This window comes from Crocodylus siamensis, chromosome 4 (genome assembly GCF_052110815.1).
Source record: "Crocodylus siamensis isolate JL-2025a chromosome 4, ASM5211081v1, whole genome shotgun sequence".
NCBI classification, from domain to species: domain Eukaryota; kingdom Metazoa; phylum Chordata; order Crocodylia; family Crocodylidae; genus Crocodylus; species Crocodylus siamensis.
Window position 1 is genome coordinate 59,126,077 of NC_143398.1, and position 144,179 is coordinate 59,270,255.

The following is a 144,179-nucleotide window of genomic DNA, read 5'->3' on the forward strand; positions in this document are numbered from 1 at the left end:
AAGTGTTGGTGGGCTCCACTCAGGGGCATGTGAGTCATGGAGGAATAGTGAGTCTGGGTGGATTAACACCAGGGCTGCTGTTTGCAGCTTGCTAGGGAGGGGATTATCCAAATGAGGATGGCAACTACTTGTCATGATTTTGGGTGCCACAGTTCTACCAAAATAGAGAGCCTTTGCCTAAGCATTAGAATGCTCAAAAGAAGAAAGAAAGAGCCATCGAGCTTTGCCAGGTAACAGACAACAGCATGCTAGGAAATATATTCTGCTTGTCAGCTATTGCAGGGCCTTTCCTTTAGGTAGACTGAGTTTTCTGAGGCAAAGCAAGGACATATCTTATTTTGTGTGGGCAGATGTAGTTCAGCTTCATGTGGATTTTGTAAAGTGGATATTTGATATTGAATTGGAAATTGGAATTGTATTTCCTGAAAACTTAAGCAAAGTCCAGACTCCTGGTCATCAGAACCACCCTAGAAGCTATTTTGTGGGTGCATCTACATAAGATGCTAAATCTGCATTAGTGCATCACAGCAAAAGCCATGGTATTGCGCTAATTATAGTTTCATAGTTAGTAGGGTCGGAAGGGACCTGAGCAGATTATCAAGTCCAACCCCCGCCATGGCAGGAAAGAGTACTGGGGTCAAACGACCCCAGCAAGGTGTTCATCCAGCCCCCTCTTAAAGACCCCCAGGGTAGGAGCCAGCATCACTTCTCTTGGAAGTTGGTTCCAGATCCTAGCTGCCCTGACCATGAAGTAGCGCCTCCTGAAGTCTAGTCTGAATCTACCCTCTGCCAGCTTGTGACCATTATTCCTAGTCACTCCTGGTAGTGCTTGGGGGAACAGGGACTTCCCCAGTGCCTGCTGGTCCCCTCTGACTAGTTTGTAAACAGCCACTAGATCCCCCCTCAGCCTTCTCTTGTGGAGGCTGAACAGGTTCAGGTCCTGTAGCCGCTCTTCATAGGGCCTGCCCTGCTGCCCCCTGATCATATGAGTGGCCCTCCTCTGGACCCTCTCCATGCTGTCCACATCCCTCTTGAAGTGTGGCGCCCAGAACTGGACGCAGTACTCCAGCTGCAGCCTGACCAGTGCTGCGTAGAGGGGGAGGATCACCTCTTTGGATCTGCTTGAGATGCATCTGTGGATTCATGACAAGGTGCGGTTGGTCTTCCTGACTGCATCCCCACACTGCCGGCTCATGTTCATCTTGGCATCAATGATGACTCCAAGATCCTTTTCTGCCTCTGTACTGATGAGGAGGGAGTTCCCCAGCCTGTAGGTATGGTGCTGGTTCTTCCTCCCCAGGTGCATCACCTTGCACTTGTCAGTGTTGAATCCCATCCTATTCTCATCTGCCCACCCCTGTAACCTGTCTAGGTCTGATTGCAGCCTATTCCTCCCTTCTAGTGTGCCCACATCCCCCCACACCTTAGTGTCATCAGCAAATTTGAACAGGGTGCTTTCTACCCCCTCGTCCAAGTCACTGATGAAGATGTTGAACAGTGCGGGCCGGAGGACTGAGGCCTGGGGGACCCCACTGCCCACCTCCCTCCAGGTTGAGAAGGACCCACCCACTACCACTCTCTAGGTGCAGCCCTCCAGCCAGTTGGCGACCCATTTGACTGTGTAGGTGTCGACACCACAGTCCCCCAGTTTCTTAATGAGAATGGGGTGAGAGACAGTGCCGAATGCCTTCCGGAAGTCCAGGAAGACTATATCCACTGCTACCCCTGTATCTAAGGATTTAGTGATCTGGTCATAGAAGACCACCAGGTTGGTCTGACAGGACCTGCCTCTAATGAACCCGTGTTGTTTGCCCCTAAGCATAATCTCCGCTGCTGGCCCCTTGTGGACATGTACCAGAATAATTCTCCCAAAAAACTTGCCCAGGATTGAGGTAAGACTAACTGGCCTATAGTTTCCCGGGTCCTCCTTCCTCCCCTTTTTGAAGATGGGAACCACATTGGCCCTCTTCCAGTCCTCTGGCACCACTCCTGAGCACCACGAGTGCTCGTACAGCCATGCCAGGGGTCCTGCAATGAGCTCAGTTAATTTCCTCAGTACTGTAGGGTGGAGATTGTCTGGACCAGCTGATTTGAATACATCCAGTCCCTCCAGAAGTTCCCTGACTAGATCCTCCCTGACCCATGGCCTAGGTGCGCCTCCCCTGGGACCTGAGGGGGGCCCAGAGGGAGGGTGGTTGTTCCGGTCCCTGCTTAGGAAAATGGAGGCAAAGAAATCGTTAAATATGTTAGCTTTGTCGTCTGGTGTGATGACCAAATTTCCTAGCGTGTCCTGCAGGGGCCCTACGTTACCCAGAACCTTCTTTTGGCCCCTATGTATTTAAAAAAGGACTTCTTGTTGTCCTTGATCCGGATAGCTAGTCCCAGTTGCATCTCTGCCTTGGCCTTCCTGACTGCCCCCCTGCAGCCCCAAGCAACCGTAGTATAGTCCTCCCTGGTGATGGTCCCTCCCTTCCATTGGGTGTGTGCCTCCCTTTTAGCTAGGAGACATTTCCGAATGCTTTCGGTGAGCCATGGGGGCTTTTGCGCCCTCCTGCCCCCTTTTATTTGTGTTGGGATTACCTCCCTTTGAGCTTGGAGGATTGTCTCCTTAAGGAGTGACCAGTCTTCTGGGACACCTGCCTCCCCTCTGGGACCTCAGTGCTTCCCTGACTATTCTCCTTAGCTCGTTGAAGTTTGCCGTCCTGAAATCTAGGGCTGCTGCCTTGCTGTAGGCCTTTGCCACCTTGTGCTGGATGGTTAATTCCAGCAGGAGATGATCACTGTTGCCCAGGTGGTTGAGCACCTGCAGCTCCCTCACCAGGTTGTTGCTGGTGGCCAGCACCAGGCCCAACAAGGGATTTCCCCTGTGCACCTCCTGGGTTAGATGGAGGGCCTACATTTGGGCTAGGAACCTATGTGAGCAGTCAGACCTGACTGACTGCTCTTCCCAGTATATGTCTGGAAAGTACAGATCACCTATGATGACCACGTCCTTTGACCTAACTACCTCCATGAGCTGACTTAAGAATTCCTGGTCTAGCTCTTCCCCTTGGTTGGGTGGTCTGTAGTAGATCCCCACCGTTAAATCTCTTTCCCTTCGACTGCCTTGTATTCTAACCCAGAGCACTTCAGAGTGCCCCTCCTCTGATTCTTTGCTAATTGACAAGGATGTGTATTCCTCCTTAATGGAGAGCACTATGCCCCCACCTTTCCTCCCTATCCTAAACCTCCTGTACAGCCTATAGCTCTTGATATTCACCACCCAGTCATGCACTGGGTTCCACCACATTTCAGTGACTATGTCTGGGTTGGTGTCAGCTAGCAGGAGGGTAAGTTCCTCTTGCTTGTTTCCCATACTACGAGCATTTGTGTAGAGGAATTTGAGGCTTCCTGTGGATGTGTGCACTGGCCCTCTACTTTCAGCATTACCCTGGCCCCTGTTGCTTACCTGCGTATATGTTCTGCTTGTTGGTCTAGGCTGGGCTGTACTTGTGGGTGTTGCTTGGTTTGGCAGTCCAAGGCTTCCTCCGCCCTCGTCTTCCCCTTCCCCCAACGACCCTAGTTTAAAGCCCATTGGAGGAGATCCGCCAACCTAGAAGAAAACACATGCTTACCTTTGGGGGAAAGGTGAAACCCATCCCATCTGAGCATGTCTCTTGTCGTGATGTGCGGGTCGTTGTCGAGGAAGCCAAAGCCCGCCTCGAGACCACATTCCTGAAGATGCCAGTTGGTCTCTGCGATGCATGTCGCATGCTGTCTTCCACGTCCTCTCACTGGTAAGACACAAGAGAAAACCACCTGTGCACCTATCTCCTTCAGCACACCCCCCAGAGCGTGGTAGTTCACCATCAGGTGATCAGGGCTTTTCCTGGCTGCATCATTAGTACCCACATGGACTAGGACCATGGGGTGGTAATCGGTGGGCTGGATCACAGCCTGGATCATCCCCTTCATGTCCTGAATCTTTGCTCTGGGTAGGCAGTAGACCTCGCGTGTTGAGGGGTCCTGTTGACAGATGGGGCCCTCTGTACCTCTCAGGATGGAGTCACCTATGACGATCACTTGACGCTTTTTCCTCTGGGATTGCTTGGCTCCTTCGGCTTGCTTGGATCATGGAGAGTGTGGAGTTGCCTCCTCTCTGGTTGCCTCCTCTCCTTCCTTCTCCTCCAGAGTTGCCAGGGCCTTGTACCTGTTCTCCAGCTGGATTGGAGGAACTGGTACTGCTATGTTATGAGCAGCCCTGGTTCTGGAGGTGACCGTCTGCCACTCTGCAGTGGAGGGCACATCCCGAGGTGCTTCTTCTTTGGGTGTGTGGCCCTGTAGGGAAAGGAAATAGCTGTCAATTTCATCCTCCGCCTCCACTCCTCCTGGAGCTCCCTCACCTGCACCTCCAGGGCCCTAAGGCAGGCGCCTGCTGGACAGGTGTGGGGGTCCCCAATCCCTGCCCTCCCTGGGCCTTGCTGGGCAACTCCTGCAGGCCAGGGGGTGGGGGAACGCCAGCCCCCCCATGGGCTCTGTCTGGGTGGAGGCCTCAGACAAGGCCCGGGTAGGCTGCGCCCCCCAGGCAGGGACCCTGGCAGCACTCCGAGTCAACACCATTGTAGGAGTTGCTGCTTGTTTATGGCTTAGTGCAGTGCCGTCGCCCTGCGCTAGCAGGAGTCTCCCACCTGGCCCTTCCTGCTCGCCCGCTAGCAGGAATGCCAACACAAATGCCACGCTCTGTTCGTGCGGCGTGGCTCGGGAGTGTGGCTCCCTACCAGCTCATCTAAGAGGGATCCATGGGTCTTCCCCTCCGGATCTTGCTCAGCTGCGTACTGTCCCTCTGCCCACTTATCTTAGGGGGATCAGCTGCTGCTGCCTCCGCTGCTGGCTCTGCTGTTCCTGCGTCCGCCTCCGCTTCGGGTCAGGTAAGGGGGCACACGTGCATGTGGGACATGTGTGCCTGGATCCCTCCTCTCCTCCCTGCTCCTGGCTCCTGCATCTACTAATGCACAGTAGAATTAGTCTACTGCACGTTAGTGTCATTAAAAAAGCATGCACGGGTGCTATTGTGCAGTAGGACCAGTTACTAGACTTTCAGTTAGCACCTCTTGTTACAGGTACTAAACTTAATGTGCAGTACCTATGCTGTATTCATGCACATGTAGACGTGTCCATTGTGGCCTACCACATTCAGCAGCAAGCTCCTAATTAACTCAGCCTGAGAATCAAGACAGCCAGATCCTCAGACAGATCAAGCTTAAAACAGAGCAAGAAAAGAATGTAAAGAAAGAGAAATCACAACTACCACTCTTGGGTGGTTGTCACAATAATAGGAAACTGAGAGTAAAAGCCAGAAGATTCTATTTCCAAAGCAAAAGCTTCGAAAGGTTGTGAATAAAGAGCCAATGTCTGGAAGCTAACCCATCAGAGGAGAGTTTCTTAATATGGCACGTGATGAGATTTCTGAAATATTTTCTCTCTTTTAGGATAATTAGGTCTGCATTAATACTGCTGTTAAAGATTGTAAAAATTGGAAGAGAGAGGTAATAGCTGACATTAACCATTTATGTACAGCCACTCTTGAGAAGGCTGCAAATGGTAAGTCTGCTCTATACGTGCCAAACCTGAAACTGAGGTGGAAAGACTGGGGATGGCCTCTGCTTCCAAGTGTACCAGAGATCTCAAGGGCAGTGGCAGCTGGCATCACCAGGGCAACCTCATCACTTTGGTTCTTATTGTGGAGTGTGCAGAGCAGGAAGGGTGGATGGCAGCAGTGTTGAAAGTAGTGCAGGGTCAGGGTAGATCATAGAATCATAGAAAGTTAGGGTTGGAAGAGACCTCAGGAGATCATCTAGTCCAACCCCCTGTCCAAAGCAGGACCATCCCCAACTAGATCATACCAGCCAAAGCTTTGTCTAGCCAGGTCTTAAAAACTTCCAGAGATGAAGAGTTCACAACCTGTCTGGGTAAGCTGTTTCAGTGTTATACTGCCCTCCTTGTGAGAAAATTCTTCTTAATATATAACCTCAGCTTCCCTTGCTGCAACTAGAAAACATTGCTCCTTGTTCTGTCGTGTGCCACCACTGAGAACAGTCTAGTTCCATCCTCTTTGGAACTACCCTTCAGTTGGTTGAAGGCTGCTGTCAAATCCTCCCTCAGTCTTCTCTTCCACAGACTAAATAAGCCCAGTTCACTCAGCCTCTCCTCATAGGTTATGTGCCCCAGCCCCTGAACCATTTTTGTTGCCCTTGCTGGACTGTCTCCAATTTGTCCACATCCTTTCTGTAGTTTGGGGGGGGTGGGGGCGGGCAAAACTGAACACAGTACTCCAGATGTGGCCTCACTAGCACTGAATAGAAGGGAATAATCACTTCCCTTGACTTGCTGGCAACACACCTACAAATGCAGCCCAGTATGCTGTTAGCCTTCTTTGCAACAAGGGCACAGTCTTGGCTCATATTCAGCTTCTTGTCCACTACAACCCCCAGGTCCTTTTGTGCAGAGCTGCTGCCCAGCCAGACAGCCCCCAGCCTGTACTCGTGCATGGGATTGTTGTATCCTAAGTGCAGGACTTTGCACTTGTCTTTGTTGAACCTATGTAGTGCCAGGTATTTCAGTGGGTTTTTTTGCGCTGTGCCTAAGTATGGGTACAACCATGTTTGCTTGTTTGTTGTCAACTCTGAGCACAGTCTGCATAGAAGTGTTCAGTAACAGCTGGAAATTTGCCAAGAGTATTCTGCAGGTTCAGAGTAATCACTGAGACATGAAAGCTTGGCGTCCCAAGATAGAGTGATTGCCAGCCTAAACTACAGCATTGTATAACAGAGGATGATTCTATATATAGTCACAAGAATAATGGACAGCTCAGATCCATAATGATGTAGACAACAGTAGCATAAGAAGGCATGGATCATCAGGACACATGTCCCAGGTGCTGCCAAACTGGGTGGGAGGAGGGGCAGGGAAGGGTGCCAAAATGGAGCAGGGGAGTTGCCTCACATCTCTATCTCCTATCACCCATTCCCCCCTGTACCGTGCACTTCCCTGTAGCTGGCTTTGGCAGTGGGGAAGGCAGAGCAGACCAGCAGTGGGAGCACACAATGCAGTAGCAGAGGCTGAAGGTTCACTGCTGGGGGAGGGTGGAAAGTCACCTCCTTTTTGCCATTGAAAATTGATCAAGAAATGGTGCTCAAGATATGTGTTGGCAGCAAAAAAGGAGGAGACATTCCTCTTCCACTCAGCAGTGGAACTCAGTCTGCTGCTCCTGCTCTATGCACAGCCACCTCCCAGGACTGGCAAGTTACCCATCTGGTAGACAAATGGTCTTAAGTGGGTCATTTTAGATCTCCAGATCATTGGAGATAATTTTTTTTTTCTTATTGAACGGATGCAGGAGACTGGTGTGTACATACCTAACTGCCTCTTTGCACTGGAAATTGAGGGATGAAGGACATGTTTCAGAATTTGGTCTTGGGGGAATGCCTTCTCACCCACAGTGCCTAAAGCTATGACACTTATTTTATGAGTGCAAAATTGATGATAGAAAATCTGGTTGCAGAATTGATAGCTAAGGGACATAAAAGTAAAATCCTACTATACACTTTTTAACTCCCTAACCCCATAGCTCAGTTACATGCTGCCAGTCATTAATTTTGAAAAAGTCAAAAGCTATTGTCTACACTTTTTAAAATAGGTTAAAAAACCCCTCAAAACTGCATCGGGCCTATGATTGGAAAAGAACACTACAGGGCTGACTGTGTGATGTCTGCAGAGACAGCAGAGTTTCTGTTATGGTATTAGGCAATGGCAAGAACATGTTTGACTTACAAAATGATCTGGTATAGTACTGCAAGCAGAATGCAAACATTTTGAGATAAGTCTAAATCCTCTAATAAAAAGAAATCAAGGAGCCGATTGAGAGAGATGTAGAGAGCAGGAGAATGGTTCTGTTTGCACAAACGAGTGTATAGATCCTTTCTAATAAATCACACTAGTCATAGACTACAAGAATTTGTACAGATTTAATTTGTAATATTTTCAAACATAGGTCCTGTCAGACAGCTACCAGAAGTGAAAAATGAGATTTCCTACCTTTGCTGCATGGTAGCTGAAGTATATAGACCGCAAAGAAAAAAAAAATCTTCAGCATGTTTTAGTTGCAAGCAGTTTCAAGTGGGACCCTGCTTTTTTGGACAGTAGTGCAATCATTAAAAGTAAACTTGAAGCTGTCTGCATATAAATCTAAATTTATATAAATCTAAATCTTTCTATACATCTAAAATAAGTGAGCAAAATTTGCTATTATGATTTTATTGGTCTATATTGCGTGTAAACAAGACAACAGAATGGCCCATTGGACAACATCACTTAGGACAAATTTGAATGGCTCCTAAAGTGCTGAGGAGTTGCTGAGGTTAAATGCATTTCTCTTTGGGCTGTACATCAGGGCAGATACTCAGTGCCTGGGATGCGCTGAGCAAAAAGAGCAGTTGCCTTGCACACGTGATGACATAGATAGCACCATCATAACCATCTGGTGTCTGGTGGAATCAAACATGCCTATAAAGAAAGGTTACAAAAAAAAAGAGATGGGCCCAAATTACCAGCTTATTGAATTAGTGTAGTTAAGGCCCACGGTTCCTACAGACAGGGGCACACCAGGGAATGATACAGCTAGCATCATTTACTGTCAGTCACAAAGACTGTCCAAAATCTGTAATCTCTCCTACTCCTCTTCCTGTGGCACATTGTAATGTTTAAAGTCTTTGCGTTGTTTGATCTACAGATCCTGATTTGTTGTAGGGCATGAGGAGGTGCTTTGTGGCTTGTTATGGGAGGTATAGGGCTGGAATGGATACACATGTGAAACTTCCAGGACTAACCATCTTTTGTAGGGCTGCCTACAACTGTGAGAATCTGAATATTGTTGACCCCATGGTGCCTTCCCTTCCTACAGTCTCAGATTTTGAACAGTTGAGATGCTTCCACTTACCTGCTGCATTTGATCAGACCATCCCACTCATTTCTCCTGGAGGCACTTCTGTCCTGTCCTGTCCTGCCCATCAGTACTTTTTCAGTCCAGTAAACCTACGAGGCACGTGGGGTTTACTCTTCATGATAAGAATCAGTGATTGTCTCATTCCTGTAATCTTTGAACCCATGTACAGCTTTCTTCCCCTTGGTTAAGGTTTTGTCTTCAAGATTTATGATGTTCTAACAAGTTGCTTAAAGGCTTGTTTAAAACTCTTTTTCCCAGTCCATCAGTAATTTTGAAGCATGTATCCTTTATCTAAAATAGTTCCAAAGCTGTTGGTTACTGCATCTGCCTGTCTTGTCTTTCATGCCTAGAGTCTAGGCATATATTTAGATAGAATGCTTGCCGTGTTTAAAGTGAATTTAAACCTAGTGGTATGATTGGAAACATGCTTGATATCCATGAAATCTGTCTGCCATTGCTTATCTGAAACACTGTTTTTTTTTCCTGTTTAAACTTATTTTGTCTAGCTTGTATAGCTGTAAGCACCCTCACTGAAAGTTAAGTTGGTACTTGCCTTCTATTCAAATGTTTACCATTCCTGTGAGCTGCTTGAAAAAGAGCGTTCACTTCTCTGAAGCTCCTAGAGATTAAATTATTTATCTTTAATGCATCCTTCTGAATAGACATACAATGTATTGTTGCAGTGTGATAGCTAGAAATGAAATCAGCCAGGTGATGAAAGTCAACATCACTTTCATCACCTGGGGGTTGGACTTGATGATCTAATAGGTCTCTTCTGACCCTAAAATGTATGAAAACTTATGAAAATCTATGAAATATTATACAGCAGTTTGAGGTAAAAAGTAAGCATTTGGGTAACCTGTGCTGTTACTGGGTTCGAGAGAGAAATGCTTGAAGAATGCATTTACTGAAGTAGCTTCTTGAATGCCCTGACTTGAGCATGAGCAAAAAAACACTGATGAAAGATAAATTCACTCCTGCAGCACCGCTGATGTATAGATTCCAGAAGGCTTCTAGAAAGGTGACATCCGATGCGGAGAGATTAAAAAAAAAAAAGCAATATGGGCAAGTCAGAGTTTAGACTTTTATGTAGCTATGGGTGATACTTATATCTGTAACACTGCCTTCTGGTTCTTCCATGCCCTTTTTGACATGTTTAATGTGTACCTCAATGCCATACATACAACAACACATTACTTCAAACTGGTTCAGACAAAGGACAGTCATCTCCCCTGGCTACCTTGGGGCTTGTCCCAGGAGTTCCTGTGACAAATGCATTGCACTTAGGACTCTGACTCCTCGCAGTGACAGGACTTGGAATATGGCCTATCATTGGTCAGGGCAGAATTAAGGAAGTATGGCCTACAATATTGTATATGCCATACCTATTTTTCCATCCATGTCAAGGGCCTGATCTTGCCCCACTGTAGTCATTTGGGGCCAGAACAGCAGTCAGTATATAGCAGTATCACCTCACTGACAACAATGGGACTAGTGTCAGTTTAGCCCAAGGGATAATATGACCCTGTGGCTAAGTATACACAGCCAAAACAAAAAGCCCAAGGCTGAATCGATTCAATCTTTGCAGGTTAGTCTAAACTGTGTAGATTAAACTGATGATCGAGTGAACAAACATTCACTTTTGATTCCAGAAATGCAGTCACAGCCTGGGAAGTGGCCCAGGCTGGCTGCAGGGGGCACTAGAGCACATCTCCCTGCTCAACTGGAGCAAACAGCTTGGGTCAAGGCTAACTCTCCCTTGTAAGGGGGGATTTGCAGAGGAGGTGCAATGTATCCTGGGATTCTGGGGTACTGTGAGTTAACTTGACTCTGGAAGGGATCTGGGACAGAAATTCGGTAGATCAATTTAACTTAAATCAGTTAAGTCTGTTACTACATCCATCCAGATTTATCTTAAATTGGTTTTGGCCATTTTAAAAGGAGTTTATGTGCACTGAACTTCTCTTGTGTTACAGATTTGGACCAGTTTCTGATAATTTATACTGGTTTATGTGTAATTTCTGTCCCTAGCCTTAGAGTGTTGTCACTGATACTATTAGGAGTGGGATTAAGCCCAAAAGCAGCCCCCCCCACAGAATAACATTGGAGATACCTGGAGATAACATTGGAGATAGAGGCTGTTGGGAAACAATTTGCAAAATGATCTATTTTGGGTAAGAGGGGGGAAATTTAAGGACAATTAAAGAGCTTTCATTTATGTGGGTGAATGTGCACATGTGTGAGTATATGTATGTGCCTTACTGGGAATAATTTAAAAAGACTTTCAGTGGTAATTTGTACATAAGAATAACGTGTCTTTTCCTGTGGAATGCTGCAAGTCATAGGATCTGTTTGTAACACAACTGTGGAATTTACAGTCATGAGGCTTAGTTAAGAAGGAACTAATTACCTAAAAGTACTGGGATGATCCTCAGCTACTGTAAATTGGCATAGCTCCTTTGATCTCCATGCCAGTTTGCACCAGCTAAGAATCTGGTCCATTATAATCCATACCTCTTTAATTTATCTCTCCAGTGCAAGCTGGAATACCTTTCCATGTCATCTGAAGGACAGGACCTGAAGATTAGTGTTAATTGGCTCCTTAGAGAACAAAACAATAAAAAACTGAATTTGCTGAACCTAGAAGGATTTGTTGATGCATCCATAACCATTCTTTCAAATCAAAAGCTACTTTTGCATGAAGTCTTTTAATAATTGACCAATAGTTTTTATATCAACTCAGATGATTACCTGAGCATATCTGTGTCTGAGCAGTCCTGTCTGAAAATTGAGATGTATGTTCATTAGGGCAGGGACAGGGAGACTTGAAAATTATCACCCTTTCTGTAAGCAGGCAATGATTAATAACCACGATGATCTACCCAGCTTGCAGGTTGGTAATTTAGGCCCCTGAATTGAAACCAGTACCCTGGTTCTCTCTCTCTCAAGGTCTACTATTGCTTCTAAAGATGAGATCATAATTTAATTTCTAAAAAGATCTAAATTTATTCAATTGGGAGCTTTTCGAGACTTTGTGTAAATTGACTTAAAAAAAAAAAAGTGAAACCAGAAAGCTGCATACAAGTATTTTTCTGACTAATATACTTTAAACAAGAGAGTTTTATAACCACATCAATTCCTGAAGCTTTCTGAAACTAGCCACTTTTGTTCTGCCATTTTCTGTTTAGAAAATCTGAAGTTTGGCTGAGGGCTAATATCAGGAGATGGTGGTGTGTTTGGTTAAGTTTTTAGAAGTCAGTTTTGATCAGAAAGAAATCACAAATGTGGCACACACTTGCTCCCAGAAAATGTTTGGATATTTTTGAGAGAATTGTTACCCCTTGGGCTATAAAACTTATTTTTCTAGCAAAAACCTTCATTTTGTTTTTTATGGACAGCTGCTTAAAAACAGAGGCAAAAGCATTATAGGCTAAAATGGTCTTTGTAATATAATAGAACTCCAGAATATTTGTAGTTTAACTGTAATGCTTACTGGGCAATTGCAGTGACTGTAATGGCCTAGCATAACAAGAACTTAATAGTTAGCTTTGCTCAAGTGAGACTTGCAGGAGCCAGTAACTTCCTTTGAGAACATGTCAAAGGGGCAAGTTTTTAGATTTTGTTCCTAAATATAGATCTTGAAGGCAATCTCCGAGGCTAAACAAGCAAGGAATGTTATCATTAGGGATGTTGGTATGAGCCTTAGAGGTATGTAAGTTACTCCACCTTGGACTCTCTTAGACCAGTGGGCCAAAGAGCAGAGGTGACGGGGAAGGGTAAGTTATGGTATACCCAGCCAGGAGTCAATAACTCAGAATTCAGCTAGTGGGAGTCTAATTTGATGTGATGTTCATGCTGAGGGAGGATGGCTGGAAAGGGGGAAATGGGTGTAAGTTACACAGACTTTTAATCTGGACTTGCCTCTACATTTGGCCTCTGGTTGCTTGACTGGCTACATGTAGAAAAGGCATGTGCCCCCACCTTATTCCCTACTGTTTCAGAATTGCACCCTGGTCTCTTTGTGATTGAATCTGCAGGAAACTCACTCAATAAAATCTTCCTGATGCTTACATTTTGGAAATAGAATCCATTGTGATTGTTTGAGAAATCAGTGGGGTGTTTGGTAGGGCTGGGTGATTTCTTTTTTGTCAAATGATTTTTATGTCAGAAATGCAGTTTGGAGGCAGGACAGTACTACTCACGATTTCAGGCCAGATTTGGCAAATAATTCTGGATAAATGATAAATGAAGACAGTTTGGGAGTGTCAAAATAGGTCATTTTTGACATTTCAGAAACAAAACATTTCAGGTTTTTTCTGGCAAGTTTCACTAAAGGTGTCAGAGGCTGAGAAGAAGGTAATATTGCCATTTTATCATAGAGCCTAGTGCTTGGGGAACTCACCTGAAATGTGGATGTCCTGGGTGCATATTTGCTCCTGTGGGACTCAGCTCTCTTCACCTTCCTATGACATTGCCATAGGACTACTTGTAGGTTATTCTGGAAAAGGTGTTTCTCTGTCTCTCTTCATGAAATTGTTCCACTTTATATTAATTCTCATATATTCATTGGGCTGGGAAGAGTGAGTGAATAGGACTGATGCAGTAGTCACTAGGACATTTACTATTTGAGAAAACTCCTGCTCCAATAGATAGTTAATTCTTCACACAAATTGGGAACACCTTCAATGGGCATGGCATCCACAGTAGAAGTGCATCCTGGGTTTCCTTCTGACCCACATAGCAGTTATGTGGTTAGTTGGCTGGATTTACTTTAGCTCACATCTTCTGGCTTTCCTGCCATGTTGTGGGGGCTGGTGAGCACCATAAATGTGAAAACATTTCAACCAAGTAAGAACAAGTCAATGTTTGACTACAGTGTTTTGAATATTTTAAAAGAGAATTGCAATTAACCTCTTCACTGGTTTTGTCCTCTATGTTTTCAATGTTATCATTGCTGCTGCCTGTTTTGAATAGATTATAACAGAGTGTAACTGGTAGGATTCATACCCTGGGTGCAAACCCCAATAGTCCTAGTTCTTTGTTCAACCTCTGCCCTCAGAGGATTGCACTGCTGCTGAGGGAGTAGTGGCATAGCCAGCAGCCAGGGGTAAATACAGGAACCCGCTTGTGGCCACCTGCAGAAGCTGTCACTTGCCATCACCCAGTGTTGCTGAGTCCCACTATTACCTGGATGTCACAACACTGAGTTCAGTGACATCCTTCAGAAGTGACATCTCTTGTGGGGGCAAGGTAGGCAGGAAGGTGCAAGTGACTCCCTTTGCTGGTGCTGCAGGCTGGGCTAGGTCTGGAGTGAGAATGAGGAGCCCAGCTGGGATAGCAAGATGGAGCCACAGGCAGCTCCTGCAGGGAACAGCGGGGGCCTGGCACCCTGCTGCTGTGCACACTCCTGGGGAGGGAGGCATGTACCCCCCGGATTTGTGCACAGGGCAGGGTTGGATGCAGGCTGCCTGCTGTGGCCTCAGGGCTCCCTGCTCTGCTGCCCTTCTGCCTGCTGGACCACAGAGACCCCCAGGGGGAGGGCAGCAGGGTTGGGACACCTGAACCCACAGCTGGCAGCCCGCATCCTCCCACACCCATGGGCTCCACTCTGGCTGTGCTGCCTATGGGTGGAGGGAGCATTGACTTTGTCTGCATCATTTTGGGGTCTCAAAAATTTTCCAGTGTTTAAATGGGGTCATAGTGAGGAAAAAGTTGGGAAGCACTGTTTTAAAGGAAATCACACCACTGAACTGGTGGAAATCACTAGCAAAGCCCTGGAACCAGAGTTTGTTGAAATGCTAAAGAAGCTTTTACCAGCAGTAGTCTCTTTTGCAGGTACAGAAAGACTATTTTCTTCATTTGGACTGGTTCATGTAAAGCTGAGAGATCAGCTGGGTGCTGAAAAATCAGGAAAGCTTGTTTTTCTCTTCCAGTCTATGAATAAAAAGAGGAGAAGGATTTCTGAGTGCCAAAAGTTTGAAAGAAAGGGGGTAAAATGTTTCAAAACAGCTTTAAGTAAAAAAATTACTGTCTAATTTTAAAGAGAATTAGGTAAGGAGGAACTTACGGTCAAATGACTTTCACCTAGGCACTTTAGAAAATTTTCCCCAGGGTGACCAGTTTATACTTCTAATGCTATAACAGTTAATAATAATGTTTAATAAATTAGTTGTAAATGTGTACCATGTTTTTTCATTAAATTATGTTTCTGTATCTAAAACATTAACTTTTTAAAATTAGTGTCTTTAATTAAATTTAAGTTGCCATCTTCGTGCAGCCTGATACAAATATGAGCAATAAGTTAATCATCTGGTGAATAAGAAATATACACATCACTATTTTATAGCATACTAAAATGTAGGATTTCTAACGATCCAAATACATTAAGTGTGCTGTCTCTTTCTGCACCCACATGGAACTCCCTCCCCTTCCTTTCCCTCCTCCCATTTTGAAGACAGGACTGGAGCTAGGAGATGGTGGGGTGAGGAGGGGAAGAGGGTGCAGTTAGAGGTCAGTGGCTGCAAACATGCAGCCATTCGAAACTGGAGCTTGATCTCAGAACCCTCCTGTACCCAACAGCAAATGTCTGTTGGGGTGGGGGGATGCTGTAACTCATGGCACTTCCTGTAAAGCACCATGAGTTAAGGCAAGGAGCTGCATGTCTGTCAGTGCCTCAGTGCTTGGGGCCTGGATTTGATGACCCACAAGGTTCCTTCAGTTCTGTTTGTATGAGCTGTCTATCCCTCTCTTTACCAGCTGTTGCTCTCGGGTGCACTGTTTGAACATGCGCCTGGGAGCAATTAACTCTGGAGTAATAAACTCCACAATTTATTTAGGCATAGCACACGGAGCTGGGTCACAGCAGCCCTGGCTGGCAGGGGGCCATGGGGATCCACCTGGCAGCCTGGAGCTGCTCCACCTGGGGCCTGTTTGCCAAATAATATATTGTGTCTTGAAAAATGGATTTAAACAATAGAGATCTCTGCACATATTTACTTGCCTGTTATGTATAGTCATGACTTAACCTTGATGCCCCTCATTCTCTTGTGGACCAGGCTACACCCTGTTTGTGGGAGACCCCTGACTCTCCCTCAGTTGGTGTCAGCCTGCATCATCTGTCACCCCTTTCCTTCCATTGGTTTCTGCAGGATGAATCTTTTAACAGATCATTTTCTTTTTAATCTCCTCATTCTTAACCTTGGCAAAACAGCTATGTCACCAGGGCTGGGCCTGAGCAGTCACCTCTTCAGAATGGAAACCAGCTATTGTGTCAGAGTCTTTGGTGAGATGCTTTTTATCTAAGTAATTGTTTCACCTTTCCTGTTTGGTTTCTTTAACGATCCCCTTTGATTTAACTCCATAGCAAATAACCCATCATAATTATACAGACTGAGGCATGCACAATAATCATACAAAATAATACTGAGATTTTCCAGTTCTCCATCCCCACAGTATACTCAGTGCCTCATAATGCACAGGGGAAAAACACAATCCTTGTCCCACGGCTCTGACAGACACATAAAAGTACTGAAAATAAAAGTCCAGGGAAGCAAACCAACTCTTTTAGATGACCATTCTTCAAACCAAAATATTCACATAAAATAACTTTCATTACAAAACTGAGGGGGTTGCTTGTTGTCTTCTATTTTATGAAACTGTATAAACACACACAAGCCAATATGCTAGTGTCTCTATTCCTTTTCCCCCATCAAAGTCTCATGTTGATTCACTGTCCTCTAGTGGTAATTTCTTGTCACAGTCCTTCACTAAACTAATCATAAATGTAAAGGAGTCCTTCAGGTCCCTTCTTTGTCTCTGAGGGAACCAATTTACTACTGCGTTGGAGATGTTAGAATGGTGTTAGCATGTTGAATGTAGGCAGTATTTTTTATATATCTGACTTATGGCCACTATAGCAATTTCTTATGATAATTGGTGCTTGAGAATCTAGGGAAACCTCTGGAAGTTGTTTGCATAAAAATACTTCAAGATACCTAATCAAACTAGCTAATCAAACTATGCTAATCAAACTAGCATAGTTAACCACTATGCATGACCTATGTATCTACTCATTGGCAATGCATAGGGCGTGCACGCAGGTGCACGTGCACCCCCTGTGCATAGAGGTGCACCTCCTGTGAAAAGGCACGGCCAGCGGTGCCTGTGTGTGGTCGCTGCTCACCATCCCCCCTCCTCCACCCGCTGACACTGCCACCTGCATCTGCAGATGGTCTGCATGTTGACCTGTGGGATCAGGCCAATTCTCAGGATCTCAATATTGCGCTGTTAGACAGGAGGATGTAACACAATTGTACATATACAAACACACAAATCAATTAGGTACACACACACACACACACACACACTACCAACTCAGGCACATACACATCCAAACCAGCCTAGGCACATGCATACCTATCACCAATTCAAGCACATACACTATACACCCCAAAAGTTAGACAAAAACCAATTGTCCATACCCACACACTCAGTACACATCCATAGATCACTAATTTGTATATCATGCACACAATGACATATATAATATATACACACACACATTCACCAGTTCACACACAGACACCCCACCTACATATACACACAAGTAAGTTCCTAACTTGGATGGTACGGTATGTATGTGTGTGCTTGGGGTACCTGGGATACTTGGGGGAAAGTTAAGGTGAGAGAGAGAGTTAAAGTGTAGGGAGTGAAAGTTGCCAGAACCAGGATTAGAACCAGTAGACTAGAGAAAAGCTGGCTGAGGAACTGAGGCTTGGATTTACTTAAGATCAAGTGGCCCCAGGGTTACTCAAGGACACTGGTGCAAGCGAAAAAAAAAAAAAAAAGAAGTCTGGTGGCAAGGAGGAGACAGCCAGGAAAGAGAGAGACAGAAACCTGGGAGCTTGGGGCTGGAAACTGAGGCAGACAGCTGAGATATTGCTGGGGGGAGAGGGGCAGATGAGTGGTGGCAAGGAGGAGACAGCCAGGAAAGAAACTGAGGCAGAAACCTGGAAGCTCAGAGGAAAAAGCAGTGGGAAAGAAACAGGGGGGTTGGAGGCAGAGAGGAGCTCAGGACAGGCATTGGAGGTGGCAGTGTGTCAGAAGCAGGAGAGGGAGAAATGAGACAGAAGTTAGAGGGGCGAGGAGCAGAGATTGGAGCAGGGCTGGACAGTAGTAAAGCAAAACCCAACTCAGGAGTCCAAATAAGAGTTTTATTAAACAGACAACACACTACACAGCCCCATAAAGTTATTGGTTCACACATACACATGTGCACACACACACACACACACACACACACACACACACAAAAGAACTCACAATGGTAGCAGGAGGAAGACTCAGTGGAAGGATTGGAGTCCAGGTAGGAAAGAGAAACAGAGTCCAAGTCCTTGGCTGAAGAGAGAGTGGGGGTGATAGCTACCTATCCAGGCTAGAAAGGGATACAGTAGGTGTTGTCCAGAGGGGGTCACCGGCAGAGCTTCTGGCTGGATAGGTGTTGTGGCATGGTGCTGGTCCAGAGGCAGAGGGCATCCCAAGGAGTCAGTCTTCACTACTCCTTTTTATGGGGCAGACTACCTCTGATCTCCTATGGGGAGGGCCTGTCCAGGCAGTGTCAGTCCTGTTCCAGAGGGCTCCAGATGTTCTTACTAAGCATGTGCAGCTTAGCACAATGGTGGGTTGCCTCATCTTTAGTTTCTTGGTTGCTGAGGGTGGTTCCAAGGGTTGGGTCATTGGTCCAGATATTGGTGTTGATAGTTCGGTCATTCAGAGAGAGCTGTTTTTAGACCTACTGCCATTGTCTCTCAAGCACCCTCATTCATCCCTATTCATTCAGGAACCAAGTAACATAGGAGAGGTAGGTGTGAGTCATAGGTTACACAACAGGGCATGGGGATAAGATGGAGGCTTGACATTACAAGATAGAAACTTGACATGACTTATGCTAACTTACATATATATAGGCCTAAAACAGTAATCACACAATATAAAAGCAGTAAAAAATCAATACAAACATAATAATTATCACTTATAAAACAGTGGATTTCTATATCAAAATGGCAGGGCACTTATTTGCAGAGGAGAGAGAAAAATAAAATTTATTACCTAAAATAAAATGTTAAAGCTTATCTTACATCTTAGCTTACTTATACTTATCTATAGGGAATAGAGAGGGAGAGACTAAGTCAGAAATGGTTGGGGAAGGGGAGGGAATGCAATTTAAAAGAAAAAAAAGAAGAAAAACTGGGGGTTTTGCTACACACGATCACTGCTGGCTGCTACTGATGTTGCTGGTGGCATCTGTGGGTAGTCGCCAACCACTGGTTGGTGCTTGCCCTCCCCCGCCCCTGCTGCCAACAGCACCACATCTGCCTGTGGGAGCTCACCATGCCCCCCATCCTCTGGGGACATGCGGGGTTCATGAATCTACTTGATACTGCCTTAAATTTTAAATGTCTGCCTTAAATTTTAAATACACCATATTTCTTTTATGTGCTTATTTCGTAAGTATACAATTCACTTAAATGTGTAACACAGTGTCAGTTCAAATTTGGTGCCTATTGCTTCCATTGTAATAAGGTCCAGTTATCCCCAAGTCTGGTATGCATGTAATATCTTTCTGCCTCACTAATGATTTTGTAACCTTTAAGGGCAAAAGAGATAGCTCTATCAATTTCAAGTCTTCTAAAGCAGCCGTCATCTGATTGGGGCCTGGTAATTTCGGGCACTTGTACACAGGATGAAAACATCATTTGTGTGGCTTATTGGTGTTACACATTACATGTGCACCAGTTCAGGGGTTTTTAGATGAGTTTGCATTGTTGCAAACAAAACTACATCTGGGTGTAGTTTAGTTTGCAGCATTGCAAATTGTAATAATGCAGCTGCCAGCTTGCTCCCTGGCCATGGGAGAGGAGGGCAGGCTCCACAGAAAAAAAGGAATGGGCCCTTGGTCCCTGGCTGCTTTTGCCTTTAGCATGTGCCTGCTGAAGGCAGAAGCCATGAGAGGCCTGATCCTTTTTTTTTCTAGTAAAGCCTTCCTACCTCTTCCATGGCTGGGGGGCAAGCTGCTGGTGAGCTGAGTGGCCCCTGAGCTGCAGAGGGCCCTGGTCCTTCCCTGTCTCACCCCTGTGTTGGTGGTGCCTCTCAGGGCTACCCGGGCAGGCTGTTAGTGGGCTGGGTGCTGCCCCGGGTCAGAGGCAGCACTTGACCTGATCCAACTCTCCTGATCCAACTCTTCCCTGAGCCTGCCCACTGAAAGCCCACTGGATGCTGCTCCCCAGGTGGGCTCAGGGAACAGCTGGATCAGGTCAGGTGTTGCCTTTGAGCTGGGGCAACACCTGGTCCACTAGCAGCAGAGGGAAGGACCAGGGCCTCCTGCAACTCAGGAGCAGATTGGCCTGCCGGCAGCTTGCCCCCTGGCCACAGGTAGGCTCCAACTAGGCCTCTTGCTGTAACATGATGGAAAATTTGAAATGGTCAGTTTCAGTGCCAAACCCACCGTTTAAATTAGGGGGTATAGAATAAAAGCCTGAGGACTAAACCTCTGTCACTTGCACAAACACCCTTGAATGCTGCTATTGGAGGTACAAGACGCTCTGAGAAATAAGGTAACAAACCTTAATGAAGTGCAGCGTTTAGTTGTCTATAGTTACTAAACATTATTTAAACTGAATTTGAGTAAGTGTATCCTCTGAGTAAATGCATAGCTGTTTTTTATTCCTGAAACTATGCCTGTTAATGGACTACACTATAATAAACTGGATTTTTTTTTCTTTCTGTAAAATATCTAGTTTGAAGTCCATTGTTTTTCCGGGAGATATGATCTTGGTCTCTTCTGCAATGAGAATGTTACCCATTGCATTAATTATTTTTCTCCTTTGTACTAGCTGGTTGTGATTTTGAAATCATGTCCCTTCCACCATCAGTAGTAGTGCTGATATTACATTCATGCTTTACATCTCCAGTGTGCTGCTGAAATTATTTTTTCTTGCACAGGGATGTTCCTAGAGTTACTTTTGGAGTGTATCCTGATTTAAGTTGCACTCAAATTTTATCACCTGTTTTACTGCTTCAGCTTCTCTTTTGGTTTCTTGCTTTCCAATCTTTTTTCATTTACTCTTATTCTTCTGAACCATTCCTAACTCTGGTTTTGGATTTTACTTCTTTGGCTCTGATTTAGAGATTTCAAATTCCCTTGGACACTGGGCCTGTTTCTGTCTGGAGGTGAACTCTGGCTAAGCTCATTTCTAGCAGTGATATGGAGATGTGACTGTCTTGGCACGTAACACAAAGTCAGTACCATAGAGGCAAGAGATCAAATGGAACCTATTCTGCATTATGGTGGACTACCTAGAAGATGGTATGTTTTTAATTATAATGACCACAGGCTTAAAATTAAAAAAAAATATTTCATTGCTCTGCCAATAAAGTAAAATAATTTAATTTTTCCAACAAAAGAGAATGTTTTTCCTTGCAGCAATTCTTCATTTTCTGTGGCTGCGAATAAAGACCCGTAATGTCTCCTCATGCTGTAAAATAACATCTGGATCAGACTTCTAGCGTTATGCAGCTCTCATGAATGTGACAGAGGTGGCAGCTGACCATTACTCTGTGGTTTCCTAAAGGTTAAAGTAAAAGCCAAGGGAGAAGTGCTGTGCCCATTAAGTTAAATGCTCCCATTTGCTCCCTCTCTTTGACCCAAAGGCTGTCGAATTATTGCATGCATAGCAGAACCAGTACCATGGGAAGGATTCTGGGTGCTCCTGTGGCTCCAGAATAGTCTGGAATTTAGAGCAGGCTCCTGGGAATTAGGAGACATGGGTTTAAAACTCATCTGACTGAGTAATATTAATAATTAAAGTTTAATATTTAAACTGGGAGGAGCCTCTAGGTTGCTGGTTATATCTTATTCTTGGTTTTTTCGGGCCGAGTCGACAGTTAAATATGGGTCTCTGACATCCTAGGTGAATACTCCATTAGGATTTGTATAAAAAGGGAACTCCTAATTTTAAAACAAAGCTGCATTTTGTGAAGAGGATAGGTCGTTAGATGTGCTTGAAGACTGTCTTCCTGGCTGACTCCCTCAGAGATTTCAGGAAACAGCCAGTCAAGGCGGGTCCCAATCAGGTTTAGCTCTGGCGTAAGGAACTTGCTTCTGGACTTCTGCAGAAGTTGGACATCTCCAAGGTTAGGTGGCAACTGAAAAGAGGTTTGAGATTTACAATTCGAGGAAGGGCAAGATCAAGGTTGCTGGTAGGAAAGAGGCAACCACTCAGGAGAGCATCCGGATATAGTGGGAGGGCATCAATTTTTGAGTATTTGTTCTCTTAACATCTGCACAAATGTCTAGGTAAGATACTTATTTGCTCAAAATATTGTGATGTTATTCCCTAAAATCTAAACTCTTATTTATAGCTTATTTAGGGAAAAAAACATCAAATATGTTTTGAAGTCTGCCAGTAGCAGATGTGAAGCTTACAATCTCTAATATGGAAAAAACCCCCATGAATTAAGTGCACAATAAAAAAAGCTTAAGAAAAGATGCTTCTAGAAACTTTTCTACTTGAAACCTTTTCTTTGTTTGGGTGTAATATCTATGGATCACCTATTTCTCTTATATTAGCCAAAAGGCAGTGAATAGCAGTTCCTATTTCTTGGTAGTTCTACTTCAAAGCCTGATGATAACATCCCTCACAATTTCTGTTAAGGAGACTAAGTAGTTAGAACTTTATCCTGTATCACCGTTATGTAACTTATTAACAAAAAGAAAAGAGGAAGAAAGTTTTCAGCGTGAAAGGAGGTTGATGGGTTAGCACAAGAATCTATGTTAGGACTGTCGTTATTGAATTATTTTATTAATAACCTTCTGGTTGAGAGAGTGAACAATGCAGTACAGCAAAACTGGTGGATGACAGTTATTTTAGGTTAGTCAAAAAAACTAAAGATGAGTATGATGAAGTTCATGCGGTCCTAAGAAAGCTAGCCAGTTGAGTCTTACAGTAACTCATTAAATGCAGAGTAAATGCTTGGAAAGAATAATCTGTGTTAAAAAGATCTGTACCCATTAAGGTGACCATCCAGATGTCACTGTGGTCAATGTATGTAAAAGATTAAAAGCAAACAGTATTTTAGGATAGGATAGAGAGTGCTATTAAAAGCATTATGATGCCATAACATTAAATCAGTGGTGAATACTGAGTTGTGTTTAGAGTACTGTGTTCACTTTGAGTTACTTCATTTCCAAAAGGCTAGAGCAGAAATACCAACATGTTCCAGAAAAGAAAAAAATGGTTTACATTGGAAACCATTTAATCTTTGAGGGCACCGTGGGTGGGCAGAACTAGCTATTGTCTCTGGGAGCTCTGGAGTTCTGTTTGTGACTCTGCCACTGAATGACTGTAACTTCGAGCTAGCCACATCATCTCTCTGTGCCTGTTTCACTTCCTACCATCTTTTTGTCTTTTCTATTCAGTTCAGTGGGGCATAATCTCTTACTAGTTGGAAGTTGAAATTAGACCGGTTTAGACAAGAAATAGGGCATGTATGTGACATTGAATTAAGTAGCTAAGGTCTGTGAAGGATTCTCTACTACAGAATTTATGTATGTTTTTCTAAATGAGAGAAACTAGCTCAAGAAAAGTAATTCAAACAAATCTTATGGCTTGTTACATAGAAGGTCTGACTAGAAGATCACAAATCATCATTTCTGGCCTTAAAATCTATGAAGTAGGAAGGAATTCAAAGGGGGGGAAAGCTCAAGGGTATACATGGTTTCTAAAATAGACAATTATTAAACGTCTACTAGCAAAGTATCTTGATGGAAAAGGAAGTTACGAAGTATAGCAAGAGCCCATTCCACTATGGCTACAGTGACAGCTCCTTGATGACCTGAAAACCAAAAAGAAATTTTACAGGAAGTGGAAAAAAAAGACACGTTGCTTAGGATCAATATAAAAGAATAGTAAAAGCACAGAGGGACACAATCAGAAAAAATGAGGTACTAAATGGGTTAAAACTAGCAAGTAATGCAAATACATATGAGTAAACAAAGGAAAGTATGGGGCTATTCCTTAACAGGGAAGACAAGCAAATAATAGGTGACACAGAAGAGACTTAACTGTTCATATTTCTTTCGCTTCAGTCTTCACAAAAAAGGTTAATTGTAACAAAGTACTTAACATAGTTATTTTAATAAAGGGCATGGGACACAGGTCAGAATACCAAAGGAATAGATTAAAGATCTTGATATTATATGTATTTAAGTCAGTTGAATCTGAGGAAATTTACCCTAAAGTACTAAAGAAATTTGTGAATGGCACCAAGCTGGGAGGAGATTCTATTGTTTTGGAGAAAAAATGATTAGAGTTAAAAATAAAATGAATTGGAGAAATGGTCTGAAATCAATAAAATGAAATTTAAATAAGACAAGTGCAAAGCAGTACACTTACGAAGGAAACATCTATTGCACAGGTAGAAAATAGAGAATAAATAGCTAAGCAGGAGAACTGCAAAAGAAATTTAGAGGGTCTAATGCTGCACAAAATCATATGAGTTAAGAACTAACTGCTGCTGTAGAAAAGACATATGTCATCCTTGGATATATATGTTGACTGTGAGACATAGGGTTTCTGTGCTTTGCTCAGTGCTGTTTAGGTTTCCCCCGGAGACTTCTGTGTCTCGGTTTCAGCACCAGACTTTTAGAAAAATGTGGATAAATTGGAGAAATCCTAGAGGAGAGCAACAAGAATGTTAAAAGGTTTAGAAAACATGGCCTGTGGGGAAAACTTGAAGGAACTTGTTTATTTATGTCTAGAAAAGATATGACTCAATGGAGATATGGCAACAGTGTTCAAATAACGTAGGTCATCATAATGTAAAGGTCATCATAAATAGGACATCGGTCTTGTTCTTCGTGTCTACTATGGGTGGGACAAGAAGTCATTTGTTTCATTTGCAGCAAAGAAGATCCTATTTATAAGAGTAGTGCATGCACTACAATGCGGGCACTAGCTAGGGAGGTCATGGAATGTTCTTTTTCAGGATTTTTAAGGTTAGAAAAACATCTGGTTGGGATGATCTTTAATTCACCCCAAGAACAAGAGCTGGATTAGATGGGCTTCTGAGGCCCCTTCCAGCCCTCTATTCCTGTTTTTATGGATTTCTGTGTGTTTGCACAGTACCTAGCCCAATGTAACCCTGATCTTAGTTGGAATCTGTAGGTACTACTGTAATATTAACCACCTTCCAGAAGCCTTTATTGTACTTTTTTGTATTGGAATAGGAACGAGCAGCCTCTCCAATACAGGTTTGAGGAGATTTTCAAATGAATATTTTTCCAGAGAGACTAAAAATATTTGGACTAATTTTAGTTGGGAGGTGATTAATGAAAGGTGATAGGGTAAAGAAATATGAAACATTGAAAGGCACACAGAACATCAGTCACCTTTATTTACCCTTTCCTACAACGCAAGTTGAAGGGTTTAAGAAACCATACAATTAAGTGATGTTAGGATGAGGTTATTTTTACGCATTACATAATTAGCCAGCAGAGTTCACTGCTGTAAGATACTGAGGCAAAGAATTTAATAGGAAAAGGACTAAAAAACCTTTTCTCAGTATAATACAATTAAACCATTACATTCTATATTGTTTAGAAACTTTGTAATCTAAATACCTGTTGTCTGAGTTCAAGGACAAGTGCTGCATATTATTGCATAGTTCTCCATTGCAGAAGTTTCATCTGAAGCATTTCATGGTAGATATAAACTGTGAAAGCTGGGATAGTGAAATAATGTGATCTGGTATAATTTATACATTTATAGCCAAAATGGATCAGCATGACCATATTATTTGACTTCTAGGATAACACAGACTCAAGAAGTTCATAAAATAATTCCCATATTGTGCTTAATAACTTGTGGTTGCCTAGAGCCTACCTTAGATTCTCTTCCAATGTGTTCCATGCTAATTATATTTTTTCTTTTCAAGCCATGCATCCTTCATTGCAGTTCAAACTGGGATCCAGCATTTAACACTCTCGCTGAATAATAACCCTTTTGTTGTGGAGTAGCTTTTCTGTTTTATACATTGTTTGGATTACGCTCTGTCCTTGGATGCCCACACATAGCTCCTTCTGAAGTCAATGAGGCCCTGTACACATAGCCAGGGGGGCTGTATGTGTCAGTTCCTCAAGGATTATATCCAAAACAAGTTCAGTGACCTTTTGAAAGAGCTCTTTATAAGGTAATGCAGCTTTATTGCCAAAGGCATTTTAATTTTATAGGAAGACAGTTCTCTTGTTTCACGGTAGAGCTTACTAATAGCATGTTCAGTATTGAGGAAAAACTGGAAATCTAAGTTTTACAAAGATGTAGCACACTGGTCATCAGCACATTGAAGGCTGGTCTTTTGATAGAATGGCTGTCTCAGCTTCCTGGCAAACATCAGTTATGGCTAATATGCAACTTATTATTTTCATGCTGAGTTTAGACCCATATGTGTGAAGGGCACTAATGATCAAAATGTAGGATGCACAAAATATAACATGCTGGTTCTGCAGTCACATGCTGTTTGGGCAATGCCCTAATCACCAAAGGAAACCCTGAAGATGAAATTGCTTTCTCACACGTGTGCAATTGTAACCCACTGGGGAGAATGTGTTAGAAATCTCCATCTGTTTTTGTCCATAGAGGTTGTAAACTATTCCTGTCCCTGTTTTCAGAGCTTTGGCTCAAGCTGTTGCAGCTTATGTTTCTTGCTTGGGAGGATCTTGGTTCAGTCCCTGGTGTGTCAGCAAAGAAGGTGAATTCTAACTTGTCATGCCAATGAGACAGCACAGGAATTATCACCTCCTTGCATGGTGGATCTAGGATTTTTGAAAAGGGGGGTTCGGATACTTTGGTGCATCATCACATATTACAGAACGCACATTTTCCTCCAGTTAAAGAGAAACTAGAATATTTAATAATCTGGTAGGGTCTCAGTGCTATCTTTGGCTATGCCTCAATATAAGGATGATGTCTGCCCTGGGCGGGGTGGGGGGAGGATTATTGGTCATTTTTAAGATGGCTGAAGAGTCCAATCTACACTCTGAAAGTTTTTCCACAGATATGACAGGTGGTACTGGGGGGGGGGGGGGGGGGGCACAGCTGTTGGCCAGGATGTTGTGCGCTTTGTTTCCTCCTCTGCCGTTTCTCGGCTTCCTGAGCAATAAGGTTCTATTCAAAATGGACTGTAGTTTGATGTATGGTGCAGCGCCACTGAGACCTGTTACCAGTCAGCACTTCCCAGTTTGTAAGGTTGATAAGACCCTTCTTAAGGTATACTTTCAGGGTATCCTTGTAGCACGTCCTCAATCCTCCAGGGGTCTTCTTACCATGACAGAGTTGAGAGAAGAGGACTTGCTTTGGGAGACAAGTGTCAGCCATCCATACACAGTGGCCTGCCCAGTGCAGTTGATGTTTCATGATCTTGGCCTCAATGCTGGTTACATTAACTGCAGAGAGGATGCTGGCGTTGGTGCAGTGGTTTTCCCATCTAATGCAAAGGATCTTTCTGAGATAATCCTGGTGGAACCATTCCAGCTGCTTAAGATGGCTTTGATATGTCACCCATGTCTCACACCTGTAGAAGAGTGTGTGGATAACCATTGCATTGTAGACCAGGTTCTTAGTTTCCATCTGCAGATCTCAGTTGGCAGAGACATGGCAAAGCAGCTTTCCAAAAGATATGCTGGCACAGTGAGTCCTATGTTTGATTTCTATATTAAGATTAACTGACTGGGAGAAGTGACTGCCAATGTATGGGAAATGCTTGGCATTTTCCAGGGGTTATCCACCAGTGGTAATTTGTGGGAGGAGTGGGGTAGCTTTTGCTGGGGCAGGCTGATGGAACATCTTGGTCTTCCCAAAATGGTAGGCTTGCTGGCAGCAGCCTGGCTGGCCAGCTTGAAAGGGGCTCTGGATGATTGGTGGGGCATTCCCACCAATCAGGTAATAGCTGGGGAGAGGCTTGCCCTGCCCCTACCTGTGGTGCGGTGAAGAGCACGGACCTAGGTGAGGACTACACCCCCCTCTCCATGATTGGTCCACTTGCAATCTGGGGGTGGAGCCTCCAGAGGGGATAAAAGAGAAATGTGCCCAGCACCTGGGCAGCTGCATTGAGGGACAGTGAAGAAGGTGGGTGAAGAAGAGCTGGCAGAGCTGGCCAGCAGGGTGGAGCTGTTGTCCTGAAGAGCCTGAAGAATCCCCTTTGCTAGACGGAAGCAGCAGGTGGCCATGTTCCCCAGCCCTGCTGTGAGGCAGTGTGGTGAATGGTGGACACCCGGTCTGGGAGTGGACCAAGACCCTGGGAGCTGCTCGAGGTGACTCGGTTCTCCAACCTCTGGCATGAGGCAAGGCAGTTGGTGCATGGCTGATACACAGAGGGTCCAGGAATGGACCAAGGCCCTGGGAGCTGCACAAGGCAGCTTGAGTCTCCAACCTCTGGCATGCAGCCAGCACCTGGTGCACGGGGAATCCAGGAGCGGACTGAGACCCTAGTGCTGCACAAGGTGGCTCAGGTCTCCAACCCCTGGCATAAAGTAGAACCACTGGTGCACAGAATGCACAGGGCCCTGAGGGGGCTGGCGGTCAGGAGAGCCCAAGACAGCTGAGGGCCCCCCCTCATCGAGGGAGGAGACACCTCACCTGGAGAGATGAGGACAGCCTCACTGAGCCTTGGAGATGTGAGTTGCCAGGGAAGAGGGCTCTCACAGGAGAAGAGGGATCTCCTAAGGTTAGTTGAGGGTTATCCAGGCTGGGATTGCAGAGGGCCTGAAGGGTGCTAGGGATCTTTTCCCTCTTCTTATCTTTAGGCTCCTGTTGCTCTAAGATAACATGGGTTATGTTTCCGGTGTCAGTTTGTGTACCCAATCCCTGCTGTCATATTTTGTGAGCCCTGCACCTTATAATTTGTTAACTTGTGCCTCATGCTAGTAGATTAGTATTTTATTAGGGCATAAGATTGCATGATCGTTTAAGGAGGCTCCTGTCTTGACCTTCTTGAGCCTATCCCCATGTATATAGTATCTGCAGTAACTTGTATATAAACTGTTTATGACTCTTATGTTTTATTTGTAAATATGTTTATGTGATAACTTTTATATAATATTAAATTTGTACATAGTTAAGTTTTATTGAGTGTCCTGGCCTGGCTCTATAGGGGAAGGAAGGAACAGCATGCAATAGGCAATTCAGCTCACCTTCCCTGCAAACATTCCTTTCAATTGGAGAAGGAAGTACATAATAGGGTACTACCTGGGCTACACCAATATTAAAGGAGAGTCCCAGACTATAGTAGGCACCTGAAAAAAGGTTAAGGGTGGACTGCAGATTGGTTTCAGTGTGCATGAGGATAACATAGTTGTCAGCGTACTGAAAGTTAGTGATGCCAGTCTTGATAACTTTTGTTTTGCTCTGAAGGTGCTGCAGATTGAAAAGCTGATCCATTCAATACTTAATCCCAATTCTGGGAGGAAGCTAGTCATGGATGAGAATCAAAATCACAGCAAGCTACATGGAGAAAAGGGTTGGGGTGATGATGCAGCCCTGTTTGACACCAGTACAAATGGTAAATGGGTCTGTCTCTGATTCACTGCAAAAGACTGTGGCAGTCATTCCTTCATGGAGTAGCTGATGCTGATGAACTTCAATGGACAACCAAACCTAGCCAGCAACTTCCACAAGGTTTGAGTTGAAGGCCTTGGTCAATGAATGCCATAAACAGCTACTGGTTTTGCTCACTACAGTTCTCCTAGATCTGTTGTGTAAAAAAAATCATGTTGGTGGTACCCATGATGATCTAAAGCCACACTGTGATTCTGGAAGGACAGGCAAGAGGGAGGAGGCAATTAAAAAAGATGCAGGTAAGAATCTTACTGGCAATGGAGAGGAGGTCAATGCCTTGGTAGTTACAGCACACTGACTTGTCCCCTTTCTTGAAGATGATCACGATGTTGGCATTCTTTAAGTCAGGTGGAACTTCTTCATTAATCCATATTTTGATGAGAAGTTGGTGAAGTTTTTGTGCTAGCACTGTTCCACTAGCTTTGAAGATCTCTGAGGGAATGCCCTCTGGTCCTGGCCCCTTATTGTACTTGGTCTGAGTGATGGCACACCAGACTTCCTTGAAGGATGGGGGATGAGCAAGAGAGTCTGTTACTGGGTGTTGAGGGATGGACTCCATGATGACAGCTGAGACCTCAGATTCTTGGTTGTTGGGAAGCTGGTGCACAAGTGACAACCACATGAACTTGACAAGATGGAGCCCTGACCCCAGTGGCAAAGACACCCAAGACAACCAGAGTTCTTCATCCTGCTGCAGTCTTCATCTGCCTTCACATCCTCATAGAACCAGAAGATCCTCAAGTATGCCTTCTGCCACTGGGGTCTTCAGGAGTTCGGACCATGCTTAGTTTGGGACCTCACCTCAAACCTGTTTTCCAGGAGAGACCCTACCAGAAGTACAAGACTCCAGATGATGTATCTCTGAGTGTTACTGAAACACATAAGCCTCTCCAAGGTTACGGTCCAAGGAGAGGTAAGGGTATTATATTATTTAGTTTAAGATCAAAGCAAAAACTAATATAACTTTAATGGAATGTGCACTAATATTCTAGCTAATATATAAAGTTTGAAAAACACAGTAAACTAGGCAAAAATCAAAATATATTGTTTTATTAATACTGTCATCATTATCATTAAATGCACATCAAGAGAAACTTTGCGTTAAATGCACATCTTTCATTCAGATTTGTAAAATAAAACCTAGCTTTCTTAAGCATCTTGACAGTGAACCCTGCCAATCATGTCCACACCTGAGTTTGTTTACCTGAGTTTAGTATTACCTTTAGCTAGAACTAAAAATAGTTTGCAGGGCTGTGAAATAAATGAGAGATAACCAGGAATGGCTAATAGACAGCAAAATTGCAGAAGAAAGGATGACTTAATTAATGGAACCTCAAGACCATTCAAGAAGAGAAAGGGTCCTTAACACCTGTGGAGTAAAGAGAGATTAGTAGGAATTGATTACATTATTAAGTGCCATACAGTCAGTTGACCTCCTCAATACTGCCTGAATAGAAATACAACTACCGACCCACATAGTTGGTTTTAAAGTAGCACCCCAAGGCCCCTTTTGGGTGGAGTATTTCCCTGGGCCTTTTGTGCAAGTTGGCTGTCTCCTTTATAATGCTCGAGCAACATATAGGGGATGAAGCATAATCGAAAATGTGGGTTCATGACCCAATCTTTGCTTTTCTGGGGTTGTCTAATCAGAGTCCTGGATTGAAAAGGTGTATGTGTAGAAAAAGCGAGATCAAGACAGGCCAGCAAGCCAGGGAGAGGCGGAAATATCTTGGATTTACAACATCTGGGAGCATGAATGGTGCATGCCCGTGGAGGCTGGGGGGGCATGGCTGCTCCGGCAGTGGCGGAAGCACAGTGGCGGCAGTCCAGCAGCAGGGAATGGGAGCAGTTGCCGAGGGGAGAGTGGTAAGTGCTGACCATGGGTTGGCAACCACCCTCAGGTGCTGATGGCAGCGTCTGGCGTAGGCCAGAAGTGATCAGGGACTGCCTGCAGATGCCTGCACCACCGCTGCTGACTTTTTGCAGGGGGTGCATTCTCATGATCAGGGGGTGCATGTGCACCCACATTCACTCCCTACGTGTCACCCCTGCCTGGAAGGGTAACTAAGTTCATGTCTTCTGAGCCAGACAGAATGCTATGTTAGCAATGTGTCTCCTTCCAAGCATTTGGTGAGAACTATCTGGCAAATATAATACATGTGACAGTGGTTGCAGTAATCACCAGGTTTAGTAAACACAGGCATACATAAGTAAGAACTGAACATTGCAGACCCTTTGTCCCTCTCTAACGTACTACAGTACTCCCTTACTGAGGAACCATCTCCCAATTTCCAAATTTTCTAAATTAGGGAACATCTCTAAACTAAAACATTTATGACTACAGTGGTTACCAGTGAGAACTAACATTCCCTGCACTGCCAACCAGCATTGTCTTCCCAGTGTTAAATTTAATACTGTATGCCTCACAATTAAAGCAGGAATAATTTCAACACATATTACAGATATTACAGGATCATTAGTACTGTTTGCTGTATGAGTGTTGCTAAATCTTGACAGGCTACTTATGTGTGAGGGGTTCAGAGTGTAGAAACAGGGTCTACAGAAATGAGGACTTGGATATAAGAGTATTTAAAGTTGTTTTTTTCCCCCCTCATATGTTTATACAGTACCTAGCATCATGAGACTCAACCTGGTGCCTTTAGATGCCACTGAAATATAAACAGTAATAATGATCAGCTAGTCAACAGCAAGGAGAATGCTTCTCCTTTATTAATGGCTGAAAATGGTAGTTTGAGTAGACACAACTATGACTAATCTGTTCTGCTTCCTTAGGAATAGGGTCTCTTTATGGATGATGGACTGGAGACCTAGAATCTTGCATCCTCACTGTTCTAGCATGCAAAACAACACATCATAAGCCTCAGAAGGTAATGCTGCATTCTCATATCTGATTCTTTCCTTAATGGCCTAATTTTGAACCCTATAGTCAATATTTACTCAAACAAGTATGAGTATAAGACCACTTGTGTGAAATGATGGCATGAAAGGATGTGTCTTTCCAAACTGAAGAGCCAGAGTTTAGGCCTGGATTGTGAGTTTGTTATTAACAATAGGCAGACAAGGTTCTTTGGGTAATTTTGCCTTTCCCTAAATCCCCCCACCCTTCATATCAGTCCAGAGTTATTCTGCAGTTATTTCTGTACCTTTAAAATAAAATCTGAAACTTTTCAATATAGTATTCAGAACAGCTGCTACATTTCACTCCAAGGTAGTTGCATTTCAGTGAGAATGAATGGTGCTACAGGTCATTCCACTCTTAAGCAACCTGGGATATTTTAGAATGAAAGGCCCTTAGATAAATGTATGGTATATTTGCAGATGCTGAGCCAGGCAATCTGGTATGCCTCTGTGGTCCCAAACCATGCAGGGAACTGAGGAGTTATAACTGCTCCATCATATTGCCTACTGCTCTTCTTTTGCTTGATTGTGAAGAGCCTCATCATAGGTCAGAAGAGAGTGGATCAGGGTCAGGAGAGACAAATGGAGGAATAAGCCTCCAACATAGTGTCATGGCCCCCAGGCTGTGGAAATGATTCTGTATAATAAATCCTTGTTATTATCTTCCACTGACAGTCATCTCTTCATACACTGGAAACCCCTCTAACTATAAAGAGGTTGTTTGCCAGCGGGGACCACCTGGAAAAGAGAGCCTGTTTGACCTTTGTACAATTTGCCTTGGATATAACCTAGAAAGATGCCTACAGATCTCAGGTCTTTCATGGGCTTGGGTAGAATCGCTCTTCCCACTACAGGTGCAGAAACTCTCTTCTCAACAGGGTCATTAGGAGGCAGTTGAATTACAGCCCTTGAAAAATTCCATCCTTTCCTCTAGTTTCATCTGTGGAGTGGGTGTTGTATCTCTTTGATGGTAACTTTGGAGAAATTGAGTGGAGTCATTTATTCAGCTGTAATTCCAAAAAATGTGATTTCCTTAAAGTCACATGGACTAAATAATATAAAAATAGCTTGAGAAAATGTACCCCAGACTTTTACTAAATACATTAAAGCCAACAAATATGCAGAAGGATGCATTCTAAATAAGATCTTACATGTCTAGACAAATGGAACAGAGCAAGAATGTATAGGACAGATAAATAATGAGTGTAGTCAATATTGATGCATTAACTGTAAATTGGGAAAAATAAAGCATGAGTTATATAGGAGCTCTCAAATGTTATAACTTAGCTGGTAAAAAACAAAAAACAAAAACCACAACAGCTACCTGTCATCTCTTTATCACAGTAATTCTCACCAGGATGCTGAGGGAAGGGTGAGGAAATAAGTGAGGTATGGGAAGATAAGCAGCAGATAAGCCCAGGCTCAGGCCCCTCTGCAAATAGGTAAGCACTATAATATATGGATTGGTTTTTGAAATTGGGAGCCACTCAATTCACAAAAGTTATGGAGAGGTCTTGTGTCTATTGACGGGTGCCTTGAGTCCAAAGAGGTTGAGAACCGTTGCTCTAGCAAAAACAGTTCAGGTTATCATTTTATGGAGATTTCAAGAATATCAGGGATGTACTTGGTAGCCGTGTTGTTCTAAGACAAAGAAATACAAAAATCTAAATCAGTTTTTTAAATGAAATACAAAAATCTAGAACTCTTGGTTCCTAAATGGTACCTTTTAGTAGACTAACTAATAAATAAATAATTAGTTGGTCTAATAAAAGGTATCATTTCAGAACCAACAGTTCCAGATTTTTGTATTTCATTTAAGAATATTAGAGGATTCCAGTAGAGGGCAATATTGCTTCATTGGATTTGGCTTCAAACAGTTTCATCAGCAGGAGGCAAATATACAAAGCAATGATCAAAGCCTCAAGAAAACAAATAAGGCCCCAACCCTGCCGAACGCTTGTGTTGAAACTTATGCACAGGAATAAGTGCATGCATCAGTGCTCACAGAATCTAGGCCCAAATAACCTAATGCAAAGTAAAGCCCAAACACATTTTCCTGAATAAAAGTACTTCAATGGAACTTAAAAGTTTGAATTAAAATTTTATGTGTGCCCTTTAAGTGCTTTTCTGGATGACAGTCAATTTCCTGGGCTGTCATTTCTTGACTGTTGCTAAATGTATTCTGTTTGTTCAAACTTCCTGTTATTGATGAGAGGCCATTCTAGTTGCTTCACACTGCAGTGTGACCACAAACCAGTAGACATAACCGAGTTAATTTTCAAATGAGCAGTGCACTCTAGGAGTGTGGAGCTAAGTGCAGGCCACAAGGGCTACCTGGGCATCTGGGGAAATGTTTTGATGGCTGGCCTGCTGAGCCTGAGTTAGCTTTGTTATGAGCTGCAGTCACACCCTTCAATGTCATGTAGAAACACCCTTCAGTTCACGTAAGGCCTCACTTGCATTTTCTTCTTAGTGGACAAGGTCATACAGGACTGTTTCATTTTTCAACAATGAATATATGTAGAATGGCTGATACAACTAGTTTTGTGTCCAACTTTGGAGCAGATGACAATTCCTGGTTTCCTTTAGCAATTCAGGGGACTTCAGTTTTCTCAATGAAGGCAACTCAGGATTTTTATTAAACTGGATATGATTATTCCATGCTTTGCTCTCTTGCTTGCAGCAACTGAAAATAAGGAAACACAAGATTTCATTCTTTGGGCCAGTAAAGGCTAGCACAGCTCTGTATCCGTGGTCATCCATCTGTAAAGCCTGGTTTATAAGGCAGATGGTTTTTCCTTGTATATAATCCAACAAATATTGTTTATGACAAAGGAATGCTTCCTCCTCCTCTATGGATATTCAAGTTAGATTCTCAGCTCATCTACTTAGCCACCCATGGCTCATGGTGATCTTAAACTCTTCTGCAAATTGTAAGGAATTAAGAGAGTTTCACTAGTTTAAGGAGAGCAAGCACACGAGAACTCCTTTGAGTCTTAATTAAAACCTGACTTTTTATTTTAGCTTTCACTCAGGGAAAATTATTTTTTTGTTGTCAATGTTGGAGGCTTCTTGTTCCATACTTTGTTCCCATTAAATACTTATACCAGAATATTCCATCACTGCAGGCAGAATCATTGGTCAAAACTGTTGTTGTTATCTTCTATTCTGTTCTAACTTTGCTAGCTGTATATATATATAACCTGGGTGGTATGCAGAAAGGTACCTCCTCTCCAGTCGAAAGGATGTCATCTGGTCGGTACCTGTATGCTGTGGGGAGTGTGGCTGTCTAGCTGCAGGCCAGCTCACCTCCTTCCCCATAGAGCCAAGCAGAGCAGATACTCAAGATACCCAGTGATATTTAATTATGTACAGGTTTAAAGATACAAAATAATATAAAACTTATAACCATAAACTTACATACTTATATCTATAGGCATATATACATACACATGTACATAGGTAATTTACAAATATAGGTTTACACAGGCAATAGCTCTTTTCCACCCTGAACTCAAGCATAGGCCTAATTTCCTGTGGCTTTTGGGTTAGCCTGCAGGCCCTGCCCTTCATCAGGGCCCTCCAGGCTGCAGGGCATGGAGGTTAACCAACAGACCAATGACAAGAAAAACAGGCAGTGATGGGTCAATAATTAAACATGTGTAATAAGGTTACATCAAATAAAACATACATACCTAAAGATAATCAATACAACCCAATGGCAGGAATACCTGACAGTGATATGACAATATATAACATACACAATCAGGTTATATCAAATAGAACACATATGCATAAAATAACTAATACAATAAATACAAATATGGGACAGCTGATTATCCTCTTCTAATGCAACAATAAAGACACAGGGTAATAACAGAGTCCCAGCAGCATGAAAAAAGAAACAGAACCCAACAGTGGCACAGCAGCTGTGCCCAAAGAAGCAACAACCTAAGCAGGGACCCTGTCACCTAATAAAACACCATTACCCTCTCAAGGTTCCTCAGCTAGGCAGGGCCCTAAACCAGGGAACCCCCATAACAAAGGGGAGCCCTGGATTCCTCTTTATGTCCAAGGGTGAACTGTCCTCTCCTGTCAGGGGCTTCCCCTCAGCCACCTGCAGTGGGGAGGTCCCCCTCTTCCCTGTGAGAATCTCTTTCCCTGGTGACTCACGACTCCCACAGCTTTTGAAGGGTTGGACTCGTCTCCAGTGTTGTGTTGGGGGTGAGGCATTCCTTCCCCACCTCTCTGGGGTGGTCAACCCGTGCCCCTCCCAGTGAGAAGGTCTGAGCTGCAGCTCTTCCAGCCTGTCTGCCCGCTTTCCGCCCCATGTACTGCCCCATGCACTGAAGAAGCACCTGCCTTGGGCGGAGCGGGGTGGGGTGGGGAAAGGCCACGCTGCCTCACGCAGCCCTGGCGTTCTGTCAGCTCTAGGGCCCCGTGCACCGCTCCGTACACTGATGGCCCAGCAGGATTGGGGACCTGTGCCTCTCTGTGCAGTCATCACAGCTTTCTCTGAGGTGGGGCTGGGATGCAGCCACTTGCTGCTTCCTAGCCAATGAAGACATTTTCTGGGAGCTTCTGGGGCAACTGCTCTGCCCTGCTGGTCAGCTATACCAGTTCTTTGTCAGCCCTCTTCGTTGTCCCATTGTCGAAGCTGCCCATGTGCTGGGCACATGGATTTCCAGAGGCTTTGACCCCAGGTTCAAAACAGGCCAATGGGAAAGCCTGAGGGGTTAGTTCTCTTTCAGGTCCTCTTCTTTACTTCGCCCCTGGGTCAGGGTGGGGAAGCCTGCCTCCTGCCTTCTCCTGATTGGTGGAAATGCCCCACCAATTGGCCTGAGCCAATTTCAAGCTCAAGGCATCAAGCCGAGCTACTGGTGAGCCCACCGGCCAGCCTGCCACATGTATGTGGTATGTATAAATCAACATCCAGTCCAGTTTGGGAGGATGGGAGGATTCAGGAGTTGATGGATGCTACAGATGTTTCATGAAGAGCTTTGCCAAGAGCTGAACTTAGAAAAACAGTGAGATAGACTAAAATACAGACTGCCAGGAGGTTTTCTGGTTCTTGTGGTAAGGCTTTGGTGAGAAGTTGCCAGATAACACCTCGTGGTTCAAGTTGTAAGGGAATGCTGTCAGCCAGGGCTTGGGTGCCCCTCCCAGGATGAGGATGACTGTGCACACCAGTCAGGGAAGGAAGTGCCAGAATACTACAAATCCTTTAACCTAGAAGACCTTGTCTTGCTCTAGGCCATTACAAAGAAATGTGGGAGCTTCCCTTTTCACTGTGTACCTAGTCAACAAAGTGCTCTGTTACATTAAGCACATTGGAACAATGATGGGCATTGAGGCTAACCAACTGCACTTTCACTATGAAATTCACATCTGGCTGAAGCAACTCTGAATCAGAAGCTGTCTCCAAGCTTCCAACAATGCTTGAAACAGAAATGCTTGATGAGTGTGAAGAAGTACAAACATTATGATTTGCAATGTCTATCAGCTAGTGTTGTAGAAGCAGGTTATCAAGTCCTTAAAGTCTCCTTGAGGCTGGCGAGAAGCCCATTGGAGGCCTGGAAAGACTAAGACTTCTGGATCAAGATTCAGGTGTTGCTCTGTTTATTATATAAATGTTAAATATTATCCTGGCTGTTAAATATTATCCACACTTTGCCACTAACCTGAGAAGTCTGCCTCAGAAGCTGGAGCAAGGGTGCCCGTCTACACATGGATAGAAGATCAGTATGCTAAGTTAAGAGATCATGGAACAAGCGTGGAAGACCCCTGGATCACATTGCCTCAAGAGCAGCTGATATGATTCTGCAAGCCCATCATAAGGCTCAAGTCATCTGTAGTCAAACCTTGGCCTTTGTTGGGGGTAATATTCCTCCTCCCCAGAGAAAATCTGTTGGTCTGCTAGCCAATATCCTGTGGCTGTTGTGGCTCTACAAAAGGGAGATAATCTTTGTTGGCACTCTGGCTGGTGCTTGGGCAGTCAGCTGGCTCTAAGGGGAGGATGGGGGAAAAGAGGGGCTGGGGATGACACCGTCACAGCATAGGGAGTTTGACTTGTGCACCAAGATGGTGAGAAAACAGCTTTTCCAAGCCACAAGTATCAGAATGTGGCTCTCAGTGAGTTTGCAGTACAATCAAACATCAGTGACCGCAGCAAAGGAATAGTTCTTGTTTGCAGTGGTGAGAAGGATCAAGCATGGTACTATTGAAAGTATTAATTAGGTCAGCAACTATAAATTTATTTTTAGAGCTGGGAAGTGGAAACATGGTCTTATCACTGGTGAATATGTGCAATGCCCTTGACAGGAACTTAGGCCTCTGCCTTCTTTGACAATAGCCCTATGTTGTTAAGAACAGTGTCCATTTGGGGGGTAACTTTCTGCCTCTACAAAGTGCGTGAGTGCTCATCTTGTAGTACGTGGGGTGAGACCAGGGATTCCCTCAGTCAATCTGAGGGAACTTCCATTGGACAGACTATTGTGCAGAAAACAACATCAATTTTTTTCTTAGGAACACCTGTGTCAGTGACCTCCCAGCCATTATAGACTCCCTCTGCTGCTGAATTGCTACCTCATTTGAATATTTTTCCTAACATGTATTTCTACTGCTAGCATTTTAGATTAGGCAGAATCTAATTGGTGCAGCTGTAATGTAGCTATTTTAGAATTAGCTGCAACTTCTCCTCTCTCAGTTGGTATGTATGCCTGGTGATTTCCTTCATATTCAAATTTCATTTAGCTGGCAAAGAGAGGCATTTTAAATCATATATGTGGCTAGTGATGTATTTCTGAGCTTAATTTGCAAACTCCATCATATTTTAGGTAATCTAGCAAACCTGTCTAGTATTGATAGTATCATATGTAATTGTAAAGTTGCTGTTGTGAATCGTATCAAATTATTCCTGGCTATATTATACAGCATTTTATGGAACCTCATTCATAACAAGATATAACAAGCCCCTCTCTGAGCACTGAGGGCTAGCTACTTCATCCAGCGGGGTTGCTGGGCTCCCAACTGCCTGGCTCACACCAGGGTGGCCTTCCACATTCTCTTCCCTGCTGGGCACTGGGGGTCTTTCAGCTCACCAGGGCCCTATGCGGGGCTTCGGCCTTCTGGTCTCACACTGGGTGGCTAATCTGAGCAGCTGTCTGCTGCTCACTGCTTATGGATCTTGCCCAGGTCCTGTGCACAGTGGTTGCCAGGCACTTGCTGGGGTCTGCAAGCTTGAGCTGCCTTGCTGTGCTCCTAGGACCTGGACTCCATGCATCAGACTACACACCGTGATGAGCCTGAGGGTCTCATACCCTCCCAGGGCTGCTCTGTGTAGTGGGTTCCGGAACCGTGATGAGCCCGAGGGTCTCACACCCTCCCAGGGATCTTCAGGAGCTCAGGGCTATTTCCCACTGGGGCAGCTCGTCCCCAGCTTTTCTCGCTCCAGTCTTCCTTCTTCAGCTCCCCCGTTGCATCTCTCTGCATGCCAGGCCCGCTGCTCCTTTTATACACTTCAGGGCCTCCACCCCGAAGTTCTCCAGACTTGGCGGGGTGCAGTCTTGAATCAGGTCCAGACTCTTCCAGGAAAGGGTATGGCCTTGCTTACCTTGGCTTGCTTCTGATTGGTGGATGGGCTCCACCAATTGGAATTGCAGAATCTCAAGCCCAGGACTCATCCAGAGCTCAAAAGGTAAGTCTGCTACACTTACCCTGAAAAATATAGTCCTAGGTCCCTGGCATATCAGTAAAGTTTCTAGTTTACTTTTAACTGGACAAAAATATGTGTTGTTTTATATGTGATTCCTCACCTCAACATCTGCACCCCCTTTTCAAAATTCTAGACTGGCCCATGCCAACTGCACGTGATTCCTGGTAAGTGGATGAAATTTCACATTATAGAACAGTATTTCGTTACGCCTGTTTTCTTTGTGGTCGGAATTCCATCTCTCTGAGTGTGGATTATAGCTGAGTGTTTGCTACATCTGAATTGTGTGCTTATATGAGACTCACTAACAGCATTTTATACAAGTAGGTGAGTAAAAGCTGAACCCCAATCTACTATCTGAAATTCACCTCACTTCACTATATTCAGGATAAAATAATTAGTATACAGTGATCATACTTAGGGTGTTTGAAATATTTTCTGTTTTGCTGGCATATCACATCTGAGTATTGTAGTTACTTTGGAGCACTGAAATTTTTTTTGCCCCAGAAAATGTCCAGGGAACCACGTTATACCAAGAATTTTAATACAAGAATGAGAGCCTTGCTCAGGAAGGCCCTGTAGCACATGCTTTGGGTTAAGCAGAATTAGTGTCTAGATGATTTCATTCCTTTAAAGGGAAAAGGTTTTAATATATGGGGTGTCATGAATGTGGAACAAGGGAAAATATTTAATTGAAATGTCCTTTAACATGTTTCTCCTGATAAGACTCCCAGTTGTCATTCCGTGTGTTTGACATTGTGCATTTGCTTTTTTGGGGAATATGTTTGTGTCAGATTTGCACTGGCATTGTGCCACATCAAGTTATCAGTCCTCAGCAGAAATGGGCGAGCTCTTTGGGGCAAGCAATGTATTCCATAAATTTAGCCCTGTTTGTTGTCTATGAATTGTCCATGAACAGATTGATTTTTATTAATGTTTTTGTTTGTTGACTGAAGTTTTGGGCAGATTCATTTCACATGGTAGAGTGCACACAAACTATTTCCTGTGATTTGCTTCAGGTGTTGCCTGTTAGTAATTCACTCAACATACTGTGTAATTGGCCATCTACCTCATGTAGTAGTAATTACTTCTGCCTTGCTTAGGGGAACAAACATTTTATAAAGGGTATTAATATTTTTCTTATGGCTTGATAATAGAATCGTAGAAAAATAGGGCAGGGAGAGATCTAGTTTAATCCCTTGCTCAAAGCAGGCCCCACTCTACCCTTGCCCTGCACTGCCCTGCCCCCTATCTTGCCACACTATCTCCCCATGGGTCCAGAAATTTGGCAGCAAGGGAGTGTAGCCATTACTCCCTTGCCACCAACTTTTCAGAGCTATGGGGAGCACCTGAATTGTGTGCAATTCTGGGCTTCACATTTTAAAAAGAGTTGGAGACAGGGTCAAAAGGCAGGCAACAAAGATGAGCATGGGCTTGGAAGGCGAGTCACATGAGGAAAGGCTGAAGGAGCTAGGCATGTTCAGCTTATGGAAAAGGCACTTAAGATGGGACATGATAGCCGTCTTCAAATACTTGAAGGGTTGTCATTAAGAGAGGAGGACACAGACCAATGGCTTGAAGTTGCAGCAAAATAAATTTAGATTGAATATCCAGAAAAACTTCTTTACTGTGAGAATAGTGAGGCAGTGGAATAGACTGCCTAGGGAAGTTGTGGACTCTCCACATCACTGGAGGTGTTCAAGAAGAGGTTGGACAGCCACGGTTGGAGATGATGTAGACATAGCTATGCCTGTTTTCTACCATGGGTATTTCCCATGCTTCTGGGTTTTGCTAGTTGCTCCTGCCCCCCACTCCCTGCCTTTTTTCTTGCTATGCATCAGCATGTTTTGAAGTATCTGTAGAGGAATTGGGTTCTGGTTACAGCTAAGGCTGGGAACTTCAAGTGGGGTGTGCTAATTCTCCTGCTAGGAGCAAAGCCAGAGTTTCCTGGCTAGAAGGCCTTATCCCTTCACTCAGGATCAGACCAATCACCATATTTGGGGTCAGGAAGGAATTTTACCCCATGGTCAGATTGCTGTGGACTGTGGGGATTTTTGCCTTCCTCTGTTTTAGGAGCATATACTGACAACATTTTATAGAAGCAGGACATCGGCTGCTTTTTGAATGTCTATACCTAGCCTCAATTTTTACATATGATTCATCACATGCACAAGCCAGGTAGTAATTATTAACATCCTTGAGGCTATCTCTTTTCACAAAAATACTTCTGAGTGAAAGCCTACACTTACGAATGTTTACACAATGGGAAGATAAAGGAACAGAAGTACCTCTGCAGCAAGTTCATGGTGTTTATTTGAGCAAATATGTATGAACACTTTAAGGATTTTTTCAGCTCTAGTCTCTGCCCTCTGCCCATTCTGAGCTGTAAAACCTTTAACTTCAAGAGGACTGTTATTTCATTCTCCACTTCAAATTAGAGGAGTAGAATCCTTTCTCATCATGGCGAATATTAAGTTATCCCATTGATTTCATGCAAGTGATTATTTGGCAGCAGGGGTTTCAGGAATGTGACCTTAAGTACTGAGATAGAGCAAATCCAAGAGAATATGTTATGCACTTGGATTTTCATTATTACCATTATTATTAATAGTAATTTAGATTTATATCCTGCCCTATCCAGAAAGGCTCAGGTCATCTTACAATTAAATGACAGTACCAGTGGAGACTGACTAGTCACTAACCCAATCTTCTTCTTAGGATTTCCACTCCACCATCTGCTGATTGTGCCACCCACCATGCTTTGATGTTATTATTTGTTAGTGAGTCCGTGCAGGGTACCACCTAAATCCCTTGGTTCTTTCCTGCCACAACTTTGATCTAATGAAAGAACTAGGGAGGGAAGAGATGTTACCCTAGTTAGTACCGGCAAAAGGACCATGCTTGGTTGAACTATGATTTAGGTGCTTTATTGCTCTGTCTCTTACACGAAAGCCCGGACGGGGCAGCAGTCTGTCAGAGTCATCTCTGGGATCACCCCTGGGCTCCGAAGAGAATCCCCATCAACTAAATTGGGGTGGTAAGTATAGAGGACTGTCTCAGCTTCCCATTGCTAATTAGCTTATTAGTGGTTTGTTACAGGTGATGCCCAAGTTCTCCTGCCGCGCTTGGTGCCGGCGTGCAGATCCAGGCATTTCTCCACCCTCTATCCCAACTCTCCTTTTCTGTAAATTCAGGTGCTGCGTCCCAGCTTCTTCAGGGGCTGGGCAGGTGGCCTCCACCCCGCTTTGACTGTTGCATTGCCTCGCTGTGTCCCAGTGTGAAGCCGTGGCTTTTTCCCCATGCTGCAGCTCCATTCCCTTCTGACTCACTGCTGCTGCTTGGAGCTCCAGGTATGTGGGGAGGATGGGCTACAGGTCCTGGGTTCAGTCATCACCTGGCCACATTGACCCTTGTGCCTAGGATCCTCCCTCCAGTTCCTCCTTAGTGAGGGTCCTCAGTGGTGTCTCTTCCTCCTGTGGTGCCCAAAGGCACGCTTCCTCCGACCTCTTCCTCCTCATATCCCTCGGTGCCGAGTCCCATTGGCTCTCGGCGGGCATGGGGTGCCTCCTCCCCCGCCAGGAAGTAATCACTTTCAGCTGCCAAAATCTCTCAAGTAACAGGGTTTCAGTCATGGCCCTGTTACTTTATTGCGAACAGAAAGAATGTCTGCCCCATTCGTGAATTCCCTCACTGGTAGCTCTTGTGATGGACTCTTTCCAGGGCTCATCCTCCCCTATAGCCTGGTCTGTCACTCACCCAGTTGATGTACTCAGTGATCACTGTTCAACTGTGAAGAATTACCTACATGACTCTCTCCTCACCCAGTCTCTCTGGGTCTTTCACAGAATCTGTTTCTGTTCAGGTCCAAATCAATTACATCATAAGTGCAACTTAACTTAAGTTAACAAATAAGGTAACCAGTTCTCTACTGGATGGGCCTGTCCTCTCAACCCAGTGTCAGTCAGTATTAGGTCCTCCCATATCTCAGACCACTCTTTCATTACTCAACTTCCCAGCTCCTGGCCTGGCCAGCCTCTCAGGTTTCTCCTGATGCAAACTATGCCTCAGCGACCAGTTAATGAGTGGAGCACATGCCACATAGTCCACCCTTGATTTGATCAGTTTTCGGTCAGTCTACTAACTTTGTGTCCCTTGCTCACTGAAGCTCGGATCTCTTCTCAAAACAGTCCTGGCTCTGGTCAGTCAGTTTTCCTCTTTTGATTCTGTGCCACAGTCATCAGGCCCTGGCTTCTCTTAGCTCAGGGCTCTGATCCCACAATAAACAGTCTTTCTGGTCTTAATTAGCCCCGATCTCCAACTTCATTATACTCAGACTAGATACCTGGCTTCTACGAACTCTCTCTCTCTCTCGTTTTCGGCTTTTCCGTTCCAGGACCCGCTGACACTGCCACAGAGAACCAGTACCCCTTGCCCTCTTTAACATTGGGGCATCATCCCTAATGGCCTGACGTGGGCTGAAGTAGCGATGATCATGTGAGGCAACTTGCATCACCTCTATCTGTTGGAATCCACCGTATCCCATATCCCACACCTGCGTGTTGATCCCAGGTAAGGTCCCTGGCTTTCCCCCTTTCCAGGAGAAAGGAAACTTCACTTTGCACCTCCCCTCCAATGTTGACCCAGAAACTTTCTATCAAGTCTGTCTTCTACTTTGAATCTCACTTCAGTACAAGTGTATTACAAGTGTGTGTATGTATATGTGTCTATGTATATGTGTATTCCTACTCCACAGAAGTAAAATATTCAACCATGCTAATCAGTTGGTATAAATGTACATGAGTAGAATGTTTTCCTTTTAAGGAGGACTGGATCTCCCAGGGCCTCCTGGGAGTTTGTCTTCTCTGTGCTGGGGTACAACGTGAGAAGTTTCACTGTTTCATTGCTGGCCCAGTGTTCCTCTGGAGCCAGGTTTTCATGGCAGGCTCGTCCGGAGGAGTGAGCGTAGCAGGGCTAGGAGTAGAACCCCTGCTACAATGATGAACAGCCCACAGATAAGAAATAACGGTAAACTCCCCAAATACCACCACAGAACTTGAAAACTCTACCCCTCTAACTTTTCTTTTGCCTTCCCCACTGCACAGGGAGTGGGTGGTAGTTAGCTATACTCTTCCACATGGTGGAGTTAGTGGATAGTGCTTCTTTAAGTGGCTTCATTTTGGAGATCCTTATTGTATTTGTAACGGCATTTGTACATTAATGATTCGACATTGTGGATCTCCAATTAGAATACTAGATAATGTCAATGGGCTCTGTCAGGACATGGCACCAGAACTGGAGAAAATGACCAAGCAATTTCCATTTCCATTACATATGTGAAAACACAGCATGTAGAACTGAACAGAAAAGTAACCAAATCTCTTGATTCCCGTGTGCTTGTTTCCAAACTTCAGGCACCTGCCTAAACTTAAAACTAGCCTCACAACTGGATTAACAAACTAATATTTTTAAAAACGTCTTCCCTGTTTCACAATTTTACTCTTTCTCATGAAACTGGTTTGTAAGAAAGTAATTCAAAACTTTGGGGGTTAGAAGCTGAATTAAACCCAGCAATTATTGGTCTCAGCTCACAGAAAGAGGAAGGCATTTCTTCCAGATGAAAATAGAAATTAAGTGTTGTGTAACTTACAGTAATACAGAAGGCCTTGTGGTAAAAAAGAGAGGGAAAATATTCAAGAATGTAGGAGCAGGAGTGGGACTGTACAGACATGCTAGAAATGGGTTGTGCTTTCAAGCTCCACTTGTAGGATTGGTGCTGGCATGCTATAATAAAGGAGGGGGCCAGGAAACAGAGTAAGTCATAGAATGACATTCTGCAAGCATTATGATCATTTTGTTGGAGTGATATAGCACCTTTGTAGCATTCTTGTGGGATGAGATATAATTGCCCACCATTTTAGGGATTGACTTGTAGGACAGCGAATGCCGCATTAAAGGAGGTCTTCTTTATGCTTAGCTAATTAACCAGGCTGTAATGAAACCTGGAACCAGGGAAGATGTCATTAGAAATTTGAAACTTGGGTCAGTTCTTCCAAATTGTTCACTGGAAGACAAGCTTTATAATGAACCAAAGCACAGGTTATAGAGAACCTCTGCTTATTTAAAAGAGCCAGTTATTAATAAAATAATTGCATCTCTTACAAACTTGAAGTAAACCAGAAATTACAGTTTGAACATATAGGAAATATTACCCTAAAGATTGCTTATAAAAAAAATGGGGAGATAAATGTGGAACCACCTTACTATCAAGCCTAGCTGGACTGCAGCCCCTGAGCCATACAGCGTGTTACATGCCTCTTGTCCACCATTGTTCCATACACCTTTTTTCATTGTGTTGCACCAAGTAAATTAGATTTACAGAGCTTTTAATGCCATGGACTTGTAACAATGTGAGATCACATTCTAGCATTTCTCAGTACAGAGGGTGCATTCTACAAGCATGTACTTTCTGAGTCTCATCAGTGGTATTTCTCAAGTCAACGTGGTCCTCTTTTGATGACCTGTTGGACCAGTTAACATTACTTTTCTCTTCCTCCTCAGAGATTAGAAATTGTCTCAGATCAACACCTGAACCCCCAAAATTACATCTTACCTTTGTATTTACTGTTAAATATCTTTCTGTGCACGTGCCAGAAGAATAGAACATAGTATGCTGAACTTTGACTTACCTTATACAGTTATTGTAACCCCATGAATATACTCCTTCCATTTCTTTCTGAATTTCCATTTCAAAATATGCCATTGATAATATAAATTCCAAGCTATTCTTTGAGGGTATTGATAAGCATGTGAACAAGGTGGATCAATTGACATAATATATTTGGATCCTCAAAAAGCTTTAGACAAGATACCTCACCAAAGGCTCTTAAAATGAGTTGCCATGAGATTAGAAGAAAGGTTCTTTCATGGACTGACAATTGGATAAGAGATAAGAAACAAAAGATTGGGTTAAATGGTCACTTTCCAGGATGGAGGAAGGTCAATCATGGGGCCCCATAGGGATCTGTGCTGGGCCTGATTTTGCTTTCATCCATGACCTAGAAATGGGATATCTTCAGATTTGCAAATTATACTAAATTATCTGTGTAGTCAAATCCCAAACTGGTGAAGAGCATTAAAAAGATCTCATCAAAATGAGTGAGTGGGCAAAAATGTAGCTGATGAACTTCAATATTGACAGTGCACCTTGGGAAAAATAACCTCAATTACATGTATACAATGCTGGGTTCTCAATAGCTGTTACAACTCAGGAAAAAGACCTTGGAGTCATTGTGATTCTCTAAAAACTTCAGCTCAATGTGCAGTGGCAGACAAAAAACCCAATAACATTTTGGGCATCATTAAGAAGGGAATTGAAAACATAACAGGAAACATCATGCTGCTATACAAATCTATGGTGCACCCACATTTTGAAGAATGTTTGCAGTTCTGGTCTCTACATCTCAGTAAGGATGTAGGTGAATTAGACAAAGTTCAGAGAAGGGCTGCTTAGATGATCAGGGTTATGGAACAGCTGACATACAAAGAGAGACTAAAAGGGCTGGGGCTCTTTAGTTTGGAAAAGAGACGGCCAATGGGGGCTATGGAAGAATGGAGAATGTGAACAAAATGTATAGGGAACTGTTATTCGCCAAGTTGCAGAATACCAGAACTCTTCCATTTGATGATTATCCCCCATTGATGAGTACCTTTAACCTGTCATAGAGCTGGTTTTTACTTTATTTCATGTATGCTTTATTGATACTACATGGTATTAATTCTTTAATTGCAATGTTGTGTGGTACCAACTTAAATGCCATATGAAAGTATATGACATACAAAAAACTAGAACTCTTGGTTCCAAAATGATATCTTTTATTAGACCAACTGAAAAATGGCAAGAAAATTGTCAATTAGTCTAATAAAAGGTATCATTTTGGAACCAAGAGTTCTAGTTGTCTGTATGTCTTTTTGTCTCAGACCAACATGGCTACCAAGTACACCCCTGAAATATGAGAGTATAAATATAATTTATCCACATAGTTTCTTTTATCCACCAAGCTTGTGATTTCTCCAAAGAATGAAATCAATTTTCATAAAACCTTGTTGACTGTTATTCATTACATTATTTCTTTAATTTTTTACTGAGCCCTATGTCAGCTTTTCTATTTTTTGTGGGGATCAATGTCATAACTGTCTTGACATTAACTTATAGTGACACAATGATCCTTTAAGCAAATTAATAATATTCTTTGTGGAAGATAGGTAGGAAGGAAAGGAATGAAGCAAACAACAGTAGAGACCATGGTGTAAAATAAAAATAATATGACTATAGTATGTGGTATTTAAATATCACTTGATATTTTATGATGGAACTTGGGGTTAATAGTTAAAAAATATGAAGTTTTATGTATACTTCAAGTGGTCCACAAGGAGAAACTATGAGGGTAGCAGTAGACAGGTTAGTCAGAAACCTTATTTGGTTAACTAAGTGGAGAAGAGAAATAACTTACTACCCTTGTACATACTTCCCAAAGGCCAGTAATGTTACAAATATTTTATGTATGCTATTAGAAAAAAGTGCTCAAAGATCAGATTAAGTGTTATACCCAAGGTTTTCAAATGCGATTGGTGATTTGGGGTGCCCAACATGAGAAACATGAAAAGACTGAATTTCAGAAAGCACTGAAATTCCAACCTCCCCCCCGCAACCCCTCCCCACCCCCCAACAAAACCAACAACCAACAAACCAAAACCAAACCAAACCCCTGGCAATTCTGGGAGTCTCAATGGGGCTACCCAAAATGGAAGCAGCCAAAATCACTAACCTCCTTTGCAAAATCTTGGCCTAAGAATTCAATGTGTAATAAAGTAACAGTATTGTACACTTATATGATGCCTCTCATCCGCTGATCTCAAGGCACTTACCAAAGATTGTTATTATTATGTATTACATATAGGGAAACCGAGGAATAAAGATCTCATATTCAATGAGCAGTGTAGTGGAAGAATTAGGAATGGAAACCAGTTTCCTGGCTGTTATTGCACTGCTCTAAGTACTCAGTGTCCTGCCTCTATCTGTGCTCCTTGCGACATGTTTATAAAAACCAGAACATATTCCCTAAAAAAGAAGTGAGCAGTCTTTAGAAAAGTTCATTTATTATGCATCAGTATACATTTTGGCAATAAAACATTTTCCAAGGACTAGAACTGTATTACAGAATGAACAAGAAAATTAAACTGCAACTACCTCCAGAGGTGCTAGACAAATTAGTATATAATACTATGCCTATCCCACTGTATGTGTGGCAGCTGACCCTCCATGTAGCTGAGAGAAACATTTCTGTGACTTCAGTGTCTGACAATTTCAGTGTTTCTTATCACAAATATGGCAGGTTCAAGTTAACCTATCATTTATCTATTTTTATGTGAGACCAAACAGTCATGCAGTGAAAAAGCACTACTGTTTGTGTCATGTCGTGAGCACAGTTGTATTTCAGGTGGGGTAGATTGAATTCCATTCAGATATTTCAGTTCCTAGATTAATCTGCCTTCCAAGAACACAGTTGGAATCAAGTCTGCAGTTCTTCCACATTTGAATAGTAACAATGGAAGGAAGGGGCAGGTATATGTGTGTATAAAGATTACAGAATCAGGCCTTTGATTGAGTTGATTGACATGTTCTGTATGAGTGCAGCTCATTTCTTTTTGTTAGGCTCACTGAAGATCCTAAACAAAATACCATTTTTCTTAATACTCAGCACACGTGGAATGTGCCTAGGATACTATATTTACAGTACATACATGGATAGGAAGCGTCACACTGGAAGATGTAGCTCAGTTTGGACCACTTCTTTGTAATAATTTACTCTTAAAAATCATACAGATTCACAATCAATTTTACAGTAAATTTACTAGCTAGTCAAACATACCACAGCTATTATTCATAGCAGCTGAGTTATCACTAGATTTTCAAATTTAATTCCTCAACTAAATTATATCCTGACTTTTCAGTCCCTTTGAAATCAATGAAGAGGATGCAGACATTTTGTTGTAAAATTAGGGTACCCCTCTCTGGTGAGGATGCGGGGTATATGTACAGGATGTAAACTAAAGCAAACTAATTCTGAAGTCCTAGAGACCAATAGTTTCTAGGATAGTGAGGGGTAATTGAGCATTAGTGCATTAGAATGACAAACTTGCTGTTATTTTCTTTTTGTATTGAATTATATAGGTTAATTGTGTGTTGATTCAGTTGGAGTTGTACATGTGCAAGTTAAAATATATTCATATTAGAAACTACTTATATTAGTAATATAAAATGAAAATACAGAAGTAGTCTACATTAACAATTTTGTGGAGAAAAGCATGTAAAGACCTGTTTCCTCGCAGTTTTTTATAACATTACATGGTAGTAAACGTCTGAGTGTCTTGTTACACAGGTAATGGCTTGGGCTTTCAAAGCTTTATTTCAAGCACTGGTACATAAAAAATGAACTTTTTACAAATCCATCTACCCAATATATTTTCTTCAAAATAGTATAAAGCTTATCGCTATGAAAACAGAGATCTACACATATAAAAAAATCAAAAATAATGTGCCATACATTAAAATTCTGGTAACTAGAGAAAAAGATTATATATATATATATATATATATATATATATATATATATATATATATATATATATATATATATAACCTTTACTATATATATATATATATATATAGAGAGAGTAAATCACAGTTTCCTGCACTGAACATTTATCAAATACATATGTATCAAACAATACTGGGTAGTGTGCTCTCATACGCTTTGTGGTCTCCATAAATCCCTATAAGTGATAATGGAAGACAAGTTTACATGGAGGATACTTGTTCAGTGACATCAGCTCTCATACCTGTACAAGAATTAACAAAGCCCCCACACCACAAACCTGCTACTTCCAGCACAGCCATATTTAATAACAAACTGATAATTATGGAGTTCTACTATTTAAATACAGGCCCTCTGTAGTGTAAGTGATCAACAGAGATTGAGCCCTGGCCTGTCAGCACAGGTGTCTTCTCACATGGATCTGACTCCGAGATGTAGGCCAAAGCTGGCCTGTTCTCTTGCTTTATGAATGAGGTTTTAATAGCTGTATGAATGGTGACAATCTGGTAACAATACGTTGAATACTCAGCTTTGTTTAATGGCTGGTCATCTTTTTTTTCAGAGAACATCGTGACCTTGCTCTCAAAGCAGGGTCAAATGTAAGCCATGTCTGTGTACTTCAGTTGTAACAAGGCACTAGCTAATTTATTTTGGCCAGGACTTTGGTTCCCAGTATTCTAGCCACTGTGGTTATTGTATAATAATAATAATACAAAACCCCCCCCCCAACACTATGTCTGACAACTATATACACAGTTACTCTTATTTTGCTTTTGAAAACAAAGTATCCACAACACACGTTACTGTAACCTGGCTAGACATGTTAAGCACAGGTTTTTAATGCATAAATAACTCCCCCTTGTAAAAAGGACGATTTAGTATTCCACTGTGTTCTAGTGACATTCCTAGTAACAGTCTTTGGAATATTACAGTTGTTAGCTAGAAACAGCATTCCTATTAGGTGTCAGAAAGTGACTTTTGGAGCACAATATGAAAATATTTCCAGGCTAAAAAGTACTCTGACGTCTCTACAGGTTAATGATGTTTGGAACTCGGAGAGTTGTAAATCCAGTCCATGATGATTAGAGTCATACTTCCAATCATAAAAATTACTCCAACTATGAGGAAAATCAGGGCCTGAAATTGGAAAGAAATGTCCCACATTAATTTGATGATGAGTGAATGTCTTGTCAATCACAGAATAAACCTAGTCCCTCATTATACAGTGCATGTAATATGGGCCTGAACCTGGGAATCTCTATTTGTATGAGTGATCTTGGGTCCCAGTGACACAGCCTGAATGAGCACAGTGGCAGAATGAGCTCTGTTTACTCCCTAAATGCCTCTGTATAGGAGCATTTTGTCCATGTAAATGTGCCTTTGCCAAACTGGGACCCTAAAAAATCCCTTTCTCATACTGACTGGCCTGACTGGCTTCATAAATATGAATGATAATGTGATGTGATGTGTGTTTTTTAGTTTTATTTTACCTTTAAAAACTGGCCACGTGTGCCTTCGAGGATTAAGTGCTGGAAAGCAGCTAGCATACAGGTCAGCCCATTCCTTTTCAAAGCTGTATTTATGCACATGCTTAAATGTGGTTAGGTGCTTAGGATGAGGTGGTTGACTTCAACAGATTCTAATTACATGCTTTAGTCCTGAAATGACCCCCTAATTAACGCATTTGGACAATTTTAGGACATTCCAGCTCCTTCTGTAAAAAATTATGTTGTTTTCTATCTTCCAGTGCATCTTGATGCAGATTGCTAGGTTCTGAAAGTTACAAACCTAGAGAAATATGCTATGGGATATTCCAAGTTTTGCTTTAATAACAATAATCTGTAAATATGTGATTTTTAGAAGTAATACAGTAATGGCCAATTGATCCATTTTATTCCCTCCATAAATGCAAATGGAACCATTTGCATTTTAGTTAAACACTGTGAACAAAAATATGTATTTAGTTATATATTATCATAATCTCTTTTGATTCATTTCAATTTTCACTTTTCTTAATGGTATTTGTCAAAGGAACTGATAGATATCAGTGCTCATGACAGTAGGACACTGAGATCACTGGCTACAGCCCAGCATAATGTGGAAAAATATGGGGCAGCCCCAGCAGACCAGGGTTGTTTCTAACCCTACAGTGCCGTAGCAACAAGCTATGGAAACGTAGCTTGTTGGTGTGGTGACATAGCAGTGGTGTCGCAGTTAGTGCCCACTGATGCTATGTTGTCATAGCGATGACCTATAATGCTGTAGCTCATCGCTACGGCAACATAGTGTCTCATGTAGGCCCGCCCACTGTGTACCAATGATAGGTCTCCATTTCAGTCTCCTGTAGGTTTGCTAATCTGCCTCATTCAGAAGCTCATTTATCTCAATTAATATGCACTGAACTGTCTTTGTTAACTTATGCCTAAAATCTACACTCTAATTTACAGCCGACTTTCTTTTGTGAAGAGCAAACTCCTTGTTCTGAAGTGTGTGGTTGTGGTGCATTACATCCAGGTGTTAAACAGAGATTATGCCATGGTAAGTAAATGCTTTTCACTTGCATTTTAAAGTATGCTTTGATCTAAGTAAACACTGTCATTTAGCTCATCACCACCTATGCCTGTCTGTTTCTTATGTTATTGTTTCTCAAATCCATGTTTACAAAAATAATGAAATTCTATTATGCCCCAGACAAACTGATACAACTGTAATATAAATAGCACCAGTACAAACTACCCCTTTATGCCTATATTGATCACTTGTAGTATACAGGGGCAGGACAGACCACCCACATACACCCATTACAATCCAGTCATGATTGTCTGTTTAACTACTGGCAGATTTTCTGCAAATGCTGTAATGACACATCTTATATTTTTCTGATTGTATAATGGTCACCTGAACCCAAAATAAGATAATGTTTACATTTATAATTGTCAATTCCACTCAAGTCCAGTGTTCACATAGCCAAATACTGCTAATTCAAGAACTATGTTGAGGGTAATTTCACTGCAAAGTGGCTAAAATCTGTGCGAAAATTATGGTAACTTGCCCCACTTAGAAGCAGTGTATGAGCCATTTGTTTATAACAATTTAAAGGTGAAATTATGGCCCCACTGATATTGGTAGTTTTGCTATTGAGTTTAGTAGGGCTATTATTTCACCCTAAACATCTCTGTAAAGAAATTAATGCTCTGAACATAACTAGTATAAAACTTTTATTGCTTAATTTTCTGACAGATCTTTGACCTCTCTTTTGGTCACCTCTGTCCTTTGATTAAAAGCTAACATTACAATTCATATACATGCATATATGCATACGTACAAAATATGGCAACATCTTACAGCCCTAGTATGTGTAATTATCTTCTAGGAAGGCATTTGTAAAACTCACAAAAGTAATATGCGGTCATAATGAGAGCACCCAAAACAACCATTACCACCAAAAAACATGCCAAATAAAATTCAGTGGCCCTTCTTCTGTTTCCTCCCATATGACTCACCCCAATCTTTTGTGGTGACCTCATAGGTTCTTTTTTGACAAGTCGTAAATAGAAAGCAGCAGGAAGAATGAAAATCAACATTGTGGCAGCAGATGCACCTGAAGGAACCATAATTAATCAGTGAACAGTATGTAAATGAGCACAACATTATACAGAACAGAAATGATAACTGGAGGGTTTAGTTACAGGGTATTACCAAGGCTGGGCAAATATCTTCGTTAGTACATCTTTTTTCCAGCTACTTCTAACTTTCTCATATACGTACCTTCAGATGAAAAAACCCTTCTCTGGCCAAGGGTGAATTTTTATTTTACATTAAAAAGATCTGAACTAGGCCCCATATGTGGGAGAATAAGGAAGAGGGCAGAGCAGAGTATTTATTTCTTTGAGCTTTGTGGGCCGTTTTTACATGGTCAATTGAATGTGTCCAGAAGTGTCCTCATGCCCAGGGTGACCATATCCCCTGAGTCTCAGAATGGGAGCCTTTGTTCCCTTTCAGCTTTCTGACATGCTCAGCTGTCTCCAAGTTCTGGTCTCGGCTGTGTATTCTGAAGAGTTGTAATGGTGGGGTGTGTGGGATGCAAATGTTAATTTGACAAAACCAATGTGTTTAAAATGGGACTGCTAGCTGAATATGGGATGTGTGGTCCCCCAACACCAACCCCACATTTGTGCCTTTACAAATTAGAACAAACTTCCACAAGCCTTTAAAAACATTACAGTAAACTGCAGGCATGGGACAATGATTCCATCTAACAATTGATTCAATTCAGACTTGCTTTCCGTAATTGTTTCTAACCTCAAGATAGGAAAGTTATTCTTTTGATTACTGTCTGACTTTACCCAGTGCTGTGTAAGTGAATATACAGTTATTTATTCTCATAGCATAATATAATTTATTCAAAATAAAAATTTTCCAATACATTACAAAAATTGACTACAGGGTACAGTACTGGCCATATCTGCTGAGTCTCCCAGGTCCTCTGCAGAGCAGGACATATTTTCAGACTATAGCTGCCTTAAAAATCATTAAAAATGTCAAGCAGACCAGGGCAACCTTTGTTAAGGAGTATTTGCCTTCCCTTGACTCCTCAGCCTACACTGAGCACAGAGATGGTCATTGGGTACATCTACACGTGCCCTTTACTGTGGAGGTGATTAATTAGCTCCCAACTAAAGCATCACAGTGTACACGTGTGCTGGTATTAGGGCACAGGAAACTAACTAACTCTGTTGTTGGAGACAGTACAATACTATGGCGGACTAATAAACTGCACCGAAACACATGTGTAGACAGTGACCAGGCAAAGGCCAGACTCCTGGCTTCTGTCTAGCCACATGGCTCTGCATGTTTGGTACCCTTGTGCCCTAGCCATCCCCTCTGCTACTCAATGCCACCACCTGGAGCCCAGGGCTAACCCTCCTGAACCTGCTGCCAGGTCAGGTCAGCTCCACCCTGGTTCAAAATGCTGCTGTGCCAGGGATGCATTTAGATGCTGTGCCCAGGAGCAGCTGACTCCAGCTGAAAGTGCTCCAGAGTTCATTGCACCATATTAGCAGCATGTGTAAATGCATCCAATGGGTACATTTTAGAACTGACTAAAAAAAATGGGAAGGAGAATTGTGAATTTTAAACACGATCCTCCTGCTTCCCTCTCCCCCCGCACCATTTTTTAAATTCAGTCCTGTTAATGTTTACCAGCTCTACAGATGGCTGAAAAATGAGAAGAAAAAAAAAAGAGCAAAAATTCAAGAATAAGATTTTGTCTGTTTTTAAACAGAAAGGGAAATGTTTATGTTTTTTTACTTGTCAAATCTGAAAAAGATTGAAGAGGTCAGTTAGGTACTCAGTGCCCAATTTTGGCTGAAGAACAAAGTTTGGTGTTCTTTAGCTTTGTCTGTAAGCCATTTTCAGCTTTTATTCCCTTTGCTGTTTCTGCTGCAAAATCAGGAATAAAAGCACTGAGGTTTCCCCAGCGTATAGAAAGCCAGAATTCCTCATAGGATATGAGTTTAGACATTTCTGCATTGGCAGAGATTAAAGTAATATGCTGAAAATACTTATGAAACCTACCGATGAATCCAAAGATGTCTTTAATAGTTGGCACAAAAATGACAAGTAGGTTGTTAAAAGCGAGAATTATAGCCGCAATCAGGAAATGCCTTATCCAGCTGAATGGCCTTTTGGGAAATAACAATGTAGAGATTGACGAACGGATCTGTTACAAGAAATTAAGAGGAAAAACAAAAGAAAATGCTTAATTTTGCTTCTGTTTTTTCCTTGAAGATTTGTTCTAGTTCTTCTTGCAATGAAACATTTTAAGTCAAGAAACCTATTTTCATTTATTTCCTTCCCTGAACACAATCCTTCTCCCAACCTGCTGTCATGTTGAGAGCTGGGTTCACAGTTTAGTGTAGAAACTCAAGTATTTATCACGTTGAGGAAAGTAAAGCAAATAGGGTGTAAAAATCAGGGTGCTAAAATCTGTGCAACTAAAATGATGGTATCAGTAACCCCCACCCCCTCTGAAAAGTCTCCACCACAAAAAAATAATTGGCAGAAGAAAAATATATGCATGAAATGCTAGTGATCTGGATTTGACCCCCGTCACTTGCAGACTAATGAGTGTGAATGCTTTGTCACTGGCTTTGACAAGAATAGGCTTAATCTACTTTATTTACATGTTAAGAATATGAGAACAAAAATCTGGCAATCATCCCATTTATAACTGAATTCACAGCTATGCACAACTTCATGACAGATTGGAACACCATTACTTTACTGTTGTAGTAGCAGATATAATCAGTAGGTAAAAGGTCAGTGGCAACCCCATTTGGTAACAGCAGATCATGTTACATGGGCAAAAGGTTGGAAGCAAAACAAGAAATATTCTTACACTTTAAAAATAGATCTGAAAAATCTTTCCTGCTTGGCAATTCACTAAGTGCATGGATTTTTGTCCAACTTGGTGCTTTTACGTTAAGAAAAAATAGTTTTTTTTCAGGTTTACTTGACTTGCTGGTGGGAAAAGAGGTGGATTAAAAATAAAATGGAATCAAACAGCAGACAGACATCTCCACAAGCCTTAAAAGACCTTAAAAGAACAATGCTTATTTACTCCAGCTGAATTGAGAGCACCAGGTAGCTCCTTTCTTGTCCCTCAATAAGTGCATCCAGACAAGCCTGGCTGTGCAAACATGTCTGCAGTGCCACATACTGCACAGGTGTTCTCCGTGTTTTTTCCTTGCAGAACACTGCCCGAGGATGTGCTGCTCCATTTTTTTATTTTCTGTGGGTTTTATTTGACCACTGGATATCCCACAGAAAAAACCCATGGAAAAAGAAACAAGCAGTGCATGCTCGGGGAGCGCGCAGTGCTGAAAAGCGGAGCAAGGCTGCTTAGAGCTGCACTGTGGCTGCTGGCTGGGCTCCACTTGGCAGAACTACTGTGGCTGCAGCCCTGGGAGTTCCCCAGAACCCCAGGTAAAGCTGCTGGGGCCAACATGGTGCTGACCCCAGTTTCCCCTACCCCACCGGGGTAACTTGTTGCGCACCAAAGCACACATGGCATGGCTGTTCCCTGGGGACAAGTAGCTGTGGCACAAGTTGCATGGCTGTTAACTTGTCCCTGGGGAACCAAGTGTCCACGCTTGCCTGGATGCGCCCAACTTGTTCAAGATTCTAGTGGAGCATCCTTGTCATGATGCTTCACTTGAAAATGGGCTCATATGTTTATATTTAAATGACAATTAACACCATGCAGTGCTAGAGTTTTAAATTAAGCTGTCATATGCAATGCATATTTTTTAAAGATTACTTTATAAATAATTCCAGCAATAAGAGTAATGAATGTAATAGTTCTTAAAAAGAAAAGTACAGACAAAAACTTTTTGGCATACATTTCGCACTTAATTCTATGTTGTTTATACAAAAAAATGACTTCCTCAGCAATGTGGAGTTGGTTAGGTTGATGGGTCTTAGAAAGCCATGCTGTACACTGGGGTTAGGCTAACAGACAGTTCCTTTGACATTATCTATATAAAACCATTATTGCTGTGGTGGTTTTTTTTGCTAAAACTTAGACACTTGTATCTTTTTTGCTAAAACACACTGCCCTATTAGATTCATATATTGTAAGGCTGGAAGGGACCTTGGAAGATCATCGGGTTCAGTCCCCTGCACTTTATTTGTTATGTAAGACTAAATACATATAAAATAAAAAATATAAAATGCAAAACCTGACAAGTGTAGGTTTTTATGTAATAATCTTATTAATCCTTTTTTTCATATTTTCAGCTGCAAAGTGATTGGCCAGTTAAGGCTAATTGAACATGGGAACAAAATGATTTTATAAGTGAGCAGTAGGGATTAATTCAAGGTAGCTCAATGAGCTATTTTGTGTGCATTGCATAGGAGTTATACACTAACCTCTCTTAACAACATTTCTCAGGACCTCAGTTTTATATCTTTGCAAGTTACCTTGTGTCACTAGTTTTAATTACTTGTCAGGAAGTCTGTTATATAGTCTGTAGAGCCAGAATATACCTGTTCAGGACTTGTCATTCAAAATATAACCATCACTTAGAGGTATATCCCTTTAAAGCTATTATGCAGCAGTACATCAAGGAGCCCAAGACTGGTGATCACACCAGCCAGAAGCTGCAGCTGTAAGGGGTGGTTTGCTGGAGCTCTCTTAATAATGTGGTATTGAATTTCGTCCTCTGGGCATGCCCACTACTGCCTACATGACAATACAAAAAGTCATGTGAAGTCTCCTGTCAAAGACTGGCCCTTTCCTCCTTTTCATGGGGAGTTCATGCAGGGCAGCAAAAACAGGAGGCACAGCCTTGTATATCAAAGAGTTCAAAGATCCACTTGTGCTGGGCTTTAAGAAGGCTTTTGACACTGTCTATCACCCCATTCTCATTAATACATTGAGTGACTGTGGCATTAATGCCAACACAGTTGGATGGGTCAAAAATTGGCTGATGGGCTGCACCCAGAGAGTGGTGGTGAATAAGTCGTACTCGACCTGGCAGGATGCGAATAGTGGGGTCCTCCAGGGCTCAGTCCTGGGGCCTACACTGTTCAACATCTTCATCAGTGACTTGGACAAGGAGGTGGAAAACATGTTGTCCAAGTTTGCCTATGACACCAAGATATGGGAAGAGGTAGGCATGCTCGAAGGGAGAGAGAGGCTGCAATTAGATTTAGACAGAATACAGAAGTGGGTGGATGGTACTAGGATGGGGTTCAATGTAGATAAATACAGGGTACTGCACCTGGGGAGAAGGAATCCACAGCATACATACAAGCTGGGGAACTCCCCTCTTGTGAGCACAGAGGCAGAACGGTATCTTGGAGTCATTATTGACTCCAAGATGAACATGAACCGCCAATGCCAGACTGCAGCCAGCAAAGCCAACCGCACCTTGTCGTGCATCCAAAGATTCATCTCAAGCCAGTCCAGAGAGGTGATACTCCCCATCTTTGCGACATTGGTCCGGCCTCAGTTGGAGTACTGCATCCAGTTTTAGGCACCACACTTTAAGAAGGATGTGGCCTGCCTTGAGCGGGTTCAGAGGAGGGCCACCCGCATGGTTGGAGGGGAGCAGGGCAGGCCCTGTGAGGAGAGGCTGAGGGACCTGAACCTGTTCAGCCTCAGTAAGCGGAGGCTGAGGGGGGATTTGGTGGCTGCCTACAAACTCGTTAGGAGATATCAGCAGCAAATAGGAAGGGTCCTATTCTCCCCCAGAAGCACCTGGGGTGACAAGGAACAATGGCTAGAAGCTGCTAGAGAACAGGTTCAGGTTAGAGATTAGGAGGCACTATTTCACTGTTAGGGTGGCTAGGATTTGGAACCGACTTCCTACGGAAGTGGTCCTCACTCCTACCTTGGGTAAATTCAAAAAGAGGTTGCATGAACACCTGTCTGGGGTCATGTGATCACAGCGTGTGCTCCGGCCAGTGCGGGGGGGTTAGACTAGACGATCTATTCAGGTCCCTTCTGACCCCTAACTACTATGAAATGATGAAACTATGATCCTAGTTGATCCTGTAGAAGTACAGGCATCCCTGAAGATTGACCCTTCTTCTTTCGAGTAATTCCCTTGGAAACCAAGCTGTTACTCAGTTTATGCTATTGTAATGTCAGCTGTGCACTATCCTACGTGGAGCTCTGCTTAAAGTCTTCTTGGCGAGGGACAGACATTACACATAAACTGGTTAAATAATCAGAAACTGGTTTAAATCAGTAACAGAACATATGCTGTGTACACATAAACCAGTTTGAAAATGGCTGAAACTGGTTTGAAATAAACCTGGTTGAATGTAGTACCAGACTTAACTGATTTGGGTCAAACTGGTTGATGCAATGTTTGTCCCAGACTCCTTGATGGTTTAAGTTAAACCAGACTCCCTCAGCATCCCGGCATGCTCTTTGGGCTGGGTGGGGCTCTCTGCTCCACAGCAGAGTTGTCCCCTCGCGTCTGCCCCCTGGCTGGAGCTTGGCAGAGACTCATAGATTCATAGCAGTAGGGTCAGAAGGGACCTTGTAGATCATCAAATCTGACCCCCTGCCCTGGGCAGGAGAGAAAACCAGCCAGGTAGATGTCAAGCCTCCTTTTAAAGACCCCCAGGGTAGGAGCCATCACCACTTCCCTTGGAAGTTGGTTCCAGATCCTAGGTGCCCTGACTGTGAAGTAGTGCCTTTGGATGTCTAGTGTAAACCTACTCTCTAACAACTTGTGGCCATTATTCCTTGCTAGCCTGGGGGTTGCTAGGGGAGCAAGGTCTCTCCCAAAACTTGCTGGTCCCCCCCTAGTGAGTTTATAGACAGCCACCAGGTCCCCCCCCCAGCCTTCTCTTGTGAAGGCTGAACAGGTTCAGGTCCCATAGCCTCTCTTCATAAGGTCTGCCCTGCTGTCCCTGGATCATGTGGATGGCTTTCCCCTGGACCGTGTCAGTGCTGTCCACATCCCTTCTGAAGTGTGGCACCCAGAACTGAACACAGTACTCCAGCTGCGGCCTGACCAGTGTCGCATAGAGGGGGAGGATCACCTCCTTGGCCCTGCTTGAGATGCATCAGCCTGCCTTTCCCCTGCTCCCCCCTCCCCTTTCCTCCCCACTCCCTGCTAAGCAGGGATTCCACCATCCCCTCTGCCTTACACAGACACCTCTCAGCATTAGCTAGCAGACCACATGCTGGTTATGGTTCATGCTTTGGCAGACAGGACAAAGGCAGAATCAACAGGTATCTGGTAATGTCCCTCTGTTGTTTTCTTAATGGGGTGATAAACACTGAGTTAGGGGTGATAAACACTGTGTTATCAATTCCCTGCTGGGCTGGTCAGAAAGGTGGGGGGGGGGGGGGCTCCCTAATCAGAGCGTCCTGCTGGGGCCTGGCCATGCCCCCCTCAGCGCTTAGCAGTGTGGAAGGGAAGGGAGGGCTGCTTCTAGCCTGAGCCACTACCGGAATGTGCCTGCATTTCTGGGATGTCTGTGTAGTTACAAACTGATTCAGCCTAGCCAGGTTAGACTAACCTGCAAAGATTGAATCAATTCAGGCCCAGGCTTTCTGAATGTCTGTCCCTATCCCTAGTGCCTGAGAAATGCATATCAGGGTTGCTCCTTCACTCCCTCTCCCCTGGGCCTTGCCTCCTCTCCAGTTCTGAGACCCAACTATAATAGCTAAGAGTGATAATGCAAGTACAGATTTCCAAGAAAATAGAGGGGCAGGCCATGGGGCTGTAGATTGCCCCTCATTCTACCATTTCCCACACTCTTTCCTATTCTTTGTTTCTTTGTCATGGCCTCATACCCTTTGGACTGATCCTGAGGACTCAGCCAACATGGACCTCATCTAAAGCTTTGTTGCACAGGCTCCAGGAGGAGTCCTGGGCTCAGAAATAAAGCTCTACCACCTTCTACCAGGGTTTGAAGTTTATTTTACACTCTCTGATTATTTATTGATATTGCTCCTCTTTTATGTGATTCCTAATGTCTCCACACACAATTAGTTCTTCTGGGAAGAGCTTTTCAATCATTGACACAGGGCTTGTCTACACCGCTTCCAGGTCAATCCCAGAAATAAGGCAATGTAGCTGGTACACATGCCTGAGGCAGAGAGCCTAGGAATGGTGCTACGTGAATGCCTGAGGCACTTCAAGGAGGCCTCGTTACCTCACTTGCAGAATTTGGCTTACAAGTAAAGGGGAGGTACATTTACCTCTGATACTTCTGGGAATGGTCTGTTGCAGAGGGGACATAGACAAGAAAGTTTTTCCAGTGTCTCGTGAAACCCATGGGGCAGTAAAACAGCACTAGCCTGAAAGCTAGTATGTGCCAGAACTATGTGAAAAAGTTGTTCAAGATCACTAGCCTTATCAGCCTCACTTTGCTAATCTGTCAAATACAGTATGCAGGGAGTGTGACAATGTCTTAAATAGGAGTTCTTTAGGTGTCATTGCACTACTTTAATGTTATGTTCTCTGAATTACCCAGAAGCAGATGACCTTGCCCCTAGGGTAAAATAAAGGAAAAAACAGAAAAAGTATACAAAAGAAGTCTTAGGATTTAATCAGTGTAAATGTTATTTAGTATACTGTAGTAAATAACATTTGTAACAATGTAAATACTATTTGATAAAAATATTAACTGTTAAATGTTATTTAATAACAATGTAAGTGCTGTTAAATATATTTTGCCTACAAGGGCTGCCCAGATTTCATGTTCAAAAGTTCTGGTTACTTACAGGAAAAAGGACTATGGGCACAGTCAACATTACAGCTACTAGCACTGCTACACGAACCATCAGAAGAAGGGTGTCAAAAGTATACACTCTGGTATAGGTATGAAGTAATTCATCTTCAACTTCTCCTGCCAAAGGAAAATGAAAATACATTAAAATCACCAGTCTCAAAATGAAGATTTTATAATTTAGTGAAACCAATGAAGCCATGACCTTCCCTCTGTAGTCAGTTGTGTGTTATTGATTAAACACAAAGAAACCAATTTCCCTCAGAGTGTGCAAAGGCAACCTTTCCATGGTAGAAATGATGATGGTAGTTATAGCACTTCATTTTTGGATGATACTTTTCATTCAGAGATCCCAATTTATTTTACACACATGGGAAGTGGTGTATTATCCTCAATTTACTGATGGGAAAACTAAGGAACAGAGTCTGAATCTGAGGAGCAGAGGGGTAAAACAGCTTTCCTGAACCAGGACCTGAAGTGCAAAGCTGGGAGAAAAACTGCCAGCTTCCAGACTGGCAACCTATCCATTAAACTGAAGTGGGCACTTGCTCTTGAAAAGGGAGCCCATGGGCAGTACTGATGCTCAGTGGGTGGCATCTACATGTGCAATTAATGTGACTGAATATACTTTGGCTCAATTTGAGCCAGAGTAAACTAATCTCAACATCACTTTCTACATGTGTGTTTAAGTGCAGTAATTTACTGCACTGCCGCATACCACTTGTATCTGATGGGACTATCCAGCAGCACAGTCAGTTGCACATGTGTAGACTGTAACACTTTACTGCTCAGCAATTAGTCTGCTACTCAGTAAAGCATCTCATGTAGATGCACCCAGTACTAACTATTCTGTGCCATCATGCCTCTGTGCTATCATGGGGGAATTAAAAAAGGTGGAAAAAAAGATGCAAAGTGATACTGAGTGTAGCAGCTGTAATATATATAGACCACTGTCTATACACCAGATGGTCTCTGTAGTCCTAGTAATATTCTATACTAGAACACTTCCATTAAGATGTTTTTGCAAAGTTGAAGCTGAACCAGTGGTATCAATGGTGTAATATGTAGAGCAAAAGTGAGCAAAAGTAATACTTGTTGAGCATTAGTGTATTTCTAACACAGTTAGCTTTGTTTAATTTGGCCAAGTCAAAGTGTGAAATCTAAGGTTATTTCTTTACTGACTGCTCAAAATCAAGAGACATACAACTCTTAATGTTAATCTCTGAAAGAAGATGGAAATTTCTACAGAGAACATGCCATTAACTCACCGTAGAAGGTAAGGTAACCAAACAGAGCAGCAAGGAGATACATGATGAGCATTCCAGTGATGGACATGTTTGAAACATTCTGCATCTTCTTTCGTGATCGGCTGGGGTAGAAGAAGAGTAATAGTGCATATTGTTTGTAAAGTTTATTTAAATTTATACATGTAAAGGTTACTTACATCTATACATTGTCTACTAGAAAAAGTCTAAGCTATTAGTGAAGCATTCTGCTAACATTAGTTTGCTAGTTGGTGAATTCAGAGCAACTAAATTTAAATCGATGTTATAAAAAGTCATGTGAGTTTTAAAACTTTTTGTTTCAAACCACTGCATCACACTATATAGAACAGCTCAGGATCACTGGTATATATCAAGATTTTATTTCCATTACTTATTTGACAGTGGTAACATGTACCTAAATATAGTTTATTATATTTACTTCTTATATAACATAAACTTTGAACAGTTTTCTTGATAAAGTGTAGGTATTAAAACTTAAAAAATCATTGTTCATAATTCTAGGTTTTCATCCAGTGGTTTCATCTGCACAAACAAAGCCCTACACTGAGGGAGAACCTTGCTGCAGGGTTTGTGATCTACTAAAGAGCAGGTAAGAATAATTCCTCTTTAAGTGATCAATCAGTTAAAATTGTTACGAGAAAATCTAAACTAGGACTGCAGGGAATTTGAGGCACAAATAGACCTACTTCCTCAGAGATCAACTATACTACGTTAGGGAGCAATATAAAACACAGTTGCATCCTGGAAAATACTCTGCCTGATTGGATTCTTGTGAATCACCAATTTCCCCCAAAGTTATGCTACAGCCAATCGATTTGTATCAGAACACTTTTGCTACTTGATATAAATCTTATTCTTGTTGCCACATCCTTCAGAGCAGCCTCTTATGTCCATTTAGAGCCAATTTCACTCCAAAAAGGTTTAAGAGTGAGCATTAACTGATCTACCTGAAGGATTAGGGCCTGTCTCATTAACATGTTTTTAGGTGTTACAATTCCAGCAGTATTTTAGATGCTATTTTATGTTATTTATATTACCACAACAGAAGTGTTCTCAAAATTTCTGCTGTCAAATGTTTCTGAAAGCCAGAAAACAGATATTGTCTCTTAAGGTACATGTTGACCTACATGAATATTAGAACAATGCTTGTGATTTATGTTTCATCATCAATATGTGCTTATTATTCAATAAGCAGAATCAATATTTGATTACTATGGAATGTGATGAATAGATGAATTGATACGTTGCTGATTAATGAAGGGCATCTATAAAGTGATCATGATGATTTTTCTTGGGTTAATGATTGAAGGGTGAAACAATTAAAAAAACCCCAACTTACTCTTTAAGTTCACTGTATATTGGTAACACTTCAGGGTGGCACACAAATGCAAAAGCCAAGATGGGTATTGCATAGGCAGTCTGAAAAACACAACATCCACTGTGTGTTTAGCAAGAGCATTCCCTATTGTATCTCTTGTGTTCAGGTTGGAGTTAATGGCCATATAATTATTCCATGGAATCTAACCTACCCGTGAGTTAAACACAAAATATTGTGGTTTGCACATGTCATCACTTTCACTGTGGGCTTCATACTCCACTCCACTTTTGGGTAGAAGGTCTCCTGCCTCTTCAAGACCTGTAGTATGTCCATGTGTGTTGTCCATCATGAAATTCACTCCAGAATAAGCAGACTCATTTGGTAACATTACCAAGTGCATTGGAACTGTGTTGTTGGTGTAGGTCCAGTTTCCAACAGCATTTTCCAGGGAAGGGATAGGACAAGGTATTTGGGATTTCTTGTAGATGACCTACGATCAGAATAGAATATATCCTCACAAGGGTCCAACTTTGAAGGGGTGATTATTATTTTTAGTTTTAACTGTTAAATTTGAAGGTGGCCAAGGTGTGATTAACTGATTATTGTCTCCTTTTTGGCTAAAAGCAGTGTACAACCCATTATTTCTATTAATCTGACTTCATCCTCAGCCTTGACCTGGTTTTAGTCTTATTTCCCATTATCTTTTTTTTGGATTGCAAACTATTTGGGTCAAGTAAGTACTATTACATGTACTGCGTAGTATGACAGACCCTCCAGGAAGTTGACTTTTAGGGATTACAGTAATATAAATATTAAATGGTAATTAAAAATACAGGAAAATATATAAAGTCACCCTATTATTTAAAATGCCATTGTTTTCCAGATAGCTAGTGATATATGCCATACAGCTACCTACCACACTTAGGAAGAAAACCATGCAGGACAGTGAAAATCCACTTGTATATCCAAGATAACCTTTGAAACAAGAAAAAAAAATGCAGTTAAACCACATGTAAATTCAGATCAGTTAGTGATGAAAGAAATTATATGACGTTTTTAATAGGTAAATGGTTTTACCTAAGCTTTTTAGAAGAGAAAGTGGAAGAATTACTCCGACTGTCACAAATATAACGAGGTAGTTACCATTTAGGTACCATTCTCTGAAGAGGGAAAGGAAAAAAACACAAGCAGTCATTTTTGCTCAGGTTAAATGGAATATTTCCATTTAAATAATAAAAAAATGTAAAAAGTATACCCAGAATTCTCTTCTAGCCGTAGAAATGTTCTGATTACTTCAGGAAGTTCATATTTAATAATAAAGAGGTAGCTTGACATTGCTGAAATGACAAACACATCAGCTAAGTATAGCAAAGTACCACAGTTCAAATAAAGTATTATTTCTATTCTTGTTTTTAAAGATAAAAATAACATACTGTTTTGAAAACAGATTTCAGTTAAATGCACTACACTGTGTGACCATGCAGATGACAGCAATTGCAATTTAGCTTTTAGAAATGGGTCCTTATGACTATGTACAGGTAAATTAATTACCATGTAAAAGATAGTGGGGATTTAGCAAGTGTCAGCTGCTGTATGTCAGCTGTCTGTGTGCATTCTTTTACCCACAGTAATCCTCTTTCACTAACGAGTAAACTACTTCAGGTTTATCTACCTCAAGTTATGGTCCCGGTTTCATATTTTGGCACTGAAATTACCAGTTGAGTGCCCTAAATGGAAACTGAATGAACAGTTGTAAACTTGATGTCCTCTCTTTATTCCAGATAATTGTTTTTGTTGGGAAAGTGTCTAACTTTCAGCCTTAGAAAATGATTTGTTATTTTTAAATTAATGGCCAGTTTGCATTGTTGCCATGCCGGCTTATGTGTTCTTAACCATTCCCTTTGCTTTGCTGTTGCTCCGATGAACTGCGGAGCATCCTGTACATTCTGCCCATCTAATGGACTCTCCATTCATATCTCATAATAACCATGTCAGCCTTGACCATGTCTTTCCTCAACTGAGCATTCCTGATTTTCATATGTTTACTCTCTGGGTCTGGAGAACTGGTTATTCCTCTCCCATCAACAGAACAACTTCATTTTAAGTTAAGCTCTGTTTGGTACTGGGGCTTCACTAAGGAAGGGCAGACAATGGAGGGAGTTTTCTAAGGGTCAGTGCTAATCAGAAGAGAAGAGCTTATAATATCCTTTCATAGTACAGGGATTTGCAAAGTGTACGTCTGGCTGTTAAGAAACTTGCTGTACAAAGAGTTGCTCAAGCTGGGGTACATGTACCTTTGGGGGTATGCAGTGAAGTGAGTATGTGAGGGAAGGGAAAGGGAAAGCAGAAGGAAAAGGGGAAATATAAATCAGAAAAGAAAGTAAAATGAATAAAATGAAAAATAATTTCACTAAGTCTTTTAAGGTGGTGGTAAGGTGTAACATGGAATCAGAGAGCCACATGTCAGTGTCACAAATTTAAAAGCAGTATGTGACCTAAAAGAGTTTGAGAACCACAGCTATATGGTAAGTGTCAAACTGACTTTCTTCTTCTGGCCTATAGGGATTGTCAGCCAATATCTAGTATCCACATCTGTGGACAACAGCTTCAGGATTGAGCTCTTGGGACCTGATTCTGCAAAGTGCTGAGTACTCTCAGTCAGGCCTGTGGGGGTTACTTTGTGGCCTGTCAGCTCCTGCCTAGCTGCCACTCCCCACATTGCTCCTGCTGCCCCAATGGTGGTCAAGGTTTCTGGGGCAGGGAAACATGGCTGGTGCGGGCCAGATAAACTTGCCATCCATGCAGTGGAGGGGGTTTGTGCAGTCTGCATGCTAGCTTTGGTGAGGCAGGGTAGGGAGAGGGTGTGGGGACATACTCTTCATGTGGTAGGGTGGCCTCACATGGTAGGGTCTCCAGGAGACACCAGCATGTGCAGTCCCTGGAGCATATAGGCCTTGTAGTGTGCAGCCCAGGGCCCATGATCTGTGAGGTGTGCTCTGAAGTTGGGCCGCACTGATCTAGATTGTTTCTTGAATCTGTGGGAGTTGAGTGTGTTCATCATTTCATGGGACTAAGCACAAAATAAAACATGGTTTATATGGAAACAGTTTAGGCGGTAATCAGCTACTGGGGGCATTGTGAAGAGCCTTGTGTGAGATCCAAGTAATGTAACTGCCTCTGCTACAAACATGATCATGGATCATATATTGGACATAATGGCAACTACTTTAGAGACATGAGGGTGTGCTGACCAAGAAAGGTCAGTGTGTATTTTTATTCTGAAGAAAAATATTGAGTCAAACATTTCATTATGTGAACGTTTTATCCTTACCTCCAATATTCTGCATTGTAATAGAAATAAAAGTACAAATTTTCCCAGGCCATCCAAATGCCTTTTCTCCTAGTTTTTCGTATATTATTGAGCCTGGAAAAAACAAAAGGAAACATAATCCATTGCAAAAACATAGTTTATTAATCACTTTTAAGAAAGAAATATGTGCATGCAATGTGAGCTTTCATTTAGTAGACTGCTCCTCATACCTCCTTCTTTTGCTGTCTTCAATAAAAGATGAACTGAGTAGAGTGATAATATTGCTACACTGAGCAGCAGGACTCTGTAAGACAGAACACAAATTAGAATTCTGCAGCTAGCAATAAAAATGCTAAATTGACTTAATATATACTGTATGGCTCTCCATGAGTTTAACACATAAATTGTCCCCAGGTTAATTTGCAAATTTGACTATTGGATTCGTGCAAAATGCAGATGTGAGTCTAGACCAGTGGTTCTTAACCTTCTTAGACTCAAGGCACCCCCCAGAAAGTGCCAATTTTTAGCTTTCACTCATTTTTTGACTATGGAAAAATAACAGAACAATTCTTCTATTGTAGCCAACTCAGAAAGTCCACAATGGGCCAGAATCTTGATGATTCTATGGATTCCTACTTGAAATCCCTGCATTTATCTTGTGAATTGTGTATAGGTGTTTACACAATTAACAGTGCTAATATTGTGCGGTGACCTGCAGCATCCTTAAAAGGACCTCATGGTACCCCTGAGTGCTGCCGCACACTGGTTGAAAATTACTGGTTTAAGCTGTTATTTACACATTCTGTGCTGAGTTAGATGTACATGTTATATAGGACATCATCTAATATTTTGTCTAGAGAGTTAAATGCATTTGAGCTTTGGTTCTATGTCAGTCTTGCAAACGCAGATGGCGGCCCTCAAGCAGAGCCCTGATAAAACCATCTGGGCTACACACAGATAGATAGATTGTGCTGGATTCAGGATGTTACTCTCACGCACTTATTGGCAGATAATTTTAACCCCTCTCCTTATAATGAACCTTTGAGTCAACTGATAAAAAATGTAACAACTTCAAGCCTTTGGGCACCCAGTACTTTTGAAAATCAAGACACTTAGCTGCCTCATTATAGAGCCTAACTTTAAAAGCCTATTTATTTTTTAGGAGATATTTCGTAAAGCTAGTATCTAGCATAACATCATACGACATCAGAAATCGGTATGCTATCATTTAGTGGTGTCCAAACAGATTTAATCCTGATTATCATCTTGCTTCTTTCAGATTCAATTACAATTTTGTATTATTTCAGTGGTCACTATCTTTGTGAACTACTGGCCCAAGAAACTAGTACTTTAAGGCATTTTCCTCTGGGCAGTATACCCTCTTGTCATACCATTCTTCCTTCAGCCTGCCAGAGATTTTTGGAGCTGGATTAGAATGCTGTTCTGAGGCTAGGAAACTACACAGCTGTTAACTAGCAGATTTCTGTTAAAATGAGATTGTTGCCATATGGGTTTAATACAGATAACAAACCACTGATAGAAAGCTCTTAAATTAGCTATACTGCAAGAAGGAAGCAGGATTATAAGGTGCCTGTGTACTGTCAGGTTCCCTTGGGATCTGTATGGGGTTGGGAGCAAAGTTCCCAGTACATTTTCTATTGCTGTTGAATTGCAAGGCCCATGTCTCCTCAATACAGTTATGAATCTATTCCCCACAAGGGAAGAATACGTTTGCTTAGTTACAGGAGCCTTCCTTTCCCTTTCTATGAAAAATCTCTCAAAAAGAGAGAATTAGGGCCATCTGAGAACACAGTAAAATATAATCTGAATTAAGATTAGTTCATTTTTTCTCTTAACAAATGGACTTTTTCAGTTCCATTAAAAGCTGAAGTCATGCTCTATAAAAACAGAAGAATGTATAGCAAACATACGCATGCCATCAAAGTAACCATATCCTCCACATAGTTCTCCACTTTTAAAGGAGACTTTATCCCATGAGGAGAAGAATGTTCTCATCCACAAAGTATGAAACTATGACAGGAAAATAAATGAGCAGCTGGGTGGAGAAAGGGGTTTATGTTTGTCTTTAATATACAGAACACTATTGCTTTGCTTAAATGTTACCTCAGGCAAAGCCTGACATTTTGTTTAATGGCTGCCAATAAATTTTAACATAACTGGGCTTATGTCACTGTGCATATATTAAATTTTATTTTTTTTTGTAGCCACAGCTATGAACATGCTGAACCTGAACAGTATGGATTTACAGTGTAATGGATTTTTTTTTCTAGCTTGGGCTCATATACAGTGGCTTTTTTGCCCAATACTACTGAGATAGTTTTCTGGATTCAAGTTTAGAGTTCATAAAAGCTTTTTGAAGTTTCTCAGTACTAAAGTATTCATTTTAATAAGCAGTTTTTACTTTTGCAGGTTCATTTGCTATCTCTAAGGTATTTAACCCCATATTTGAAGGTGCTGAACTGGTAGCAGTTGCATCCAAAATTAATTTTGAGGAACGATTCAACAGGCAAAAACAGGAAATGCAATTAACAACTTCAGCCTCACCACAACATTTCAAAGCAAGCTTTCTGAGTTTTTGGTATGTAATTTAAAAAAAATAAGGGAACAGGCACAGAAAAAGCTCTGCAAACTGATTTGAAGGTGTACTTGTCTTTAGTGATGTAAAATAATGGCTTATGCAGCATGCTAAACCTTTTTCTAAACAAAGAGGACTGAAGCCAATAACTGGATTATAAAACTAAAGCCACTTATTGAAGTGAAACAGTTCTTCAGAATGTTCCCTCTCAACCTTGATAGGGTTGAACATAGATTAAAAACTGCATGCAGACATTTGCTGCTGTCTATCAAAACATATCCTGTATAGATACTGTATGTCATCTACATGCCATTGCTGTCATCTGTAGTAGCACATGGCTACAAATAGATTTGAAGGAGTGGTTAACACTGAGTCTCAATAAATCTGTAGCTGCTTTTTTATTCAAAACTGGCTGGAGCTGAAAATGTATTCCAGGTCTATATGACCAGTGGGTTTTCTGCCTCCATTTCTATATAGTGATTATATGGTTATAATTCAGTGCATAATGTATTGCTTTTGTGGAACTGCCTGTACTGAAATAGTGAGACTGCTGCTGCTGTTATTTTAGGGGAAGTTAGCTGTCCTTCCAATCTGGCATTTACTGGACAGTATGAATTCACACAAGACAGTCTAGCTGAAAACATAGCTGAAATTAGAGTTTTATCAGCATTAGACAGATTTTTGCAATGCAATTTAAATGTTTCCAATGGTGGAGACTTCACAGATATCTTTAACCACAGAATGTGTTCTCAAACATTTTTATTCAACCACAGAAGCCTTGGCTTTGACGTTCTAATTATCTTCTGCTCTACCTTTGAACCCCCTTTCATTGACTTACACAAACAGTATAATTCCGGTGTTGGCCATGGCATATGACAGCCCTAAGATGCCACTGCCCATGATGGCATTGCTCAAGTTAAACGCGGACATGCCAAAAGATGCAGTTCCTGGATGCTGTTGGAAACAACAAAAGAAAATGGCAATTAATTTGTGCTTTAATGATGGCAATGTAAAACTGCTGTTTTCTTAGTTGCTGTTTTTCACCCTCAAGTGCCATTTTGAGTGATGTAGATAGTCTTCCCACGTGTTTGATCCTGAGAGTGTTTACTGTCAGATGAATTCCCCTTCACTTCAAGTACTAGTCATAAAAGTAAATAGTTGCAGCAGCAGCACCATTGCTCTTTTTATCTCCAAAGCAAGTGGAAAATGATATCCATAATAATGAATGAGATAAAAACTGCAAGTAATGTTTATAATTACTCAACAAAAATGACATTTTCAATTAACTGGCTTTTTTTGGGCTTATAATAGCCTTAAGTATAAACTTTGAATGAAGATAAGTATCAAGACATAACAGCAGAAAAAAACAGTGCTTCATGCTCTTATACTCGTTAAGGAACTCCACTGATTTCAGTAGAGTCCTGGAATTATTTAATATTTATATTACCCTGAGGCCCAGAGCCCTTTATCAAGATAGCAATATGCTGGGGACTGTAAAAAGTCAGATGCAGAAACAGTCTACCTTAAAGATGTTTTAGTCTAAGACCCTGATCCTGCAAATGCTTAGACATATCCTTAACTCTGCGCATGGGAGAATTTCCTAATAGCTCAAGGGATGGCCCATGGTGCATAAAGTTAAATATGTGCATTTGCATGATGGAAGCCTCTGATTTGTGTAAAGCTGATCACATCTGGCTCCACTGTTTTAAGCAGGATGCATTAAAGTTTGGTTGTACACTGAAATGCGACTCTAAGAAAGGAATGGTCCAGGTTTGTTTGCTCAATTTACAAGATTTTTCTCTAACTATTGACAATCAAGCTGGGTTATTTTCTTCTCTGCCATCAGCAGTAACAGAGTTCCTATGGACCAAACACTATCCTCGGTAACACGTGTGCAAACTCGCTGATGACTGACAGTTACAACTTCTGGGACAATGGGATTGCAAAGATGGAGTTGAGGACAAATATGGAGAATATGGACACAGGAATCTTTAAGGCTGAGAGTTCAAAAACATCTGTGTACTTGTAAATAGAGCAGGTTTCATTAAGAAATCATTTGTGTGTGTTAAACATGGAACCTCATATCTTTTTTATAATCAGAGTAGAGACACACATAGTACTTCTAGTGACACATGATGCCATACTATGCATAAAAACATATATAACCTGCTTTTGAAAACAGAAGTAAACTGAATAGACAGAATATGCTTTAGAATAACACTTTTCAAAATAACTTTCAAAATAACTTTTGCAGAGACTCAGCTAGACTATTTTTATTTCCCAATATTCATGTTTTTATTACTTAAAAAATAACAATAAACAATAAACTTACATATTCTTCTTTATAGTCTTCCAATTTCTTTTTTTCCAGATATCCATTTGTAAGGAACTTCTGACTTTCTGCATATTGACTGAATACAAAGAAATTCCAAAATGAGAAAACAGTGACTAACTTTTTAATGCACTAGATACTAATTTCCACTGAAATTAGTGGAAAGTCTTCTGCTGAATTAAGATTTGAATTAAGAAATCCTTACTCAGTTTTTATTTAGCATTTCTTCAAACAAAATGCCCTTGGAATCTTTGGAAATGTTGCTTAAGGAAGCACATGATTTAAACTGAATATGGTGCTTAGAATTTTGCTTAAGAATGAATGTTATGTTTAGCTTTAGGAATATTTAAGCTACAAGTCAGGCTGTGGTCCTGAATGCATCTCTCACCTTCTCTGTTCTTTGCTGCTTTCCCAGAATCTTACACCTTGGCACTTTTATTTACATTCTTGCATGCCTTGTTCCATTAAATCACATATATCTGGATTGCGTTCAGAAACCCCATCCAGCAAGCAATACTCTTTTCATTTCAAATCCATCCTTAAAATGCACTTTTTTCAACTCTCAACCAAACCTTAATTGCTTTTATTTATCCAAAAATGTTTGGATCTAGACCTGAAGTTTGATTTGGGTCACATTCTGGTGTCAATTAGAAACTATGATTTTCTTTTAAGTGTTAAACTGAATTCTGGAGCCAGGCATATCACCTAAAAACAATGGATAACATATTTAACTGTGGTTCCCAAAGTTATACTCCTAACTCTTTATTTAAGCACCTGAAAAATGGGTTGATTTTCACTGCTGTTCAGTACCCACCACTGCCACTAACTTCCATGGGAGTTTTGCTTCAGAAAAACTTTCCAGTATAAAAAACTCGATTCTTAATTGCATGCTTAATGGGGTCATTACTTTGTCTTGAACTTAGTTTTAAACTAGTTGTTTTTAAACTAAAAGACATGTGAACACACAAACCATAAACAAACAATTCCAAGTGAAAAAATTTATATTTAGGTAAAAATATTCCTGCAATTCCCCATTTATAGATGTTCACATTAATAAGGTGAATTGAACTATTATGAAATTGAACAGCATGGGTTCAGAGTCATGAGGTATGGAATCAAAACTGACAAATGTCCCTACAAAACCTGCCAACGCATCTCATCATTGGATTATCCCAGCTATTCTAGCCAGACTGTTCTATTCCAGTCATGCCAAAGAATACAGTGATGGGGCAATATTCACGAAACCATTTTATTGATTTAAATATGTCACCTAATAAGTCTCTGATTACTTCATTTTAGCTTTCCTATAAAAACATTTAAATGCATACCTGCTAATAGTAGCCTTTTCTGAATCTCCTGTTTCAGTGTAGCTGTCTTCAATGCTTTCTCCACTATTGCTTTCATCATCAAGTTCGATGTTGACTTTCTGCAGTTCCATGCGATCCATTTGAGCTGTCAGCACTTTCCAGCACACACTCGAGCTTCTTCAGGGTAAACAGTACTGCACCTTCTGCTTAAAGGTTCCCTCCAGAATGTGTTGACTTTCAGAACACTCTGTTCTGCAAACAAAATACAAAAGAACTCATTAGTGTTTTCCTCAAATTAGACAAATGAGTGTGAATGACTAGTTTGTGTTTGTTCTTTGTAATAACATTAAGAGAGGAAACTGCTGCAGACTGAGAAAATTCTGGATAAATACAAGCACAATGCTCCTTTATATTGCTACTTTCCTCTCTGCTTGTCTCAAAATGGTAGGAAATCAGAAACCAATGATATATAAAAAGCTCCCAGCTTCCTTTAGGTTAATAAAATAGGGATGTGTGTATGTGGAATATGGGCAAATAATTAGCATAGAAGGATATTCTGCATAATTATTAAAAGGCCCCCCTTTATCTGAGATTAAATACAACAGTATTTTCATTTTTCTAAGCATCATAGTGGATGTTGCAATGAAGTGGCTTCTCTGAATAATAATTCTTGAAACATTTATTGCTAGTTAATTATTGCTACACATTGAGAAAGTAACAGAAAATGTATTTTACCCCCGCCCATCTGACTTTAAAATGCATTTATCAAAACTTTTAGAAAGGTATATATTTTTTTACATATCTACACAGTTTAGCATCAAACTATTGATATAGTGGACTCTCATCATAGGGGGTCTTTAACTTTTTAAGCCATCTAAATACTCATCTAAAAATGGACCAACATACAGCATAGAATTAAGAGAGATCTTACTTATTTTTATGAGGATTTGTCCTTACTGATTTATTTGCATCTACATTTTCTTAGATAATCCTAAATTACAAAGTAACTTTTATAGCTGTTCCTTATTCCCATGTTTAATAATAAAACACCAGTACTATGCATTCATAGGGCACTTTTTAATTGCTCAGAGAGATTTCCCAGGGTATTCCCATTTCACAGATAAGGAAACAAAATGAAGAAATTACTGGGCCAGGTATCCAGGTTGACTGGGCCAGAGTCATAAAGCTTGCTACCAACAACTGAGTATAGAGCTGCATACTTTAGACTTCTTACATTTTACCTCCCAGTACAGCACAGTAATTGGGTCTAGTACATAGGTCCTGAGTTGAACTATTTACTAGAAAAGTAAATATTGTATTCTTAAAGCTCCAGTTAAATGCACATAAATGCTGCATAATAAAAAATAGTATTTAAAAACACAGTGCAACAAATATTTTCTATTTTTTCTTCATTCGAGCTCCAACACTGCAATTACTCATTACAAACTTTCCAGGTTTTGCATTCCAGAATCTTTAGCTGATTACTGAAACTTTATTACTCTATGTTGCCATAAACATGCCATGCCCAAACTAATGTAGAGTCTCCAGTTTATTTATAGCAGCACAACATAACAGTTCACGTACAGAACATGCAAATGTAAACTTTAAACACCAGTATGGGAAGCTAGGACTCACCTTCTGTCAAAAACTACAGTAAATTACTCAATTTTTTCCTGGAAATAATAGTCTTGATATAACAACTGAAAGCTAAGGAATATCACACTGTTTTATGCAATTTCCTACCTGAGTTAGCTGCTGTTTATTCCTTTCTGCCACTTCTCCAGCACTGAAACTGAGACTGATTAATGAATCTGGCATTGGGTCAGAGAGAGCCAGGCAGGCTTGAATTCCAAGGGCCAGATTCTGTCCTCTCATTGAAGAAATTAAAGAACTGGGTCCTTTCTGACACAAGGGCATATTCATTCATAGCAGTATCTCTAAAACCAGATATCTTCCCCTATGGGAACCAGATTGACACAGGTTCCAAATGTTTATTTTTAATCTGTAGCTAAAAATTAGACAAATCAGACTAAGTGATCCAAAACTTCCCACCAAAACCTCTATGATAAGGAATCATAGAAAATTAGCGTTGGAAGGGACCTCAGGAGGTCTAGTCCAACCCCCTGCTCAGATCAAGATCATCCCTAAGAAAATCCCCATTGTGCACAATAAAAATGCTTGTTACAAAAATCTTCTTCCAACAAGTATCATTTCAATACATGCATTTTCTTAGTTGAAGGGTGAGGAAACGATGTAGCAAACATGTTGCCATGAATTAATTTACTGATGGATTAACCTGAGAGAAATTCTGTGTGATATTAGACAGCCTGTACTATATATGGAAAAGAAGGAAGAAAGTGACAGAAATATGTCTTAGGACATAAGTACCAACACAAAATTGGAGCCAGCCTGTGTGCATGTAGTCTGAATGGATTATAATTGTGTCCATGCATGTTTGCAGGATCAGGCCTTTGGTGTAAAACAGTGATTCTCAACCGAGGTACCATGGCATGCTGGGCTACCTGAAGATCCTTCCAAGGGTGCTACAGGGTGCCATGCAATGTTAGCACTGTTAAGTGTACAAACATGATTCAGAAGATAAACCCTGAGATTTCAAAATGCAACTAAAATGCACAACTTACTTTCACAAATTTATTTACTTTCTTGAATGTTAGGCAAATAAATCAAGGGTTTTGATAAAAATTCTCAACAGTTAGCCAAAGGCTCCAAAAGAACACAAGCATATCATTCCTAATTATCTGGTCAATTTTAGAAACTTCCTGCTACTTTCCTACTTGCTTAGATTTTGATTTTCTGCCCAGAATGCAGACAGAATTTCTGCCTGATATAAAAACAAACATACCTATGAATGCAAATCCATAGTATTAGAAGCCATTCTGAGCTGTTGTGGTCTTCCTGAGTTCTTTGCAACAGAAGAATTGCTCTATTATTCTTCCATAGTCAAAAAACAAGTGAAAAACTAAGAGCTGGCATTTTCTAAGGAGTCCATTGAGGGGTGCCTAGAGTCTAAATAGGTTGAGAACTACTGGTGTAGAACCACAATTGGTTTTATGTTCAAGTCCTTCAAGCACTTGCTAATGAGTACAGTGTTTGACCAGGCAGCTCCATTAACCTTCATCAGCATCTAGAGCAGAAGCGGGCAATTACTTAGACCTACAGGCCAGAAAGAGAGTTTTGATGAGCTGCTGTGGACTGGGTCAGCAATTCCATTCCCAACAACTCACCAAAACTCCCTCTGGGGCTTGGTGGGTGGGGAACAGTGTTCAGGAGCAGGACAGGTATTATCTGCTCCCTGCATGTCCTGCCCTGTGCAGGGGAAGAAGGGTTGTATGGGGTGTGTGGAAGGGGCATGTGTGTGGGGAGGGGGGGACTGTCTGTAGCCTTCTGGGGGTGAGGAGAGAGGGGGAGTGCTGGGGGTGTGTGGAGGAAGCATGCGCATGTGCGGGAGGGGGCTTCCTGGGAGCCAGCCAGGGGTGAGGGGAGGCAGGGGGTGCATGCAGCAGAGCTCTCCTGGTTGGTGGCTGCCCCCACAGTGCTCTGCATGGCCATATCGTGCTCGCATCCACACCTGCTGGCCCCGGCCCCCACAGCCCCAGCCCTGATTTTGGCCCCAGCCTGGGACTCAGCCAGCATGCAGCTTCTGGTGTGGCTGTTGCCAGCATGGCTGCAGCCAGCTGCCGGGAGGTGCAGGGTGCACAGCAGCACCCGGCCGACTGCAGCCACACCAGGAACAGCTCCACTGGAAGCTGTGCATGCTGGCTGTGGATCAGACAGGTGGGAAGCCTCAGCTGGGTGGTTCCTGCCCAGCTCATGGAGCTCTGGCTTCAGGCCACCTTCCACCCACTCTGCCCACCTGCAGATGGCTGCTAATCACACCAGGTGGGTGGAGCAGGTAGAAGGTGGCTGGGAGCTAGAGCTGAGCTTCATGCACTGAGCAGGAGCTGCCCAGCTAAAGCTTCTACCCCACCTGCCTGCCCGGTGTGGTGTGGCAGGAGCAGGAGCTGCAGCTGGAGGCAAGGGGAGCAGAATAGCTGTTGAGCTGGGCCCCAGCCAATATGCAGGTTCTAGCGGGGCTGTTTGCAGTGTGGCTGCAGCCAGTCTGGTGCAGCTGTGCTCCCCTCATCTTCAGTGGGCACTCCTCTTCCTTCTCTTGCCCCTGTTGCACTGCCCTGGGCAGGCAGGCGGAGAGAAAGCTTCAGCTTGGCAGCTCCCACTGGAGGTGAGGGGAGTAGAGGAACATCTGGCCAGCTCCAGCAGCACTGGGAACAGCTCCGCCAGAAGCTGCATGCTGGCTAGGGCCAGGACCAGCAGGAGCAGCACAGCGTGGGCTGCCCTGCAGGAGCGGGTGGGGCTTGGCTTCATGTGGAGCACCACGGGGGCAGCTGCAGGCCAGATCCAGTCAGTTGGCGGGCACGCTATATTATGCCCACCCCTGATCTAGAGAACAAAGCCCTTAACTTTTTGAAATCCATTTCTCCTTGGCCCATCTTGCAAACTCAAATATGAGACACTCCGGGCTTGTGAGAAGTCTTAGGTTTGGGGAAAACACTTACTAACCCCAAGTTACTGAGGACATAGAATCATACAGAAGTAGGGTTAAAAGGGACCTCCACTGGTCGTCTAGTCCAAACCCCTGCCTGATAATCACTATCCAAACTATCTTATACAAATCCATTGTGTAATGTGCATAAGTACTCACAGGAGCAGGCTTCAGTGAGAAGGACTTCCTGCACAGTTATGTGAGTGCTTAGTTGAAAATTGTAAAGAGGAAAATATTGGAAATGACATTATTCTGAGTTCTCCTTACTCTGGGCTTTTGTCATACTTACTGAAATCTTGCACTTTATTTTACATTATACAATCTATTTTACAGACACCATCCCAGAAGGAGATATTGGAAGTCAGTATTCCCCCATCCCAGGTGAGTGCAAGGCTATAGTCACGCTTCCTTTTGCACTTTCTCTAGCTCAGGGGTTGGCAACTTATAACCACAACACCCTACAGCTTGAGACACAACAGTGCCATGGACCACCATTCTCCTCTGGCCCATCTCTGTACTCTCTCATCCCCATAATACAGCCTCAGCCAAAACGTATGCTGCTGATAGGCATGGTGAGTGAACATTTTGAGCAGCTGATTTAGCAGCAACAGTGACCAGAGGCTGCAGTGTGGAGGAGAGCAGCCTTTCAGCCAGAACAGGAATGCTGGAACAGCTGGAAAGGATCAGTGCAACCACAGTAAAAAGCAGAACAGGGAACATGGGCCAAATCAGGAAGCTGATGGTTGTTGATTGGCCCTGTTCTAGCGTAATACATCTTTAGTTCTTCGCTGCCCAATCACGGTTTCAGCTGTGCAACGGAGTGTTCCCCTCCATCTACCTCTAGACCAGTCTTTTGGAAAATTTAGGTTTGAATCCTCTCTGGTTCATTATGGAATTGATCCTGGGATTTCTACTTCCTGGGTTAACCCTAGATTTTTGTTAATCAAAGAAAAGATCTCAGTTTGCATCTCCCCTTTTAGACCTGCTTTAAAAGAAAACGGTGGCTGCAGCTGCATTTTATGTGAAGCCCAATGCTGTTGGTTGCATATTAGATGCATTTGACAATCCCTGCTAGATTAAGCCCTTCAAGCAATTTAGGGAATACTTAGTTCCTGCATGTGAGGCAGGCTTAGGCATGGGCTAGCTGCTGAGCAGCTCAGTCCTGTCAAGATCGGGGCAGTTCTAGTCAGGTGCAGACGAACAACTCAAGATGCCTGAGAAACTTCACCAAAATGAAGAGTGAAAGCATCTTTGGAGCTTAGGTACTTCTGTTATTAGGTAGCAGGTGAGTGAGGATTTTGGGGATCAGAATTTTGGATTAGGCAGGCTAAGACTTTCAAAGCTTCAAGGCTAATGCATTCAAGACACGCAAATGCTTTCAAGGCTCCGTTTTCAGAACTTCCATCTTTCTTTTTGCCCCTTCAGGATTTTGCTAATCTCTTTTCTTTTACAAAGTCACACTGAAAGTACAGACACAAATAGGGAAGAAGTCTGAATTCTGTATACACCTCCTTTCTCTTAATTATGATTGCTGCCATTTTATTCTTATGCTTACATGTAAGATAAAGCCCATTAGATCATGAGTGACTGGTGCCTCCTGAATCTGGTGGGGCACCTGCAGAAGCTGCTGACAGTCATGGCCCTACCAGGGTGGCACCAGCCCTGCCGACAGCATCAGTGTTGGCTGTCGGGGAGGGGCACCAGCCCCATCAGGGGAACCCCTGTGCATCCCCTACCAGTTGTCTATGCATTAGATTAATTATTTCCTTTAAATTCAGCTATACCATGCCTTCCTTTATGCTTCCTCCAGTTTCATTTAATTGTAAAGAAAGGATTTTTTTTCTTTTTGTATGCCAGCATTAACGTGGAAACACTGGATGTAAAAAAATACTTCTTTCTCCTTCTGGAGAAATTATGCATCCTAGTGAAGTACCATTTTTCTCAAATTGTCTTGTTAATCTACTCTGCCTTAGAGCAGGATATACTTTTCTAAAATGCTTTCAGAAAATGTATTTAGTTAAATTCAGTATGAGTTTTGGTTTATCAGACAAGCAAATAAAACAAGATAAAACTAACGTACATTTTATGCATTTTACAATGTTCAAGGTGACTTGCCCCATCACTATATCTGCTTTAGCAGATTTTCTTATTTCTAAGTCTCCAGGGCAGTCAATTTAAAGAACTAATGTTTCTACAGCAGTTTGAAAGAAAAAGCCCTAATTGTGATATTTAGGGAAATCAACAACTAAAATGCACAACTTGCTTTCACAAATTCATTTACTTTCTTGAATGTTAGCTAAATAAATCAAGAGTTTTGATAAAAATTCTCAACAGTTAGCCAAAAGCTCCAAATGAACACAAGCATATCATTCCTAATTATCTGGTCAATTTTAGAAACTTCCTGCTACTTTTCTACTTGCTTAGATTTTGATTTTCTGCCCAGAACACAGACTGAATTTCTGCCCGATATAAAAACAAACATACCTATAATGCAAATTACAACTATAGCCAATCTTAACTGCCAGTCTTTCACATTTTGTTTACATGTACTAATGAATGAAGAACACCTTTCTAGGGTTATTTTTTCTAATTCTTCAGCTTAAACAGATATAGAAGTAGTATAAGATAAAACTAGTAAGTTTTGCAAAGATACATTTTTAGGTTTACCTCTAGGTGAAACAGGTAATCTTGCTTTCTAAGCAGAAAGTATCTTTTAGGAATTGCACCTGTAACAGAAAATGTGCTCATATGAGACTTTCTGGAGCTGGAGAATGATTTAAAGACAAATGGGAGTGTATCAGATGAACCAATCAACAGCAACTACACCCCAACACCTCCCTTTGACAAACTTGCGTCAGATCTTAAAAAAAAAAAAAGAAAAAAGAAGAAAACAGGTAAATCAGTTTACTGGTGAAAAGTGAGGGCAAACTTCACAGTCACCGGAGCTATTTTTTTCTAAGCTTAGCACTATTACAAGACACACAAGTGCAGACAGTTTTGCCTGGACCTGTGTCATTCATTCAGGATGATTTTTGCTAATTTTGATTTTCAAGAGATAAAAGAATTTGAAAACTCTGTTTATTATCATCCTCAAACTTATGGTAACACAAAAGCACTAATCATGAACTTACAGCCTGAAGGTCTTATTTCTGCCATTGACTTTAGCTCTAGCAATCTCTACCCAGACAGGATGGTGACATTGGCGTGTGCAATTAGACATACTGGATAGCCTGTCTGTGACTTAAATTTCCCTGTCTAAAAAAATATGATGGCAAATACTGTAATTACTTACCGCAAGGGGCTGTTGAAAAGATTTAGTCTACTATTTCTAATGAACTATATACGGCATGTGGTAAATATTACTTAATTGAAATGTATCCTTATGAAGAAGTTTATACTTTTGATACTGCAGTTATGCACCTTGGCTAAGTACAGACAGTCAAAAAGCCCAAGGCTGAATTGATTCAGTGTGTAAATTGAACCAATAAGCAAGTGAACAGAAATTCACTTTTAAAACAGGAAAGGCAGCCAGACCCCTGCAGTGGCCCGTACCAGCAGCTGGGTGGCGAAAGAGCATGTCTCCCAGTCCACCAGCCACTGATAAGAGAAGGGAGGGAAACTGCAAGGGCCCTTGGAGGTTTTTTCTCCCTCCCTGCTTGAGGGGAGAGGGGAGGTGTGGCAAGCACTTGGCCCAGCCCAGCTGGCTGCGTATGTGAAGGGGGTGTTTAAATTTCCACCCTGGCCTGCACAGACCCCAGCTGGGATCTGCCTGGCAGGGGGTGGGAGGTTGGCACAGGCAACTGGTAAGGGGAGTATGGGGGAGGGAGCTGGCACGCTCTCTCTGAGATTGGTCCCTGACTCAGCACCGCTAAGGACAGGGCAGTTTTTTTGCCATGCATGCCAGTGGCATGTTGGGGGGTGGCACTAAGCTGTGGCACAGAAATATAGAAGTGGATATTGGCCTTTTGGCCTGTCCCCGGGACCACCCACAAATTGTGCACTCCATGAGATTCAGGAGGCACCAGCCACACCTGAAGGTTGTGGGGAAGGGGGGATTAAGCCCTCAGAGGCTCGGGCAGGGAGGGGGACAAAAGGCTCTGAGGGCTTCCTTCCTCCCTTTCTCCCCACCAGGCAGACCCCAGCTGGGGTCTGGTGCTAGGGCTCCCCCCTACCCTTCTCTGCCAGCCGGAGCAGTGATAGTGCTCTGGCCAGGGAGCAGAAGGGTGGGGCAGACACTACTCTGCCGGAGCAGATGGCACAGCATAGCCAGGGCTGCAAAGCACCCTGGGATGCTGGGGGGCTGAGTTAACTTGAATTGGGAGGAGATCTAGGACAGAAGTTCCATCAACCAGCTTGATCTAAATCAGTTAAGTTTGATACTACATCCAACAAGGTTTATCTTAAACTAGTTTTGGCCATTTTGAAAGTAATTTATGTGCACTGAACTTCTGTTTTGTTACAGGTTTCAACTGGTTTCTGATCACTTAATCCAGTTTATCTGTAACTTCTGTCCCTAGCCCTTCAGAGTTGAGGCCCTTTTTGTCAATTTAATACTTCTTTAAAAAACTTGGGGATGTAGTGATCAACACTCGGACTGCATGATTGAGATGAGTGCAAGCAAAGTAATTAAAATATTATATTAACATTTTATGTATTATTTCAATATTATTTCACTTTACCATGAATAAAGTTGTCTGGCAATGGATGTAAATCCACTCACTCATATTTAGAGTTGGGTAGGAATTTTTTTCAGCAAAATACTTTTTTTGCCAAAAGGTAATGATTCATCAAAGCTAAACCACAGTTGGAACCATTACTAGTTCCAGTGTAAATTTCATCAGGTGTCTCAGGCACAGGATGGCACTTCCAGTCACAATCTACCCAACCCAGAATAACCTAGTGGTTGAGGCACTGCACCAAAACAGGCAGTGCATGGACTTGAGCTGGGTCTCTAATAGCCTGTGTTGGCTTTGCCACTTAACTACTGTACTCTGAAAGGGTGCGTGTGTGTGGGTTGTGGGCCTTTTTGTGGCACTTTATGAAAAAATTCAAAATACCTGAACCTGAGCCTTGTCATAGTGTTGAATTAAATATTTTACAAAATTCTTATTTTCTTTTTCAGTCCCATTTATGATTGATCACATTTTCAGGGGCAAGATCTGAGTCATACAAATAAAAAACACACTGAACAGCTGTCTGAAACAGGTGGGTGTTTTTAAATTTAAATAGGCCCCAATCACTGATTTGCTGCAAAATATTATACCTACTATTGCTAGAAGTAAGGCCAAAGGTTACAGTAACTGAAAGGAAAAAAAGGAACCCCTATTTTTCAGTTTGCTTGCTTAGTACGCTCGGCAGAACTCCGGGCACAGTCAGTTTCATCATTTGCCCTCGTGTTTGTGTGGCTGTCTCAGTGAGCAACAGGGGAGAGAAAAACATTTTTTAAACAAATGGAAATGTGATTGAAAACCATAAAAAAAATGGCAGGGGGATTAAGGCAGAGATATAGTAACAAATTAGCAGCAGCTGTAAAAATTTTTCATTCATATTTGGAACCTGATTTGAACAACAGAAAAGAACAAAAATATGAAGATTAGCTTTCATTTACCTTTCAAATACCAAGAATGTGAGTTTACCATTTAGCAATGTGCTGCAATCTCCTATTTGTAGCCAAATTAGAAGGACTTAGAAGAATGACTCTTGGCCATAGTAGGGCTGGCCTGCCTGATTAAAAAGCCTATTTCCATTTCATAGAGCTACTGAAACAAACAAAGTAAACACCAAACAGCAAAGCGCCTCAGGGGAAAACCAGGAGCAATGGTCATAAACTTCTAGAAGAAGGTTTCAGACTGGATATAAGGAAAAACTTCTTCATGGTTCACATGTCCAGACTCTGGAATAGACTGCCAGCGGGGGTGGTGTAGGCGCCTACCCTGGAGATCTTCAGAAGTAGACTGGACACACACCTTGCTGCGGTTATTTGACCCGAGCGGTCTTTCCTGCCCAGAGCAGGGGAGCTGGACACAATGATCTCATGAGGTCCCTTCTAGCCCTAAACTTCTGTGAATCTTTAACAGCTTCTTGGTACTTAAGTAACACTCCAAATCCAGGAGCTAACATGCTAATTCAGGAAAAACCAGTCTGCCAGATAGTCCTAATACTTACATTCCAAATGACTTTAACAGGTCTTACCTGTTGGGAGGGACAGGAGTAGATCCACAAACAAGGGAAGGGTGGGACTGGGAATCCCAACGTTTTTGGCAGGCATGTCACAAATTAGCCCCATACCCTCTCCAAGTGTCACTCTGATCCCCTACCCCTGCTTGAAAAGCTGCTTTGGATTTTGTGCCCCTGCCCAGTTTCCTGCTTTTTCTTCTGCCTTCTCTTATCTGCTGCTGTGCTACCCTGATCTGACACACAGAGAGACTGCCTGTGCCAGTTTAGCCACCCCTTGGCTGACAGATGGCTGTGGGAGACCTATTCATGCTTATCCAGAGTAAGCATAAGAACAACAGTCTTCCACAGTTCCAGGTATTTGTTTAAATAAGGTCTGTTTTACCTAAGAATTAGGTTAACATAAATTATATTAACCAGTGTCAGTTGCTAGGTAGAATTTGACACTGCCTCGGAAGCATGTGTAACTTATGAGGAGAGGCTGCGGGACCTGAACCTGTTCAGCCTCCAGAAGAGAAGGCTGAGGGGGGATCTTGTGGCCTGTTACAAACTAGTCAGAGGGGATCAGCAGGCACTGGTGTTTACCACAGCACTACCCAGGAGTGACCAGGAATAACGGTCACAAGCTGGCAGAGGGTAGGTTTAGGTTAGATATCAGGAAGCGCTACTTCACGGTCAGGGCAGCTAGGATCTGGAACCGACTTCCAAGAGAAGTGGTGCTGGCTCCTACCCTGGGGGTCTTTAAGAGGAGGCAGGATGAACACCTTGCTGGGGTCGTTTAACCCCAGCACTCTTTCCTGCCATGGCAGGGGGTCGGACTAGATGACTCAGGTCCCTTCCAGCCCTAGAAACTATGAAACTTTGATAAGGTGAAGATTGTGCATTTTCTCATCAGACTTCAGCAGTGTTTGAAACAGAGAACAGAAGGCAAAATGCCTCCCACCCATTCACAGCTACCCAATATAGAGAATGACACTTAGCTGTCCCTCACACTAAAACACAGCAGCTGGTTTAAGACAGAAAATGGTTGGTCAAAACTTGCTTTGATTATTGAAGTACTGATAATGTTGGTAGACTGCTGTAGTTTGAACTACAGTGATCCTAAAGAGGCTGGAGATGCTTTTATTTAAGTGGCAAGCCACATTTTTACTCTGTTTTCCTGAATATTTTAGTTCCTTATTGTTTCTTTTAACATTTTCATTTTTACTGTTTTTCACAAGATAGGCCACTTTCCTGTAAGCTTTTTATTTTTCCCTTTTTAAATTTGATTGCAGTGAGCCCATTTGGGTCCAACTGTTGCCCTTTATGCTCACAGGAGACCTCCTTGCTACAAAAGCATTACTCGTGTAAGACAGTGGAATTTGACTCAGACTGATGATGACACATCAATTACTCTAAGAAAAGTACCATTTTGATAAACGCTCAGCTCCAAATTCTATGGCTCTTACTCTGTCACTGAAGCCAGAGGAGCTTGTTTTTGGAGTAACGACTACAGAACTGGCTGTCCATTTCTATCTAGTGTCCAAGCTAGAAAGAAAAGTGAAGCATGCTCTAACTATTATAACTGTTCACTGGTGCTAAAGAAGGCGATCAGATCACTATCAATGACATGGGTATCACTGAACATCCTGGATTCAAAGCACTCGAGCCATACTCACACATTGGACTCAAACCAAACTTGAAAAAGGATTAGAATACATTCCCCCTACAGATTGTTTCAATTCTAGACAAATCTCATTCCACATTTAAAGGGGCCAAATCTTTTATTCCTTATTTCAAGTGAGCAGGGAGGGGGTTTATGTTCCCGATGTGAGGACTGCAGCCAGGGTCTGCCTGGCCAGAGTGTAGCAGCCCTTGTCAGGCTTCCCCCCACTCCCTTGCTGCTTAAACTGCGGAGGGGTGGGGCGCAGCTAGTCCCCCCCCACCCTGAAGCAAAGAGGGATTTAATCTCTCCCTCCGTCCCCTGTCCCACTGGCAGCTGGGGTGTTCCTGGCCAGGGCAGAGCAGCCCCTGTCAGGCATTCCCCCGCTCCCCACTCCAGCAGCAGGGGCACGAATGTGGCCAGAGCCAGCTGACTTGGCCCTGCCATCTGCTTGCCTCACCCATGGCTGGGGCTGTGGGGCTGAGCCAGGCTGGCCTGTGGATGCTGCTGAGGGTGGACACAGAGGGGCCAGCCCCCTCCCAGTGGGCTGCAGAATGGCCTGGGGCAGTGTGGGCTGCATGGCCAGATTGCTCCCAGGTCCCCATGTCCAGACCAGACGGGGCTGTCGTGGAGTTGCAGCCAACTGGGAGGGGCCCAGCAGCCGTGTGCTGCATCTGCCACCACACACCCTGTTCTGTGCAGCACTCAGTGGTTGCAGCCATACTACAAGCTGCACACTGGCCAGGGCTGACAGGGTTCTCTCTCCTTTCCCTCCCGCTGGGCTCAAGTTTCCCGCCTGCGTACCCACAGCAGTGCAGCAGGGGCAGGGGTTGCAGCAGCAGCTGAAGGTGATGGAGGCAGACAGCCTCGCCAGCCACAGCTTTTGGTGCAGCTGCAGCTGCTGGGTGCTGCAAGGACAGCGCGTGCAGTGACAGCTGCCAGGCTCCAGGCCTGCTGGCACTTCTAAGCAGCCAGCCTGGGCAGCCCACTGCCCTGCCGGCTGCCACCCATGCCACCGAACTCAGCTGTTATACAGCCGCAGCCAGCTGGGAAAGGCCTTGCCCCTGAGGCCCGGACCAGGCTGGCTGCAGCTCCATGACAGCTCCACCCAGCCTGTGTCCAGGGAGCCAGGTGCAATCTGTTTGTGCAGCTCCCATGGCCCAAGTCTGAGCTGTAGCCCAATGGGAAGTGTCCAACCCCTGTGGCCCAGCCTGGGTTGGCACCCTTGTGTCTGCTCTCAACAGCATCCACAGGCCAGCCCAGCTCAGCCGCACAGCCCCAGTCATAACTGCAGCCCCGGGTTGATGGCATGGTCATGCTGGCCGGCTCTGGTGAGGCCTGCCACATGAGTAGGGGGGAAAGCTGGGCAGACCCCACCTGGGGTCCTCATGTCCATGCACGAGAGGGGAGACAGGAGTTTAATCCCCCCCTTCTCCCCTTTGCCTGAGGCACGGCCTTAGGGACAAGCCTGGTAAGGGCTGCTTTCCTCCTCCAGACTGGTTGGGATCCTTACAGCTCAGCTTCCCTCCAGCCTTGTGGCCACTGAGGAAAGAAAGGGAGGGCTGTTTTAGAGCCCCCTGGCTTCTAGCCTGAGCTACTGCAGGCATGTGATTTCATTTCTGGAATCAAAAGTGAATGTCTAGTCATTTGCAAATCAGTTCAATCTATGCACGTTAGACTAACCTGCAAAAATTGAATCAATTCAGGCTTGGGCTTTTTGAATGTCTGTCTCTACCCTGGATGATTTATCCTTACTTAAGAAATCTGCTTTTCATATATAAGAACAATTTCAGAACTATGCCTGTGTGGTTACAATTCTCATATACATGTATCTCACATATATACATATGAGAATTATAACCATACAGGCAATTCTAAAATTGTTCCTATATATGAAAAGCAGATTTCTGAATTCTTAAATTTTTTTGTTTGCCAACAGAGCTTTGACAGTTTGCTTGCCATTTTAAGTGAGGCTACAGATGACAAAATACTTTGCTCATGAAGCTACAATCTCCCTCCATTATAATGAATGATGGTGCCCCAAGTTCTAAAGATTTATTATTGCCAGATTCTCCAGGCAGAACTTAAAAGGATTTAGAATATATTTTCATAAACACAAAATATACAAGTGAAAAATAAAGTACAACTGGATACAAAACATGTTTTTACTTATTGTTTGAATGCTGTCAGAAATGGACACAAACATGTTCTCTAGATTTTTACCCCAGGCCTTTTTGTTGTTCCACACCCTGAAATAATAAAGGCTAGGTCAGAGAAGCCAATTTTTGATATCAACTATTAAAAAGATTTTTTTTGACAATACTCTCAAGAACTTCCTGTGCCATTAGGATTATTATTGGCTACAACCCTGGGTCTGAGAAACATGCAGATCCACCTGTGGATTCTCACTGCAAGCTTGTGGCTATTATTTGTATTCTAAAAGTGTCCACATGTGTTTGATGCTTAACAAATAAGAAAGAATGTGCTGTCCCCGCTCTCTACTAAAAAGGAGAAAACAAACATAGCCACAGGGTAGGGGAACAGTGATCCAGTTGAGTAGCCAACTGGTGACTGACTGTATCCAAATAATGCAATGAATTAGTGGCTTAATGTATATAAATAAAACAGGATTATTGGGATATGATATATAGGTGACTAGACCTGTGTCATACTTGTACATATAACAGGTCCTTTGCCTCTCTAACTACTTTGAGTTTCTGATCACTATCTTATTCATTTCATCACATAACAAGAGAACACACCTTGAAGAGGCTTAATTTCATGTTAGTATAATATGTATGGCCCCAAAGCTAACATGAAGTAGTGATTTCTATGTTGAAAGACTATTCCATAAACACCTTTCTGTGTAGGTTTTCTTGATGGTAAGTAGTACAGAAACCCAGAGACCCTACAGTGCCTTCGATAGGTGTTGTTTCTTAACACCAAGGCACCACTTTGCAGGAAAGGATGGTGTCTTCTTTTCATGTAACATGCACCCTTGTCCATGTGGAGCCTGCTCTGCTGGCTGCTAGAGAGGGGACGAAACCACCCTTCTGTATTTTCTTGCCTGCCCTCATTTACTATGATTTTTCAAAGGCCATTATTTGGAGCAATGCTTATGCCTGCTGAATGCCAAGATTGCAATACTGCCTGTCCCATGTTTTCTATCCCATATCATTTTTTAGGCTGGCTACAATTTAGTCCTGCTCATCCATTCTTTTAGAAGACAAAGAGTCTACATTGGCATGTTCAAATAAACCAGATGAGATCCAAGTGAATCTGTGAAAACTGTCAGAATTTGTTGTCATTAGCAAACTCTACTACAGAGTGATTCTTCTGTTTATACTGATTTAGCAATCTGAAAATGTATCTCAACACACACATTATTGAGTAACATTAGCATTGTCATTATTTAAGCTATGATAACAAATTTGGTTCTTTAAAAACCCACCTTCAAATGCCTAGCAATGGTGACAATTTACTGTGTTTCCATGTTTACTAATATTAACAAGCAGAATGAAATAGAAATGAAGCTTGATTCTCATCAACATAATGACCCATTTCTAATATTCTGGCACTAGAAAGGGACCTTACTGTGCATGAAAATCAAGCCCATAATCCTTACAATCTAGAAGGATGGTTTAGAAGTCTAGAACTCAGGTTCAATTTCTTGTTCTGCCATCCCTACTACTCAGTTAGGTCCAGATCAACAAGATAATTTATGTGACTAAAGTAGTACTTAGTAGTATTTAGGCACTTAAGTCCAAGACCACAGCTCTCAAAAACTCTGTCTGAGCCCTTAGATGTCTCATATTTCACCAGGAAAATTTCCAAAAGGTGCCTAATGTTCAGCTCCCACTCTACTGGGGAAGGGCTATGCAACTCAGTGCCTTTCTCCTGCCCAATGCGCTGAGGATCCTCAAATTTAAGCTTGTCCTTACCACGGTCATCTCAGATTCCCAACCTATGGACAATGCTAAAACACACCAAAGGAACTGGGCAGCATGTAAAAAACATTTTCATTCAATACCATGACTGGAAAAGAAGGGAGTTGTACGTCTGTGTTATACAACAGTATGAAGTGGTCAGTACACTTGTCCTGAAAGTGGAATTCTTGGGCTCAACATCTTCCTCAGCCTTGTGGGATTCAAATATACATCTTTTGCTTCTTTGGAGTGCAGTAACTGCTAAGTGAGATTCCAGTCATTACTCACCATCCTCTTGCTCTAGAGATGGGGAGCAAGGCTATTTAGTCAAGTGATGGGGTCATGAGAGGACCTAAGATAGATCGGTTGTTAATTAATTTACAAGTTAATTAACAACTTGTAAAAAAACAAGTAATACAGAAAATGTAGCTTAAAGTACCGGTGCTTAACTTATAACCTGCAGGCCGGATGTCATCTGGCCTATGGAACTCCTCATGGGTCTGGACGATTGGCAGTGGAAGAGTAGTGGCAGGATCAACTGCTGTGGCCACAAGAGCCAAGTCAGTTGACACTGTCACTACATGCTTGCTGCTGAAGTTCCAGACCTTTGGGAAGTCCCATGGGCCAGACGACATAGCTGTATGCAGCAGCACAATCTAGTGTGCAAGGCTGGTTTGCTGCTGGATTTGGTGTGCAGAATCAGGCTGTCTGCAGCTGGATCCAGTGTGCAACACTGGATGGGGCCAGGCCCATGTGCTGGATCATACCCAGGGACCAGCCCTATGCCATTTGTCTGGCCCATAGGACTGGGTAAGTTGAGTAGCATTGGTTTAAAGTAAAACATTCTGTTTTGTTTCTTATTTAAGGTTTTAAAATTTCAGCTTGGGAAATGTTATTCTTCCCCCCATCAATTTCATGTATTTATATGTTATGGTGTTCCCTATCCCCCATGGTGGCTTTATATAATGCTTTATCAGCTTTCAGAGAAATAACAGACAACCAGATGACTTATAACAATGATTCATATTATTGTTATTCCTCATTATTATTGTTGCCATGTGAGATGATGGTGGATGTGCATTTTTTCCCCTTTAAAAGGAAAAATCTGGCTTACGTTGTAAGTCTTTAAATTGTGTTTATTATACTAATGAAATCATGTTTATTACACTCATGTTTTTATAGCCCTTTGGTTAACTTGTAAAAAACATGTTTTTAGTCTCATCTAATTATGAACATGCAGGTTTGCCAGACTTGATCAGACTATTGATTCTCCAACTTCAATAACTTATCTTGACAGTGGCCAATATTTGATGTTTCACCATGTATCTACATTGCTCCTAACCTCAAATACCTCAGCTAATTCTAGGAGGTCCTACATGAGGAGAATGTTCCTTTCTGATTCATAAATCTGAAATATGAGCTTTTATTTTGCTACATTCCTTTTATTTTACTGTGTTCTTTCTGCAGTGGAGTCCAATCTTTGGAGTGGGAATTGTCACTTATTATGCTTTTATAGTAATTAGGGCAATGATATCTCAGCCGTATTTCCCTATGGGCTATACTGCAATAAAAATGTAATAGTAACATGTAACTAATATTTTATATTGTTACAAAAACACTGAATTTATATAGAATGGCTGATGTGTACTGGATTTCTGATTCCTATTGAAACTACAACTTGAGTGCATGTATTTTCCCCAGGTTTTTTTCAATTAATACAAAACACATTCACAGAAATACCATATTTACTTGTATCCAAAATGAGATTTCCTTCCCCATTTAACACCGGGGGGGCGGGAGGAATGGGGGGAGGCCTCATCTTGTATCTGAGTCCCAGGGCCGGGATCAAGGTGGCTGGAGGCAGTTCCTGAGGTGGAGAAGCAGAGGAGACCGTGTGCTGCAAGGGGGAAGGAGAGCAGGGGAGACTGTGCAACACAGGATAGGAAGCATGGTGCGGGTGGGAGAACAGGGGACACCATGTGGTGCAGTGCAGTGAGTAGGAAGAAGACTGAGGGCAGCAGGAGATGTGCAGTCAGAGGAGCTGCTATTGCTCCAGTTGTGGCTCTGTCTCTGACCTGACCAGGGGCTACAGCTGGAGCTGGAGCTGGAGTTGTCACAGGGTAAGTGGTGTAAGGGGGGCAAGTGGCCAAGGGCACAGGCACGTTTGGGGTGGGGAGGTGACAGGAAGGACAGGCACAGAAGAAGACAGACATTGGGAGGAGGCAAATAGCAGGGAGAGAGCATAGGGGCAGGGGCAAAGGGTGGGAGTCAGGCTATTTGCTCCTGCTGTTGCTTGCACCTGCTGCTTGCACCCCTGCCGCTGCTTTCTTTGCTGCACTGGTGGCGGGGGTGGGATACACATTTAAGAAAACACTTCCATAATTAGATTCTATACATGGAAAAGTGTAACAAACTTAGAATTTTCCATGTATAGAATCTAAGTATTCAGGAGACATCTTAAATTCAAAGTCATCTTGGATTTGGGTAAATACGATAATTGGACTGAAAATCCAGTCTCTGTTCTTCATACTGCTGCTTCCTATATTATCTCAAAACCAGCAGTCAAGGATGATAGAATTGTAAAGTATTTGGAACACGATGGGATTTTGCCTTAGACATCCCAACAGCAGACTCTAGTCTAAAAAAGACTACAGTTTACGGTCTTGTTATGTGATTAACTTACTGCTGGCACTGTTATAGATGCAAATAGATTATACAGAAGATCCTGCACTTGTAATTAATTAATTATGGTTACTATATTAGGTTAAATGAAATACTGGATTTAAATGTTCTTAAATAGGATTAAATCTGTTGGGTTGGCTTCTTCAATCTGTCTGCTTGGTTAGATCTCTTGATCCCATGCCACCAAACCCTGTATACTTTTTAACTGCTGAGGATCAACTTTAAATTATGGGATCTTATGAGGGCCCCTAAATAACCTGACACCTGTATTAAACAGGACACAGGATGGTGACGGTTTCTTGCTTTGGTTTCTCTGCCTTTGCACCACTGGAGGAGTCACGTGTGCAAGGGGAATTTTTTTTGCCATTTGTTCCTAGCCAGTTTGCACCCACCCTGTACAACTGGGCAATGCAAGGAGGGTTTAGTTGATGAGAAGATTCACCTGACTATATCTGGATTAAATAGACAGGATCAAAGACATTTTTCAATGCATTCACACCTGATATAGAGGGAAAAACCCTTCCACAAATGTTTAAACTGGTTTATGCCTAGCTTAAGTGCACTTAGTATGTAAACTGTTTTATCTCATACACAATAATATAAAAATGATGTACTAATCATTCTGAATGAAATATGATCTAGTCAAGATGTTAGTTTAAATAGAAACAGTTGTCTTTTGTGAATATGAAAATCTCTCTCATACAGGTTTTAAAGTTTTAGAAAATTATATTAAGAATGTTTCTTAATGACTATTATAAAAGCATTACTTAAAACAATTACATGAATTAGTTCAACACAATTTTTCAACTGAACAACACTATTTTGGCACAATGACAGATTAAGTTGACCGCTTTTCTAATTAATGGAAGATTGGTTCCTTCCAGCAATTACACTCTGATTAGTCCACAGCAAGCAAATTTGCCATTACTGAGCCCCCACTGCTATCAAAAGTTTTTTATTGTTTGCTTTTTATTCCCTCCTTAATCCTAAAAACAAACCAAAACAATGTCCCCTAGTCCCCAGAACTCCTGAGAGAAAGCTGATTTTGGAATTTCAGTAATGCTCTTACTTCCTGGACACATGCAAATCTATTCTGATCCAAGAAGCAATATTTTAGCCAGCAGGGAATCTTCTCAATCAGACATATATATTTTGAAATTTCCAGTTGTATTATTTTGTTCTCCAATGCTTCCTCTAATCTTCTGTAATTATAATATCAAAGAATCAGAGGTCCTGTCCACACATGATATGGACATTGGTTCCCTGGGGACAACTAGCTGTGGTGCATCTTGTGCTGCTGCTAGTTGTCCTTGGGGAACGCTTGTGCCACACGTGCTCTGACTCACAGCAAGTTACCCCAAGGGCAGTAGGGGAGGCTTGGGCCAACACTGGGCTGGCCCCAGCAGCCTTACCTGGGTCCTGGGGCTGTAGCAGCGATGATTCTGCCACATGGAGCCTGGCTGGTAGCTGCAGCACAGCTCCGAGCAGCCCAGCTCTGCTTTTGAGCAGTGTGTGCTGCCTGTGAGTGCACTGCTCCATTTTTTTTCCTCTGTGGGTTGACCAGTGGATATTCAGGGGTCAACAAAACCCTCTGTGCAGCTCCCTTTGCTATGCGGAGAACAACCGAACGTGCAGTATGTGGCACCGCAGCCACATACCTCATGGCCACGTTTGTCTGGACGTGGCCATAGAGAAGGGTTGAAAGGGACCTCCAGAGGTGATCTAGTCCAACCCTCTGCCTGAGGCATGATCACCCCTATCCAAACCATTTTGTACAAATCCATAATCTAAACTCTTAGTAATTTTAGCAGAGGATGCAGATTAGTGGGCCCTTGTAGCTAGTATGTGCTGCATTCAGTTCTCAGGCTGTGATGGGCGATCACTGATACACTCTTAGTTTGAGGCTATCACCTTGGTTAAGGCACTGAATGGAATTTCTTCTGTCATCATCCAATGTCTTGCTTAGTTCTTGCTCTTAGTCTAAACTTCAAGAGTTACACTACTGGGTGTATGTTGATCAGTAGCTCTGTTAGGATGAAAACACAGAGTGATTACTGCCAAGTGGTATTTATTATGATAGTGTCTTCAGTGTTTTTGCTTCATTTGGCCTTGGGAAGACATCACACTAGGGTTCTGTTTTAGAGTGGATGTTCTTCTTACAAGGGGAATTTCCTGTTAGACCACATACTTCCTTTTCCATAGGTTCCACTATCCAGACTAAAGGCATGAGAAAAAATTAATAATTTGGCACAAAATGCTCCTTAACAGCACATAGAATTTTTTATTTTCCAATTAGTAGGCTTTCTTCAAGGTGAGATACTATTGGGCTGTATGTAATCATACCACCCTACACAAACAGAACCATTAAACATCAGAAACCAAGAACACATGGAAAATTATAAACTGTACTGTATGAAAGACCTTTCTGGATTGGAAAAATACAAAAAGGCTAGGAAAATATTCATAAAAACAAAAAAGAAATCTTCATCCAAATGTTTAAAACTTTTAATCTTTCTGAACTGGGTTATTGAAAACAACAAAAACAGCCATTTTCCACACTGGTAAAAATGTCACTGAATGGAAAAACCAACAAGCAATGATTTCTAAGGTACCATATATTTAAAAATTATATCCCATTTTTAAAAATTATTTGAGACAACTGACAGAAAATTTTAAAGAAGGCAGCAGGCATAGTGCAGCAAAAGTTAAGGTCCCAATCTTTAATCCTTACTCATGCTTCTGAATAACCAGTTACAGGTAGAATAGGACTTCATATGTGAAGTCATGTGTGGCTCTAGCCCATGAGCTTAATGTATCTGTTATGGTTTAACTGGGTCATCATTAATTTAAATACCTATTTTCTTATACCCATATTCCAATTTATTCAATATAACATCAGCTTAATTGCCTATTCAATTCAGTCCTTCCAATCATTCTGTAAAGTGCAATTTGGAGTAAGATCTGAAACAAACAATTGCAGCAGTTAATGAACTTCCACGTTTTCTGCATGCTGTGCTTGCACACTGTTATTGTTTATTATATTATTGGGTAATTTTGTGAAAATATTGGTTAGCAATATCGTAAGCCTGAAAAACACAATTCACAGGTTATGGCCATGACCCTTCAAAAAACGTGAGAAAACAACCTTATTACGAGATTTACCTTGCAACAGATGTTTGTTTAACTGGAAATCTATAAGAGCAGCTGCCCCTTGCAATGGTACATATTTGCTTCCGAATCCTTCCTCCAAGGCACTATTTAAACATGTTGATGCACTGAACTGAAATTTTTTTCCTTCCATTCCTTCAGGGTTGACAAAACAAGACTCAGGAAAAAAAATTATTACTGTAAGGAGCATTACATGGTAAGTGAGATAAATGTTACTTTCTGTATTATTACTTAATAAGAATGTGAGGAACATGTAAGTTCTTATAGAGATCCATGGTTTGATTATATGATTCAGTCAGATTTCTGTTATCAATTAGATTTGTATTTATGTGGACTCTCCTCATCCATGTTGGGTTTAATAGTAATAAATCTGTCTCTACAGTTTCACTAAAGTGATGTTAAATTTACTTTAAATGGCATCGGTGCCCTATGTTGTGCACATGTTGCCCTCCCTTTGATCAGAAGTAGCATGGTCACACCCATTCCACCTTGGGCTAACTAGTTCTGTCATTAAACAGTACAAGTTAGCCTACCTCTGTCTACACTGCTTCTGCCTGTGGGGTACTGTGGCATGCACAAGGGCTCCAGTACTGGGCACAGTAAGTCTGCAATAAATGTATGGCCTAATATGGCAAAAAGAAGAAATGGTTGTAGAAATACCATTGATTCAAGCCAGGTCTAGATCTGAACATATGTTTCCTGTTTCTAAACCCATGGGGTCCAAGATCACGTGATCCTGCAAGTAAGTTTCAAGATGGCCTGGGTTTTTACGTGGTAGCCATCTGGACTAACTATTGATTAATTTCATCTAAGTTCTTGAACAGCAACTGTATGGCAATAGTGATTTTTAGTCACCACTGTACTGGGCTAGGTTCAGTGTTATGATTTATGCCTCCTTATGTGCCCTCTCTGGGATCTGTTTTAGCCATTCTCCTGCCAACCTCTAGAGGGGAATCCCTTTAGTCTATCAACACTGCTCCTTAACTGGCTGATGTTTCCTCATGTAAGCACCACAAGGCGGTACCTCTTTCTTGGGGCTGAAGTCACACCTACTGCAAGAATTTCAGTTCCAAAAGCAAGAAACCAGGCATGACAAAAGGCAATAGGCAAAAGGGGTTGTATTAATGGAGCACAGCTCACATGAGTTTTCACAGGAACTATTCCATTTTTGGTTAATTCTATTTGCCTGCTGCCTTGCTTGTATAACATACATGTCAGCCACTTGGACTCCAATGAGGTTGTCTGAGTGAGGAAAGAAGATCTGCCCTAATTTAATAATGTTAATAAATACTCCAATAAGAAAAAGGTCTACTCAGCTGAAATTATGTTTTCGAAGCAGAAATTCATAAAGTGAATCTAGCACTTCAGAGAAAAGGAGGCTGTGTCATTCTACTGAAAATGAAGTTGAAATGGAAGGCAAATCTTGTTCTGTTATTTGCTTTGTATCTGTCTGCACAGAGATACTAAGGCAGTAAACTGCCAAGTAAAACCATGGGCCCAATTTTTAAGTTCTTATTCAGTCTAAACTGTTGTTATTAGTAGGTGTTCTGCCTTACACAGGTGCACTAACTCTCCCCTTTATCTTTTAGTAAAAAAATCATGATTCTGTGGCTGCTAGCAGTTTTCTTCCTCCCTACTGTTTCATTAATCAGAACTTCATGCATGAATTTGTTTAAAAGCACCAGTGTGAAATACTGTCTCACAAATGAACTTGTGGTCAGACTGGGGAAAGTTTCATTTCCTGATGCTGTCTGAACCTCTGGACACATATTTTGAAGGAATTTGCCTTGTCTTGTTAACTTATTAAATGACTCTTCTCCTGCTCTGCAAATCCTTTGACATTCATTTCTGAAATAAGAAATTTTCATTTCTAAAGAAAAAAAAAAAGGAACAAAGACAAAACTAAAAAGAGAAACCCGAAAGCTTGAAGCATGGCAAAGCTCATGTGATTTAGCAGTTACCTAAGGTTCAGGATTTGCTTGTTTTTTCATCAATATTTTGAAAAATACAGACCATCTCCCATACTTGTAAAAAGCATATAGTTAAAACCAAGATTACCAGTAAACATATGCCTTAGAGAGTTTCATGAGAGAGTGAACCTATTCATGCTGTGCTGAAGTAGTCACTATGTTCATCCATTTTGGGATGTAGCATGTGTTTTAAATCAGTGTTCCCAAGCCGGTTGAAAGGTAGAGGAGACATGCTCTATTGTTTCAAGATCCCACTGAAATATTTCTGATCTAATCAGGACTCCCCACTACAAAACTCAGCCATTATGCATGGTGTATTTTCTAGTCCTGATATACAAAAACTGTACAATGTTATTTTGTTACTTAACAGTGGTGGTATGACCATTAGTTAATGCTTGCACTGTCTTTACGTAAAGTGCTATGTAAATGCTGTTGCTATGAAATATTTTTCTATAAAAAAAAAATCTAACTACTTCCTGGCTTTACCCAAACTTCACCCCCTTTACTTTGGATGTGATTTTAGCGACTGATAGCTCAGAAACAGCTAGATGCTAATGTTTCCTATGGTTTGAAAGGTGACATTTCAGACATGGAATGGCAACTGATGTGGTGGTCCCCTTTTCAGTAGGATGGTCTGCAGCCAAGTGCTCTGTCGCAACAACTAAACTCTTGGAGAGTGGCTGACCTGTAGGACCTTTTCTCACGTGTAAGCCTACCATAGTAATCCACATCTTTGTCACCTCAGAGCTGGAGCTGGAATGCCCTCCACATGGGGATGCCCAGAAGGAAAGCAGGGAAGCCTCAGTTGTTGCGGTATGTAACTGCTCATCCTCTGCAAGTGGCTGAAGGGTTGTCTCAGCATGTTGCCTTGCTATGTTATTCTCTGTGCTGGTTGTTTGCCTTGTTGTCAGTGGCTATGACCTTTAGAGCCTGTTATGTTTTAAGATCCACTTACCTGAAGGATTATCTGTGTCCTGTCTCAGGGATTAAGATTGTTGTCCTCATTGATGGTACTTTGTGGAACTGCCAACAGTGTTTTCAGCTGAAGACCCCCGCAGATGAATGTCAGTCCTTTTGCCAGTTTTCCCAAAACCCATTGCTTCCCTAAATTGGGCAAGCTTCACAGCAGTGATAGGCATGTTTATTTAAACCCACTGTTAATTAACCATTCCGGAAAATCTGCTGATTAGCGGTAAAATCCTGGCACCCCTTAAGTCAGTGTCAGAACTCCCACTGATTTCAATGAGGCCAGCATTTTATATCATTAAACTGATTTTCATGGAGGGGGGCATTTTTTATATTAGTGTTCATACCTGTCACAGTACTTATATGCTGTGACCACAGTGCCACAGGAATACCTGTAGTAACAAAACAGTTTTTTAGGACGGTTGTTCTAGAAGAACTTTTCGGCATGTTGACTATTTAAATACAAATAACCCCCAAACTAACTCTTGATGAAAACATGAATATGGGGATTTATTAGAAAAATTACTAATTACCAACCCTTCACTGTGATAGCTCTTTTGGAGGGTGTACATTCTACTGTATAAATCATTCTCCAAGGACCGGTGGTACAATAGACTGTACAATTCATTATCATCTTTCATAGTTTCATAGTAACTAGGGTCAGGAGGGACCTGAACAGATCATCTAGCCTGACCCCCTGCTACAGGCAGGAATGAATGCTGGGTTCACAAGACCCCAGACAGGTGATCATCCAACCCCGTCTTGAATTTGCCAAAGGTAGGGGCAAGGACCACTTCCCTGGGAAGTTGGTTCCAGATTTTGGCCACCCTAACTGTAAAATATTGCCTCCTGATCTCTAACCTAAACCTATTCTCCATCGGCTTATTACCATTGTTCCTCACCACCCCAGGTGGTGCTGGGGGGAAAAGGGCTCTACCTATTGTTTAGAGCAATTTACTATTTAGATGGTATTTCCTAGTATTTCTATAAGGCTGCAACTGCTGTCCCTGAATAATCACAGAAGTATTGTAAAGCTGTTTGAAAAAACCTATAGTCTTAAAACATAAAGTTGCAGTACACATTTTATCTAACATGGTATGTTGTTTCTCCTCTTTCTGTAGCCCATTGGTACGTCTTGCAAAGTTAGACATGCTGACATCAAATGGGGTTGAAGAGGCTGACCAAAGTAATCAATATTATACCGTGCTGATATTGTAACATGCAGACCCCAACACAACAACAGCAGGCTACCCCAGACTCATTTGGAGTTCACTAAAATTCCACTTAAATAGAGGGCTTCAATCTGCTGCATGTTCAAATCTAAATGCTATGTATGACTTACAGTGTAAATCAGGGTGAAATCTGACATTTTATTTTATCTTTTTCTTCCTGATGCCAGGAGTAATTACACAGAAAACAGCTCCCCTCCCCACCACCATCTTTACTAGTTAATATGGGCATATAGAGTGATTTATTTGATTTTCTCTCCCCCCTCCCTTCTTCCTGGATTCTGGGAAGAAGGTGTTTGCTTAGCTTCACATGTTCATGCAGGAGGAACAGCGTGGTGATGGGTGCTCCACTCACTCTGAATATCCATCAGGCCCTCGCCTAGGAATAGTTCCAGTCAAATTTATGCTGTATCAACTTTTATGAAAGCCCCAGTGCTAAAGTAAGGCATCCTCAGACCTTACAGATAGAGGCAACTGGAAAATCATGGATATTTTCTGTGGAAATGTTTTACTGTTTGTTAAAAATTAAAAACCTAAGGCCTTGAATGTAGTAAAAATGTATCTTTTTAGTTTTTGTGGAAGTTGTGTCTGAAAATTTTGATTTTTCTAGCAAAATTCACCTTCTGAAGAGATCAGATATTTCCTAAACATTTTTTTTTAGTCAAAAAGCCAATTTTATGCTCAGGCAAAATGTTTTAAAGGAATGGTTGGTCCTACTTACAAGCTAATATGTGAGAGTGATGAAAGAAACATACTAAACGTAAGAAAATTATTTACACTTTTCTGAAGCGAAGGATTAGAAATATAGAAATTTCAGAAAAAGAAATGTCTTCAATTACTCTTATTAATGCCCTGCTTTATTACATGTTATCCTGCTCAAGTATTCATAAACAATAAACTTTTAGTTTTATGAGTTAAATTTCTGGTGCCGTTTAGTTAAACTGAGTCATTAAATACGGGCATGATTCTTATTACAAAGAGGTCTCTTTAAAACATACTGACAGTATAAAGGGGTTGGTTGTAAACTGAGTATAAACATAATTTATGCCTGACTGAAGGGAAATTAAAATTGAACCCTAAATAGTGAAAAACGTAAAAAATATTTTATTAAATGCAAAGTGCTATCTATCATCAAGGTAATGTTCTGCCCATTTCAGTAAAGCAAACAGGCAACCAGACACATTTTTGAGTCACAAAATCTCAAGAAATGATTGCAACTATGACCTCACCTTTTTGGTAACCACAAAATCCCTTTCATGAATTCCTCTTCATGTGGTACACATCCATATTTTTATATATATAAAAATCACATATATGCAAAAAAGTTAAAAAATGTCTTGGTTTGGTTTTGAACTGTCATCTTGTCTTTCAACTTAAACCTTCTAGGTCAAGTTTCAGAATTAAAACAAGCATTTGTGATAGAAGTGCTGACATAACCTTGCTTAGAGCAGTGCTAACAGCGATTGTTACAAAGTCTATTTACTCTGGTACAGTATTAAATAAGATATGTGAACTCACCATAGCAACCCCTGCATCACATAGCAGATATGCTGCTTCTAAGATACGGTGAATCTTTCTGAAGAAATACACATGAATGCTAGATAAACATCTATCAATTTTAAATTGTGTTTTAAAAATATTTTGCTACACAGATTAACAAAACACAATGCAAGTTGTTTCTATTTAACTTATCAATTTGTTCCAGACCTTTGACTGATGGTGCCTCATCTTCATTGCCTGCAACATGTAAACTTGGATACCTCCTTAACATCCTTTGGGGCAAAAATTATTGCAGAAAATTATGTAGCTTCCTTGTAACGCTCTTGTCCCCTTTATTTTTCTTTCTAGTCTTCATGGGAGCCCAAGTGGTCCTCCTAAAGGCCTCTTTACTTCTGAAACACTTTAACTCTGATTCTACCTAGACTTTGACAAACCAGCCATTTTATGGACTTTCATAAGGAAAAATTATTTCAAAGGAACTACTCATGTGAGTAAAGTTAAGCATGAGAGTAAGTTTTTGCAGAGGACCGTGCTTTTAATTCTGTGGCTATTTGCTTTTTTAATTGTCTTGACTTAGTCTGGTATTCTATTTTTCACCCCCAAAATATTGTGTTTCAATCACTCTGAAGCAGTCTTCAGCATTAATTGAATTTTCTTACTTTTTTATGAGGCCAGATCTTCAACATACTGCAGACACCATATTATATCTTTAAAAAGACTTTTACTAATCAAGTACCAACAACTTCAGCTGGACCAATTTATTGATAGATTTCCCATTTACAGACATCAATGTTAAATCACTTGTGCTCACTATTTTTCTGCCACACTTAAAGCTCGTTCTGCTCTTTATCATGTTCATGATATGACTCTTTTAGGTATGGGTTTCCATGCCTCACCCAAATAATATCCCTGATACCAACCCATCCTTACAGCTTTCACCCCAGTAGGTCCATAGGAGAATAGGGTGACTCAATCAGTTGTGATACAATCATAGTATCAGGGCAAGGCATTTCAATCTCTATTTCCTGATTTCTCCTGGTTATAGTAAAAAAATTACTGTCACACAGCCACATAAGACTGCCAAGGAAATGCTAAGTCTCTGTACTGAGCCAGCTTGCATTGATCATTTGAAGAATTATTTGACTTGTCACTGACAACTGCATTTTGCCATTACTGCTGTACTTAAGTGACAAAAGATGATATTGGGAAGTCTTTCTCAAACACTAGCATTAGCTTTAGCTGGGTACATAACGTGGGATATAATCAGTGGCATAAAACTGACTGTCTAGCACCAGTATATTAAGCATAATCCTTAATTGTCGATATTTTCTTTCTATAAATTCCTTCTACAAAATAGCCACAGAACAACTAGACCTTACCATGTACCGTATACACCAGCCAAAAAAATGTATCTTTGCTAAAGCCCGAAACCATTAACGGCTTAATCATCAATTTCTATTATTTGTTAAGCTCCAACAGTAGCTTAGTGCTCCATGGGGACGATCAACACTCCTCTATAATAATCCTGCACCTCATTGTAGCAGTGGTTCTCAGTCTTTCTAAACTCAAGACACCTGTTGTTAGACTCAAGACACCCCCTTGGAAAATGCCAGCTTTTAGCTTTCACCATAAATGTCACATGCCTAATGAGGCTGGTGCAGCATGGCGACCGCCCACGGGCAGCAGTGGCAGTGAGGCAGGGGTGGCAAGTGCTGACTGGCGATCAACGACCACCCACTGATGCTGCCAGCAGCGATTGGCAACCATCTGCAGATGCCGCCAGCAGTATGGCGGGAGGGAGGGATGGTAAGTGGTGACCGCCTGCAGGCGCCATTGGCAGTGGCCAAGCTCAGGGAGTGCACATGCACCCATGTGCACCCCCTACATATCACCAATGGCTTTGACATGTTTTTTTACTACAGAAAAACAATAGAGCAAGTCTTCTCTTGCAAAGAATTCAGAAAGACCACAACGGGTCAGAATGTCTTTGACACCATGGATTCCCCTTTGAAATCTTTGGGTGTATCTTGTGAATCCTGTATAGGTATTTGCATACCTAACAGTGCTAATATTGCATGCACTCTCAACAGGGCATGCATCCAAGTGCATCATCGTACTCTGGTTGAGAATCACTGTGCTAATGCTTTTCATCCACACCTCCCATGCAAGGCTTGTAATTTGAGAAGAATATTAAACATGTATATACTATTTACAAAAGGACTTAGATGTGGTGATGTTCAGTGCCACCACACCCTAAATTTTAAGTATCGAGCCAGGGAATGGAATCAACAGGCCTGGGTTACATGCCTGAGTTCCTCATATGGTACATGGGGAGATTTCCAAACTGGAGAATGGAATTAATGACAGGCCAATAAGGAACACTGAGGACAGGAGTGTATTTGCAATCCTGCCTACATCTAGACCATAGGCACCTATTATTAGCATGGGACAGCTCCTAATCCCCTTTGACTTTTGATTTAATCTCTATAGATAACACTTGTGGACTGATATTTATGGTTATACATTCTTCCTGTTTTCTTTGTTTTAAAAATACTGTATAGGAGAGTGAATATGTATTTGAAACAAGTTTCAAAGTTAAAACCTAAGTACAGTTACGTCTTACAGCACAAAACACAACAAAAGAGGCATTCTAGTTTTGGGTCATTTGTCAGACATTTTAAAGATAGATATCATTGAGAGGTTTGGAGATTGGTAGCCAAGACTTGGAAGTCTTGTTGTAAGTGGCTGGGTTTTCCAGGCCCCTATTATGAAGATGCCCCTTATTATGAAGATGGTGGTTGTACCAGTACCATCTGCCTTTTTTTAAAATAGCACTGGTTGCTGTATTTACCCAGGAAATGGAAGACCAAAGTTCAATGCCTCCTTCAGCCTTAGGGCACGTGCTAGCATCCTTTTTAAACCACAGATCTAGTCCAGGAGGGGGGAAGGGGAGGGGAAGGGGGTGGAGAGATGCTTTTCCTGTGCCCATGCCAAAGCCAGACAGCTGGGGGCTGTGCCTGAACTGCTGCTGCTTCTCACAGCCTCCCACTTCCCAGCTGGAGCATGGATAGTTTCCAGCAAATGAGGAGCAGTGCCAGGACAGCTGAAGCTGCATCCACACTGCTGCTGCTTTATGCCACAGCTGAGAGGCAGGGAGGGGAAGTGGGGAGAGAGAAGGAGCAGCAGTGTGGACCTGATGCAGCTTCTAGCTGCTCAGCCCTGGCATGCTCCCCTCAGGCTGGAAGCTGCATCTGCACCCCAATTGAGGGGGTGGGATGGGGAGGAAGCACTGGGAGAAACAACAGTAGCCTGGGAGCAGCTCTCAGCTGTCTTGCCCCTTTACCCACACTGCAGCCATGGGGAGGTTAGGGAAAGAAGAGAAGAAGCAGCAGCAGTAAGGGTGCAGATGAGCTGCCTGGTCCCAGCACAGCTCTTTGCTGCTTAGCCCTGGTGCCAGCACAGGGATAGGGAGGACCCTGGGGCCCTGCAATGGCTCTGTGGGCCATATGTTGTTGAGGGGGATCTTTGCCTTAGGGGATTCAAACCCACATCTCCCCCTTCCTAAGAAAGTGCCTTAACCATGAGGCAATAGGCTAAGTTTGATGGGGACACTCATCTGCTGCTGAGGCTGAGCTACAGGACAGCCAAGAGAGCAAGATTTCAAGGAAGAAAAAAAGAAATCGAGAGAGTGGGCCAGAGTGAGTGCATGAATACAATTCCTGTCTTTCAATTAATGAACTTTATATTCTTGTCTGCCGCATATTCCAGTTTACCTGTTAGAACGGCCCCTCTCAATCTTCATTAGCTTGCGGTGGGAGCTTGGGAGTCCCTCCGGCTGAGCAGAGTACACTTGAGTCTGGTCTCCCACTTTGAGGGTGAGACTCTAACTACTAAGCAGTTATGTAAACTGTGGGCACCCCTACAGCTGGTCTTTGCCCGTCTGGAGTTGTAGCCACAGAAATGTTGAGTTTGTAGATCCCAAAAGGGCTCAGGTGGGAGACATGCACTGAGATGCTCAGTCCTACCAAAAGGACAACTGTTCCAGGCATTCACAGTAGTAGATTTCTAGGCACCCAGGGAATTTTCTGGGGAAAATTTAGATGCCTACAATCTTTCAGATCCCTAAGAGGTTCGTTTTCTAGATTGTACTCTTGGGCTTACATGCCTAAATTCTACCCGAGTTGAACTCTGAATGTTTTAGTCCTTTGGGGGAATCTAAGCACCAGGGAAGCCAGTTGCTCACACACCAACTCCATGACAAACACCTGTGAAACAGATCCTTTGCCCTCAAGAGATAAGTAACTCCTAAGCAGATGGGCTGACCATGACCAAGATATTATTTTTAGCCGTTCAGTCAACAATAGCAGCTCAACAGAATCACAGGAAAGTAGGGCTAAAAGGGACCTCATGTGGTCATCTAGTCCAGGCCCCTGCTCAAGGCAGGATGATCCCTAACTAAACCATTCCCACCAAGCATCTGTCTAAACTGCTCTTGAAAATTTGCAGGGATTGAGACTCCACAATTTCTCTAGGTAGCCTGTGCCAGTGCTTAACCTCTCTCATAGTCAGAAAGTTCTGCTTAATTTCCAACCTAAATTTTCTCTGCTGCAGTTTGGGACCATTGTTCGTAGTCCTGTCCCCTACAACCACAAATAAAAGTATATTTCTATCCCCGTTACAATTGCCTTTCACATACTTGGAGACTATTACCAAATCCTCCCTCAGACTTCTTTTCTCTAGACTAAATAACCCCAGTCTTTCAGCCTTTCCTCATAAATCAAGCTTCACAAGCCTCTAATCGTATTTGTCACTTTGCTGGATTTTTTTCCAGTCTGTCCACACATTGCTTCAAGTGTAGAGTCCCAAAACTGGAATATATATATATAACTAGAGGAGGATGCCATCTGTGTTAGGGCTATGATATGACATGACAGGCATTCAATACTAAACCAGCCCAGAATCATTATGTTCAAATAGGTTATAGTAATCCCAAAACATAAACCTGTGCAATCCCAGTACCAGGTCTGGGTGGTAACTATGAGAAGATCAGAACCTACCACAGCTATTCTCAACATAACTATAATTTAGGATGCCCAAAGTATGGTAAAATAAATTGTAGTAAGAACATAACCCCTTAACATTTAGAAACAAAACAAGGAGTGACAATAAATACAAAATGGAATGAGTAAATGCCACGTTTTCCAGTTCAAGAAGTATAAAAACAAAAATATTCATCTGGGAAGAAATATTTGTGCAACATCAATTTATAAAAAATTTAAAAAATTAATAATAATAGACATATAAAGGAAAATCTATTTTTTCTTAAATGTTTGCTTCTGTTTCAGACTGATCCATTTCATTTCAATAATCAGACAATGACCTATAAATAACATATAAAATAAATATATTTTTCATGCACGAATGAAAAAAAGTCCTGAGATATGTTACAAACAACTGCTGAACTACTGAAGTGTCAACTGAAAATGCTTTTGTTCTTGCCTGGGAAAAATGTAAAATCAAGAAACTATTGTATACTAGGTACAAAGATGCTTAGAAATACCGTAAAATCCCATAAAAATTAATAAATAAACCAAACCAAGGTCACTGAGTTTCCAGTTAATATACTCAGGTTTACAACTCTGCAATATTAATTAAAATACAGATCCTTATTAACAGGTTATATAACCTGCAAGTTTTAGTATTCCTCAAAAGACTGTAAATGAGGAATGTACTTTGTTGAAATAGGATAGTCTTTATTAAATTGACAGATAAAATTGCCTCATATCAAGTAACTTATTCCTTGAGGATTCTGCCTCTGTCAGTACTTGGTGGGGTAAAGAAAGACACAGCAGTAATAAAAAAAAGTGTCACTGGATACTCTGTCCTTACAAACCCAGTTATTATTTGACAATGTGTTAAATGAGCTAGTTCTGGCTCAAGATGACACTGTCATCAAGCAGCTGAAATGTCCATCTTTGTACACACGTTATTCTCTTTTAATTATTGCTGCAGAAAGGAGATAGAGTTTTCCCTTCAAAACACAAAGCCAAATTATGACAGTTCATTCTTAATATTCACCAAGGTTTCAAGCAACATGTATCAGGGCTGAACTTGCAGTCACCAGGGTGAGAAGAATAATGTCAAGGAATATATCTTTGATTCTTTATGAACAACTAAATCTTATTTTCACTTTATTGATGTTGTCATTTTTTGTAAGAAATTTGTTATTTGTTCTGCAGTTAACATGGAACGAGGACAATAAGAAATACTGATCAAGGAAGTATATCTGTTTTTAATGGAAGTGCTTCTTTTTTCAAAGTTTGTTCTAGTGTAGAATGCCTGGGTAAGACAATATTCCATTATAATAAGTTTTTACTCAAGGTCTCAGTCCTGCAAAGATTTATGAACATGCTTAACATTTGAACCAAAAATCCATCCACGCCTACTGGGCGAGCATTATGAAGATATGCTGATTTCTGTAGCTATGTCCAACAGCCCCAGCCCAAACTAATTAGGATTTCATTATGAGTCAACTGGGGGCAACCTTCTTCACAAACCCAGAGCATGGTGCAAACTCTGGCATTCACATCTGCGCCTGCATCCCAAGCATTGAACTCCAAAGGACTTTTGTTTTAAGTTTTGACAGGCGTAGATATAAGCTATGTCCATGAGAAACATGAATAATATTAATACACCTGTCCAAAGTAAAATAAAATAGCCATAAGAGTTATTCAACACAACAATTCACTTAAGGCCCTAAGTGAGTCTCACTTTTACAATGAGTAATACCTTAACTTGTAAGTCTTCTCATAGCCTTGAGTTAACTATTGGTTCAGTAAATTACTTATACTATCCAATACTAGGTACGTGAAATAGCTCAAACCGGTTTTAAAACCAGTACATACAGGCTTTGAGGATTTGTCCAAATATAAAGTCTTTAAACATGATTTTGGTGAGTTTATAGATCGAACACGATGTTGGTCATAACTGCAGCTCTGAGCTTTTGGAGGGACCAGATATAAATCTAAAAAATAAAATAAATAAAAATTTAATCCAGTCAATAAAGACCAGACCAAATAATGTTCAGCACTGTGCCAACTAATTCTGACTAAACTTTAGTACTAACATAGTTTCTGCCCGAGGAGTTTAGGGAAAGGGGCATACATATCTTTCTACATGGTTATTCATATTATAGAGGCTAGTCTTGGCTAGGGCCACTGGAACCAATTATGTACAAATACAGGCAACCCCCACTTAGCATTCTTAATTGGTTCCCAAAAAACTGATCATTAAGCAGAATAGCGTTAAGTGAAACCAATTACCTCCCTGCTGCCAGCTGTATGATGCCCATGAGTGTTATAATGAAACTCACTGAGTGTTAAGTGGAATCGGGTATCAATGTAAAATGAGCATTACAGCAAAATAGTGCTAAGTGAAACAGCGTTAAGCGGGGGTTGCCTGTAATGATAATAACTAGAGGTGCACTGATACATCGGTTTGATATCGGATTAGTACTGATACGAAGAAAATTGTCTATACTGGAGATCAGCCCTATGGGGCTGATAAATTGGCCGATAAATGCCTGTGCTGTGCAGAGCCACGGTGCAGCACGGAGCAAAGCCGGCAGCATGGAGAGTTGCCTCCAGCTGGTAAGTCAAAAGGGGAGGGACAAGGGAAGGGGCATGGGGGGGTAGATCAACACTCACTGCGGTGAGAGAGGGGGCAGGGGCTGGGACAAAGCTGCAGCTTGGGTGGAGGTAGCTCTTGCCGCTTCTTGCACCCTGGGAGGGTGGGGGCTGGGGGAGCTTGTGCCCCTGAATCTGCGCAGGGTGGGCAGGGCTGCAGCTGCAGGGTGGAGCCAGAGCCGGTGCCGCATGGGGCTCTTGTCACTGGGGCTGGGCCCAGAGCAGGCTCTGGCAGTGCTCAGAGGATGTTGCAGCCACCCCAGATTTTGTTGCAGTACCACTCCCAGCCTCATGCCACCACCTGGTGCCTGGCACAGCCCCAGCTGAACACCCCACCTCCACCCAAGCATCAGGAAAAGCCACAGCTGCGCTGAAATTTGGGGTGGCTGCAGCCTCTTCTCAGCACTGCCTAAGCCTACTCTGAACCCAGCCCCCAGTAAGAAGAGCCGTGCAGTGCTGGCTCTACCCTGCAGCTGCAGCCCACCCTGTGCTGCACAGGTGTGGGGGTACCCCCCACCCCTGTACAAGCAGCGGTGGGAGCTGCACCCACCCCATGAGCCGCGCCTCTGTCCCATGTCCCCCCTCACCTCCCTGGGCAGCACCTGCCTCCTTCCTCACCGTGGGGGGGGGTCCTGATCTGCCCCCCACACCCCTTCCCTCCCCGCTCCCCTTCAACCACACCGGACTTACCAGCTGGAGGCAGCTGTATTGGATATTGGATCAGTATTGGCTGATATGCCTCCTTAAATATCAGCTATTGGTATCAGCCCCCAAAATCTCTATCAGTGCACCCCTAATAATAACAGCTTAGATCAGGGGTGCTCAACTTCTGGCCTGGAGCCATCGCATCTAACCTGTGAGGCTCTCCACAGGTCAGGAAATTTGGCTGGGTGATGTCTCCAGCCCCACCTGTGGTGCTGGGTTCAGACTGGGCTGCCCCCCGCCATGTGGCCAGATAGTGCCTGCCGTGCCAGCTGCAGGCGCTGGACTGGAACCATCATCTGCCCCGGAGTCAGGCCAGGCACTGAGCATCTGGCCCACTGGAGAAAAAGGTTGAGCACCACTGGCTTAGAAAATAATAATAAAGTGTACGTAAACTGTGATTGTAATAATGGGAACCTTAACTTTTACTTGCTTTTACATTGTGGCCTTCCCCTCAGTAGTATATTATTGAAAGTTTCTTTCTTTTTCCTGTTTGCCTATTTACAGTCACCCCAATCACTGGTATGTTTAGCATGTTATAAAGTTTCCCTGACCTGGCTGGCACTATAAAGCTCTTTTGTTCATTGCAAATGGCCACCTGCATCCCACTGTTTTTGGTTTCCCTTCACCTCTGGAAGCCCTTTTAAAATCCCCAGACCCATTCAGAGAGTTGCTGTCCACACCGGGCAGAGGGGCAGAACGTGCACTCAGCCGAGCTGAATACGGGTGACGGAAGCACAGATGCAATGGCTAGGTCCCAGGAACAGTAAAATAGCAAAGGAGCTTCCTTCAGCTCCTCCCACGAGCCACCAGGTGAGAGCTGTTTCATGCTCTGACACTGATACCTTTTTCCCCACGGGGAATGTTACAAATGTCAAAACGCAGCCCCCTGACTATCTCATCATCATGCTCCCAGGGGCCACTTCCAAGCTTATTGCCACCCCTCGCTGTTCTGCACGTTGCTTTTTCCATTTAAAATAACGGGTCCTGAAAACGCAGCGAGGGGAAAGACAGATTTACACCATGACCCCTCCTGGGCATAAGCTCCCATTCTTCCCCTGGCTTGCCCGTCAGTGGGGCAAGAGACAAGCCAGGCGTCTGGGCACGAAGCCCTCCTGCATCGCAGCCCCAGCCTGGTGGTGGCCCCTGCCCTCCCAGGGGGCTGCGAGGTGCGAACCCGGCTGAACAGCGCCATTGCACTGTGGCACGAGAGGCTCAGGGCAGACCGGGCCGAACCACCCGCGTCCCGCGCGGGGCCACAGCGCTGAGCCGCAGGCACTGCAGCGCCTGGGGGGGACTATCCACGCCAGGTCCCGCCCCCGCGCGCTGGGAGACAATGGAGCGTTCCACCCCCCCCCCACGCGGCTGCAACACTGGGGGGGGGGGGGGGTTGACGCGCATGCGCAGAGCGAGGGGTTGCAAGGCTGCGGGTCTTCGGCGGGCTGCGTCGGGACGCGTGCGCCTCGGTCCCTCCTTGCCCCGCGGCGCGGGGAGACACCTCGCGGCCTCCCTGCGGGCCGGGGGAGCCCCGCGCCCGTGCGTTCCCGCGGCACTCGCCGCCCTCCGACACCGCCTCGCAGCGCCCCTGGCCGCTCCCCCCCCGCCCGCCCACGCTGAGCAGCAGCGCTGTACCGCGCCCCTGAGATCCCTGCAGCCCCCCGGGCTCAGTGCCCAGGGCCAGCCTTCGCCCTGCAGCTGCTGGAGGGGGCTGGTTCAGGCTGGGCTGCCCGGCCGCGGTGCCCGGCTGGGAGCGGGGCCGTGTGAGGGGGAGGCAGGCGCGCGCCGGGCGTGCAGGCGGAGCAGGCGGAGACCTGTGGCTCGCTGGGCGCAGCGGCTCTGCTGCTCTTCGGCAAACCCCTTGGCCTTAAAAAAAGCAATCGTATTGAAAGAGCTCGAATTAATTACCCACCTCGGCTTTGGCAAATTCTTTTGGGGGGATGAAGCACGTGTGCATTGGCAAGGTCCTTTCGAGGAGTGTTACAAAGTGTGCCTTGCGACCCCAGCTCGCTTTTCTTTTCTTTTTCTTTTCTTTTTTTCCTTCTGCTTTCTAAAGAGTGGAAATTTCCATCATGTGATAGGGGGCAGCATCCCCAGCCTCTCATTTCTTGCTCCCCCCTCCCTTTTCCTAAACGGCCACCAATAGTAGTGAGCCAGCAACCTGAGATGTAAACAGAAAAAAGCATCCCCGCCTCCCCAGGTGGACATGTCCAGCTGTTCTGAGCCTGGGAGAGACCAGAGGCGAACATGTCCGGGAAGAGAGGTAGCTATTTCCTATACACGGCAGAAGTGACTCGGTTCCAAGTGACTTCATGCTGTGTTGCAGTTTTATCACAGGGTTTAAAAGGCATCGGTGCTAACGTTCTTTGTTCCTCCTTTTTATTGTACCTCCTGGTCTTTGTACATAGCCACTCTTTCCAGAAGGCACATCTGATGCTGTGATGTACTAGAAGCTGGACAAATTGATGTCTAACACTTCTTCATAAATGCCTGTCAGCAGAGATGGGACTGAAAATGAGCCAAGGAAAGTTGAAAAGGATTTTTATTTTTTAGCCAACAGTAGTGAGGCACAGCCCACTCATGTCTCTTTAATTAAACTAATTAGGGCTCTAAAATACTACTTTGTGAACTTTATTGATTTTTGACCCTGCCATGGTTAAGACCACAGCTGGAGTACTGCATCCAGTATTGGGGACCCCCACTTCATGGAGGATGTGGAGAAGCTTGAGAGAGTCCAGAGGAAAGCCACTCGTATGATCCAAGGCCTGGAGGGCAGGCAGGAGGAGGAGAGGCCGAGGGACTTGGGACTCTTCAGTCTGGAGAAGAGAAGGCTCAGGGGAGACTTGGTGGCAGCCTACCATTACATAAGAGGGGTACATCAGGACCTGGGAGAAGAGCTGTTCACCAGAGCTCCCCAAGGGATAACAAAGTCTAAAAGCCATACACTACAGGAAGGCTGATTTAGACTAGGCATAAGGAAAAAGTCCAAGCACCAACTCTGGACTCTTTCAGAAAACAGGTGGATACATTTCTTGCTGGGGTCACTTGATCCCAGCTGACTTCCCGCCTATTGGGGGAGGCGGGGGCTGGACCCGATGATCTCATGAGGTCCCTTCCAGCCCGTAATGTTTATGAAATCTTTGTTCAGTCAGGATGCTATCAAACTTCAAGCCTCTTCTGAGAAAAAAACTGTTACTTGCCAAATAAGTGAGAATGCTGGTTGCTTAAATTTATGTTGCTAAAGTTTCTGTGACAGCATAACTTGATAGGTGGCCTATTAACCATGCAGGGGTATAATTTGTTTAAGCTATCAGGGCAACATACTCATCTCCTTAGTCCTCAGCGTGATGAGATCCCATTAATAACATATATACACAATGTGTACATTTTATTAATGCAACATGATAAATGCCATCAAAATGTCATTTTGATGAGCTGTTCATGCCTCAGGTAGTTCTGCCCCTGCACTATTTGGATGGCCGCCTATTTGCCTTTGCTTTCTTTCCCATTTCTTGCTGGCTGGAGTCACTTTAGACTGATAAGGTTCATTGAGTGTCCACCTTCCTCCCCATGGGAGGATGTCAGGGGCTTACCAATGCATGATAAAGACCTTTCCATTCCTGGTAAGAGCGTTCATGTTCCTGAACTCAAAATAACCTGTAAAACTCTAGATTACTTGTCACGGACTCTGGTTTTCCTGCTGTTTAAATACTGGAACAAGTCAGTTTTGTCTTTGTTTTTAGTTCATTTCACTTTGTCCTGCACAGGGGCAAAGCTCTTGTAAGTGAACAACTGAGGGAAACATTTAAATGCAGTCTCCATGCCATCTTCATGGAAGTAGTAGGCATCTGTCTCGCCACCACTTTCACCTTTTTTGGATGTAAACTCATACAAGTATCTTTTTTTCAGTGCTAGCTGTCTTAAAATTAACCTCTCCACATCTTCTCCAGAAGTTAAACTTGGATAATGACCCACTAAGATCCCCCAGAACAACTCAGTATCTGTTTTTATAAATAGTAATTGAATGGTTCCGTTCCTCGCAAATCACATCCCTTTGCCTTAGTATCCTCCCTTCACAACAATATATTTCCTCTTTCCTTTTCCTCCACCTGCATTACTTCTGATGGAAACAAACTATTCTGTAGCTCATGATGTAACATTGCAACAAGTTATTGTTTTATAGATTTATGCATTTTTTCTCAAGTACTCATTTCCTATTTTCTGTCTGAAAAAGAGTTCACATTAAGTTGTGAACACATTAAGTTGAATGATCTTTCAGGCACTATGGAGTTCAAAGTAGTATCAGAAACCTTCTGCCATTACCTTGATTATCTGCAAGACTTTTTTGATATCTGGAGTACGTCTGATTTTTCTTTATTTTCTTCTGTACGCTAACAAAAGTCATAACTATTTTTGTATTTTTAATATTTCTTTTGATTACAAAATGTTTGAAAGAGTGATCTCTCTCATACAGTAGGTACTTCTAAGGTTCCTTATCAGGATGGTATCTGAACACGGCTACTGCACAAAATAAATGAGCATCCATATCAGATATAGTATATTATCATTTAATACTTGCCTTGAAGTAAGACTGAGGGACCCACAAGGTTGGGCATTGGTACAATATGTTGTACATCCACTGAAAATGACAATTCATGGCACAGAGAGCTTATTGACATAGGCTGGTAATTCTCAACCAGGGAGCTTTGGCACCATGCCCTGGGATCCTTTCAAGGATGCTGCAGGGTGCCACACACTGTTAGTACTCAGAGGTCACTGAGCACTCATCGTGGGGACGGGGGGGCAGAGGAGGCAGGAAGGGTATCCAGAGAGTAGATGGGGGTGGGGAACCCCATTCTACTTACTCCCATTTGTCCCCCAGTTGTACTGCTTGGGGGCAGTGAAGGGTTTCTTTCCCCTGCTGCTGCAAAGGCTGGTGGGGAGGTAGAGGAGAACATCAGTCCCATCTCTCTTCCCCTTTCCATCCCCTAAGGTGTCTGTTCAGGGCCCTGCTTTGTAAAGTGCCATGAGTTAGAGCTCCCTGACCCAAGAAACATTTGCCTGTTGGGTTGAGCTGGAGCCGGCCTGCACCCAAGAAACATTTGCCTGTGGGGGGGGGAGCTGGAGCCAGCCTGCACCTACCCTGGCCAGCGGGTGCTCCAAGGAGTCTCCTGAACAACACCTCCCCGCCCAGCTCTGGGGATATCAGCAGGGAAAGGAGGGGGAGGAGGAGCAGCAGCGCAGAGCTGAATGGGGGGACCTGAGGGGGAGAGGCAGAGTGTAGCAGAGGCCCCTCGCCTCACGCTTCCCTCCAGCTACCCTGGCTGGGGTATTGGGAGGAACTGGGCCAGGCCTGTGAGGTGAGGGGGCTCCATTTCACACTGCTCCCCACCCCCACCACTGGCCATTTAAAAGCAGCCAGCAGTTCCCTGCTTTCAGGAGTCTGGACATGGGGTGGGGAAAAGAAGCCGCATCTCACCTCATGGGCCCAGCCTGGTTCCTCCCCATAGCCCATCCAGGGTTGCCCGGGGTAGGGCAAGGGGGCAGGAGGCAAGGGGGGCCCATTCCACCCTGTCCCCCCAGCTCTGGCCATTCAAAAGCTGCTGGCAGCTCTGTGCTGCTGCTCCCCCTCCCACTCCATCTCCCACTGACAGCTCTGTGCCCACGTGAAAAATTAACCCTGGAGAAAACAAGTTCTCTGAGATGCTCTCCTTTAGATCACCTTAATCTTTTATTTGACCAGGGTTAATTTTTCATGCCATCAGCCATTTTAAAAGTACTTTGCAGCTGTGCATATGTGTTAAGTCATAGTTGTAGAGTGCTTTCAGGGGCCCGATCATGCAAAAAATGTCACTTGTGTAAGCACTCCTAAATACACTATTGCTTGCAGTGCTGTCTGCCTGGCTTCTGTAGCCAGGCAAAAACAGTGCAGTTTACCTCTGCCTCTCCTATTCCATGCTGCTGCAAAGACTGGGGTGGGGAGAGGAGTGCCATTCAGCTCACTCCCCACTCCCTTGATGCACTGCTTGGTGCAGAACTGTGCTGCCCAGCATCTATGGCTGGCAGGGGTAGTGCAGGGCTTCCCCTGCTGCAGCAAAGACTCTTGGCAAGAGGGATCCTGGTGCCCGCCCATAGCTGGCATCCAGGGTGTCCCCTTACCCTGTCTTAGTTACACTACTGTTTGACTGGTAAGAGTATAAACATGATTCACAAAATAAACCCAAGATTTCAAATAGGAATCTATATAGTGTTAAAAACATTCTGGCCTGTTGTGGTCTTTCTGAATTCTCTGCAACAGAAGAATTGCTCCAGTATTTTTTGGTACTGAAAAAATGAGTGAAAACTGAGAGCACATTTTACAAAGTGTGCCTTGAGTCTAACAAAATCAAGGACCACTAACATAGACAGTTAGTTTCTAAATTATGAACCACTGTAAAATTAATTAATGAAAATTTGGTTCTTTAGAGATGGTCTTATCTGTTATCTACTGAACTCAAAAGAAAAGATATGTGCCAGGACCTCCAAGTTTACTTCAGGTACTAGGTGTATTGTAAGTATTTTTTTTTCTTTTATTATCATCATTTTTTCACCAGTACGTTGATCTTTACATAGATTATCAGTACAAATGATTACAATATATTTTCAATAGTTTGATAAACATCCTGGTACAATGCAGTTACATTCATAACCCCATGTCAGATGTTTTTTGGTTTTTTTTATTAAAGCAAACCACAATACCATTTACAATGCTAAATAAATAACATAAAACATGCTTCTCATCCATCTAGTGCAGAGTTTCTCAACTGGGGTACCGCAGCACTCCACAGTATCCCAGGATCCTTTTAATGATGCTGTAGCATCTGGAACCTATGCAATGAGGTAAGTGCTCACTCCTCTCTCCTGCCCCAGGATCCTGCAGATGAGTGGCAATAGCACCTGCTTTTCTGGGGACTCTCACTGCTGTTCCCTGACCTCTGGAAGCCTCTGTACTGGCGTGTTCTGCTGGAGGCAGGCAGAGGCTGTGGGGCCATGCTTTTCTGTCCATCTTTGTCCCCTTGCTTCTCTCATGCTCCCAAGGCAAGTTCCTGAGCCATTCAGGACTGATTGTCACTGACGTAAATGGGCAAATGCCTTTAGCCTGCCCCCTTCCTTCTGGGCCTTGTGTGTCCTGTCCCCTACCTCCCAGCCCACTGACCCTCTCAATAAATGCCCTTCTCATATGCTGTATAAACAGCCTGACACCTTGTTGCTGCCAGCCATGTCTCCATGGAGTCTGTCTGTTAGGGCCCTGAGGCTGGAGTTCAATGGGGATTGTCTTGGAGTAACTATGGGCAAAAATTAACCCTTCTGTTCCTGGTTCCCAGCTGTGACCTGGAGTGATATGTGGGGAGTCCACATGCCACGCTAGGAGAAAACATGTATGTAGCCAAGCAGAGTTGGGGGAATGCTCCCTACCAATGGCCTGAAGGGGTGAATATTATACTTATATTATAATATAACAACATAATACATTAATTAATTATATAATTATAGTGTTTATATAATAATATCCATACTATATTTATATTAGATTTTGAAATAGGGTGCTGCTAAATTCTGAAGAGTTATGAAAGGATGCCCTTTCATAAAAATGTAAAAATGTTCAGAAACACTGACTTGCTGATTTTAAAATGTTGTCATGGGGCTAAATATTTATTTTCTTTAAGTGACTTTGTTGTTAATCTTTTTTTTTCAGTTTACAAATAAAAACAGATTTTCTGCCTGACAGCCCTGAAAACTTGCCCTGGGATCTGCCTGGTTCACTTACTCAAGAGTTGAGTTGGCTCTGTAGGGCTAACAGAAATAAAAAGCAGTAATATTTTTCACTAGTAAATAGCTAAGATAAACTCTTTGCTGTGGAGGAGGGTACCATTGTTATAGTCAGTTTTGGAGGAGATCTGTATTTCAAAACAAATTTGCATATTGTTATATTACAGGGGAGTTTCTAAGATAATGAGATTTAGCAGTGGGGTATGTACATCTTTTTATTGACCATTTCTCCACTGTGTGAATGTTCACATAGCACTGACCAAATTTACATACCTGCTATTCCAGCATTCTGTGGTTTTAGCATGAAACGTGAGATGTATGCCTTGGAAGGTAATCTTTCCAGTGTTGTTCCAAAGCTTGTTCAGGTATGAAGATCTATGCAGTAGTTTATGTAACATTTTTCCAGAAAATATGCTGTGTAGAATTATTCTGCTTATGTATTGTAATGAGCAGTTATGGCTCTTTATTGTTAAGAAAGAGGTACAAACAATCAAAACTGTGGATATGAGCACTTTAGTGCTGATTCTGTAGTCAGGTCTATGAGGTGCAGTGTTTAAACCATACAAGTGATTAAAAGGAGTAGCTCATATTTCAGACAGCAGAGAGGAGGAGTACAGCAGGGCTGGAAGAGGAATTGTAGGATTGCTGTTGATGGATTTACAGGGGGTGTCCTGTAGTATGTGAGGTCCCTCTAACTACACAGCTGAGGAGAGTGGCAAAAGTGAACAGGGATAGATGTTCTGAACTTTGGGAAAGTTTCCAAGAGTTGGTGGAAGTGCCGCTGGGTTGCAAATTTTGAGTTTTATGGCACAGCTAGTCTGCAAGTCTGGGCCTGAGAGGAGACTCAAGTATGTGCCTGCCTGTCAGTATATGTATACCGTAGAGCCAGTTACTGAAAGGAGGTGTGTGATTTTGCCCAGCATGCAGGATCCACATAGTTCAGAGAAATCTGTCCAGTGCAGAGAGGACATAGGTGTGTAAGAGGAATCTAGCAAATGTAAATAATGTATAGCAATTTTTAGGACTTTCGGTTACTTCTGCTACCAGCCAGGGATAGTGGTTCATTGGGGTGTACTTCTGAGCTGCCCTTATGTGAAAGAGAAAGCAGATGGAGCCCTGGATGTCCACAACCGACAGAAATTGATCCAATGTTTGCATCCTCTCTGAGGATGGTGACCTGACCTATGCTAGTCACAGCACTCTTTTTGGTTGCCACTGCATTACTACACTTGATTTTCCCACATGAGCCCTACCTGTGTCTGACTGAGTATCTTGGAGTGCTTGCACCTTTGTGATTTGAGGAATAGAGAAACATTTTCTTCTATGCAGTGAGTTTAAATTTAGAGAAAGTGAGTGAGGACTGTACAGAAAATCCTAGGGTAATTCTTACTTCCTAGTATTATATACACTCCACGAGAAAAAAAAAGATTGAGTCATGGATTGTGTATTCTTCCACTCACCAATCCCTCTACTGCCACTTTTTCTTTGTAATTTGATAATATTATCAGGACACTCCAAGAAAGGCAATATTATTATGAAATCCTGTTCAGTATAGTAGGCCTCCTGTTTGTGATGTTGCTGCAGGAAGCAAGCAGGAAGACAGGTCAGCATGTTCAGAGTGATTCATGTGGAACAGGCCAAAGAGTCAAAGTTTGTTGTGAAGGGCTGATGTACTGATCTTGGCTTTCTAGTGTACTAGTCTTGCCTTTCTACCAAAGGACAGAGTTAAGGTTGATTTCATCTAGGCATCGGTAGACTGGAGAAATCCTAATTTGTTGTAGAAAGTGAAGGGGAGCCTTGTGGCTTTCAGTATATGGGAAAAGTGGATGTTCTTGTGGACCCTTTTAGACTAAATATGTGTGACATGGTTGGCTTCGAAAAGAACTGGCTTTGATTAGCCAGGTACTTCTTTCTAGTCCCAAGTTTATTTAGCTCAATAAACATATTTAGACATTCAGCCATACACATACACACTGTGTGAAAGAGAAGTAAAAATAATTGCAAAGAAGAGAACATGAAATATTAAAACAATCTTTTAGCAATCTAGCAGGTTTTGTATACAGTAACTTTAAAAGGTAGTGGGGTGGGGGGAGATTTTAAAATATATTTAGTTTAGGATGATGCAGTGCCCTTTTGTAACATTTTTACTGTTGTTACCACTTAAAGAATATTCACTGAATATCTATTTGTCCAAAACTAAGGTTGAGACTTCATTTTAATAATCACAGTGGGTTGAATTTATACTTATCACTCCCTGAAGGGTAAACAGTTGTTTTTAGTTAGCAGTTGTACTTTATGGAAAATGTATCCATGGCATAGAACTCTCAAGCTTCCACTCCCTGTCCACCCTCCCTTCTAAAAAACTAAAAACAGATAATTTATTATTACCAGTAAAACAAAATGTACAAAAGTAGATATTCAGAGTTAAGGCATCAGCTTTTTATCCTTAACTCAGCATGCTCTATTTGTCTATTGCAGCATCTGATTGTAGATTATGTAAGACCTGTTGCAAGAGCTTGCAATATCTGATGAATAAGGGCAAAGTTTTGTGTTTAACCGTAAAATATCATTGTTGTGGATTTAAATGTAGCCCCCTACTGCTTAAAGCAGTCTAATTCAATTTGAGAACCTTGAGGCCCTAACACATTGTGCTAGGCACCGTACAAACATCCTAAAAAAGATATTCCCTGCAGCAGGGAGCTTATCAGTGAACCAGTAGTTAAAATTAAACACAACCAACCATCCAAAATGTCTTTGTAGAGATAAGACATGACACAATGGTTCATCAGATGCAGCCATTGCATAATAATAGCTGTCAAAGTAAACACATCATTTTCAGAATATAGTTTTTTAATAACTGAATTATTAATACTCAGACAAGAAAGATCTTTGTTTCTATATCATGTAAAGCTATAGACAGGCTGGCAATCAAAGGGCTTAATCCCATTGATCTTATCTAGGTACATAGTCTCATGGTACCACTTGTAAGAGTAAAGTGAGCATGATTTTGTCCAACATTATTTATTAGTAGATTAAATAATAAATTACACCATTTAATGAATTTCTCATTTTACAGGGATGTTAAGAAGGCAGATTAACAGGGACTCGTATCTATTATCCAGGATTGGCTAACATAAAGGGAAAGAAAATGAAAATAAGAGGTAACTGTTCACTATGCAAATACTTAGAAAAGAAGGTTAGAAAAGAAATGTTCATTAATAATACCTAACAGCATTTGATATAAAAAATAAAGATGCATTAGTACTCCTGAATTTAATTAGGCCATTATTTGTTATGGTTGTACTTACAGGCTGTATTCAGAGAAGTTCTGAATTCTGCATATTAGTTGATTGGTTTGAATGCACAAGTTGTCCATGCACACGTCATAATATTAAGGTATTTTCTGAGGAAAACTTTTGGAAGTAGTAAGTACAGTCTAAATAAAGATAATCGGAGATAATGTTATGTAGACACCCTTCGGTATTTTCTCACTTCTGGCCTTGCAATTGTTGATGCAGCTGTAAGATGTCATTAATTGATCAGATTGCATAATATTTCCCAGGTTTTTAAGAGAAAGGGGAAAAATCATTAGAAAAAGTATTATATTTCAGGAACTTTACTTTTTTCAGGAAAGCCTGTATTGTTTTATTTTATTTCATGTCGTAACCATCAGTTAGGGACAAAGCATGGAAGTCATCAGTCTGAAACAGAAAAGTTTCATAAAGTTACAAGCTGTAAGGTAATAAACTAGCATGATGTACATAACATTTGTAGTGTTCTATTCTTGAACGTGGAAAATCAACTGCAGTCTCATAGCTTCCTTTATCTTCTTTCTCCTGTATACCTCCTCCTTTTTTGCCTTTGTTTTTCTCTTAAGACAGTGAATGTAGGATTTAAATAAAATGATTGGTGAGAGCAAGTCAATAAAGAATGAACAGACACATGAATGAACAAATATATGAATGAATGAATGAACGAATGAATAAATGAATGAAGATGTCAATGGAATGAAGCAGGGAAGAGGTGTAGAGGAGAATGGAATGGATGTGGGAGAGACTGCACTCATATATTTTAAACACTTTCCCGGGCAAATATTTCTTTCAGTTACAGGACAGTAACAAAGGCAACCTTTAGCATGTATGTGTTAGTTATATAGTCTAAAAATGTGATGGCTATTAGATGTATGAAACGAGAAATATAAAATCTATCATACGCTGCCTGTCAACTAACATGTACTTTGATTAAAATTCTTATGTCAGTGTTTACTTAAATACAAAGATCAAATCATGAACCTTTAATAGTGGGTGAGCAATTCTATGTCAGAATAATTCCAAGCTTAGACACAGTGGTTCTGTTTAGCCAACAATGCAGTTGATTTTGGCATTCATTCAGCATTCTTTATACAAAGTTCTAATGAGAAGCATCTGAAGCACACCATTGTTTGTAAAGATGTTAAATACAACCCACAGATGAGGGGACATAACTCCCATTTTTCTTTGGAGCCACACAAAATGGCCGGAACTCATCTTTATAGTCAGAATTTGCTTTTTGATCTTTAAACTATAAGAACTAATAAGCCAACCAAAACAAAATCAAACAGACATGCAACAAATTTATAGTCTTATGAGAGAGAAAAGGGGCAACACTGAATGACTTTTCCTTTCAGGAATGTTTTCTTAAGTATTTAGAAATGCTATTTCTGAAATACATCTCCAAATCAGACAGATTAAATGATATTGTATACTAGCAGAAGGACCCGCTCTTCACCTGGGTCATTATTTTTGCATTTGTAGTGCTTGTTTCTTTTTAAATAATTTAGTACAACATAAAAACTATGCTTATTTTAAAAGAACATAGTTAACATATTAACATATTTAATATTTAAGGTGGAGCAACATTTCAAATAACATTCAACTGAATGATCTTTCTTGTAGAACTTCTTTGTAAATGTTTGTGGTATTTCCTGTTGGTGCCAGTATATCTGATGCCAACAGGAAACACTGTAAGGTTGATGCGCTGCTCTATATACAGCCTTCTTCAATTACCAACTCTGGAGCAAGCCACATAGAACTGTATGTGAAAAGCATTGTTTCCTTAAATATTTACTGGAAGCCCCAAAAAGGATCAAGTGAAAAATAACCCACCTATAATTTTCTTCAGGTGGTATTTAGTGATTTTGGAAGGTTTAGAGTAGATAGGACCAGGCATTCTTAATTTATAAGCGAACATACAGACATACAATTCATTTATATGAATAGATAACAATATTCCATGAAGTGTAATAAATGCAGGATTCCTTGTAATGGATATCCTTAGTGTAGAATACAATAAGGAAGGTATGCTTGTTATTTAGTTAATTAACACAAGAGAATGCTTACCTCAAACTTGAGGCAAATAATTAGAATAATGATTTTAATTAGCATATTACTTAAATTATTATAACTAAAATACTTATTGCAATAGGAAACCAATAAACTTCTATGCACAGAAAAAGCTTCCCCAAACTGAAAATCTCCCATTTTATCTCATATGAAACCCTACTTCTGACATCTCAAATAAAAATACTTACATAGCCCTGAGGTATAAGGTGTTTGTGTGCTCTCTTGGACAGAATAGAAGCCAATATGCAAAATGCAGATCTGTGAAAATGCAAATGTGTGGCAGTGAGGATCCTCCTCCTACCTGTCTCACACCTATTGTTGCATTCCTTCAGATCCTCACTGCCATGTATTCGCGTTTTCACAGACCTGCATTTTGCATATTGGCTTCTGTTCTACCCAGGAGAATATAGAAACACCAACAGACTCTCCTTTTACCTGAAGAAGGGTGTTTGTGCCCAAAAGCTTGTGCAAAGAACAATTTTCCCAACTATTTATTTGGTCTAATAAAAGATACTGTATTTACCTAAAGAAATTTGTCTGACTATGTCCTCAGATCAGCACGGCTACAATCAACATCCCTTACATAGTCCTGAGTCTTTCAAGGAACAGTCATTCGGAAAGACCTGGACTTTGCATTGTGTCCTGAAGGTTAATACATTTAAGTTAACCTGGTGAGTAGATCCCCCTCATATACTACAGAAGGGCTAGCTAGGATGTCTGTATTAATATCAACTGTTGGAAAGAGATGGTCATGTACAGGCAAATCCAGAGACATGTACGGATGGATGTGTAAGAAAACAATTCCTTAAACTCTGTCTAGAAACCAAGAGTCGTCCTATATACTATATAGCCAGTGTAGATTCCAGTGTGGCCTCAGCTGGTGACATCACTGGGTAAGTGGTCTGTTGCTTTTCACACCAGTTTTGGTTTCCATGATGCTAATGTGTAGAAGCAGTAGTAAGTCGTGTTAGCCTGAAGTCAATCAGAAGGCAGGTAGACATGCACCTTTATAGACTAATGAAATAGTATGTATAGGGAGAGCGCACATGTTTGCAATATCCACAGTGTTATAAGTATATAATAATGTTGCATGTTTAATAGGGATTTATAAAGAAAGAAATGGGTGTGGTAACCTAAAACCTGATCTTGCAAAGTCTGATTCACAAGTAACTGCATGTAAGTCCTGTGTCTGTGGTATGTCTTGGGGAGTGCTCCTGCCCATAACCTGTGTACCTGCTCCCACTCCTAAGGTATGGCCCCATGAACACGTGTGCAGTTAGCAGTGCTGCAGACCTGTCTGTGATGCCACAAACTGCATGTGCTGCACGTGCAGGCATTTGCCTCACTGCTAATTTGCCTCACTGCTAATTTGCAGCGTGGTGGATTTTTTTGACATTAGAAGATTCTGGTGTCAAAAAACCTGTGCCAGAAAAAAGCAGGCAGCAGCATGTGCCACCCAAAACTGAAGCCTGACTGGCCAGAGCCATGCCCTGGCTGCCAGCCAGAATCTGTGCACCTGGATCACTGTTGCTGGAGCCCTGGAAAGCTCCCAGGACCTCAGGTAAGGCTGCTGTGGCCAGCCCAGGTGCTTGCCCCAGTCTCTCCTACCCCACCTGGGGCAACTTGCTGTGTGCCAGAGTGTGTGTGCAGGGGCATTCCGCAGGGACAAATAACAGTGGCAGAAATATGTGCGGCTGCTAGATGTTCCTGGGGAACACATGTTCCCACTCATGGGAATGTGCCTTTATGCACCAAAGAGAGACATCTCCTGCAGCTTCTTTTAAGGATGCTGAAGACAGGTCTTGAAAGCAGTTATAGAAACTACCCCAGGGTGGCTTCACTGCTGTTTCCAGGTTTGGTGAATGCAAGCTGGAGTGAGTGGGTATGCAGCACTTGGGAGGATCCTTTTACGGACATGCTAGTGACAGGCATAGAGAATGCTTAAGGGACTGAAGCTAAGTATAGATGTTAAAAAAACTTGAGGAGGAAATGATCAAACTTATGTCAGTTTCTGTAAGTGGCATAAGTTAGTTCAAAAGCACCTTTTGATGGAGGAGCATGCAGGTTGCCTGCACTGGCCCGGACCAGCAGGTTGGAGGTACTTCTGCACATCTCCCAGTGGGCTCCCAGGCTGCTAGAGACTGCTGAGCACAGGCAGGCAGGCAGGTCATGGCTAAGCACCCCTTTCTCCCTCCCCTGTCATTGTAACCCACAGGCATCTGTCAGCTGCAGGCAGGCAGTGGAGACACCCACACTCACCTGTCTCCTGCAACCTGGTCATGCTCCTTGGGGCTGCACCTGCTCATGGGGGCATGGAGGGTCCCTGGGTGGGCTCCTGCATACTCACCCAGGGATCCCCATGCTGCCATGAGTGGGTACAGAAGTTTGATGCACTGGTCTAACCTAAATTGATTAAATTTGAGTGCACATTGATTCAAGTATATTTTAGATTGGGTTCTGCCATTTCTAAACCAGTCTGTGTGCACTGAACTTCTGTACTGTTATGGGTTTAGACCAGTTTCTAAGCACGTATACCAGTTAAAGTGTAATATCTGTACCTGGCCTGCCCAGAGCTACTTATAAGAGGCAAGGCTTGTACAATCCAAGTCTAATGCACCAAACAGCAAAGGAAGTTAACTTTTTATGATATTTATTGGCAAAGCACTGCAGATATAGCAAGCTGGTTACCTGCTGCTAGGGTGATCATATGGGACAATGTAAAATCTGGGACACTGCCAGCCCCCCGCCTCTTAAGTCAGCAACAGTGGTGCAGGCAGAGGAGGGGGGTGGTATGGCAGGGGTGGGACAGTGGGGTGCAGCTCTGGTATTACTATTCAGACAGCTAAAGGAGTCAATGGCCTGTTACTGATCCCTTGGTCTTTACTTCACAGGGGTTAACAATCATCTCCCCTTTTTAATGGTCATTCCACTAATCAAGCTAATGCCTGATTCACAGGTAACTGCATGTAAGTCCTGTGTCTGTCCTGGGGAGTGCTCCTGCCCATAATGTCCCCATAAGTACGTGTTGCAGTTTGTGGCGCTGCAGACCTGTCCGTGACGCCACAGCCTGCATGTGCTGCACATGCAGGCACCCCATGCCCTGTGCCCAGAACACTCATTTTAATTTTTACCAGCCAGCTGGGGCTGGCCTTTGAAATCTAGGACTGTCTTGCCAAACCAGAATGAGCTTGGGACTACTAGACAAATACGCTTCTGAGATTGTTGCTTACATCATTCTGTTGTCCAGTGTAAAACAGGACAAATACTGTTATTTTCAGGAGTTAATTATTTTGGAGGTAGCTGGGAGACATCAACCAATCAAATGAACCAAAAAAACCCCAAAACAATAATTTGGGGTCAAATGGAAATGTCATGTGTTATTTCATAGTTCATCACTTCATAGTTGTTAGGGGCTGAAAGGGATCCTACAGATCATTGGGTCCAGCCCTGATTTGACCTAAAATTAAACATTTCACTTAATTTGAAGGATATTTGAACTTTTTTGCCATTTTTTTTAAAGTCAGGTCACTTTTGAGACAAAAATACCATTTCCAAAAAGTGTTGAAACTCCACTTACGCCAGGTCCAAACAGTTTTTTCCCCCAAAATTTTGGCATTATTTTTACATTTCCCTCATTTTTCAGCTGACACCATTTGCTAAATTTGAACTAAATATGTGAACAGCTTCCACCCTGAAATCATTTTCTTAGTGTATTTATTATTTAGCAAAAATATTTCACCTACCTCTAGTATTACATTAAGTTACGTTTGCCTACATAGTGAGTTGCCTCATATGCTATGAAAGCCCCCCTTAAAAGTTGCAGGCCTGTTTTTAAGGGGGGGAAACATGCAATATGCCACTCAGTGACCAAATCCACTCCTCACAGTCTGTGCTTTACAATCTCTCTGACACTTCTCCAGAGGTCTCCAAGAAGTGGGGAATAAAGACATGCCAAGAATGCATATCTATGTACCAACAAGACTAAAAACATGTCATTCGTTTCTATAGAGCTGACTAGCACGCATATGGTTAGTCCTGCTTCCATCTTTGGCCTCATTTCAAGATTCTGTTTCTTCCAACTCCCTGGAAAATCTTTTACACCACAGTTGGCCTTATAGTTGAAGGCTGGTTTCACAGTCAGTTCCTGAAAGGTGCTTGCATTGCTGAGTATGCTTTAATTTGTTCTGAGGTAACCAGAGTTGAGAGTGCCCAACATGGGGCAGAAGGTGTTTGCCACCCTGCCGCATCCTGCCCATTTACGATGATTTAACATTTTTACTGTGGTAGCACAAAGAAGCAGTCACATCCAAGGGGTAGACTATTGAAAACAATGGTTAGATCAAGATTACCAACAAAGGCCTGGGCCAGAATCACAGTCCAGAAAGCAGGCTGAAGATCAGAAGCCAATCCCTAATTGACCTCATTGTCAAGGGCAGTAAGACTCATACAAATTTTGCTACTGTTGATGTCCAGCCCTGCCATTTAAAACTAAGAGACACATCTGTAAAATCAATCAGCAACACTCACCCTGTCTTCAGTTACTCGAGTTATGTTTCTTTAGGTTATATTAGGTGACCTGCAGCTTGTTACCTGCCAGCTTTAAAGATATGACCTGTAGGGAAAGAAAATGGAAATATGTAATAGGAAAAAATGGAATATGTAAATCAGGTGGACAATGTGAAAACCAGCTACCTCTGTTCATGTTCTAATGGGATCTTTGGGATTTTAGAGGGGGAAATCAATGTGGGTAAAGAGCCTGAGGAAAAGAAGTCAAGAATACATTTTTAGATGAACAATTCAGATTTTAAGAGGTAATTCAAGAAAGCATCCTTATTCAGGAAAGCACTTAAGCTCATTTTTAATCAGCAAGTTTCTGAGTAAGTGCCCCAGTACATTATACATTAAGAAGTCATTAGTTTGTACTGTATGGCAGATCTACATAGAAATCCCAGGCTGATACTCCATTCTTTATCTATCTTTATATTTCAAGGAAATTTTAAATTGAGTTTTTATCAGGGTGTTGACATACAAGTCTCACAAGAAAAGAATTAACTTAAAAACACACCTGGGATTTTTAAGAATAATTTTTTTGTCAAGAGAAGTTTTCTTAATGCTAGAGAAAGTTAAACTGTACTGTGCCCAGTATATTTGGTGAATTAAGACTTTTCAAGTTTATGAATTTTCTTTGAGGTATTGACAGTTTTTATTTCCTGTTAAAATTTGTTTGTTCAGTAGTTCTCAAGAATATCTGACCAAAATTATTTGAAAGCTATTTGTACTGAGTGCAAGAGCTTACATTTGTAACTGAAATATCAGGTTTCATAAAAGTACATTTTGGTTAAAATTTGCAAAAAAATTAAGTCTAATTTTTCAAACTCTTTTGTTAGTAGATTTCTAATATCATATAAAAAACTGAATACTTGTTATGTTCTTGAGCACCTGACTCATACCTTATTCTTTCTCTTCCCTGAGCATAGTGACACATGCAATTAATGAACCTGAATTTACTGTGCAGTAAATTCAGGCTCATTAAACTGCTCCTGGGTGCATATCTGCATGTGTCCAGGTTGGGAGCAAATTGACCCTGACAGGAGCAACCGTGGCTAGGGTTGCTCCCACCTTGCCCTGCCCTGCCTTGCCTCCCTGCAGCAGCCAGGGGGAGCTCCAGGCTCCCTGGTGTGCGAGGCCCAGGCTGGCAGGGGGCACAAAGGGTCAGGTCTGGGCTCTGGGGGGTGGAGGGCAGCTGTCATGGCAGTTCGCAGCTGTTTGGGGGCAGCTCCCAACCATGCAGAGCTGCTGCTGAACAGCTGGGAGCTTCCACAACAGCTCCCTACCACTCCCTGGAGCTCAGGGCTTAGCCAGGCAGCAGTTATTGCTGTCAGGCTGATGGGAGCAATTTGCTCTTGGTCAGCGTCTACATGTGTACTTTGGCACATTATTTTAAAACAACATTTTTTTGTATCTGTTGCTACTTGCAAATGACACTTTAAATTAATTTACTGCACAGTGATTTCTGTGCACATGGTGACAGTGACACTTTACTGCACATTAGGTTACTCTAATGCACAGTAAAGCCTGTATGTAGATGTGCCCCCTAATTATGGACTACTTCTACACAAAACTAATTTTATTTCATTATAAACCTTATTTCTTGAACAAATGGATGTTAGTTATGAGTTCAAAATTTGTTGCCTATGACTTTTCTATGATTGAAGCTTTAGTTATATAAAATTCCTTTACAAACAAGAAACAGCTAAGTGAAAAAAACAAACTTTATGGTAGTTGTTGTTATTATACTACAAATAATACCAGGCAATAATACTACAAATAATACTAGGCAATTGTTAATTCAATGCGTATTTCACCTTTTTTTTAAATACTACTCAATGGAAGCATCTACATGTGCAATGAATTTGAAGCAATAAACTCCAGCACAGTTTGAGCCAGAATAAACTGCTCTTGGATGCAGCATCTACACATGTGCCCAGGACAGCAGCAATCTGAGCTGCGGTGGAACAGGCCCCAGGCTGGGATGGAAGAGAAGAAGTGTCAAAGTTGGGTGATTGGGGGATCTCAGAGCCTCTTACCGGATTTGGGAATTTTAAAAAAGCCCCAGATCCTGCTTCCATAGCATTGTTTTCTCTCCCAGTGGTGGTGGGGAAGCTGGAAGCAGCACAGATTGCGGTTCCCATATCCTCCCATTAAAATTCTGGATCTACCTGTGCAAACTACTAACATTTGAGACTATATTTTACAGTACTGATAAATGAGGAGAACAATCCTATGATCTGTGCCTAGTAACAAAGAGGACATTGATACTGAAAGCTTGCAGGAGAGTGTGGAAAGAACAAATCCACACAGAAGTCTTAATCTAGTACACTGTCTTTTATTTTAAATCAAGAAAACCTTAAGTTTTAAATGTATATTTGCTGAGAAAACCTTTAAATATATGTATGCAACAAAAAGATGTTAAATATGTAAAAAACAATGTGGGCCCAATTAATTAGGTGTTTCAAGGGTATTGTGAATGGTTATGTGTATCAGTCAGTCCTTTGGGGAAGATGTAAGAATGAAAAGCTTGTAATTTGAATGTTATAGGAAATTAAACTAGTGTGTCTAAAAGTCATTTATTCCAACATTTTATTAAATAGGAGTCTAATTTACATGCATTTAGGCACCTAAAAAGTAGCCTTAATTTCCAAAGTGCTGTGTATCCAACAGATCCTATTGAGGTTAGTAGTTGACCATCCCTCTCAAAAATCAGGCTACTTACTGACTGCCTTAAAAAATCGACTTGGGAATCTAGTTTTAGGCTCATGCTTTTTAAAATTTTGGCCCTGTGTATTTTTAGAAGAAAAGTGTGTAGAAATGCCTTTGGCTACATAGAGGCTGAGTAGCAGTCAGTCAGAGTGCATCTATATGTGCACTTTTATTAGCTTATTTTAACACGCATTAAAGTGTCACTAAAAACATTGAGCATTTATACACATATTTGTCTGTCTTGCACTATGCCAGAGATCTGTTGCTTCAGAGCAGAGTCAATTAATTGAGCCTGCTGTACATATGAGCTGAGGCAAACGGTGCTGTACTGTGTGCAGCTGTATAAGCAGTGAAATGCACATTAGTGCACAGAAAATGTCAGTGATGTGATTTTGAACTAAAGCACCTCCAATTTGTTTTAGTTCAAAAGTGTGCTTGCATGTGTAAAAATGCCCATACTATTTAGCTAATGCACATTAAAATAGGCTAATGTGCATTAAAGATCACTTAAAAACTGTACTCTTTAGTTAATGCACATTAAGACAGGCTAATATACATTTTCCTAATACTTCACAATAGAGGGCACTTTTAGATACGCTCTGGGGCTGGGGGGGTGGGGTGGGGACAGCACTTTAAATATAGCGGCTTCAAGAACTGCTCTTATTAAAGAGCTGCTGCACCTCATGTATCAGTGCCCCTGTGCTTAAAAATGGTGGTGGGGGTGCTTGAACTAAATCTTGTTCAGTGAGCTTTAGTTCAAGCACCACCACCACCATTTTTAAGTTCAGGGATGCTGATATACAAGACACAGGAGGCTGCTGGAGCGTGGCAATTGCCATGTTCCAGCAGACTTGATTAATTGAGTCTGCTCCAATAAATTGGCATTCCAGAGCATCGGAGCAGCCTCCACACTTGAGTGTAGGTAGGTATTAGATTTAATGCGAATTAACTAAAGCATGTTAATGCATTCATAGTAGGGGTATGTGAAATGGGCTGAATTCAATTTGGATTCAGATTCAGCCCAAATCAGGGGCAGTGATTTGATCCATTGATTCAGATCACTGTCACTGATTTGATTCAGCTGAATCTGAATCTGAAGATTTGATGCTGATTCGGAGAATCGGCGATTCAGCTCTAGTCACAGCTTTAAATGTTTTTTCTACATACCTTGAGGTACCACAGCTCATGAATGCTGTGATAGTGGGGTGGATGGAGTGTCCCACAGGAGCATGGGGGGTGGTCCACATGCTTGGTGGCAAACCTGGAAGTGGGCCCAGGAGTACTTCTGATCCACTTCCGGGGCTTTTGGATAACACTCTGGGGGCCTCCCTGCACCCCCCCCGGCTTGCTGATCAGCTGTGGGGGGCCCCTGGGTGCCACCCCAACCCCCCATGTGCTCCCTAGTGGACCTGGAAGTGCTTCTGGTCCTCTTTCAGGTCTGCTGCCAAGCGCGCTGGGGAGCCCCCCACTCTCCTGTCGGATGCTCCATCTGCCCCACCATCTCAGCATTCATGAGCCACCTGGTACCTTGAGGTATGTAGAAAAAACATTTAAAGCTGTGTCTATGTCCGAATCATCGAATCTTTCTGAATCTCTCCGTATCAATTCAGAGGGTTCCGATTCGAGTCAGAGAGATTAAGGGGTCTCCTGATTTGATTTGGATTCAGAAATTCAGCTGCTGAATTGGGCTGAATCTCTGCTGAATTGAATCAGGGACCGAAGCTTTGCACAGCCCAAATGCATAGATGCACCCTTGCATTTTAGATACTTACAATCATTTAAATCTGGTGAATATGATGTTTTAATTATTATGAACTGTTAAGTGCTAAATATAAACTTAGTAAATAAATGCTATTTAAATTAGCAGTTAATACTAATTTAGTTATTTGATTGTACTTATTTAATTATACAACACATATTGAATTAATATTGATCAAGAAACAAAACAAGGCTAATTCCTCCTTCCAAAGCTGACAGCCTTCAAGACTACATCTGGTTAGTAAACTCAGAAAGAAAATGAGAAAAAAATTATTTTTGGTGAAATTTCATATTCATTAAAATTTTCCTGTCACCTCCATTCATGCAAGATTCTTCTTCTTATTTTTCTGGCTCCTTCTTGTGGCATTTATTCACTCCTCTCTAAAAGCACCCTAAGGCTATGATATAAAAGGAAAAGGATCCATTTTTTAAGTTTCTTGCTCTCTGTTTTTTAATTGCTTTTGCTCTTTTAAAGTCTTTCTTTTTATTTTTCTGAAATCAACTTGCTCTGTTGGAGAAACTATCTTTGATTATTCTTCTCATTGCTTTAGCAAGCAAATATGCTAACTTTCGCAGCCTGAACAAATTCTTAACCTTTCTTATCTTATGTGCATCTATTTTTAGAACATCTCTTTAACTTGACAGAGAAGATAGTTATTCACTTGTATTCAGCCCTCAGGCTTCAGGGGCTTATGGAGATGTCTTTGTTCATTTCAAAGATATTTTTTCAAATTTTAGGTTGTATAAGTCATTTTAAGCATGACTTCCACACATGCAGTGAAATAAGTGTGAGGATAATATTAGTCTATTCTTTGTGCTTGTAATTTAAAATAGTGATATGGTAGTATACAATAACACCTCCAATCTTGAACTATTATACCGATGTGTGAATATTGTGCTTGATGGAAAGGATCCAATCCTTCTAAAATGGCTTAATGTAAAACATAGGTGCTATTGCCTTAACATCTTTTCAGTCTGGAAAAAATTTAGGGTTCTTGAGACTTTCAGGTGAGGCTTTGGAGTATATGCCTAAATACTGCTAAAGTCTCACTTTAGACTGCTAAATTATTTCATGTTTTTCCTCTTGGTAGAGAATGAGGAAGAACATGGTATGCCATGAGGAAAACAATACAATTCTTTTTAGTCTGTAGATGTACCTATTAATGTACATTCTTCAAGGTACAAGTGATTAGACAGATTGTATTACCTTGTGACTAGTTTTTCATCATTCAGTAGAAGTTGGATGCCAGAGGGATTGATGTTCCTTTGGAAATCTAGCCTGTATTCTTAGCTGCATGAGTTAGTTTAACTGAATTTTACAGACAGCAGTCGTATATGGAAAATCTTTTTGTTTCCAGAGGAAGCAGAACAGAAAGCTGATTTCAGGTCAGTCCAGTATAAACTCTGAAGTCCTTTCTATGACCTGTGAAGAAACCATACCCAGACTTCTCCGCCTTGTCATAGTTAGTCTCATCTGGCTTGTTTAAGAACAAACAACCCCTGTGACAACCCCTGAGTTAGAACAGAGACATATGGTGATATAAGTGATTTCGTGAAGTTATTATGAACAAAGAACACCAGGAGAAAAGCTTAAGAATCCAGGTCAAGCAGTATTTTGTTATGTTTCAGCATATCACACTGATGCTTTGTAGATAGTATCAGAAGTTTTTATTGCATCTCATAGTGACAGGTAATATGACATCTCCTGAATCTAAAATGACAGTCTGTATTGCAACATAGAGATTATTGAGACACTTACAGGTTTCATTAACAGCGATATTAAATAATATTTAGTGAGCTAAATCTGAAAAGTATATTTTAAAACCAGTTCCATATACAGTGGTTTATAGCAGAGGCCAGAAAGCTTTTACAGGCTACAGACTGGAACAACCCAGCTGTGCTGTGCAGGTTATATGGCTTTGGTGATGTATCAGCAGCAGGAGGGTTTCCCTGCACCTGAGATGGGGCCAGGTAGCTGGGAACTGTGTGGGTGCCTGCACTGCTGCCACTTCTCCCAGCCCCAAGGTCTTTGGCTGCAGTGCAGATGCAGGTTCCAACAAGTGGGGAACAGTGCTGGGACCTGGTATCTACAAACTGTGTCCATGCTGCCACTGCTTCTCTTCTCTCCCCTCTTGAGTTGTGGTGTAGGCACAGCTGGAAGATGCTTTGCTCCAGCACAGCTCCTCCTGCAAGCTGTGCCTGCTGCAGATGGGGGAGGGGTGGAAAGCAGTGGCAGTGCATATGCAGTTTGTAGATACCCAATCCTGGTGCAGCCCCCCACTGGCTAGAACCAGCACCTGCACTGCAGCCAATGAGTACAGGGCTGGGAAAAGCAGGAGCAGCATGGGTGCAGCACCCAAGTGCTTGGTCCCAGTGTGGGTGTAGGATAAAACCCACCATGGATGTGCCAGTGAAACAATCTGTCTGGTGTTGGACTGGGAGGGCAGGGAGAGGTTGCAGCAATGCAGGCACACCTGGAAACTGCCTGGTTTATAGTCAGTACCTGGGGAAACCTCTGCATATTCATATATTTTGCACTTTTAAAATAATATCTTTTAGTTTAAAATTGCAGTGAATACACATTTATGTATCTCTCCTTCTATCCTTCAACATATATGATTACTATTCTTACCAATATTTTTATTTTTTCACAAGACTTTCCAGGAGCTCATTCATTTTTAGTTTTACTAGCTCAGGTAAATAATAGTGAGCATTCATTCTTGCAAACAAAGTATTTTCTCATTTTTGCCAGCAACACTTTTTTTTTTAAATGCAAAAATAAGCTGTTCCTTGCATCCGCATCTGGAGAAAGGCTGTCACAAGTGGCTGGCAGAGGCAGCATGGCTTGGCCCTTCCAGAGGGTCCTGGGAATGGTTGAGTGCAGGGCAATGCTCCCCTGCCCCTTGAACAGCTCTGGGCTACAAGGGATGGGGAGACATTTTCCCACAGCTGGTACCAACATGGGGAGCCCCAGGGAGGGTTTGAGATGTGGCACTTCTGCCTCCTGCTCCATGCACGGACCTGGTTCTGTGCACAGACAGACAGACAGTCACCATGGCTTGAGTCCTACTGGGTGCTCCTCAGGTCAGTTTGAGCCACAAGGAAAACTTCCCTGCTCCTTCTACAGAACCAAGATCACCAAAGGTCTTTGCATGGGGCAGGAGGCAGATACACTACTGCTAGAATTGTCCCAGGTCCCTGAGATGGTTTGAGGGTGACCTAAAGCTGTGCATGGGGTGGGAGGCAGATATGTCATGGCTGGAAACATTCTGGAGCCATGGAAGACTTCCCCCCCACCTGTAGCCTGGTCCTGCTAATCAGCTGCCCTCTGCACAGACCCAGGGTGACCCAGATCTGTTCAGTGGGGGAGGGGAGAGAGGGGCATTGGCACTGCTGCCTGAATGATTTCATAGATTTCATAGATTTCATAGACATTAGGGCTGGAAGGGACCTCGGGAGATCATCAAGTCCAGCCCCCTGCCCAAAGGGCAGGAAGTCAGCTGGGGTCATAGGATCCCAGCAAGATAAGCATCCAATTTACTCTTGAAGGTGTTCAATGTAGGTGCTTGAACCACCTCCGCTGGCAGACTGTTCCAGACCTTGGGGGCTCGGACAGTAAAGAAATTCTTCCTTATGTCCAGCCTGAAACGGTCTTGCAAGAGTTTGTGACTGTTCGACCTCGTCATCCCTTGGGGCACTCTGGTGAACAGATGTTCCCCCAGATCCTGGTGGTCACCCCTGATAAACTTATAGGTGGCCATCAGATCACCCCTGAGCCTGCGCTTTTCCAGGCTAAAGAGTCCCATGGCTCTCAGCCTGTCATCATAAGATCTGTTTTCCTGACCTCTGATCATGCGCGTGGCTCTTCTCTGGACTCTCTCAAGCTTCTCCACATCCTTTTTGAATTGTGGAGCCCAAAACTGGACGCAGTACTCCAGCTGCGGCCTCACCAAGGCCGAGTACAAGGGGAGAATGACGTCCCGGGATTTGCTCGAGAAGCATCTATGGATGCACGCCAGCATTTTGGTCGCTTTACTAGCCGCAGCATCGCATTGCAGGCTCATGTTCATCTTGTGGTCAATGATGACCCCCAAGTCTCTTTCTTCTGTAGTGCTAACCAACGTAGCACTGCCGAGCCTATAAGGGTGCTGCAGGTTTTTCCTCCCAAGGTGGAGAACCTTGCATTTTTCGGTGTTAAACACCATGAGGTTCTCGTCTGCCCATTTGCTGAGCTTGTCCAGGTCACCCTGGATCACCCGCCTATCTTCTGGCATGGATGCTTTGCCCCAAAGTTTGGTGTCATCGGCGAACTTGGCCAGTCCACTCCTAACTCCAATGTCCACATCGTTAATGAAGATGTTGAACAGTATGGGTCCCAGGACAGAGCCTTGAGGGACCCCACTGGTTACAGGGCACCATGATGAGTGACTGCCATCAATCACAACCCTCTGGGTCCGACCACGAAGCCAATTTCCCAGCCAGCGGATCGTGGTGGAGCCAAGGCCACAACTGGCCAGTTTGGCCAAGAGGTGATCATGGGATACCAGATCAAAAGCTTTTTTGAAGTCAAGATATATGACATCAATCTCATCTCCCTGGTCCAGGTGATAGGTCACCTGGTCATAGAAGGAATGAGATTGGTCAAACAAGACCTACCCGCAACAAACCCGTGCTGGCTGTCCCTTAGAATGTTAGCCTGGGCCAGTCCCTCAAGGATGGCCTCCTTAATAAACTTTTCTAAAATCTTCCCCAGGATAGAAGTCAGGCTAATGGGCCTGTAGTTAGCCGGATCCACTCTCCTCCCTTTCTTGAAGATCGGTACCACACTGGCCTTCTTCCAGTCTTCGGGCACTACACCAGAGCGCCAGGAGTTTTCAAAGACCCATGCCAGGGGCTGGGCTATGACGCTCGCCAGCTCCTTGAGTACCCTGGGGTGCAGGTTGTCAGGGCCAGCTGACTTGAAGGTATCCAGCCTCTCAAGGTGTTCCTTCACGAGGTCAGCATTGATGGAGGGTAGGGGATTCCCCTCACCCAGATTGCCCTGTCCCATAGCAGGCATGGGCATCCCGTGTGACTGATGAAAGACTGACGCAAAGTACCTATTTAATAGGTTGGCTTTTTCCTGGGCGTCAGTTGTCAGTTGCCCCATCTGGTTTAGCAGGGGTCCAACATTGCCCTTGCTTTTCCTCTGGCTCCCCACATACCTGAAAAAGGACTTTTTGTTGTCCTTGATGCCTGAAGCTAGTTGGAGTTCAGTTGCAGCCTTGGCTTTCCTGGTTTGCTCCCTGCAGGACCGGACCAGCGCGGAATAATCCTCCTTGGAGGTGAATCCCGTCCTCCATCCTTTGTAGGCTTTCCTTTTTAGCCACAGTAGGTCCGCTAGGTCTCTGGAGAGCCAGGGGGGCTGCTGTGCCTTCTTGCTGCCTTTCCTCCGTGTTGGAATAGATTTAGCTTGTGCACTGAGGATTGCTTCCTTGAGAAGCAACCACTCTTCTTGAACTCCCATCTCCCTGGGGTCATGGTCCCTGAGGGCCTGACCGACTAGCCTCTTGAGCTTGTCAAAGTCGGCTTTTCTGAAGTCAAGGACTTCTGTGTTGCTGACTGACTTGCCAGCTTTACGGCGGATGGTGAAGGTGATCATCTCGTGGTCGCTGTCACCCAACTTCCCATCAATCACTAGGTCGCCGATTATGTCATCCCCCGTAGCCAGTACCAGGTCAAGCAGCGCTTTGCCTCTCGTTGGCCCATAGACTTCTTGGGTCAGGTAGAGGACATCCATGCACGAGAGAAAGCTTTGCACCTGCTCAGATTTAGCTGAGTGATCTTCCCACGAGATGTGCGGGTAATTGAAGTCACCCATGACAACCAAGGTCCTGGAGCAAGCAGCCTCAGTCAGTTCCCGGGCGAACTCCTGGTCAAGCTCGGGACTTTGAGTGGGAGGTCTGTAGTAGACTCCCACCGTTGTGTCCCCTGTGCCGAATTCCCCACGAATTTTTACCCAGAGGGTCTCTAGCTGTCCATGCTGGTCACCAACATCAGCTTGCAGGGACATGGGCTAAGGGGTCGGGGCGGCAGATTGCCCCCTCAGTGCCCCGCAGGATGGAGTCTCCCACAACAAATACCTTACGCTTTGTCTTGGGGAGAGCGGGGCCAGTAGCTGCGGTTGAGCCTGGGTTGCCTCCGGGAGCTGGCAACTGTGTGGGCTCTGGTGGGGCTGCAAGAGGTGCGAACCTGTTGCTAAGCTCTGGCGGGGCAGCGGCCTTGGTGCGGCGGGCCTTGGGGCCCTTGACCACCTTGGTCCATGCCTCTGACTGGGCAGAGCAGGAGGTCCCAGAGTCCTCCTTAGTCGCGGAGGGAGACGGAGCTCTCCCCTGCGGCTCCCGGGGGAGAAGGGCCTGGCAGTAGGAGTCTATCTCCTGCTCACAGTCCCTGATGGCACGCAGTCTCTGGACTGTGGCCTGGAGTTCCTCCAGCTGGTGCGCCAGAGACCCCAGTAGGGAGCAGACCCCGCAGGGGGAGGGGGCCATGCTCCCGGGCCCCAGAGCCTGAAAAAGGGACAGGCAGCCCCCACAGCCAAGAGCCAGGGGCTCTGTCTGCATGGAGCCCGGAACCATGGGCTCCGTCTGGGTGGCTGTCTCTGAGGTGCCCAGTGGAGGGGCCGCAGAGCCCGAGGGGACCCTCGGGGTGCGGCGCATGCCCATCCGTGTCATGCCTCTGGTAGGCTGGCTACGGCTGGGGCTGACTACTCTGGGGGGTCGCAGGCAGGGTCTCGTGCCCTCCCACACCCTCCCCTGTGCGAACTCCGCGCTAACTCAAGTGCCTGTTTACGCAGCCTGTTCGCGCAGCTCCGGTTGCGTGGCTCCCTGGGGGGCTGGGCCAAGTAGGGGCCTGGGCGGGGGCTTGACCCGGCCCGGCACCAAGGAGCAGCCTCCTCCCGGCAAGCAAGGAGTTAACCCCTTCCCACCACGAGCCCGCTTACCTCCGGCTGTGCTGGGGGTCGGCAGGGGGCTCGGCGGCTGCTGAGGGGGTGTCTGGGGGCTTCGGGGGAGTGGGGGCGCAGCGGGCTTCACCCGCGCATCTCTCACCTACCTCAGAATGGTCTGAGGACTCTCCCAAAGTGTTCGAGAAATGGCAGCTGGGTCCCCACAGGACATCCTGACAGATCACTGCTGGGTAGGCACCCAGGGAGCTGTTGCTCTTCCTTTCTTCCTCCCTCTTCTTTGGAGGGGAGGAGGAAGAGTAGAGGACTGTGGGATAGTGGGGTTACTAAGGACCCAAGGGACACATACAGGCATTCAAGCTGGCTTGAGAGAAGACAGAGATTCCTGGTGGGAAGTGCTCTTATTTTTTTGTGGAAGATCCAGTTCTTTTCTGTGAAACCCCCCTTGAATGGCTGTACACTACATTAGCTTTTTGTACCCAGAGAAAGGTGTTTCTCCTGGCACAAGTATAACATCTGTCCATAGCCTAAGTGTGACATTACACTTAGGTCATACTAAGGGCACTTCAAATGCAAGCGTCCATTAATTCGTGCAAAGCACCCTCTGACAATCTCAAAGTTATACCACTTAAGGCAAGGGGTTAACTCTAATCCTTACTACTCACATTAGGTTAACTTCAGTCTGCTCCACAGAGATGAAATGAGCAATTTGCAGTTCTCCAACATCCCAGGATGCACCACTCCCAACCCTTGTCTTCCTCTTCCCTGCACACACCCAGAGCAGGGTAAGGCCCAGGTATCCTAGCTCCTAACCACACCTCTGTTTACTAGGCCTGTACAAATAGGCAGCTATTCGATTTGGCTTCAGATCCAGCTGATTCAGATGCCAGTGATCTGATCTGGAGCTCTGGATTGGTTTCCCGCTTTGATTTGGCTGAATCGGCCCCGAAGCTTCAGAGCCACTTCGGAGATCCGGCCATAGGGTATAATGGGGAATCAGTGAAATATCTATAACTTTGTTATTTGTCTGATTTGGATGAAACTTTCAGAGATTGTAGTCTCTGCTGAGATCATGAAGCCTGCCAAGTGTCAAAGAGATAGGCCAAGGAGTTTGGGGGAAACTGCACCCCAAATTCTTGAAAGCAAAACTCATGTCACGTGTATGTGTTAAGCCATAGTGGAGTGAAAACTGCAGGGATGGTAGACCCTGCTGAGGCCACAAATCCTGCCAAGTGTCAGGGAGATAAGTATAGGGGTTTCTGGTAAACTGCACCCCAAATTCTTGAAAGCAAAACTCATGTCATGTGTATGTGTTACACCACAGTGGGATAAAAACTGCAGGGGTCATAGCCCATGGTGAGGCCACAAAGCCTGCCATGTTTCAAGGAGGTAGGTGCATGGGTTTGGGGAAAACTGTACCTCAAGCTGCCGACAGGCAAAACTCGTGACATAGATGACCCTGTATGTGTTAAGGCGCAGGAGGATGAAAACTGCAGTCCTGCTAGCCCCTGCTGAGGCCACTAAGTCTGCCAGCTGTCAAGGAGATAGGTGCAGGGAGGTTCTGGGGCCCTGCACCTCTAGCTGCTGACCAGCAAAACTTGTGACATGGGTGCTTTGCAACTGACTGTTTTTGTCTTGGGGCTGTTGATTGTCTGCATTGAGTCTTTCCTCTCCTTACTCTGTGGTTTTGTAATCCTTGCTTATTACCTTGTTACATTAGCTAGTTACTGTGTATTGAGTTGGTCCCTGGGTGAATCGTGATTGACTGGTAACTGGTAACACAGTAGCCTAGCAGCCAGGCCTGCAGTAGTTCCCCCCACCACGCCCCAAGAGAGACACAGTTGCACAAGTACCCATGTCACATGTTTTGCCTGTCAGCAGCTAGAGGTGCAGGGCCCCAGAACCCCCTGCACCTATCTCCTTGAATGCTGGCAGGCTTCGTGGCAGCTTGAGGTACAGTTTCCCCCAAACCCTTGCACCTATCTCCTTGAAACTTGGCAGGCTTTGTGACCTCACCACAGGTTACCACTCCTCTAGTTTTTACCCCACTGTGGTGTAACACATACACGTGACATGAGTTTTGCTTTCAAGAATTTGGGGTACAGTTTCCCAGAAACCCCTCCACTTATCTCCCTGACACTTGGCAGGATTTGTGGCCTCAGCAGGGGCTACTATCCCTGCAGTTTTCACTCCACTGTGGCTTAACACATACATGTGACATGAGTTTTGCTTTCAAGAATTTGGTGTCCAGTTTACCCCAAACCCCTAAACCTATCTTTCTGAAACTTGGAAGGCCTTGTAGCCTCCATGGGGGCTACAATCCCTGCAGTTTTGACCCCACTGTGGCTTAACACGTGCATGTGACATGAGTTTTGCTTTCATGAATTTGGGGTACAGTTTTCCCCAAACCCTTGCACCTATCACCTTGAAACTTGGCACAGATCATGCTCACAGCAGAGGCTACGATTCCTACAAGGTTCAGCCAAATCAGCCAAAAGATGACAAAGTTCTAGATATTTCATTGATTCCTCAGTGTACTGCACGGCCAAATCACTGAATCGTCTCCGAATCTTTTCCAAATTGTTTTGGAAAGCCTAAAGCTTCCAGCTATTTGATTCAGATTCATAGATTTGGCCTCTGAATCATCAGAATCATCTCTGAATCATGATCCGAAGCTTTGCACAGCCCAACTGTTCACCCACCCTGTACTGGCAGGTTGGAGCTGTGCAGGCAAGAAATGGTATTAATCCTCAATGTGAACTGGTCACAGCACATTCTTACCTTAACACTACTTAACATTCCTCAGATTTGGTATGGTCCAAATGTAACGTGTAACTTCACCCTAAGTGTCATTTGCTGTAGTACAGAGGATATGAATAATAGATTTGGCATTGTTGCAAAATTTGAATGGATAAAGAGTAAAGATGCAAAATAATTTTTAATGAGGTGGAAATGTTGGGTTAAGGGAGAACCTCTTTGTGAAGTGAGCATAATCCCATTGAAGAGAGAGAAAGAAGCAAATTAAATAAATTGGAGAACATGTGTTTACTATATGAGGTCATTGTTTTTCCTTACTCTCTAAAGATGAGCATGCTAGTTAAAAAAGAGCTTTATCAGAGAATCAGAGATTTACCATGCTTAAAATTCATATTCTCATAAAAATATTTGTGCTGACCTACAAAACTACTTTACACATTTCATGCTGAAGTCATTCTTTGGATAATAATTTACATTTTTCTAGAGAAAAAGAGGCGTCCTTTACAACAAGGATGGCTTCACATCTGACAGATGTAAAATGGCATGTTTCCAATTCAGAAATATATTTCTTCAACATTTAACAGAACATACATTTTGGTGTAGGTGGAGAAGCAGGGAAGAAATCTAAAATTTAATTTTCCATAGAAAAACTTTTGAATTCAATCATGTTGTTTCAAAACAAGCCTTTTTTTTGAGGCACAAACATTCCTGAAAGTCAAATGTTACTG

The 144,179-nt window shown here is 42.7% G+C and overlaps 2 protein-coding genes and 1 long non-coding RNA gene across 7 annotated transcripts; 2 read left to right on the forward strand and 1 right to left on the reverse strand.

The window, feature by feature from the left end:
* The first annotated feature begins 30,505 nt into the window (after positions 1-30,505).
* LOC149865763 (uncharacterized) lies at positions 30,506-33,946 on the forward strand. The gene is made up of 3 exons (XR_016441733.1): positions 30,506-30,562; positions 32,443-32,537; positions 33,913-33,946. It is a non-coding gene; the product is annotated as an uncharacterized LOC149865763 (long non-coding RNA).
* Positions 33,947-49,418: 15,472 nt separating this feature from the next.
* SLC38A4 (solute carrier family 38 member 4) lies at positions 49,419-113,626 on the reverse strand. 5 transcript variants are annotated; one of them, XM_090042401.1, is made up of 17 exons: positions 113,459-113,626; positions 82,573-82,631; positions 75,366-75,596; positions 74,038-74,116; positions 72,544-72,659; positions 69,340-69,413; positions 69,131-69,223; positions 67,055-67,136; positions 66,877-66,959; positions 66,716-66,774; positions 66,011-66,289; positions 65,821-65,900; positions 64,464-64,564; positions 63,191-63,315; positions 56,512-56,656; positions 54,438-54,535; positions 49,419-52,071 (listed from the first exon to the last, which is right to left on the reverse strand). In XM_090042401.1, exons 3-17 carry the CDS (start codon positions 75,482-75,484, stop codon positions 51,970-51,972), a joined length of 1,635 nt encoding a protein of 544 aa, XP_089898527.1. In that variant the 5' UTR covers positions 75,485-75,596; positions 82,573-82,631; positions 113,459-113,626; the 3' UTR covers positions 49,419-51,969. The 5 variants fall into 5 exon arrangements, with proteins under 5 accessions (XP_089898527.1, XP_089898530.1, XP_089898528.1 ...); XM_090042404.1 differs by lacking the exon at positions 82,573-82,631 and adding an exon at positions 96,241-96,355; XM_090042402.1 differs by lacking the exons at positions 82,573-82,631; positions 113,459-113,626 and adding exons at positions 96,241-96,355; positions 97,492-100,027.
* LOC149865765 (uncharacterized) lies at positions 53,366-102,581 on the forward strand. Its single transcript, XM_090042405.1, has 5 exons — positions 53,366-53,472; positions 64,983-65,070; positions 80,239-80,286; positions 97,639-97,693; positions 100,213-102,581. The coding sequence occupies exons 4-5, from the start codon at positions 97,691-97,693 to the stop codon at positions 100,573-100,575; spliced, it is 366 nt and encodes a 121-aa protein (XP_089898531.1). The 5' UTR covers positions 53,366-53,472; positions 64,983-65,070; positions 80,239-80,286; positions 97,639-97,690; the 3' UTR covers positions 100,576-102,581.
* Positions 113,627-144,179: the final 30,553 nt, after the last annotated feature.

What these genes read in the sequence shown, in the direction of transcription:
- SLC38A4 (XM_090042400.1), bottom strand. Translation starts at nt 75,484, where the DNA reads ATGGATCGCATGGAACTGCAGAAAGTCAACATCGAACTTGATGATGAA. An exon ending in CGGCTAGAAGAGAATTCTGG is followed by an intron (nt 66,960 to 67,054) that starts GTATACTTTTTA and finishes TTCCCTCTTCAG; the next exon opens with AGAATGGTACCTAAATGGTA. An exon ending in TGGTTTTCTTCCTAAGTGTG is followed by an intron (nt 66,290 to 66,715) that starts GTAGGTAGCTGT and finishes TTCTGATCGTAG; the next exon opens with GTCATCTACAAGAAATCCCA.